Consider the following 141,219-nt stretch of genomic DNA (forward strand, 5'->3'; position numbering starts at 1 on the left):
AAATGATGATTTAGAAGAATTCCGGATGTCAGAATCATTGAGGAAGCAGCCATTCATTTTATGTGTAGGAAATTTGAAGAATCTTGAAATTCAACAATCCTACATCATGGTGGAAAGGCGCCTAATACTAGCAGAATCTCTGGTCAAAGCAGTGGATATGTGTTTCAAGATATTCCACGTCCTGCAGCTACAATTTCCAGACGAGTGTTCTAGTGTTTGGTGCTTCTTCGACCACTCCGTGTTTCGAATCAAGGAAATTAAGTCGCCCTCATCGTCCGTTTTATCTCTAGCATCTCAAATTAATTTGGAAGATGGAGAACAAGACAATTAACTCGTTTAGCCTTAATTTATATAACTCACGTACTTATTTATGTTACAAAGATTAATTTTTCCGCAGTTGTAGAATTCGTGGCAATATTTCATGTCAGTATTAATGAAGCGCTTAAATAATTTATAGTTATTATTAACATAATTAAAAGTATTATTAATTACCTGATTAATGTAAATTGCGATGGGGTAAATATTAGTTAGTAAAAGTACGTTTTAATTATTTAAAAGGCATATTTTAATCAACATTTGGTGTAAACTTTGATCAACAAAGGAATAAATTTAATTAAACCAAAGAGTAAATTCTGGTCGTTCATTTTAACAATTATTAGTTATTTATTGCATGATTTTTAGTTTTTGTTGTGCATTTTTTAGTTTTGAGTTGAGTTAATTTTATGCAACGTATTGGACAAATTTTACTCAATTGTTGTATAAAAGGATTAATCAACAGAGTTTAGTAAAAGTTAACCGATGGTTGTGTCATCCTCCTTTTTCACCAAGGTTGGACAAAATTTTACACAACCTTGGACAAATTTTGTACAATTTTTTCGAGAGTGCATCCCTCCTTCTTAACACACACAAAAATGCTCTCCTGCTCCATCAAAGTCAGTCAGCGAGTCGAATTATGTGTAAAAAAAAGTATTGACCAAAACTAAATAGAATTCTTCTCCTTATTATTATTATGGCTGCCATCCCACATTTCATACACGCATGACGTCGATACGGACCGTCGTCGTCGTCATAGAAGCAGTGACCGCGGAACAGAGGGACAATGTCCTCACGGTTATTCGTTGTCCTCATCATCTGCCCATGTTATACAAACCCATCCCTTCGCTATCCTGCAATGTTAATGTCCCCACTCATAGTTTCCGCGGCCACTGTATTTACATGTTCCATGTACCAAAAAGAACAGTGCCAGCGGAAGGCGTGGGGACAGAGGGACAATGTCCCCACGGGTATTCGGTGTCCCCATCATCTGCCCATGTTATATAAACCCGGCCCTTCCCTTATCCTGCAATGTTAATGTCCCCACTCATCGTTTCCGCGGCCACTGGTCGATCTCCTCGAACTGAAAAGGTTTTCGGGTTTGACTAGTTGTAAAGCTGAACTGAAATCAAAACAGCTCATCCGATCAAGTCAAAGCAAGTGCAGATCGAGCTTGTTTTGTGTGATGTGAATAACTCAAGCCAAACTCATGTCAAATAGTCAACTCGTCAAAATTAGAAAAAAGAGAACGAGTGAGTGAGAGAGCGACGGGTTTGGTTGGATCGTATTGAATGAATTCGGTTGAATATCTAACATGACATGTTTCGCTTAAAAAGACTGGTTTTTAGGCTGGCTGGTGAAGTTGTGAGGGAGAAGGATTTTTAGAAATTTTTGGAGAATTTTGACGATTTTTCGAATCGAAAGCTGTAAAGAAATTTTATTTTAATCTTATTTTCTAGGGGGGTTGAGGCAAGGTGTTAGAATGTGGAGGAAAAAAAGATTCAGCAATTTTGGAAAATTTTATAATTTTGTTCAAAATTGAGAAAATGGAGAAACAAATTTTAGGATTTTAGAACGAATGAAATTGTGTCAAAACTTTGAAATAGATTGTTATCCAGCATTAACTTTTTTTTAGTATCTATTAAAGCTTTGTAACAGTAAATTTGCATAAATTCATACAAAATTGCAAAAAATGTGCACACAATTTAACCCGAAAATTCACCTAATACAAATTTCACATGATTTTTTCTACATTTCTGAATTTTTTAGAACAAGAACGATGGGCGTTGCAGGTTTAAAACAATAATTTTGTTAACTGGACTCATGTATCGATTTCAGTTCCAATTTATCGATACGAAGGGAGATATAAAAGGGCATCAATATTGTGAATGAGCGACGAAAAAGGCGACCTCGGCGTGTACATTAAATTTTTAATGAGCTTACCCCCGTTGAAAACTTCTTGGTTTGTTCCTAGTCTCGTCAACATTTTAGAGAATTTTCAACGATGAGCAGTGGAGTCGAGTCAATCGTCTAGCAGGAGAGAGATCACTCATCCATCCATCCTGGATGGATGGACCAGGGTTATGAAACTGTGAACTTAATGAATTTAGAATTTAATGAATTTCATGAATTTGCAGGATTTACCGAATTTAAAAAATTTAATGAATTTAATGAATTTACAGAGCTTACAAAAATTACCGAGTTTACCGAATTTACAAAAATTACTGAATTTATTTATCCAGCATAAAGAGTTTACTTAATTTACCAAACTTACAAAAATTACCTAGTTTACCGAATTTACCTAGTTTATCCAGTTTATCGAACTTATTTACCCAATTTACAAAATCCTTTGAATTTACCTAGTTTACCAGCTTATCGAGTTTACAGCTTCTTGAAATTACTAAATCATAATATAAGACTCAATAGAGCATTTATCTAAATATTTTGCTATGCATTAACTATTATTAATCATATTTTGTAAATGGTGTGTACATGTAACAAATAAAGATGTGCATTGTAAAAAATTGTCTATATTGCATGACAGACTGAAACGATTTCTTAAATAAGCAGCTCATTCGCTACATATTATGATTCGAAAATTCCTACATTTTCATTTAGCTAATGACGATGCTACTCGTTTATGCAAAATTTTACCAATTAACAAAAAATACGACCCATAGAGTTAATTCACCTAGTCCGTGGGAACTTGTACAATCCGTAAATTCCTTAAACTTACAGACTTTTACAAACTTTTTTTAAATATTCCGAAAGAAAATTAGCCCCCAAATTTTTGTAAACTTACTCTGATCAAGGGCGTCTCCTTATTTTGTAAAACTTTGTAAAATTATGCTACAAAAAGCACGGATTTTACCAAGGACTGCGTTAATTGCCTCATTTTCTAGCTACACAAATCTGTCGAAATTTAACCAGTTCTTATTGACAACTGCGAAAAACTTCACATACACGCGTCCAGAGACTATACACCTGATTTAGCTCTAAAGTTAACCAAAATATGTAAAATATTCACTTACGACGCTTTCCCTTACAAATTTCTGTTAGTTAAAATCTTAACTTATCCCGGGTGAAACCCATTTTACAAATTTACCAATGACCACGTTAATCGCCTCACTGTTAAAATTTTATACTCTCCATTTTCCAAAAAAAAACCTGTGGAACCCTACTCTCTCCGTAGAATTTCATCCCGTAGAAATTGACTTTGGTTTGGTTAATTTCAACTGTCCAATAATAATCAAAGTTTGGGATCTATCGTCGTCCTCCTCGGTGCATGAAAGGCAGGGATTTTCCTCATGTACATATTTTTTCTCTCTCTCTTGTTCAGTATTTGTTGTGTTGTTTGTTGGGCTCCCTCGTCAACTGGCAGCAAGGCAACCCTTCGTTCTCGGGCGCATTATTATGGACGTTGTGTAAGGCGAGCTGTCAGAGCGAGATGTCAATTTCACTGGATCACTCTTGACATCCCGTCAAATAAGCTAAAAAAAGACAGAACGGATTGGTCAAACAGCTTCAGACCACCCTCCTTCACCAAGCACAAGGAGAGGCTGGCTTTAATTTATTTAATAAAAAGTTTCAGGGGAAAAAATCTATGTAAGGATAGTTTAGTTGGTTGGTGTGGTATGGTGTGTTTTAGGGACTCGCTTAAAAATGGGGGTTGGGGTGTGGTGGGTGTGGTAGAATTGGTAAAATTAGTAGGTGGATGTGGTCCATTGGTAACAAAATTTGGTAAAATTGAGCATATTATATGATAAGATTGGCGGAACAATTACTTAGTAACTTGGTAAAAAACTTACTAAATTGGTAACGAAATTACAACATCGGTAGCAAAATTACCAAATTGGTTGAAAATGTAATGATTGATGGCAAACTTGGTAAAAAATAATCAAGGTAGTACATAACACAATGAATAGAAAAACTACTCAATTCATGACAAAACGACTAAGAAAATTTTCTCATTGGTAGCAAAATGACAAGATTGGTAAAACAAATTGCCAAATTGGTAGCAAAACGACAAAATAAGTATAAAAGTTACTTAATTCGTAGAAAAATTATCAAACTAGCAAAAAAAATGCCAAATTGGTATTAGCAAAACGACCAAATCTGGCAACAAAACGTGTCATAACATGTTTACCAAACCTAACTTTACCAAATCTGCTGACCACCCTGATCTCCCCCAAATTTCTAAGTGTGCCTCTGGATGGATGTCCTATTTTATTTTATCAAATCCATGTACGTATGTAGGAGAAGAACGGTTCATGCAATTAAATGAGTGCTTATGGTTGCATGAGATGGTGTGCGTTTTGTGATAATGGAGGGTTACTTCTTGGATGGATGGATCGAAGGGGGTCCCATTTTCAATTTGTATTTTATTAACAAAGTTCCAAATTAATATCCCATTTTGGACATGCTTCCATGTCCTCATTCCAGTCTGGCTCGTATTTATGGTACAGGAAATTTTTGAAAAAATTAGAACCTAATGGTTTTCGGTAGTTCCGTATATCTTTTTATACCAAATTTCTGTAAAAATCGGTCTACTCAACGTATTCTAAAGTTATGTAAATATGCATTTACAAAGAGGTAGAACGATTACATGATCCTACTTCTGTGCAAAAATTAATAATATGTGAATCTTGAAAAATTCTTACAAGTCGACGCCATTCGTAGTTTATTATAATTTAAGATAGAATTATGGCAATTGCAGATTTTGCGTTGCCCTGCACTGCACATTTTTTACCAAATTTGGCAAAAATTGCGATACATTATATGCATGCATTATAAAGTTGTGTAATTATGTAAATACGTACAAAGAGAGAATGATTATACATGTAATCCTGGTTCTGTGTAAAAATAAGCGATATATATGTGAACCTTGCAAAATTTTTGTTACAAGTTGACACCATTTTGTATTTTGTAATAATTTAGGCTATGAGTTTGATAATTACAGATTTTTCGTCATTTGACAGTTTTTTATTTGCACGAATTTCAGGAATTACGGGAATTAATAATTAAAAAGCAGCATAAAAATTTCATTGTGATCTGAAAACCCTAAAAGTTTTAAATGTAATTTGGACCTAAAAAATTTCGTCTCTGAAAATCATGTAAATTTTCATACTCATTTTCACATATGCACATAATCGGCCAAAACGTGTTGTTCATTGTCTTTTCATCTCTCGTCATATGTTATGCTTTCATTATTTTGAAACTAAAAATTTTGTCGTAATCCCCCAAAAAAATTCCACCTAAAAATTTCCATCTCCCGGAAATCATTTAAATTTCACTTACACATTTTTTGCAAAAAAACACAAACAAATGCTGTTCATTACATGGCATCATCATTTCATCTCTCGGCACATGTTGCACGTTCATTATTCTGATATAAAAATCTCTCATGATTCCAAAAACCCAAAAATTTCAAAATTAAAAGAATTTTCGTTCCCCGGAAATCATTTAAATTTCACTTACTCACATTTTCGCATATGTACCCCCAACCAAAAAGTGTTGTTCATTGTCATCATTTCATCTCATCTCGGCGCACATGTTGCATCTCATTGCATCATCGGCGGAGTTGGTTTGGAGTGCAGTTAGAGTTTGTGTATTGGATGCAATTACGGGATGAAAGCATGGCTGGGCTCGCATCTCGGCGAGTTTAGGAGAGGATCTAATGATACACTTGTCTCCTCTCGAAACCATTTTTCATCCTGACATGCTGTCTTCCACTCCACTCACAACTTTTCCTGCGAAAGAACACGCTTAATGAAATCGACCTTGTTCTTCTCAAAATGCGATCCGACGCTCTCCACCAGAGAGAGAGGACATATAGTAATAGTTTTTATGATTAGGAAACCCACCTAAAAGCCGACTAGCCGATGAGGGAGGATTTTTTTTTGAAAACGGAATTTTTAGTTTTGGAAAAAAATGTGGGGTGCAGTAATTACAAGGGTGAAAATTTGAGTAGCAAATTATTGGTAATGATATTTGTTAGCAATTTTTTTAGTCTTGAAAAAGTAGTGGGAACGAGGGTCAAAATTTGGTAGTAAATTATTGATAATGATTTTTTTGACCAATAATTGTCTGCAAAATTCTGACTTGTCACTGGTCGAATGAAGAGGATGGATTTTGAGAGCTTTCATACTGATGGAATTTAATTTAGGGACGGGCAAGGGTAAAAATTTGGGTAGCAAATTATTGGTAACAATTTTTTAACCAATAATAAATAATTGTCTACAAAATACAGACTCGTCACGTGTCGAATGATGAGGTATTATTTTTTCGATTTTTTAAGGACAGAACTTTTACTTTCGAAAAAATGTGGGACGAATAAGGGTGAAAATTTTAGTAGCAAAATGTTGGTAACGATTTTTTAAGATATTTATAACAATATATTGTTATAGCACAGAAAGGAACCTTGAATTAAGGAAATTCAAGGTTCCTTACTGCCCTATCTACCTGAATGCGGTTTTTGAACGTATTTAAAAATATATAAATATAAATTTCGTCGTGAATCTGTAGCATCTGAAAATTTTCAGTTAAAAATATATAAATGAAAATTTTGTTCACGAAAAGCTATTACTTGCAATTTGTTCATGCAAGATAATCAGAAAAAAGACAAGATTTAATGAAATCCGATTTTTTTGTGATAAAAAACACGAGTAAGTAAAAAATTTCGGGGACGAAACTTGCTTAAATTCTGAAGCGAATATCGTAAAATAAAGCACGTGATTGATTTTCAGAGACCCCAAAATAATATGCTCTTTTTGGTATATATAACTTTAGACCGAGTTACTTTAACCCTTAAAAAATTGAGAGGATGTCTTAATCACATGTCGTTCAGTCGGAATCTGGAGATTACTTTGAGACGATACGAGACGATTCTCAATGTCAATTAGACACATTAGTTAGCTGGTCGCTGACATGAGACGGTGTAGCAAAGGTGACTTTTCTTATTAAGCAAGAGCCCAGGCCACACACAGTCGGAGAGAGACACAAAAGTCGAATTTATAAAGTGCAGCGATGACGGCACACCTTAAATTGCAGGTGGAAAGATGGACTCTAATTGTGTAGATACATATGCACGTGTTTACCAATATGTAATGCAAATTAGCCTCTTTAGCAGCGATATGATATTGTTATATATGCAGCCAAAACTTGGCGTATTTATGTAGCCGGTGGGTAATAGAGTTGAATAAATGACAGACATTTATGGCATGCCCGATTTTTTGCCCGGAGTTAAACTTATGTCAACGTACATAAGGCAAATGATGTATAGAGAATTTATACCATGTCCAAAATACCAGGCATTTATTTTCCGGTCAACTGCACGAATTTATGGCGTGATTTATGGCATGTTCGATTTCCCTGGAATTAAATTTATGCATAAAATCAAGATCAATGTTGTAACTAATGTGTAGAGAATTTTCAAAATGTTAGGCATTTATTTTCATGCAAACTGCACGCATTTGTGGCATGCCCAATTTGACCGACATTTTAAAGTCAATCTTATAATTAATGCCATGCCCAAAATACTAAAAACTACTGAATTTTCACACCATTTCTTATATGCATATTTTTTATTATCCATTTCCCATTAAGTTTTTTTACTGTGAACGGACCGACACGACTCTTGAGACATAAGGCCCGGCTCAGGCTTAAGGTGGTGGGTGATACTTGTGCATATCTTGACTTGACCGTATATATGGCCAGTCCGGTCTAATTAGTTGTTCAAACATGGGGCAAATTAGCGTGTTTTTTAGATCGCCTTTTTATTCCACATTCATCCACACCTTATTTCCATCCAAACCAGACGATGTAATCCAATCTTAGAGAAAAGGTGAAGGTGAATATTTTCGTGACTTATTTTTCCAGTGGTTTAAAATTAAGGTGAAATTTCGGATTTATAAGATTTATTGATATTAACAGAGGGTGACGGTCCAGAAATTGTGAGCTTGAATTTTTTTAAAACATTTACATGCAAAAACAGAAACATAATTTACAAAATAACCCTAATTTCGATAATTCCTTAAATGTAAAATTTGACTTAATTTCAAAATGAATTTAAGAATTTAAAAAACTGTATTTCTATTAAATAAAGTTTATCCAGTATTATTAGTCGCAAAAAATTCTGAAAGGTTACCTGGCAGAAATTTGTACACCATCCTATTCTTTTTATTTTGCAACAGGTTTGCTATTGTTGCCAATGACGAAATTATTTAAATACTATTTGCCAAATAACTTCTCAGAACAATTGTCGGACTTTTGCGACTAATAATTATGCACGAACAGTAGCGTAAAAATCTCCACCGTCTCAAACACAATCCAGTAAAGAAATTACCTTTGTAATTTATCTTGGTAAACTCTGTAAAAAAAGTACACAAAATTTTACGAATAAAAACCAAGCTACAAATCCATCCTTAAATTAAATTAAATTCTGTGCGTACAAATTTCGGATAGGATGTATTTACTTAAATTGCAATAAAAAATTGCACTAAGGAAAATTACGGAACAAAAATTACGGAACAAAAATTACGGAACAAAAATTACAGACAATTGAAAGAGTTTAACGCTCAAAAGGCATAATTGTAAATGAAAATACAAGTTAAAATAGTCTTCAGATGAGCATTTCGTGAAAATTATAAGAAAATGTAAAATATCAAAATAAGTATAGTCTTTAGTAATTTGAAAATCTTTTTTTTGCACTTACAATAAATGGAGAAAATTGTTTCACAAACTATTCCGATTTTTCGTAAAGTTTCCGTTTTAAAGCATAATTTGGAAACTTGGAAAGTTTAAATTAAAAATTTAGCTTTAGCTTAATTTCAATATTCCAAGAGTTCGTGGGATCTAAAAATTTTGATTTCTAGTGCAAAATCTCGAAAAATTCTTAACCGTCGCACAAACCATACAGTTAAAAATTTACGTCGATCCTACAATTATCGGTAGTAATCTTGTAAATTCTGTAACAAATTTTCCATAAATTTTTACGAGCGAAAACCAGGCTGAAAATCTATTCTAAAATTATATTAAAATTTTCTACATAATTTCGAAGTAAAGTTATTTAAATTGCAGATAATTGTAAGGGATGAACGTCATAAAAGCATATTTGTAATTGTAGAAGAATCAATTGTTAAAACAATTTTCAGGTAGAGATTGACTGTGAAGCCAATTAAGTGCAATTAAATGCAAATTTGAATGCAGTTTTATTAAATGCAATTTTCCAAAATGGCATGAATTTCATGAGTTTCGAGATAAATGCAACTGTTCATACTTTAAAGGAAATCTAATTTTTTGTACTACAAAACTATCGACTACTAAAACAAATGCTACTTCATTTGACATTTTTTTCACAATAAATTTCCTCAAAAGTGAATTCGGTAATTATTTTTAATCAATAGTTTCGTTTAAAATTAACTTTACATCAAGTATGAAAAGTTGCATTTATCTGAAAACTCAAGAAATTAATGCCAATTTAGAAATTTGCATTCAAAAACACTGAATAGGGGCAGAGTGAGATTAAAAATCTATGTCACACAAATCGTCGTCCTATTATACCTTAAGTTTCTCACCGACACTCACTAACTTTTATACAATTTCCTACTTAACCATATATTTAGTTTCAACCCATTGGAAACATCCTAATACACCGTTGCGTCACCAATACCCATAAATATCTCACATTTCCCAAACAAAAAAACTGCTGGACACTACTGGACCCTCATCATCCCAGAACTTCTTGCGTAATGGAATTCTTCACCCCATGCACCAACCGATAAGAAAACAGGGCAAGAAAAAAACGAATAAAGAAAGACATTCATTGTCCACCCGACCGAGTTAAATCGTCATCCAATACAACCTTAAGTTTTTCACCGACACTCATTTTCATACAATTTCCTACTTAACCAAGCAGTCCTAACCCATTGGAAACATCCGAGTGCGTCACCAATACCCATAAATATCTCACGTTTCCCAAACTGCTGGACACTACTGGACCCTTATCATCACAGAACTTCTTATGTAACGGAATTCTTCACCCCATGCTTGCACCGACCGACCGAGAAGAAAACAGGGCAAGAAAGAAGCGAATAAAGAAAGACATTCATTGTCCACTCGACCGAGTTGCTGGTCGAAAAAAAATAAGAGAGCAATAAAAACCTGAAGGATGAAAACCTTTAATGTCCAAGTCCAACTCTCTCTGACTTTGAATGGGGATGTCATAAAATTGGGAGGATTTGTTGGCCTGGACTCTTGGTTGGATTTTATGCAGGAAATCTACAAATCTTTGTCCAGTCGGGGAAAAGATTACGTCTGGACTGGACTGGACAAGGCGGTGGGGTTCTTATATAAAACGGAGGAGAAGAATTACGTAACGGAATAAATTTCAAAATTGAGAAGGGAGAAGAGAAGGTAATTGTAAAATTTTGATGTTATTTTTTAATTTTTGGCATGTGACCTAGTTCACGGGGAGGTTTGTAAAGTGTGTAATTTTATAAGGTTTTTTATGTGAGGTGAGACATCTGTTTTCGATTGGTGTAAGGCTACAGGAGATTTTACAGTATATTTGTAGCGCAGTAAGCTATGCAAAAGTGTGTATGTAGATTACCAATTTTACCAAATTTACCAAACTTACCAATTTTACCGAATTAGCCAGATTTTTACCGAACTCGCAATTTCGACTGAAGTTATCAATTTTATTGAATTTACCAATTTTATCTAATTTAGTCTTTTCACCAAATTTACTAGTTTTACCTAATTTATCCATTTTACCAAACTTCCCAGTTTTACCGAATACATACTACTATTTTTGGTCGCACACACGTCATTACAACCACCTCGCACCCTTCTAAATATTATTACCAAAAAACTGAGATCACAAGATCACGAAAAGTTATGCAACATGCATGTACACACAGACGTATGTATCTACGTATAAAAAGGGTGACAAGGGTGGCATGGTAGTAGTCGTAGGATGTCAGTCACATCATCCATTATTAATTCCCCCCTCGTCACATCACAACTTGGTCCCAATTATAGTAAAGAAAGCACAAGTGACAAGTTCCAGGACGGAATTCCATTCCCATTGTGTCCCAGCCTCGGCCCAATGAATGAAAATGTTGACAGAAATCCTGAACAGCAGTGGCCGCGGAAGCCGTGGGGACATCGGGGGAGATTAACATTGCAGGATGGAGGAGGAAGGGGTTTATATAACATGGGCAGATTATGGGGACATCGAATAACCGTGGGGAAATTGGCCCTCTGTCCCCACAGCTTCCGCAGCCACTGTATTTGCATAGACTTAATAATGCCAAAAGAACAGTGGCTGCGGAAGCGTGGCGACCGGTTATTCGATGTCCCCATATCCCCCCATGTTATATAAACCCCTCCCTCCCCTATCCTGCAATGTTAATGCCCCACAGCTTCCGCGGCCACTGTATTTCCATAGACATAATAACACCAAAATAACAGTGGCCGCGGAAGCGTTGGGACAGAGGGACAATGTCCCCACGGTAATTCGATGTCCCCATCATCTGCCCATGTTATATAAACCCCTCCCTTCCCTATCCTACAATGTCAATGTCCCCCGATGTTCCCACAACTTCCGCGGCCACTGGTGTCCTGAACAGGAAAAGTTTCTCGATTTCCATCCACGCCACGACTAAAAGAGAGAAACAAGTCAAAGTAAGTACATAAGTAAGTAAAGTAAGTGGTAGTACTTTTTGGAGGAGGAAAAATGTAGACCATTCACGTCAAGGATCAATTCATCATCGTCATTCGTGTGAGACAGCGAGCGTGAGTGGGGCGACATCATTGCTGCGAACATATTTTTCTGATTTCCCGCCGCCTCATGCCAACTTTTTCGAATATGAATGGATTTTAGGGGTTTCGGTATTTCACATAAGGTTGGAAATTTAAAGGGAAATTTGATTTTTTTTTGTAGGCATAGATTTATAAATTTGGGAAGATTACGAAAGAAAATCTGAAACTTAAATAATTGGCACAAATAATGGCGTAATTCACGCAGTCCTGGATTTTACTTAAAGTGAGGTTGGAAATTTAAAGGGAATTTTATAATGTTTTTTATTAGGAAGGCCAGGGATTTGTAATTTTGGGAAGATTACGAGGGAAAATGTGGAAGTTAGTAGGGACAAAATGTGTGGATTTTATTTCGGAAAATTTGTAATGTTTTTTTTGCCGGGATGGATTTGTAATTTTGGGAAAATTACGAAGGAAAAGTTGTAAGTTGCATACTTGGCACAAATTTTGTATGTAATTCAGGCATTGCTTTATTAGCTCTGTTAATTTTTTGTAACTTTACAAACATTGGAATGAATTTTGGCAATATTTGAGAAAGTTGGAAGTCTGTATGAATTTTTAATGATTGTAAAGTTACTACAAGAGTTTTAGAAATTAGATTTGAATGGGGTTTAGGGTATGAATTTTAGACAATTGACATCAGAAGTCACTTCTTCACGCAGGACTTTGTAACATTGCAAAATTCTGAAAACTTCTAAAAATTTTGAAGGAAAATTACTATTTTACAAATTTGTGTAAACTTGGTCCTATCAAGGGCGTCTTTTTTTCATCTTGGAAAAGTTTGTAAAATTATTCTACAAAATTTACCGATTTTACGAAGTTGCGAATACGACATTGTTTAGTGTCAAATGCATACAATTCTTTTTATAAAGTTTACAAACATCGGAATGAATTTTATTTAGTAGCATATGAGAAAATTGAATGGTTGGAAAGTTGTACGTGTTTTTATGGATTGTAAAATTAGTAAAACAGTTATTAGATTTCTGGCGGCTTCACTGTACTTGAAAGTTTAGCACAGTTTAGAAAATGTATTAAGGCGATTGAAGGAAAAAATCTGTTAAGTTTTCAAAATTAAAATTAGGATATCAGCCGTTACAGAATAGTGATCCGAAATTTTTTGAAGTATTTTAAAATTTAAACTTTATAATTTACAGGGTTCAAAATAAAACCACAAATTTGTAACCTTTTAAAATTAAGTTTGGACAATTTTGGATTATAAATGTTTCTTAATGGCGTCGAAAACTCTCAAAAATAAAAAACTCAATTTTATTTAAAACGCGTGACAGCGTTTAAAAGCTTTTCAAATGTTTATAAGCTGATTTTCCACAAGAATTTAGTCTTTATTTTGACCCACACAAATTTTTTTAGAATTATAATTACTAGCTAAGCTAGTAACCCTATCGGGCATATTATAGTCCGCCAATAGAATAATTAACCTGATTTTGAAATTTTGCATAATAAATATTTTCATATCGAAAAAGGGCACGAAAATGTGACAAATTGTAATTATTCACATTTTCATTACACATTTTACCAGCTTTGTAGTGAGATTTGTTCCGCCTTACAACAATTACAAAATAAAACAAGCTTGAATTTCATTCTGATTAAAAATTTCTATCAAATTCAGAGTGAAATTTCAGGCACAATTTTGTATATACAATCGTAATCTTTAAAAAATGCATTATTTTCCTTCCTCGCTAGTAGTTGGAAATCCTTCTTGTCACAAAACTGGCTCCATTACCAGAATTTTTAGCCTACAGCATTGTCGTTGTGTGGCCTTGATTCTAGAAATCCTTAAACATGTCATATTGCTGGAGGCACTTTATTTCGTCCTTCCATCCCAAATTCTCATATCACGACGTTTCCCAAATTGGTTAGACGTGAAAATCCCTTGAAAGTTAAATTTTGTCCCAAAATATGTAAAGACGGACGTTGTCCAACCATTTCATTCCAATTTTTTCCACAATTTTTTTTGCCATTTTACAAAATTTGTTCATAAAAAAATTTCTCCAAATAATTCACGCCGTCTTTGGCAACTTTTTTGCAGAATCCGTAAACTTTTACAAAATGTTAGAAATATTTTGAAGGAAAATTAGTTTACAAATTTTTGTAAACTTGCTCAGATTAAGGGCGTCTTTTTATTTTGTAAATGTTTGTAAACCTATTTCACAAAACTTGCGGATTTACAAGGTTGCCAAGAACTGTACAAATTTTCTATGTATAAAAATTATTCGAAATTTACTAGTTTTTACTGTAGTATTTTAGTGAAATTCCAAAATTTCAATTACACCTTCTCCACCACCACCATCTAATTAATTATATAATGTATCCAAAATATGTAAAATATTCACTTGCGACGCTTTCCCATCACACAATTGTCAATTTCTGTTGGTTAAAACGCGTGGAAATCAATATTTACAAAGTTACCAATAACTGCATGAATTGTCTAATTTTCAATGTACAAAAATATTACGAAATTATTTATTTCTTATGGGAGTTTTTAAAAATTTCATAGGACATATACGACCACGTACCTAATTTAATTCTAAAGCGTACCCAAAATAAGTAAAAGATTCGTTTGCGACGCTTTCCCATCACAGATTTACAATTTTCTGTTAATTAAAATCTTCCCCGGCTGTAAATCAATACTCAATAATTTTACAAAGTTACCAAGCACTGCGTGAATTGCCTTATTTTCTAAGGACAAAAATTTTACAGAATTTACTCTGTTTTTATGAAACATACTCGGCTCAACACCCAACGTACCTACATTTTAAATTTTACCCAAAATATGTAAAATATTCATTTACAACGCTTTTCCATCATACATTTACAAATTGGTTAAAACACTTGGAAATCAATATTCAATAATTTTACAAAGTTACCAAGAACTCCGTTAATTGCTTTACTTTCTATGTACAAATATGTTACGAAATTTACTTATTTAGTTCTTTTGCGAGTTTTTAAAAATTTCAAGTACACATATACGACATATACGATCAGATACCTAATTTAATTCTAAAATGTACCCAAAATAAGTAAAATATTCATTTTCGACGCTTTTCCATCACACATTTACACATTTTTCTGTTAGTTAAAATCTTTCCCGGGTGGGAATCAATAATCAATAATTTTACAAAGTTACCAAGGGCTGCATGAATTGTCCTATTTTCCAAGGACACAAATTTTACTGAATTTACTCAATTTTTACGAAACATATTGAACTTATCTTCGTATGTACCTAAATTTTAAACTTTATCCAAAATAGTAAAATATTCACCTGAGACGCTTTCCCATGGCACATTTACAAATTTCTGTTAGTTAAAATCTTTAACGTGTGGAAATCAATAATCAGTAAATTTACAAAGTTACCAAGGACTGCATGCCTCAAAATATGTCCTCACTCCTTTCATATTTCCATCTCAATTCTCATTTTCCAATTTTTTTAACGACAAAATCTCTCTCCTCCAAAATAAGTGAAACCGCGTGAATTGCCTCTGTATAAAATCCGTCTAAAATTTTGTACGTACTTCATGTTTCATATTTATAACCATCCCAATTCTTCCACCACGAAACGACATTTCCCAATTTTTTAAAAATGAGAAAATCTTTCCACCCAAATAAGTGAAACCTCGTTCCCAAAATATGTACGTACGTAGTCCAAAATCGTGATCTAATTCTCACACTCTGAGAAAAGAACACGTACGTGCCTGGCGATGAATATTCCCACATTTCCTCTCCAAAGGCAAGAAGGCAATAAAAATCCCGTTGTGCAAAGTGGCAATAAAATGTCCCAAGTGGACGTTCAATGCGAACCACGAGGAAAATAGTGACCCTTCTTCCCTATTATATTCTCCTCCACTTTTGGGTCTTCTACTTACTGGTCAGTTTTGTTGGGAAATGTAGAATCTGTCCGAGTAAAATTTTACGCAATCTTGCACGTTTTGTGAACACATTGTGTGTGATTTTAGGAGAGAAATTCCAGCGTGACACACACGCCCACAAAACAATTCCAGTCAAGTCCAGATACGAGATACAGTCAGGAAATGTATGGTAAAGGAAATTTAGGACTTGGATGAGATGAGAGTGCAATTGTTTCCAGGGGAGGATGAAATGAAGAAAAGGTCAATTTTTTTTACAATGGGGCAATTCACGCAGGGGTAAATTTTTAATGCAGTAAAATCTGGAAATTTACAGAGTTTTCGGGGTTATTGTTATTGTAATTTAATTGATTGTGTTGTACACTAAAAAATGGAATTATGAAGAATAATCCGTAACTTGGAAATCTTGCTAATATTTCTGAAATGGAATTTTGAAAGATCTTATCAGATTTAGAAATCATACTTTCACATTTTTTTACTAATCGGCATCAGAATTATGAGAGAGTGCCTCTCATTTATAACACTATAAAATTCGGTGAATTTACACATTTTTCGATGTTATCTTGATAGAAAAATTTGACTGGTCGTGTCCACAAAAAGGTTAGCAATTGAATAATGGACACTTTCTAATTTTTAGAATATTGGTAAAATATCTAAAATGGATATAGTTCGAGAAATCTTAAAAATGACTTAGAAATCATAACTTCCAAATTTTGACTAATCGGCATTCAAGAACGTCATTCAAATATTTATAACTTGGAAAAAATTTATAAATTTTGTGATGCTATTTTGATTCAACAATTTGTTTGGTCGTGTCCAAAACAGTTGAATAGAAGTAGTAGAATCGAAATTTTGAGAAATAAGTTAAAATTCTGAAAATAAATAAATTGATTTCATCAAAAGAACCGTGACCGAGCAACCTTTTCATAAAACTTGGTTTATGAACTGACAAATTTTTTACTGATCGGCTTCAAAATTGTGCATACAAATGCATCTCAAATTCAATGTGTGACCCAGTAAAATCCGCAAAATTCCCGGTTATTCTTGTAGAAAAATTTAATTGATCGTTTCAAAAAAAAGTTGGGAGTACAATAAAATTTGGAGAAATGCCATTTTTAAGATTTGGAAAATGAAATAATTCAATTACCTATAAATAAATTAAACCTGTTAAACCATAAGAACTTTTAAAGTTTTACCTGATCGGGATCCACATTTTGCATGAAAATGTTAATAAACTGTTCTCAATATTAGAAAATCATATCATAAGTGAAGTTCAAAAAATTACGCTAGAATTTGTTCGGTCCGCAAGCATAAAATTTTTTTGCATAAATGATCACAAAAATATTTGAAAAGTCATGAATTTTATACAAAATATTTAATTCACGGAATTATAACCAGTTTGCCATTTAGAGAAACACTGCTACTTAGAGAAACTTGTCAATTTCTTGTTAATTTCCAATTTTTTTTGCTGTTAGGCGTTAATACATATATGTATTTTCAAAAAGAAAATATTCTCTTCATTTTGTGAAACTATTCACGCAGTCATTAGTAACTTTGTAAAGTCCGTGCGCTGTGTAAAATAGTTTATAAACTTTTACAAATAAAGAGACACCCTTGATCTGATTAAGTTTACAAAAAATTTAGAAGCTAAGTAATTTTCTTCAGAAATATTTGTAAGATTTTGTAAAGTTTATAAGGTTTACGGGATTTTACAGTGGAACAGTGCGTGAATTACCTCAATATAACTTATTTTTTGAGAGAAGTGTTTTGAGAGAATTTGAAAAATGCACACTACTTTTTCGTTTAGTTAATGAAATTTGAGTTACGAAAGTGGCAATAATTTTGAAGAATTAGTCATTATGATTATATGCTAATTGCACAATTACGAAATTTGTACTTATGTATTTTGGCTTTGTGTGTATCGGACCTGTCGAAGCTAGTTTCAAACATGCGAAAACTTTGAGTGTCACTACTGGCGTTAATCATTTCCTAATTTTAAAAAATCTGTGTTTACGCAATTTTCTCCAATTTAATTTTCAAAAACATAAACTTTCAAGTTTATGTGTAAATATTATATCCTAAACATAGACATATGCCAGGTACTTTCCCTATCGTAAAACTTTGCCACAAATTTTTGCAGTTTACAAATGTTTGAGAGAATTTAATAAATTCAAAATCTTTCAAATTTTTGCTTTTAAAATATGAGTGATAATAAAAGTATTTCAAACAATTAATCAATGAGTTTAATTTGTACGCAATGGCCTAACCTGACCATAACATGAAACACCTCTTGACGAATTTGATCCCGTAATTGAAAACAAAAACCTGCCCAAAAATAAAACACATCGTTCCCGCACGACCCCAACCTCGTTGATAAAATGAATTTGAAATGAGAATAGATCCAAAATCTGAATTTACATCATGACTCAAATTTGAGCTGTATTTCAAATATATTTGAAATATTTGTATTTTAGAAAATAGTTTGATAATATGACCGTGTAAAAAGGATACTGATTAAATTACGAGACGAATTTGATCCCGTAATTGAAAATAAAAAATAGCTCAAAAATACATCCCATCATTCCCGCACGGCTCCAAACTCGTGGAAGAAATGAAGTTGAAATGAGACGAGATCGGATTACAAATTGGGAGAGAGAGTGAGAGAGAGATGGTTACGTAAACTTACTTTCACGGGTCGGTCGGTCGGTTAGTTTCGTGATCTCGGTTCAATTAATTACTTTCCTTGAGTCGCTTAAGAAGTATAACGGACGGAGCCTGACTTTCTAATTCTCTCACCAAACCAACGACCCACAATTCTCAGCGGGGAAGAGGTCCTTCATTAATCGTGTAGGTAAATTTAAGTTATAACGGGAATATTTGTAACCCAGTAAAATTTATAAACTTTACAAAAATGGTGAAAAATGTGAAACATAGGGAAGTATAAAACTTAGCGTTTCATGAATTTTATTTTATAATGAGCCAAACATCTTTGAACTGCTTAACAAAAACGCAAGTTCCTATTTTTTCTGATCGGCTTTACATATTTACAAAAAATTTGCAATCTCTAAAATTTTGCAAACTTCGCAATCTTTCAAGTCACGTAAAATTATAAATTAGGTTAAAAAACTTATACAGAAATCTTAATTTAAGAGCAGTTTGGTAAATACCATAATTTTGCAGTGTTTACACACTTTGCTGGATTATAAATATAAAATCGCATAAATTTTTATCAGCAATTTATTTATTTGGCAGTTTTTACCTCTCATTAAAATCTGTAAACTTGACAAAAACATTTGGAGAAATTATGAAATACTTACGTAACACCAAATTAAAAATATATCTTAAGTTTCACACACAATCTTGAGCATATTTCAATTTTATGATATAATTTTGCAATTTTTGCACATACATATTTCCAAAAAGCAGATTAATTACAATTTTAATCTACAAGGACTTTACACCTTAATTTTGATTCACCTTACATTTTACATCATCAGAATTATCGAAATTCCTATAAAATTTTAATTAATCTAGTATTTGGAAATTTCGAACTCGCATGGAAAATAAATTCCTGTCGCCACGTAATTTATGGACGACCCCCACCCCCAGGTCCTGTCTATTTCTACCCATCGTTATCAAAACCATGAGTCAAATCGTAATCTCGATTATACGCCACCAAATCACTAACAAGATCTGATTTGTAAGTAAAATTCCTCCAAGTCTCCCAACCGGAAGTGGATTGGGTAACAAGGCGCCATTGTATTATTACTCTCGGGTAGATTGTTAGTCATGAAAATTTGCATAATTCGTAAATTCTATTAAATGAGGGAGTAGTAGGAATGAATTTCGCTCCTTTACGAAAGTGCAAACCCGACGGGTCTGTTTCTTTCTGGGAGAAAATCTCAACTCATCGGGGAACGATTTCATGTATGTTTATATAAAAGCGGAGGAAAGCCACGAGGCAAAAGAGGTGGGCAGGGTGTGTAAAATACAATTCATGCAGGCCTTGGTAAAATGTAAAATTCAGGAAAATTAGCTTATAGATTTTTGTAAACTTGTTCAAATCGCGCGGACGTCTTTTTATTTTGTAAAAGTTTGTAAAATTATTTTACAAAACGTACAGATTTTACAAAGTTACTAAGGACTGCGTGAATTGTCGTGTTGTCTACGTACAAAAAATTTACGAAATGAACTCAATTTTTAATTACTTTGATTTTATAAAATTTCCAACCTGGTCAAATCTAAGGGACTGACCTAAAGTCTGAATTTTATCCAAAATAATTAAAATATTTACTTGCGACGCTTTCTCATCGCACGTTTACAAATTTCTCTGGGTAAAAACGGGTGGAATTCAATCATTAATAATTTTATAAAGTTACGAAGGATTGCGTGAATTTGCCTCATTTATATTTCTGAAAATCGGATTTCATTCCTTAATTTTTTCACATGTTTTTCACATTATGTAATTTGTTATTACTTACAGGTGTTTTTTAATAAATTTCTAACAAATTTTGGTACAGATTCACGCCGAACTTTGTATTTTATAATGTGTAAAAATTTGTAAATATGTAGTCAGATTATGTTCTTGCTAAATTGTAAATGCAATTTATAAAAAGTACTTGAAAAAAAACATTCGAAAAAAATTACACAAAACCCCCGTTATTTTTACCCCCAATAAAACACACATTACCCCCAAAAACACCACATTTTCCGAACTCTACACCCAACAGTTTAATATCCGTCTGAACAAATGTGCTGTGGTAGACGTTTCGTTCCATCCATACATTTCTATCTCATAGAGAACAATGGGATAAACAATGTGGATATGCCAGCAGGGATCATCTCTTTCCTCGCAGCCTTTTAGGTTTAACTCTCCTTGAGAGGACGAAGAACGGGAGCATATTGGGCCATAAAACGAGCCTCGTAAAATAAAATCAGCCTTTTCCACCAGAAACAGAACACTGGCTGCTCGCCTTCTTTCATTTCATTTCATTCTTCTTCACTTCACACTTTCCACTAAAATTTGGTGTTGATAAGTTCCCCGAGTCATCATCACGGTATAACTTTTATCTGCGTAAATATGAAATGCGATGTGGGGGAGGGAGACACGCTTAATGTAATAATTTTGAAAGTGCGGGTTTGAAATTTAAGGGAAATTCATTCTCAGAAACTTTAGGAAATTTTGAAATGAGGTTTCAACAATAAATAGAGGAAATTCATTCAAATTTAACAAATTTTGGGACAGATTTACGCCGGAAATTTTTATTTTATAATTTGTAATTCTTAAAAAAAGTAGTCAGATAGATAGGTCGATGGTTTCTTCTAAATCTAAATTTTTCTGGATTACAAATGTAATTTTTAAAAGGTAAATAATTTACCTTTTAAAAATAATTCGATTTACCGTAAATTGAATTATTGCATAGCTTAGAAATTTGGAGACTTTTACCTGTTTTACGTATATTTAAAAATAAAAATAAAAATGTTGGTACACATTAACGACAAATTTTATATCTACGTAAATTTTAGATTAGTATAAAATAAAATTAGGTCCCAGGTACTCTACTGATCCAGAAACAAAATAATGGTTCAAATTAATAAAGTTACAAATTTTACAGTGTCGCATTCCCGCAGTCTTTGTAAAATCCATAAATCCCATAAACTTTTGCAAAATTTTACAAATATTTCTCAGAAAAATTAGCTTCCAATTTTTTTGTAAACTTGCTCAGATCAAGGGCGTTTCTTTATTTTGTAAAAGTTTCTAAAATTATTTTACAAAACCTACGAATTTTACAAAGTTACCAAGGCCTGCGTGAATTTCCTCAATATTTTAAAAAATAATTTGGTCCCCAATTTCACAAATTTATATCGAAAATTTCCCCACACATTGTTAAGAGTGTATTTACATTTGCATGTATATTTTCTCCACCCACGGGGTCGATAAGCGGGGAGAAAGTCTACACTGCTTATCTTCTCCCGTACTTTCTCTTTCGCTCCCCTCTGAAAACGGAAGCTGGTGCAATTTGTATAGAAATAAATGAAAAAAAACTTTTTGAATTAGGAGCAGCATTCCTCTCGCTCGTCGGTCGGAGTAGTTGTTGCTCTCTGAAAGTGAAGTAAAGTTGGACTTATTCCAGCCGAGGAGAAACTTTGTTGGGAGATCACAATATTATTTTCTTCCCTGGCACAAAACCAGAGACCGGGTGCGGGTGGTGGTGGGGACGGTGCAGGAAGGATGGGGTGGGATTGAGGAGTCTTATTCTTCAAGTGGGTATTAGGGTTGTACGAGGTTTTTGTGAAAAAGGAGGCATTTATGGCAGGTGCCAGATTTGGCATATTTTTAGGGTTTTTTTATGGTGGACAAAATACACTTGCAAGAAATGTGGAAAAATTGCAAGAAATCAAACACAAATTGACCAGAGATCTTATTCTTCACGTTTTATGGAGGCATTTATGGCATTACGCCCGGCTTGCCATATTTCCAATCTTTTTTGCGTAAAAAATACGCTGGAAATCAAACATTGGCTACTTTTCCCTTAAAAATCGATTTGAGGTCAAGCGAGTGGAGTTGTAAATGATTATGGTCAGGGAGGCATTTACGACATGCCTAATTTGCCCCTTTTTCAGAATTTTTGTAAAATTTATGTCCCATAAGCAAATTTTGTAAGTAACGTTCATGTCAAAATGATATATATTTAAATATATTCATTCACAGAATTTGTACTGTAATAGTAAAAACAGTTAGTAAGCTTATCACCTGATTTTATGCTTGTACAAATTTAAACTTAAATAAATACAAGTTTCGTCGTTAAAATATACCGAAATTTTTAAAAATTGATAGAATAGGAAGTTAAAACTCTTATAAAACATATATTTAGTTGATTAAAATAAAATTTCAACGTTTGCAACCTCAGAAATGCTTCTAACTCTATAAATTCTAGTTTCACTACATTTCAAAAATTTCTTTCAATTAAATATTTTCATCCCCACGACATTTTTTAGTACAAAAAATTGCAATTTTAATTCATGATATCAACGCTGAACAAAGCAGATCTGGTTTTACTTTTTTATGAAATTGAACTTACATAAATACAAATTTCGTCGTTAAAGTGTACTAAAATTGTAAAAAATAAATGACAAATAGTTAAAACTATTTTTAGCCGTTGTGGTACAAATAAAATTCCAATTTTTAATTCCAATTCCAAATTTGAAACTTGAGAATTTTTCAAAAATTTTCTACACTTTATGGATAAATTTCATTCTCTTTTTAATTTTAATTTTCTGTTAATTATTTTCATGCATAAAATATCAGGCACATATTGGTATATATTTGTGTGCTTTAAATTCACAAAATAACCACGCCCTGCACCAACTTTCTTGTCAAACTTCCTCAAATGTCTGGCAATAATTTTCACCCCCAGATTTAACTTTTATGAAAAATTGTGCAAAATTCAAATCCGTAAGTACCATGCCAAAAATTCATTGTCTTGTCAAAATTGTCCAAAATTCCTGTCAATAATTTCCATATACTGTCCAACTAGCTCTCACCCTACTCCAAATTTCTGCCAAATCGGGCCACATCCTTTACACCCACCCTGCCTCGTCCTTTTTAGGGTGGATACGATATGGGTGCGAGCACTTTAGGAGAGAAAGAGGGCCGGATTGTGTAAGTCGTTGTCTGCAAGATGGGACAAGAATGGATCCATGGACGAGAGACGACGAGGCATGAAATGCACGTCTTTTCTTCCTCCCGATTTTTTTACGACGACGACGAGACGAAAAAGAAACTTAGTTTTTCCATGAGGAAAAAAAGAAACCGATTTTTTCCTAGAAAGCTTAAAGGCTTGTCGTTAAATTTAGGAATTTTCTTTTTCGGGGGAGAAAGCAAGTTGACAAAATTAAATGTGATGAGGAGCGAATTTGGAAAATAATTTGGATTTTTTTTCGTTTTCAATAAGAGGAAAAGTATTGGGGGGATTCACGTCAATTTTGTGTACATATTTTGTACACTTTTTTTATTAGCTGTGTACTGTAAATACGAAATAAGGCCACGTCGTGATCTAGGTTTGTTTATGATAGATTTTGTAAACTGAGATTGCTTCGTAATTTTTGTAAACGAGTATCTCTATTTCCTAAGCTTTTTTACACGAATTGAGGGAATTTTTACGCCATTTGTTAACTATTGGAGTACAAATTTTCACAAAATTTTGAAAAACGGGCATCATCTTTTTGCCAATTTTGCAAGTTTTTTTCCACGAATTAAGGGAATTTAAAAATTTATGTACAAGTATTTTTCACGCGGATTAAAATTTCTAGTTAAATAAAATTCCATCCAATTTTTAACCTCCCATTGGAAAGTTTCCAATCCCCTTAAAACCTTTTCCCTTTTCCCTTTTTTATTAACTCTTACCAACCTCCCTCCCTCCCTTCTCCTTCCGCCAAGGTCACCCAAAGGTCACACCCAGGTCATCTCCCTGTCTACCTCGTCTCTCTCTCTCTCTCTTTTCCCATATCAATAAGTAGGTCACCCTCCGACACGATCTCTCCTCTAAACTATGATGTCAGTCTCTCTCTCTCTCTCTCCTTTATTTTCCATACATCCATCCATCGCTCCCACCATACCACCACCGACCAAGCTATGTTCTCAGGACCCAGTTGACTTTTAGCTGCTGGCTGGAGGGTTATTTATGGGCCGAGAGGGTAATAAAATTTATTGCCAGGATTTATTATCCTTGGCCATTTGGTCGGTCTTCCTGCTCTGCGCTTAATGTGTAGTGTACAAGTAAAATACATGGGCTGCCTCCTTTCTCCATCCGCATCCTCGCATCCTCAGTCCACACTCAGTGTCTGCACAGATCACACACGAAAAGGACGAGCCCTTCTTCTTCTTCTTCGCCTCACAATTTTGTGCAAGAATTCAAAAACGCTTCCAAAGCGCAACGTAACGACTTTCAGTCCAGGCTTGACGATGGCGACGATCAAACTGTCTCCGTCCCAGGGAACGGAGCAGTTTTAGTTGCGAAGTGGTGTGGTGGGTGAAAGTAGCAAGTTTCTGTGTGTTCGGGTGAGAATTTTGTGTGTGTGTGTGTATCTAAATTGTTACGTATGTACGGACGGATGGACGACGAGGTACCCTTTTTCTCGAGTGATTGACAGGGGCCCAGCCCCACAAAGAGAGAGAGAGAGAGATGTGAATACGCAACGGCGGAATAATGGAGTCCAGGAGAGAGAGGAGAGGAAGAAGATGGTGATGGCTGCTGGATTGGATTTTGGAAGTGGAACTGGAAAACTGCATCTGCATCTGGTCGTGGTGGTGATGATGGTGATGGCGGAGGAGGAGGGGGGAAAATTGGGGGAATTTTCGGCCGGAAATTTTGGGACTAAGGGGATCGTTGATGGAAACTGCATCTGAATCTGTGGCGATGATGATGGCGGCGGAGGAGGAGGGGGGAAATTATGGGGTGGAAATTTTCTTCGGGAATTTTCTTGGGGAATTTGGGGGAATTTCTGGGAATTTTTGGGATTTTTTTTTTCGGGAATTTTGGACCAAGGTGAACAGAATCTACGTAAGTAAAGTTGTGATGATTAATTTTCTGCATCGTAGACATGACCCGCATTAAAGCGGATGCTGTGAAACTGCATCTGCATCTATGAACATGATAATGATGATGGCTGACTGAGGTGGATTAGGAAAATTCTGGGGTGGAAATATGTATATTTCCTGGAATTTTTGAGACCAAGGTGAACGTAGCTCGCGTAATAACGGAATGGAATGTAAGTAAGTAAAGTAGTCATGATTAATTTTCTGGATGGTAGACATGACCCATTAAAGAGGAGGAAGGAAGGAACTAGTGGCCTATTTTGTGTCGTGGCGGTGGTGGTGGCCGTGATGCTGAAATAAAGACGGTCGGTGAGTGAGATGGATGCGTATCATCCATCAATCTTAAGGAGAAGTGAAGGCGTCGCAGTGTAGTCTTTTGTACCAGTTGGACTTGAATGCAATTCTTGTAAGTAAATGCGATCCGATGCAACTGTCACAATAGTGCAGGAGGAGATGATCGTTATAAATGAGTGAGTGAGTGGGTAAGGTGATGATCTTGGGATAAGGTGCAGATTTGTGGGGGATTTTTTTTAGAGACAGGAAAATATGCATGGATGCTTTGAGGTGAAAAAATATGGAGATTTTTGGGGTTAATTTGACAGGAATTTCGAAATTTTGGTGGGGTTTTTTAGGCGAATTTTTGGCAAATTTTGGTTGTTTAATTGACAGATTTTGTTAAATTTGGTAAATAAATATTGGTAGTTTTCTAGCTAAATTTTTGGAAATTTGGACAAATATTGTTAGTCCCATGTCTCATGTCAAAATTTTTTGAAAATTTCTCGTAAACATTAACAGCTTTCCCCTCAAATTATCAAATCCTACTCAAATTTACCCTTGTTACTCCCAAATTTTATACCCAACTTCCACCTACTTCCGGTCCGGTCTCACCCGCGGGTAGGAAGGAAGTAGCAAAAATACCGAATATTTCTCTACTACATTTCATTTCATATCGAGAAAGAAAAACAGTACGCTTTGGCCAATCTGGTTTTTGTTCCGTGTTACATAAAATGAAAAGACGACTGAAAATAAATATGAACAAAAACAAGGTCTCTCTCTATACATACATACAATCTACACGATGATCGAGCCACACATAACATCTGCCACCATAAATACGTACGTATGACTACCAGGCATTACAAAATGTATGTACGAATACAGCTAATCCAACCACCAAACCAAACCGAATGAACAAAACCTTGGTTGGTCGTCCCCTACCGAAATGAAAACCACTTTTGTTCTTTTTTTTCATATTGACAAAATTTTGTATCAACCATATGCGATCTGACTGATCAGATCAGGGATCACTTTTCGAATAAAAATGGTGCATTTTCTCAATTTTTTTTGACAATTTTTAATATGAAAGTTATGCGTCAAATTGGAGCATGCGTAAATTTTTAGATTTTAAGTTAATGTAGTTAATTTTATCCCTACAAATTTCCACAAAGATTACGAAAGAAACCCATGCTAAAAATAAGTTTTTATAAACAAATTTACTCAAAAAAACGATTAGAAATCCAGCTACAATTACAAATCTGTCAAAAATTTTAGCAGATTTCGACCCTCCAGTTTGTCATTTTGCACCATTTTTAAACTTTGTAATTCCACAAAGTTTAATTCAATCACAAAGTTTATTAGTCGAATATTTGTGGACTGGACATGCAACAAACAACTTGATTGAAACAAATCTTCTGTGTCTTCAAATATTATATTTCTATCAAAATATATTAATATGGCATCCAAGTTTAACATTTTATTTAGTTATTCAAGCTGCCAGGTCACGAAATAATTCACGAAATAAAAAATTATAAGAGATTATTTATAAAATTGTACCTATCAACTTTATAATTTCATTGTCAAAATGATCCTGAAATATTATAAAACGGGTGTTTTTGTAAAGCAGTAAAATCCAAAAAATTTAAACATCACAATTTCCCAAATCCCCCAAAAAACTGTCTTTTAACAGGTTGTCCAAGTAAATAAACAAATAAGTAACTAAATAAACAGCATCTTTATTATTTTGCCCCTTCTTTTATCCATTCCCGTCATTCCTAAATAAACGGCTACCTGTTAGCACCACCACCTTTCTTTCTTTCCCTTTATCCGTATATATATGAAAATGAGTCGGGGAAAGTGGTAGGTAAAGTAGGACCGATTTATTTTCCTTCGGAATAGTGCCATACTTTTGCAAAGTTTGAGGTCTCGTAGGTAGTCTCATAGTCGATGGATGGATGGATAATAAGTTGGGAGGGGATTTTCCGTGTAGAGTGAGCTGTCTGATCGTCTCGTAGTGTTGGCAGTTTTCGGTGGTCGTTGTTGGTTGGGGAGGGAGTTGCCCGGACCGGGTGTTGCTGAGAAAATATCGATCCGAAAACTTTCATCGGGTGCCGAGGGCTCTCTCTCACACCACTTTCTCTTCTCTCTTCTCTTTCGCTTGCTCCCCTCCTCGCAGAATAAATAAATAATCGAGTCCTGTTTGCTCCTGCTGAGCTGGAGAAACAGCAGCTAAGCTACGGATGGACGGAGGGTATAGTTTTAGGAGGAGGAGGAAGAGAGCGAATATTATTGAGTGTGAAGGGGGACGTGCAGAATGGGTGGGGGTCAGTCAAGAGTCACTTGGAGGGAAGGTGCGATGGGGGTGAGGGAAAATAGGGGTGAGATGACATTTTGTTTAGGGGGGTCTGATTTGCTGCTGCTGCTAGTTTTAGGAGGAGGGTGGACTTCGTGTTAAGGGGGATGTGCAGATAAGGTGGGGGTCAAAGGTCATTTGTTGGGGCCAGTTGAAGGATTTTGCGATGGATTGAGGGAAAATAGGGATAAGATGACATTTCGCTTAAACGAGTCCTGTTTGTTGCTGCTGCTGTTGCGAGGGGCATTGTTTTAGGAGGAGGAGAAGGACTTCGTGTTATGTGAGACGTACAGAAAGGGTGCGGGGTCAAGGGTCACTTGCAGGGTAATTAGCGATGGGTTGGACAAAGAGGAAAAAACAGAGATGAGATGACATTTCCATTAAACAAGTCCTATTTTAATATATTGTGCTGCTACTTCTAGTTTTAGGAGGAGACCGTACTCCGTTTTGTTGTTAAGTAGGGGGACCTGCAGAAAGGATGAGTTTTTGATGAAGGAACTTGAGGGGTTACTTTGTCCGGGCCGGAAAAAGAGATGCGATAACATTTGGTCATTGAAGGGATTAACGTTAATTAAATCTTGATTATTTTCATGGTCTATTTCTTGTATGGGAAATGAGCTCTAGTTCCTTCTTTAAGCTGGAATTTTAAGATGAGATGAAAATTAGGTTTGATAAGCTAAGTCTAACTGCTGTTTTGCATACAAAATTAATTCATGGGAGGATTAGATAAATTAAGCCAAAGTAAAATTGGGATATCTTTCAGTTAGAAGAAATTTTAGGGGATGCAAATTATAGATCGACCAAGAAGATTTCTACTTTTTTTGGAATATAAGGTAATTTTTGTGTATGGAATGAATTATATTATGTATAACGAGTAATATAAGTAAGCAAAAATAAAATTGGGAGTTTTTCCAGTGGAGAAATATTTTTGAAAAAAAATCAAAATTATACCCAAATGCAACAACACCTATTTTTCATATATTCAAAATTTAAACTATGAAAAAAATTCTTAACTGTAAAACTGTGAGACTATAAAAGGACAAAAAAATATATAATTTTAGAAATCAAAATCAAAATTGAACCAAAAAATGCAACAATACCTATTTTTCATAAATTCATATTTTACACTAAGAAAAAAATCATACGGCGGTGAAATCATACACAAAAAATATATACATTCAGACATATTTCTTGAAATATTTCTTAAAAAATAAAATTCTTGATACAAAGCGAAATATGAATGACATCATTTTGCTGAGTCTGCAATTTTTTTTGTCCAGTAAAGAAAAATATGATTGCTTCTCTGGTTTCGTCAAGATTTAAGATTAATTCTCCAGTTAAATAAGATGTGAAACGATCCAAGGTCTCAACGCGTTCTCGGATCCCGTAGTGAATTTCGTTTCGTGAGTATTAATTATACAAGAGAAGATTAAACGAATGGGTACCTGACCGAAGAGATGTGGCCAATTTTGAGAGAATTTTTACCATAAATTCCTTGGGGGATGAGTCTTATATAAAGTTGTTAAGTCGACATGGCATGCAAATTTTTGTAAACCTGCTCTGATCAAGGGCGTCTCTTTATTTTGTAAAAGTTTGTAAAATTATTTTACAAACTTATCGATTTTACAAAGTTACCAAGGACTGCGTGAATTGCTTCGTTATCAAAAATCAGCACAATTTTGAAAGTTTGTTAAAAATTGAAAGGAAATCTGACTGAAATGAAAGTCAAAAATTGATTTTTAAGAAAATGCAGTATAATTTTAATCACGTAGGTATGTAAAAGTCACTATTTTTTTAATCAACAGACTATAGCCAAATTCCTTTACAGACATTTTGAACGCGAAAATGAATACCAGGAATTTTTGTGCATACCAAAAGTTTTCTGACTACTTGCTCGGACAGTATTTAAATTCGGGGCAAATATGGCATGCCATAAATTCTGTATTGCAACGAAACCTTCACCCTTTGACACTAAAATCGGTCACATCCTTAATGTCCACTCCCCCCCCCCCCCATCGCTAATATAATACCTAATACTTCCTCTAATTCTTCAAAATTTAACACGCTGGATGCAAAATCACATTACACAAATTCATTTTTTTCCTCCTTGTTAACCTTAAATGAAATGAAATAAAATCGTGTCTTTAACACGTCGTCGAAATAAATGTCTAACGTAACAAGACATTAAAATTTAACTGCTTAACTGAAACCCTAAACCCAACTAACTAACTGACCCAGGAGTTAAGGAGCCCATTAAATAATTAACACATACATACATAAAATCGTGTAACATGCCATTTAGTAAAACAAATACATATCTAATCCCGTCTCATATTTCTGCCTATTTTGGACTTAAATTCTACCAACGTTTTAATTATTTTTGCAGGCAGACTGGAAAATTACTTGGCTCATCCTCAGTCCAGGCTGGAAATTGGGAGGACGTAGTGAAGTTCCGTCGTCCGAAAATCGGGAAATTATGTCCTACATCTACCCTGTAGATCCGAATTTGTCTGAAATCTCAGACTCCCTAACAAATTCGGTTCTAGAGAGGTTTGTGTGGGCAATACTTGGCAACGAGACAACCAACCATTTTGTGACCCTTTGGATCTGTGTGATTCGGCCGCATCCCAAATAACGACCCAACCCTCACGAGAGAACAAAACAAGAGAGTAGGTACCCTTGGCGAGCTGTAAGAAAAGTGCACCTTTTTTCTTCTCCCTTTAGAAATTGAAACTATTTCGTATTTATTTCTTGTACTCGTTAAAATGAGAAATGGTTAGTTTTTTTTCTTCATTTTTCTTTTACTTGATGGACAGGAGGAGAATCTCGGGTTTACAAAGTTACAAATCCATAGGCAGGCAGGCAGGGTTCCCTTTTTGTTCGGTTATGCAATCCTTACTGGGTTTGGGAAGGTTATTGTGCAGCGTCATTTTTAGGGTGGGATGTTATTTTACGGTATGTACTGTACTGCCCGGGGCAAGGATGAAGTCGGGGTCGTGATGGAGAATTGAATGACGAGGAGATATATTTGATTTGATTTGTTGAAGAGAAATGGTTGCATTTTTGTGCAAAATTATTATCGGGATGGGTCGGAAATTTTGGAGGCTTGAATTTTGTGGGAGAATAATTTAGAATTGTTTTTTGTACAGGTTTGATATCAATTTTAGCCAAATTTTGAAAATTTAGTTGAATTGCTTCCAGAGTTTTTGTACGATTATTTCAGTTTTGAGAAAATTTAACGACGATTGAGTGTAATTTTGATGGACATTAATCTATTTATTAAATCTAGGTCAGGAGCAGTTGATAATTTAATGGGTACTTATTCAGGCCTTGTTTTTATGGGGGGGGAGATAATTTAGAATTGTTTTTTTATAGAAATTTAATATAAATTAAAGGAAACTTTTGAAAATTTAGTAAGATTTTTGTTTTGCCCAATGTGTTTTTGTATTCATGAATTTTAGAAAAAATGTGTAAAGTTGGAACGCCGATTGAGTGCAATTTTGATTTTCAAATAGATTTGTTAAACCCAGATCGCAGACACATGTATGAAAAATATCTTGGTGACAATTAAGCATCCAAATTTTTGGGGTTAAGTCAATTTTTGCACAAATTGAAAATTTCTTAATGGTATTTTGACACGTTCAAAATGAATTGTTAAAACTAGATTCGTGTCATTGGCATAGCAGGGAAAAATGTGTTTATTTGCAAGAAATTATTACATTTTTATGCAAAATTATTATGGGGATAATAATTTCGCAATTTGGTGGTTTTATTTATTCGGGCCTTATTTTTTCATGGGGGGAATAATTTATACCCATTTTGTAGAAATTAGATGTAGATTTTTGACGGAAAATTTGGTGACAATGTTTTTCAGGCTATTTTTTATAGGTATGCTATATTAATGAATATTTCAATTTTATGAAAAATTGTAAAATTAAAACATCGATTGAGTGTAATTTTAAAATATTAAAATTGAACACGTATAAAATCTAGGTTTTCGGATTATACTGTGAATCTTGGTGAAAAAGAGGCATCAGAATTTTTGTGGGATGTGAAATGCTTAATCAAATTTTTGCATAAACAGTAAAATTTTATGGGTATTTTAAAATGAATTATTAAAACTAGATGAGCACATCTCATTGAGATTAAAGCTTGATTTCCAGTGATTTGAAAATCAGTGAAAACCAAATTTTTGTAAAACTTGGTTACACAAAGATGTATGATCGAATTGTCTTATTTTTTGTAAATATTATTTTTAAATGAATTATTGTAAATCTGTTGTAAATCGCATTTAGTTTGTTGTATTAGAAAATGCGTACGAATTATGCTTGTTTTTTTTTGGGTAGGAAATAATTTAGGTTTTTTTTGCAGAGACTTGGAAACTCAAATCGAAATTTAAATTTGAAATTTGAACCAGAAATTTGAAGTCGGTTGAGTTTATTTATTTTGGAATATTTACATGTAACAATGCAATTAGATTTTTTACATTGAATGTAATAAATAGATTTTTTGAAATGTTTCAGTTTTCCATCCAAGGCCGCTCAGGAAATATTCGAAAATATTTAAAGTTCCGGAAAAGTTGATTTTGAATATGAACATGATAAAGGAACAATCTGAGATCAAGAAAAATTGGAGTTTTAGTGATGGTTTTGAAATACTTCCATTTATAACCTGATCGTAAAATACTCTGGTAATATTTGTAAAAGTTGCAAATATTTGTAACTGTACGGATTTTACAGGGTTACAACTATTGTCTCCAACTCATTTTAAATGGATTATGGTACAATAATTGTTGTAAACTTTAGCCGTATTTTGTATGTGCTAAACTATTGAAAACTGCTTTGTAACAATTTGCTATCAATTGCTTGCAAGTTTTGTACCTAACCTAGTGAAAATTCAGTACCAATTTTTTGTAGAATGTCATTTTTCCAAGGAATATTTAAATTATTGCCAAAATTTTCAGCTAAATGTAAAATGGGAACGCCGTGAGAGTTTAATAAGATATAATTGGTAATTTTCTTCTAATTAGATCTGGCGTCTATATAAGGCTTTATAAAACTTACAAAATTTACAAAATTAGCTAAGAAATTTTTGCAAACTTGCTCAGATCAAGGTAGAGGTGAGCGCGGGTCCAAATTTTAAAAACCCGACCCGAACCGAACCCGAAAATTTCCAAAGCAAAAACCCGAACCAACCCGAACCCGCGGGTAACAAAACCCGAACCGAACCGAACCCGAAAATCATGAAAATGTAAAACCCGACCCGAACCCGAACCGACCCGAACCCGAAACCGAAATTTTGTAATGACCGTGTAAATTTTATAAAATGTCAAAATATTAATATTAAATCTTAATGTCACATTTGTGATAAAAGTCAACGATGAATTTCCTAATAATAAATCTTATTGGAGTTTTACTGCTAAACTCCGTTTCAAGTTACTTGAGTTCCCCGCCTTGAGGAGATTACATTACATTAGCCGAATGAGCCGAATGAGCCGAATTATTTTATTATTTGACACCACTTATTTTTATTTTGGCGTTAAAATCATACGAAATTGACTAATGTAAATGCCAAAATAAGAATAAGTGGTAACAAATAATAAAATAATTCGGCTCATTCGGGTAATGTACTCCATGTAACGTGAAACGGAGTTTATGTTACTTTCCACACCATGATTTCAAAATTGTTTTCTAGAGGAATGGAATGGAAAATAGAAAATCTATCTGATCCAGTTGTAGTCAGTAAACTGATTAATAATTTAAACGCCAAAATAAAAATAACAGGTCTCAATTAATAAAATAATTCGGATCGTTCGGGTAATGTACTCCATGTGACCAAATCAAGTAACGTGAAACGGAGTTTAAATTTAAAACCGTGTAATAATTAGTAAAGACTCAAACCTTTTGTCAAATAAGAAAAGTTAATAATCTCCAACAAAAAACTGTTAAAAAGTTAATAAGCTTACAATAAAGTAACTTTTAAACAAATAAATTAAATAATCAAATGCAGTTAAATAATGTGCAAATATATTTATGTACATAGGGTATTTGCAATATAAGTACACAACATAAGGACCTAAGTAGATGCAAACATAAGTATATGCCGCCAAGTTAAACAAATTTAGGGTTTTCGGGTTTTTAGGGCCCGAACCCGAAAACTCTTTTTAAAACCCGAACCGACCCGAAACCGTTTGTTAGGGTTTGTCAAAACCCGCCCGACCCGAACCCGTTCGGGTTCGGGTTCGGGTCGGGTTTACAGGGTTGGACCCGAACCCGCGCTCACCTCTAGATCAAGGGCTTCTCTTAATTTATTAGCAGTTTGTAAAATTATTTTACAAAATTTACGGATTTTGCAATGATTGGGTTAATATTTTTACTTGTCCCTGAAATGAATGCATAAAATATTTCTTAAATTTCTCAATTTAAAAAAATGAATTTATTTATTCCAAAAATTTGCAACTCTCTCTTTATTTTTTAGCAGTTTGTAAAATTATTTTACAAAACTTACTCATTTTACAAGGTTACAAATGCCTGCGTGAATTGCTTCACTATTTACTTTTGACTGAAATGAATACAGATACAAATCTTTCCAAGATTTCTCAATTTTTCAAAAATGAATTTATTTCTTCCAAAAATTTGCAACATCACGCCCCCAAATTTCTGAGAGAATTATGTAGTGATGGATATGTTAAATGAAGCGTTTCCACCATGACGTCGCCCTCTTTTTTTCCGTCAACTCATCGGCACGTCATCTCCGAGTGGTGAGATTTCCCTGGAGGCGACTTGACGTCGGTGACGTCCCCCTTCTCCCCGCTGCCGGGATTTCCTCTTCTCGTTCTTCCGGGAGAAATCTTTCCGCAAGTCGCGAAGGTAGCTCGTGTCACTTGCGACGGGTGGCAAGTCTGCCAAGCTGGGCTCGAAATGGACCTGGAGAGGGGAGGAAAATTGTAAATCAGAAATTTTCAAAATTTTGATGAAAAATCAGAATTAAAAAAAAAATTTGGATTCCATATTTTGGAATAATTTTGAATAATTTGGTATTCTTTTTTTGCAGGCGTATTTACATACCTCATTTTTGTCATGCTTGGAGGAAAGGATCAAGGCTGGATGGGAAGATTTCACTTTTTGGGAAGAAATTTTCTGGAAATTCTGGAAATATTTAGTGAATATTTGTAAAATTAAGTTAGTTTAAATTTTCTTGAAATTATAAAAATATTTTGTGATCATGTGGAGAGAAATTTCGAAAGAAAGTGACAACAAAATTGAAATTTGTAACTATTCTATGGAATGTTTAGAAATGTAACGTTTCATAATTTTTTACATGTTGCTGATTTTTGGTCTTCTTATTTTTTGGAGTATTTTTCGACTTCGAGACAGATTTTGGAACATTGTCTTTCGTATTGTGAAATGGAATTTCAATTTTTGTATCCGATTCATCCCCAATCGCGTGCCATTCTTGACCATCCCATTTTATTTTCTTCCACTCGATCGCATTCTAAAATTTAGAGAGAAAAATAGTAATGTCAATTATGTAAATGTGTAATGATGTTTAATGGAATAATTAATTATATACGTACAGAATTTGGTGCTTTACGAGCATTAGTTATACTTAATATAATTACGAAAATTGGAAAACATGACAAAATTAGGCGTATTTTCTGCATTATAATTGCTAAAATTTAACAAAATATGACAGAGTTTGACGACAAAATTGTTAAAATACGAAAAACTGAGAAACTAGAGTTAAATACAGGTAAATCGGTCTGAATTTGAAATGAATGATGTGTTAAATTTCAATTCTGTATTTATTGAACGTATTGTTTTGAAACCTTGAAACTTTTAAAAGAAAATTACGAAATAGATTATGTGTTTACCGGTAACTTTCTCATTACATGATACAATTTGAAGAATAATGAAACAATGGATATGTCAAAATTCTTTGATCGACTTTAAATACGAATGTGTAGAGGTATGTATAGTGAATATTAATTAGAAATCATGCGATGTGATAGATTTTCGGGAAATTTTGGGAAATAATAATGTAAGAAAAATAGAATACAAAATCTGCCCAATTTTTAAAGTTTATTAAAAACTGAGAGCAAATTTGGTTGAATTAAACGAAAAATCGATTTTGAAGAAATTAAACTAAAATTATTTTAAAGCAGGTTTGAGGATTCCTCCATCATGGAAGTTTAAATTTGTCCAATTAAAAATGTAAAAAAAATGTGGACCGTATTCGTAAAATGACGGAATCAAAAGTAATAAAATAACTCAGATAACATAATAACAAATCAGATTAACCAAAGTAAATTGAAAATTTAGACGGAGTATTAATTTGTACAATTATTTAAATTGAGTTTTAATAATATTACCGTTCCATAGTTAAAGATGATTTGTGCACACAGATTACGGGTTTCGCTTAATTTGGAAATTTTAAAACTTGTAATAATTTGTAGGTTTACAAAGGTTTGCATAGATCAAAAGCGTCTTAAATCCATTTCAATAACCTAGTACGATAAATCACGTAGCAAAATCTTTATAAAAATTATTACCGATATACGACTTCAATATTCTTAATAAAATAAAATTAAGTGTAGATTTACATTTAAAATTGATCACAAAAAAATTATTTATTAGCGGATCATGATAGATGAGCATTTTTATTCGTGTAAAATATTTATAGCAAATTTGCAAGTCGACAAAGGGCTTAATGACTCGTTAAAAAATCGCAAAAATCAACACATGTGTAATAATTTCTCAGATCAGGGAATTTTTAAATTTTTGGATGACGAATTTGTAAATTTGTAATCGTAAGTTGATATTTCTGAAGGCTTTTTAAACTTTAAATCTCCTCGTTCAAAAACTGTCAAAATCCGGAGTGTATGCTTTTTATTGACAATAACCTACTCTAAAAAGTTTTGTGGATCAGAATTTTAAAATAAATTTCCAGAGCAGAGAAATTATTTTAAATGTTTTGATTTTTACGATTTTTGAATGAGTCATTAAGCCCTACATACATGTATGTCAATTTGCAAATTTAGTGTAAGTATTTTAGACAATTAAATATGCTCATCTATCATTTTCGACTTTTAAGTAATTTTTTTGTGAAGTTCAAAATCCGTAATAATTTTTACAAAGATTTGCCTACGTGCTTTATCGTACTAGGTTATGTGAACGGAGTTAAGAGTATTTTTTATTAGTTTTGAAACTGCTTAAGGGGATGTGGGAGGAAAGGGGGATTGGAGAGCATGTCATCGAGTGGCCGATGGATTGACTACAGTGCAGTGGTCAACTGGTCGCTCACTCGAATTTGCCTCACAAGCTCCATCTGCAGCGAGTGATGCAAAATTTAACCGCAATTACATTAGCCGTATGACCGAATTATTTTATTATTTAACACCAGTTGTTTTTATTTTGGCGTAAAAATCTTACGAAATTGTATAATTTGAACGCCAAAATGAAAATAACAGGTGTTCAATAATAAAGTAATTCGGATCATTCGGGTAATGTAACGCAGATCCAGTGGAACTATTACAAGAATTTGAAAAAACGCATTTTTTTAATTTTCAAACTCTAATTTCTTGGCGAATAAACCTTCCACCTCGAGTGTTTTGACAGTTTTGGAATCATGAATTGTTGTGCCACGATAGTACGACATGTTGCTCATGCCAAATTATAAGGTGGCCCTCCTACGTGACAAATTCCGCAAAAATTACAAAGAGCCAGTTCTACATGGATTGAAATCTATATTCTCGTAACCATGGTCGTACTATTGTTGTGCATAAATTTCTGAAGAGAATGACACCAAGTTATCCAAATTTGATAGTCTGTAACCCATAAATTTACAACGTTTGTCAAAAAAAGAATTACACGAAGGCTTATGCAATGTGAGGGTGGACGTAGTTCAAACATAGCGGATAAAGATCGGTGAGGCTGTGTCAGATTCCCCCTTAAAACTTAAAACTTACAATATAACCCATCATCACTATAGATTCCTAATTTCATGTAAAATGTTTTACTCACGACGTCATTTTATTTTGTAACATTTGCAGATCGATACTAATTTTTGGGAAGATTTTACTACGTTTAGTTAACCTAGGTAGCCGGCTCGTGATTTGTAGAGTATTAGTTTAATTTAAAAAAATCAAAAATCAAAAAATGTAATAAATAATGTCAAAGTTGAAAATTTGCATAGCATTTTTGCATATTATTTGTTCAGAAATATGCACCGATTCTTTTGTTATATTTTGACTATAGGCGATCAAATCCGATTTTTATAACCTGACTCACTCAGTTTAAACTTAAAGTTGAGCTAAATTTATCCTTAGGATTTTTTCTTTGATTAAATGAACATTGAAAATCGTGCAAGAATTTGAGAAAAACTTAAGATTTCTGAAACTTTAAGTACATAGATAAATATTGTGGTAATTCACGCAGTCCTTGATAACTTTGCAAAATCCATAAATTCTGCAAACGTACAAACTTTTCAAACATTTCTGAGGAAAATTAGCTCCCAAATTTTTGTACGTTTACTCAGATCAAGGGCGTCTCTTTATTTTGTAAGAGTTTGTAAAGTTATTTTACAAAATTTACAGATTTTACAAAGTTGCCAATGACTGCGTGACTTGCCTCAAAGGTTCGCAACTGGAATGACTCCCGTTATCTGTACAAAGCTACATTTGTAAATGTATTCCCTCTCCTAATTTCTGTGTGTATAATGTAAACATGTTTGTAAAATTTATGGGGTTACAACACCAACTTTTGAACATGCATTTGTCCAAGAATGATTCAAATTCCATAAATGTCTAAAGATTCTGTACCTTCGGGTCTTCGGGTAAAATGTGCATCCCGATTAGTTAAAAGTTTAAAAGTTCTTATTATACAATAGTGCACAGATTGGAATGAAACACATCCTGGGTTTTTTGGAAATTAAATTATTCCAATTCAAAATTCCAAAACATGATTTTTCTGTGAATTTGATTTCACTCTCAACTCTTTTTAAAACTATAATTCAGTTTGTGTGCAAAATTTGCAAGTTCATGAACCGTGTATCATTATGAGATGATTATTGGATTAAGAATTTTTAGCTCAGAATTACGAATTCATTTAAGCTATTTTTTGGACAAGATTAGTGAAAATTTTGTTAAAAGAAACATTGACAAATATTTAAATTAACATAATTTTACTGCTTTATAAATATTTGAGTGGCATTCTTCTTATGCGAAATGTTGATACCGAGCGATTAGTCAAAAATTTGGTAGTTATGATTTGGAAGTCAGGCTTAAGATTTCTAAATTTTACCAAAATTTCTCCAAATTATGGATTGTTCGTCATTCCGCTTCTAACTTTTTTATGGGCCCAACAAATTCAATTTTACTTATCAAAATAACATATTGTAAATTTCTCGAATTTCGAATTTTACGGCATTACTAAAATTTACGTGACTTGGCTTTCTAATTCACAATATGTACGCCGATTAGTTAAGAATCTGCAAGTTCATTCAGTAAATTAGCTCTAATATTAAGATCTCTTACATTGTCTTGAAGTATTCTTCATATGAAATAAAATTATATAATTTCAGAAATTTTAACAATCTTTCTCCAATTACGGATTAGCATTCCCCTTTTATGAGCACAGCGCAAATAAATTTCTTTCATAATAATATCAAAAAATTTGCAAATTTAGCGAATTTTATGGCCTGTAAATATTTGATTGAATAGCAATTTGGACGCCAACTAGTCCAAAATTTGATAGTTATGATTTCTAAATAAGTTCTAAGATTTTTCGAACGATAGAAATCCCATTTCAGAAATTTTACCAACATTTCTCCAGATTAGATTTCTTAATCACTCCATTTTTTGGTGCATAATCGATTAAATTTTTCTGTACACAAGATTAACATCGAAAAATTTGTAAATTTACCGAATTCTAATAAGTCATAAATATTTGAGTGATATTTTTCTTATGCATAATTTGGATGCCGATTGGTCAAAAAATATCTAGTGTGATTTCTAATTCGGTTTTAAGATTTTTCGTTAAAGTTATCTAGGACTGCCGAACTATCAGAAATCAGCACAATTTTGAAAGTTTTGAAGGAAATTTGACTGAGTTGAGAGTCAAAAATTGATTTTTTAAAGAAATAAGTAATATTATAATTACGTAGGTCGCGAGTGAATAGATCATAATGTAATTTTTTTAATTAAAAAAAAATTCTTCTTGAATTTTATTGCCTGACTCAATATTGTGTCATGATAGCTGATTATTTAATTGTAATTTTTTTACAATTACTTAAGAGGCAGTTAATCGTAAAAGTTTGTAAACCGTTTAAATTGGGATGGTGTGCAATTATCGGTCATGCTTTTTTACCTATACCTGTTTTTCCTTATATTTTTATGAACATTTAATTACGTATATGTGTACAACTGTTCATATAATTTAGATTTAGAAATTTAAAACTTGGAAATTAGAGGAAAAAAAGTAAGTGTGTCTGAAATGTTTCAAACTCCAGTTTTTGCAAAAATTCGAAAAATATAGGTACACTAATTTTGCATATGTAGAACTTGAACTCTAAGTTGAAATTTTTCTTCTTGAAAGCTTGATTTTCCAAACAAATACAAAAATCATATCAACTTCAGAGTGGTTGATTTCATGCGGGTAGCCAAACATTTTTATTGTAGTATGTTATGCAATAATATGCCCTAAAATTTGGATTTTGAAAAATGCTAAGCATGTTTCATACTCTTCAAAATTTACAGTTTGGAAGACTTAAAAAACACTTGGTTTTCATCTTATTTGCAAGTTTCACATTTCTAAATGTAAATTACGTAAGTAAAGTCAAATTCTCAAAAAATAGAATAAAATTAGCCATAGGATGAAAAGGGTAGTGCAAATAATTGCATCCCATCTCAATTTAAATCATCCTGTTTTTAACAAGGACGAATTCTATTTTATTCCAATTGGAATATTTCACATCAAAATTATGAAACATAATTATTAATTGATATATTAAATGATCCACACATTTTTATCATTAATTGGGTTTTACATAATTAAAAAAATCCAATTTACTAATCAACTATCGCAACAAAATATTCAGCAGTCATAAAAGTTAAAGAAAATATTTACGAAAATTGAAAATAAAATTATCGAAATCTACGCAACTACAATTTCTTAAGAGTCAATCTTTGACTATCAAATCAGTCAGATTTCCTCCCAGTTTTTAAATAACTTTCAAAATTGGGCTGATTTTGATTTTACATGCTGTCAAATGTTCATAAAAATTAGTCATAGGATAAAAAGGGTAGCAATTAATTGCATCTCATCTCAATTTACATAAATGATTTACAAATTTTTACGATTAACTGGCTCTTACATAATTAATAATAAAAAACAGTTAAATAATTAACTATCGGGGCACAATATTCGGTGTCAACAGAATGAGCTTATCATTTACAATTCTCTCTAGGTTCGCAAGCTTGTTGATCTGAGATCCTTCATTCGTAGAATTCAAAATGTTTCCAAAATTTCCAACTAGCAGTTCTTTTAATACCTGCAACCCTTTTGAAGATTATATTTTTTTTCAAAATTCTCAACTGGCGTTAAAATTCATAACATGATTTTTTCGTGTCGCTAAAATTAGTATTGGTCAGAAAGGAAAAATATGTCGATTCAAAATAAAATTCATAAATATTTTATACGTTTTTAAATGAGCTCTAATTTCTAAAATTTGCTAACATTACAAGTTGCAATACAGAAGGAGTTTTACATTTCAATTAAAACGTAATGAATATACAAATTCCTAATGAAATGGGAGGAAACCTTAAATACACCGTTAGGCTCTGAATTTTTCCAAAATTCTCCACTGGATTCAAATTATAGCATTGTGCATGGTTTTTCTCGAAATGCAAAATTTGTTGTTGGACTAAAAAGTTAGAATTGAACTCGACAAGACGAAAAAGTTTATCCTTGATTAAATGAACCCTGAAAATCATGCGAGAATTGAAGAAAAACTTGAGATTTCTGAAATTTTGTATTGAGAAGTAAATATTGAGGCAATTTAAGCAGTCCTTTGTAACTTTGTGAAATCCATAAATTCTGAAAACTTACAAATTTTTACAATTATTTCTGAGGAAGCTTAGCTCACCAATTTTTGTAAATTTACTCAGACCAAGGGCGTCTTTTGATTTTGTAAAAGCTTGTAAAGTTTATTTTAGAAAATTTACAGATTTTACAAAGTTATCAATGATTGCGCCAATTGCCTTAAATATTCACAAAATGGTAAGACTCCCGTGATCTGTGCATGGTTACAGTTGTAAATTTATTCCTTTTCGTAATTTTTCTATGTAAACACGTTTGTAAATTCTACGGGTTGCCTGGATTGAGATATTTACCTTGGGAAACGAATTTGTTCAATATTAACACCAAACAGACAAGAATTTGGAAATGGAGTTAAGTTCTTCAAGATTCTGTGGGTTTCCAATTCAATTGTATAAGTGTTTCTGTATATTAGAAGGATGTTAGAATTCCATGAATTAAATTACTGTATAAAATTCATAAGTTTTGTAAAAAAAATCTTCATATGATCATTTTTGCAAAAATTTTGATACATTTTTTTAATTCCAGCGTAATTTTTAATTTATAACGTAGTTTACGACATGAGTTTACAATATTGGAAGAATTTCATTAACATTTGCATGCAACATGTAGACGCGGATTAGTTAAGTTTAAATGTTCTCATGGTTTAATAGTGCAAGAATTAATAATTTTTTGAGGCTTTTTAAGAATCGAATTATTCCATATCAGAATTCTTATATAACATTTCTCCAAATTTGATTCCACTCCCAATTTTTCTTTTTGAACGGGCAATTAAATTTTTCTACAAGAATAACCCAGAATTTATGGATTTTACTGGGTTACACTAAAATATTTGAGACGCATTTGTCTACAAAATCTTGATACCGATCAACTAAAAATTTGGATGTTCATTAACCGTGTATCATTAAAAGATTGTTCGGTCACAGCCTTTGATGAAATCAAATGATTAATTTTCAGAATTTTCACTGTATCTCTCAACATTGCGATTACACTACTTCTATTTAACCTTTTTTGGACACGATAAATGAAATTTTTCCATAAAAAATAATATCGAAAATTTGTAAATTCAACGAATTTTACTGCGTTATAAATATTTGAGTAGCATTCTGCATAAGTTGGATGCCAATTAGTCAAAATGTCAGAAATATGATTTCTAAATCCGTTTTAAGATTCTTTGAAAGAATGTTTTTCCTAGCTTAAATATCCCTTTTCAGAAATTTTAACAATGTTTCTACAAATTACGAATTCTTCACCATTCCTCTTCTAATTATTGATTTTTTAATTTTTAAATTTATTCCCTTTCGTAATTTCTGTATGTAAAACATGTTTGTAAAATTTATAGGATTGCCTACATTAAGAATATTTCTTTTGAAAATGCATGTCCAATATTAATGCCAATTATTAACTAAAATTTTAGAAATTGATTCAAGTTAAATGTTTAAAGATGATTCACTCACGAGATCATTAGCAGGTTGATAAAATGCAACCAGGTTAAAATTCCGTGAATTAACAATAATGCACACTTTTATTAACGTTTTCATGTAAAATGATTTTCAATGATGTTAATTTCCAAAGATTTGAAGCACATCATACATTTTTAGGAAATCGAATTATTCATTTAAAAAAATGTTATGATATTTCTCCAAATTTGAGTCCACGCCCAATGTTTTTTGAAACTAACAATTAAATTTTTGTGCAAAAATAACCGGAAAATATTGAGGTAAATTTGTATGACTAATTTTGATGCCGATCAATTAAAAATTTGAAGTTCATGAACCCTGTATCATTAAAAGATTCTTTGATCAATACAACGTTTTTGATGAAATCAAATGATTCATTTTCAGAATTTTTACTATATTTCTCCTAATTATGATTCCACTTCTATTCCACTTTTTTTTAACTTTTTTAATCAAATTTTTCTGTCAAATTAACATTGTAAATTTATCGAATTTTACGACGTTGCAAATATTTGAGATGTCTGGATGCCGATTAATTAAAAATCTGCAAGTTCAATTCGTAATTCAGTTTTAAGATTACGTTTTGTCTTGCCCAGGCTTGAAGTCTTCTTCGTATGAAATAAAATTATAAAATTTCAGAAATTTTAACATTTCTCCAAATTACGGATTGTTCGTCATTCCACTTCTAACCTTTTTTTGGATACGACCTATCAAATTTTTTTTCTCTGAATAATATCTAAAAATTTACAAAGTCATCGAATTTGATGGCTTTATAAATATTTGAGTGGCATTGCATAATTTTGATGCCGATTAGTCAAAAATTTGCAAGTCGTGATTTCTAAATCGGTTTTAAGATTTCTCTATGGAGATGTATGTAGCCCATTTCAAAAATTTTAACAAGATTTCTACAATCTACGGATTATCATCCATTATTCATCATTCCTTTTTTTGTGCACAGCGCAATTAAATTTTTCTATGCATAATAATAACATCGAAAAATTTACAAATCCATCGAATTTTATGCAGTTATAAATATTCAAGTGGCATTCTCTCATGCGTAATTTGGATGCCGCTTTTAACAAAAATTGCTATTTGTGATTTGCACATCAATTTTAAGATTTCTCGAGGTTCAGTAATAGACGATTTCAGAAATTTTAACAACACTATTTCAAATTTGGTGCACAATCAATTAAATTTTTACATAGATAATAACCACATCTGAAACTCTGTAAATTTCAGATTACAATATTACATTATCTCCCCCGTGAATTGCCCCATTGTAAAAATAACTTTTTTTTCATTTCATCCTCTGCGCCGTGTTATTATTTTGTAAAAGTTCGTAAAATTATGTTACAAAACTTATGCATTTTACAAAGTTACCAATGACTGCGTGAATTGCCTTATTAAAAAAAATTATAGATGGTTATGAAATACGAGTGATCTTTTCTCATTGAGATTTTCGAGGGGGTTGAACATCCGTCACTTTTTTGACAGACGTGAAGGCGATTCCATATTTGGAGGGAGGGGCAGTTTTGACATATTCACCATTTCGTACGAGCTGACTTTGACGGTCGTGTTGCTGTCCACGGTTAAAAATGTGGTAAAGTCAGACACACATTCGGTGATGGTATAGATTTGGTAATAACTTCTATACCGGATTGGTAATAGTTTGATTCTGAGTGGTAAGTTTTGTAATTCCCGTTATTACCGTGGCAGTGAAGTCATATATGCACTCTCGGGCTGGTGATGACTCAATACCGTTTTGCTAAGAGGGTTGTATTAGTTTGCTAAAATTTACTAAAATACAAAGAAAATTGTAAGAAAATGATGCAAAATTGATGAAAAGATTGAGAAAATTTGTGTGATTTCTGAGCCAATAAGAATTTTTAAATGGTATTAAAATTACTAATTAAAATATAGATAACACTCCTCGGTTGATTGTGTATTATGTGCTACATAACTGGTTTTTCAAAGCCGTATTTTCTCTCCCCGAAGCACCATTTGATTAATGAAACGGTCAAAAAAGAGATATGTGCATATGTGAAACAAATGGATAAGACAACTTCAACCACGATTTGTGAATCATGATCATTTGCTTAAAATAATTAATCGTCATTTACGTAGTGCTAGGTAATTTTGTAAAACCCGTAAATTTGTAAAATAATATTTGTAAAAGCTGTAAGTAAAAGTTTGAAAGTTGACGGAATCTACTGAACTGACAAAGTTACCAAAAACTGTGCATGTGCACAAAACTGTGCTATCATTAGTTCATTTCCAAATTTAGATTGAAAAACATTTCGCAAATTTCTGGGAAATTGTGAAATAGAAAAAAATGCAATTATTTACTTCTCTCGAATTATTATGCATTACGCATCGTTGAATTACAATGGGTAAGTATTTACCTATCGACTAATTGTTTACGCCTCATTTTCACCTGACCATATTGTCCCTTTGTTTTACAAATATTGTGACTCACAATTTGTGAGCATGAGGAGTGAAATCGGTAGAAATACGATATCTTGTCTGGAATGGAATGAAATGAATGCTTATAACAAATTAATACTTAAAAAGCGCACCTTTGATGTTGAGGCAGGCGAGTGAAACCAAGCGGTGACGAATCGTCGCTTACGAATTATTATCCCGGAAGAGGTAAAAATTGGAACAAAAACAAATTGGCCATTTAATAAATAACCAGTTTCGCCTGGTCACCAAGTGTTCAGTTGATTATTAAGGTGGAAAGTTTGTAGTGCGAAATTATTAAGTAATTTATAACTTTAGTCATGAAAATTAGTGGAATCTTGCTCGTTCTCGGTTTAATTGCAGGTTGGATAACTATCTATATTTATAGCAAGAGTTTTGCATACTTTTTAAAAGCTTCTGCCCATTTTTGAATACTTTTGGAAGATTTCTCCATTTTTTTGCGCACTTTTTGAAGGCTTGTTCCTACTTCTTTGCACACTTCTTAAATACTTACTTTTTGCACATCTCGTAACGCATAAAATAATGTATAAAATAACTTTCGAAGTTTTATACAGTTTAAAAATTATGATTAATCCGTTAGGAATTTTTAAAAAAAATTTTTAAGAAATCTTCATTTCCTGTTCAACGCATTTCTTAAAATAAATATTTCTCCATTTTTCAGCCTTTATTTTTTTTAAATTAATTTTTCATACTTTTTATAGAATAATTTTGCATGCTTTCTTTAACAAAATATTTAAAACTTCCCCAATTTAGTCACCATCATTTCCGTCAGTGGGGAAGACGCTAAACTCAAACCTGCCGAAGACAGGAAACTTGAAAAAAGATCGCCCGATTCAGTGACCACGGGAGCAGATACATCTGCAAAGAAGGAAGAATCGAAACGTGACATTCCCGACACTCCTGCAGCCTCCACAGATCCCGCTCCCGAGAAAAAGAAGAAACGCAAGAAGAGAAAGTTTTTAGCGTCTTCTCCAGATGGCACGGAGGAAAAGAGATCTGTCGTTGCCGTGGCCCCAGCGGAGGCCAGTTCTGCCATACCCGCAGCGGTCGAAGGGCAAGATGCCAAAAATGTGAAACGAGGTAACACAGAAGATTTTAAATTCTATAAATTTTAATGCAATTATCAGTTCAATTTTTTCTGTGCAGAGGATGCCGCCCAAGCGGTCGAAACGCAAGCGTCGTCGCCAGATGTCAAAAGTGTGCCAGACGTAAAACGAGGTTTAACACAATAACACACATTTTTAACTGTATAAATTTTGGCATACTTATTTATGCCAATTTTTTTGCGCAGAAGACGCCGTTCAAGCGGTCGAATCCCCGCAAGCGTCCCCGGATGTCAAAAGCGTGCCGGAGGTGAAGCGAGGTAAAGCAAAATTACGACTATTTTTTTTTTGACGGTGTGCCGGATCGGATGTTAGGCGAGGTTTCCATAAGATAGATTTTTAACCGTACAAATTTTGGAATAATTATTTATGCCAATTTTTGCGCAGAGGATGCCGTTCAAGCGGTTGAAGCCCCACAATCGTCCCCAGATGTTAAAAGTGTGGCGGAGGTGAAACGAGGTAAGGCAAAATTACGATTATCTTTTTTATTTTTTTGTGACGGTGTGTGACGCTCACTTTGCAATTTTTACAGAGGACGCCGCCCCTGCGATTCAAGCTGTTGAAGTACAACCATCTCCAGAAGAAGATAAAACTGGGGCCGATGTTAAGCGAGGTAAATAACTAACCACCCAGATTTTGGGATAGTTTTCAGTCCATATTTTATATACAGAGGACGCCGTACTTCTTCCAGCAGTCGAAGTGCAACCGGTATCTCAAGCAATTGAAGATGTTAAAAGCGGGGCGGAAGTGAAACGAGGTACGCAAAAAATATGGACCAATTTGACCTGTGCAATTTTTTTAAATTGTCAAAAATTTAATATCAATTGTCAATTTTCAATTATTTTTCAAATTTCAATCAAATTTCAATTTTCAATCAAATTTCAATTTTTTATCAATCATTTTCAATTTTTTTAGAGGACATCGCCGTTCCCGTTACGCAAGCAGAACCCTCTCCAACCGCAAACGTAGGGGAGGAGGGCAAGGATGTGAAGCGAGGTGGGTATTTGCATACAAAATATTGGCAAATATTTGCGAATAATGATTTTTTTGCAAAATTTTCCCACTCTTTATAGAGGATACCTCCGCCCCAGTCGCAGTGCAAGAAGAAGAATACGACGATGACGCCCAAGCCCCTGTCGAAGTAGAGAAACGATGTCAGTTAAAAAAGACTTCTGTACAAAAATGATTTCAAATTTTGAAAAAACAAATATTTTTTTCAAACTAGCCGAAGATGAAGATGGTTTAGCTTCATCGAGAACGGGTGAATTAATTGAACGGATTTACGAAGAGGAGCAAGACATGAAACAATTGATGAAAACGATTGTCCGAGAGGAAAAACAGATGGAGAAAATGCTACACAAATTGGAACAATGTGGGTGTAATTTTTTTACAGGACTCAATGATTCATCGCCAAAATCATAAAAATCAGGACATTTTTCCTCATTCCTTTGTTCTGGGAATTTATTTTAAAATTCTGAACCACAAATTTGTAAAGGAGGTCGTTGCCAATTTTTTGGGAACATACACTCCAGATTTTGACAGTTTATTAATCAACTTACTGACTACAAATTTGTAGTCCAGAATTTTAAAATAAATTCCCAGAGCCGCGGTATGCTTAAAAAAGTGCTGATTTTTACGATTTTGGTTAACAGTCCTATGTTAAAAAGAGAGGAAAATTTTGATTTATTTTATATTTTTTAGTGGAGGAACGCGTCGAGGCGAAAGATACGACACGTCACAGTAACAGACGCCACTCACGGTTTCGTCATAATTAAAATGAATTTTTGACCTTATTTACGAATGTATTTATTTATGAGTGCGACTTATTCTTTTTGGGTGTGGTGATGCTTTAATCTTAATTTGTTCTACCTGAATTTCTGGATATTTTAATAAAATTAATAAATTTTACGTTTTTAACTCTAAACATATATCGGATTTTGTATTTGTTTTTATTTGTATTTAATTGTATTTTGTACTTATTTTCAAGTTTTTCATTTCATGAAGACGAACGATAAAACTTTGTAGATGTGTTTCCTGACTCGCTTATATCAGAAAAATTGCAAACTATTTTTCGTAATTGTACTGTCTCATTTGCCGGGACTCTGAAATCGAGGATAGAGTTTTACAAGGGAACTGGCCAAGGTGTACAGCTGCTCCTCCCATAATGGATGGATCCGCGATTACATTAGCCGAACAGCCGAATTATTTTATTATTTCACATCCTTCATTTTTATTTTGGCGTTCAAATTATTCAATTTCGTATGATTTCTTCTTCTATTATTTTTATTTTGGCGTACAAGTCTTACGAAATTGAATAATTTGAACGCCAAAATAAAAATGAAGGATGTGAAATAATAAAATAATTCGGCTGTTCGGCTAATGTAATCGCGGATCCATCCATTATGGGAGGAGCAGCTGTACACCTTGGCCAGTTCCCTTGTAAAACTCTATCCTCGATTTCAGAGTCCCGGCAAATGAGACAGTATGGTTACACATTTCTAGGCTTTCAGACATAAATATTTCCGTCATTTCTAATTTCTAGGCATAATTTCCATGAAATAAATTCCCTAAAAATTGTATACATTTTTCCCATTGATTCTAATATGATGGATGAAGCTGGATGGCGATCTGACAAATCTACGCAATTTTACTATTCGTTATCATGCAATATTTTTTGCGGCGCCGCATCCACACAAATTATTTTTTTTACGGAAATAATGCGTAAAAAATTCACGGATACGACAATTATTATTCATATTATTTCCGTATCATTACCAGAGCGCGGTTATGTATTTATTTATTTTCAACTTTTGTATTTGATAACCGATAGTTAAACTTTGTGCGTGTGAGTGCTGCCTAACTTGTATAAATCACAAAAATTTCAAAATATTATTTTTTTTCCATATTCTTACACATCCCTAGGTTTTCAGACAAACAGATAAATATTTTACTGGGATTTGAAAAACACGTAAACCTTTTAGTCTTTTTAATTGATACATTTCGTAAATTTTCAACGATTCGGGACGAAATTATTTTCTCAAATACACAAAATATCTAGAACTCTATATAAGTTAAAAAATACAAATTTTGCAAAAATCTGTTTTTTTCTGCATATTTCGTACATAAATATGTTGACATTTTTCCGCAAATTCTCTCAGTGATCTCGGTATCATATTTTATTAATTAATGAGTCAACAGTTGAAGTGGTTCCCGAGACAGGGAGACGAGAGATTTGTCATCGTTTCGCAAAAGAGACATTGGTATTTAGCAATCGACGTTATCATCGCTACTGGATTTGTGTCCAACATATCCTTGAACTTAAAAATGGTGTAGTGATAATGTCGGACGCATGCATGCAAAATATATCGGAGGTGACATTTACTTGGACATGGATAAGTACACATTTACTACCAATAAAAACATGTGCAGCTTCAGTGACTCACATTGAAGGTCTACCAACGTGAGTATGCTCACAGATTTTGACCAAGTAGTGTCAATTGAGCACAAGTTAAATTAATATAAAATTCGCAAATGACACGATCTTCGGATGGTCAGGTTTGGCCGAGATATTTGCATCCGAAGAGGAGAAAACGTGCAATAAATTTGGAAAGTGCAAACTTTTAGACTTTAAGGCTCGTTTTCTCCTCTTGGGATGCAAATATCTCTGCCAAACGTGCCCACTGGGAAATGGAGTCATTTGCAAATTTCATGCTAATTAAATTTGTGATCAATTCAAAAAATTTTGGTCGAAATCTGTGAGCATACATTGGGATTCCTCCATAACAGTGTTTCTGCGTAGAAATTAAAGATCTACATGAATAGGCGTACACATACTTGAAATTGAAGTTTTGTATGTGACATAAATATGATTGATTGATTGATGTTCTACATAATTCGATTTGAGTGACGAACGGAAATTAGTTTCAATTCGGAGAATCAATCAATTATCGATTTGGAATTTTTGGTTTGCTTACGTAAGAGAAATATATATTGATTATGAATGATTAAATGGACAAGCATTTATGTGAATAATTAGCGTAATGCAAAATTGAGATGATAATTTAAATGTGGATGATTTCTAGGACACGACTTAGTTGTTTTTATCTCTTTTCGCAGAAAAATATGAGTGTATGTACATACCTCTGATTAAAGCTACATCCATATTAATAATTGCAAATACGTATGAATATGCTGAAAATATGGCTTAATTTTTAAAAAATCCACCTTGTTTTATTTTTCACAGACAAAATATAAATTATAAGCAACTATATTTAATTATGTATTTAATTAACAGAATTTAGTAAGTAAATTGACGGTTAGCACGATGAATGCATTTGACACAATTGAAAGTCCCGAAGAAGTCGTTGTGGATGGTTCTGTGGTAGTTTGCACAGTAGGGGTTGTAGTTGGCACAGTGGGGGTTGTAGTTGGGACAGTGGGAAGCGTAGTTGGTTCAGTACTGGGAAGGGTAGTTGGCTCAGTAGTTGGTTCCGTAGTGGGACGAGTAGTTGGCTCAGTAGTGGGAAGGGTAGTTGGTTCACTAGTTGGCTCAGTAGTTGGTTCACTAGTTGGCTCAGTAGTTGGTTCACAAGTTGGCTGAGTAGTTGGTTCACTAGTTGGCTCAGTAGTTGGTTCACTAGTTGGCTCAGTAGTTGGTTCACTAGTTGGCTCAGTAGTTGGTTCACTAGTTGGCTCAGTAGTTGGTTCAGTAGTTGGTTCACTAGTTGGCTCAGTAGTTGGTTCACTAGTTGGCTCAGTAGTTGGCTCACTAGTTGGTTCACTAGTTGGCTCAGTAGTTGGCTCAGTAGTTGGTTCACTAGTTGGCTCAGTAGTTGGTTCACTAGTTGGCTCAGTAGTTGGCTCAGTAGTTGGCTCAGTAGTTGGTTCAGTAGTTGGCTCACTAGTTGGTTCACTAGTTGGCTCAGTAGTTGGTTCACTAGTTGGCTGAGTAGTTGGTTCACTAGTTGGCTCAGTAGTTGGTTCAGTAGTTGGTTCACTAGTTGGTTCACTAGTTGGCTCAGTAGTTGGTTCACTAGTTGGCTCAGTAGTTGGCTCACTAGTTGGTTCACTAGTTGGCTCAGTAGTTGGCTCAGTAGTTGGTTCACTAGTTGGCTCAGTAGTTGGTTCACCAGTGGGAAGCGTAGTTGGAACAGTTGGTTCAGTGGGAATCAAAGGTTCCAAACATGCCGGATTCAGGTCGATTTTCAAGCAACTTGGATCATTGATTATCCCGACCAGTGTACAATCCTTCAAATTTAAATCTCATCGTTAAAAGTAATCAATTTATTTAAAAAGATGCAAATTAGATGGCCCGGCATTTTATCCAGACTTACATTAATCACATGGTCCACAGAACATCTCACAGCTTCGGTAAGAATGGTTTTAAACAGGTCATTATCCGTCCACGCGGCGTCAAAGAATTCTTGAATGTCCGTGCTCAATTCGACCCAATTAATTGGTTCACCGTCAATCGTAGCCTCTCCGCCGTCCAGACTTAAATCTTTAAACCCAACGTCCAACTCCATACTACGCACCCCTAGATTTCCAGTAGTTTTCAGAAAAGCGAGAATCTGCAGGAAAACATCGGCCACCGAGGCAGAAATGTCTCCCGACCCGTCAATAACGTCCGTCACTTCTTCCCCCGTTTTGACCTCGATGTGCATGTTGTAGGCAGACGTGGACAAGGCCGCAAAAGGCAGCGACAAGTCCCACGATATTCGGCCTGTGAGAATGATAAACTGAAAATTGTCGACGAGACCACTCAATCCAGCAATTTCCAAATCGTTGCTAAAAATTAAAATTTGCAAAAATTATCAAACATGTAACACCTGCAGTTTCATTTGGTCGCTAATATTTGTGCAAAATTTCTCAGTAAGCTGACATCTACATAATTTGCGCAATTCGATACTTATATAAAACGTGTCGAAAATGTAAAAAAAATATGTACACAGATTAATTCAGTTTCATCTCGAGTTCAATATTACTTAAATACGTAATATTGGGATATTCGCGATTTGTGCAAAATTTAATTTATCTGAGAGTTACGTGTTTTTATGCCATTTTAAATGCAAATACTATCGATATCCTAAAAGATAGACAGGCATAGATTAAAAATAAATAAATATTTTCATCACCCAGCTCATACATAAATCAAGCAGAACTTTCAAGTTTCCAAAATTTACGAGTTTAAAAACTTTTAACCGGCCAAGCAAGCATGTTAAAAAATTTACGCAGCAAATTATCGGCATGTCAATATTTTTCAATCTGTTTACGAAATAGGAGGCGATCAGAAATATTAATAGACTCACGTGGTCTGTAGATTTCCCGTAATTGTGACTGGCGGGTCCAAAAAATCTAACGGGATATCAATCACTACTTCGCCCGGTTCTACCAACACGGGATCAGGAAATGGGGGCAGAAGCGTGGCTTTTCCTTCGATCGGACGACGACCGGTTCGAAATATCTCCTTATCCGCAGCCCTTAATTCCTTCACGAAACGGTCCACGTAGCTGAACGTGATCGTCTTGACGAGCCATACTTTCGCAGCTGAAAATATTTATAGTTATATTTCCGGTTTAATCAGTTTTCAGAATTATTATTTTGAAAATTTACAGTTTTATGTACGAGTTTACATTTCACGTAGAATACTAACTTGCGCCATAGTTAAAACCATTGCGCCATTTTAGTGCAAGTTCGTTACGAGTTAGTTGAAATTTATACATGAACACGTTAAAATATCGATTAATCTTCAAACTTAACAAATTTTCAAATTTTCTCGACATGACATTTAGAAACTATTTAAAAATTGTGTTACGCAAAAATTTCTTAGGTGGAAACTTTAAGATTTGAGTTAAATTTTAAGATTGTTTGAAATTAGTATTCTAACTCGTTTTATTTTATGTTTGGCTTATGCAATTTTTTACAATTACTATATTTTTAAAGATTTCTTAAAATGTGTAAAAATTAGAAATTTTTTGCAATTGTCAAATCAAACATTTTGAAAATAAAGGATAGAAATTTTTTAAACCATGCAGTAATTTAGAGAAACTAATTTTCTTGCAATGGCTAAATATTTTTAAAATAAAGTGTCCAGATTCTTTAAAATATTTTTTTAAGGCTTACAATGCGTTGTCACATTCCGCGGAAGAGAGATCTTGGCAGTGACCAGGGTCAACACCACGGCTATCGTGATTACTTGGAGAATGGATTTCATCCTGTTTTTTTTTAAATTACTGAGATCTGGTTACAATTAAATTAAGTATGACCACCAACCAAGCTTTTGGACAACCGAGTGAGAGAAAGATGACCAATTACTGCCAAATTATGGACTTATATTGTTCATGAACAGGACAATTGTGTGACAATTTTTTGATAACGAAGTTGAGTCGTATCATGCTTGCAAAACATCAGACATTCTGATGATGCCGAGACAATTGAATTTTTCTGACAGCATTTCACCATATCTCGATGACACGAGTACTTCAAGTGATTTTGAAGTATTGATTGAATTCATATGTTTAAATGCGTAGACTTCCGGTGGGGTGCATGGTCAAGTTAATTTTTACATGGAAAAAACATGTTCATGATTTTGTTTGGGGGACAGGTGAGGTTGCTGTTGAAAGTTTCCACTTGAAAGGATGATTCCGCAGAGTTAAGTATATAATGGTGTTTATTCGGTTATCTTTGTACATATCCGTGGAAAAATACGTCAATGCTAAATTAATTGTGTGATTCTTGAAAACGTCGGAAAACACATTATTGAAATAACTCTAGAAGTTGTTTGATGACTCAGAGCTGGCACCCAATTTATTAAGGTTGTATAGGATGAAGATTTGATATGGTATAGATTTTTTATCTCACTCTACCCCTATTCAATCTCTTTAAATGGAAGTTTCTAAAATGACGCCAATTTCACAAGTATTGAGATAAACGCAACTTTTCATACTTACTTTAATGTAAAGGTAATTTCTGGTATTACAAAACTATCGATTAAAAAATTACTAATTCATTTGCCACTTGTTCATAATAAATTTCCTTAAAAATTAATTCGCTATTTTTTCATGTCGATAATTCCGTACTACCAAAAATTAGTCTTACATTAAAGTATGAAAAGTTCCATTTATCTGAAAAATCTTGAGATTGATGCCATTTTAGCAATTTGCATTTAAAGACATGAACATGGGTAGATTGAGATTTGAAATCTATATTCATATTTATAATCTATATTTAAAATCTATGAGTTATTCCACCTTAACAATCCTAACAAAATAATCTTTAATTGTCATATTTTCGTGCGATACAAAGATCACTTTCTCTCTCTTCACACTTGTATACGTGGTGAGATGGAGAACGTATAACTTTTGTTTCAATATTTTACTCGTTGGCATTATTTCGCCAATTTTGCGTTTAATATTTATGAAACTTTTACGCAATGTGTATAATTTTAGATTTATCCAAGTTTTCTCCTCATTCATATTATTATTTAGAAAAGAAATATCAAAGCAAAGCAATGCGGTGTTGCCTTCATAAATTTAGCAGTGTTCTTTTGTATCGAATTTTATGATGAGACTATTGATTAATTATCCAATATTCAGATGAGGTGAAGATCTGGACATTGTGTAACCGGTGTAAAAGTTTGTACAAATTTGATAAACGCTCTTGAAGCGTTTCGATTCGTAAAATGATCAAAGATTTTAATGAGTTCTTTGCAAACTCGTCATCGTCCATTGGATAAGGTTGGTTGACACTAAATATATGCCACCTCATTTCTTAATGGTATTGTTGTCAATGTTATTGTGTGAAATATCGAGCAAAATATGTACAACCTAATTTTTCCGACACGAGTTTATTATCATCTAAAGTTTGTATTGAATTTATAAAGTTATTTTAAAAATTAGTCTTTTTGGTGTTTAAATTGGACGAAATTTTTGAGGGACAGTTGCTGGAAACTAATTTTGTATCAAAGTTGTATTTCTTTTTAAAAAATGCAAAGTTTCCACTTTCTGTCTGAACTTTTACATATAAATTTAGATTTTATAGAATATAGGAGAAGATAAAGTTTTGTAAATGTACAATAAAATTTCAGGGAGAAGTATGATTTCCAGAAATGTTGAAGAAAAATGTTGATTCAAAATTATATAATGTAAATATGAACCTGTTGTAAAATTTTGAAAATTTTTAATTCATAAATTGTACTTCAACTTCACTAAATTCGGAGGAATCTCTTGCCATCTTTAACAAATTTTAGTGTATACAATTTTTAGAAATTGGGATTTCTGAATTTTAGTGAGAGTGGCGACGTGAAAAACTTCCCCCACCCGCAAAACCGCAGTCAGTCAACTTTTAGGAAATACATAACTTTTCATATTTCTTACTTTTTTCCCTCTACTTAAGAATTGGAACTAATTGTTACTGGAATTAAGAAGTTTTCTAAACCATGCAGTGCAAAATGCTCAGATTACGTGAACGGATTATCGAAAAATTCAAGAATGAAGAACTTTTTCTATTTTCTATTTTGGACAATTTTGAACTTTTTGAACGTCCAAAATTTGATGTTCAAAACTAGTTGAAACCGGTTTTGGACAGCCGTTTCGGACAGTGGTTAAAACCACAGAGAAGCCAAGAGTAAAAAAAAAAATAGAAAATCGATACCCCCGATCCCAAGATTCCTAGACTTTTTAGTTTGTTTCCGTGGAGTGAATGTATTAGGATTGTGATGTATTTTACCACGGATGAAACTATGACACTTCTCGTGAGCCGTTAAGGTCGGGATGGGGGTGGTTGATGATTTTGCAACATTCATAAAATAACAATATTGTTCACCGCCGTGGTGCTTATTACACTGTCTTTATTTTTAATAGAAAACCAATTAGTCCAATCACATTTATAAAACTTAGTCGAATTTAAAGACAGGGAAGTTCCAATACAAAAACATTGAGACACAGACTTTTAAGTGGACAATGCTTCTTCCACCGAGTCTAAACTGGAACTTAACAAATTACAACTTTTCACAAACTTAAAAGTACTCACTTCCCACAAAGTCCACCCAGATTTACAATTCACCAATGAATGAGTAGTCTACCGACGCTAGGGTGATACCGTCACAAAATAAAGAACCAATGAGACAAAAGGTGAAAAAGGTTCAACAAGTTCAAGGGAGTACATTTTTACAGATAAAATACGAACAAAATTCTACTTAAACTCCGTCAAGCTGGCACCATTCAAATTACTTTTCGTCCTCTTGCCAGTCTCAACATGCCTCTTCAATACCAAAGTCATACAATTATGGGTCAAAATCATGCAAACCATTTTATCATCATATCGCATTAAAATCATGTATATTTTAAAAATCAAATTATGTAAAACGACGACAAGGATTATGTAATGATTATTCTCACCATTACATAATCCTAATACATTCACTCCACGGAAACAAACTAAAAAGTCTAGGAATCTTGCCCCGATCCAGATGCAAATTATGTAAATTTTCGGTTTCAGTTACACGCTTGATTATCTGTACATAAAACTGGTTATCAGCATTTTACACAAGTATCTCAATAAGTCAGTCATCAACGGATTCCATCACACGAACGAACCATTTTGGATGAAAACAAAACATCCCTCTATCAAGAATTTATAGCTTAAGAAAATCTGTTGATTTCTTTTGAAACGGCGTCAAACTTCATACAATGAGAAGATTAATACTAATTTGGTTTTCTGCCTACATAATTTTTTTGTATTTCTAAATTATAAATTATTGTGAAACATTTTACTAATATTGTTACATTAGAAATTCATGATACATAACGGTATCTAAAAATCAGTGGGAAAAAAATCAAAATTTTAAACCCCTAACTTTGCAAATTTAAAAATTATTGATTTTTTGACGCAAGAAAAATCTAAAAAACATCTTCATTTTTTAGAAAACGTACGGAGATCCCAAAGAAGAAGTGTCACCCAAGCCGTGTGGGTGTGACATCAAATGAAGAAAGACAAGATGTGAAAATGCAGTTGCAAAAGTTCATAAGAAATCATAGGCATAACTTTAAAGAAAACTTTTGAAAAAAATGCATCAGGCAAATTTTACACTCTTAGCAAAATTTAAACCAAATCAACACAATCCGGAATGCATATATGACTTAACCGGATTTGGAATTGATTTAACACGATATTGTGTAAAAATCAAGAGGCTCCCCAGACAGTGTTGATTTGTCACAATGCAGTGTAATACGTATACCGGCAAGGATATAAGTATTTAACTCTGCACAGTGATGAAATAATTCTATTTGGAGTAAAGCTACTGTTATTTTGGAAAAATATGAACACCAAGTTGTGTAGATTTTATTCCGGCCCGGAATAAACATGCTACCAAATTGTGCTGAATTAACACTTCAATTTAATGAATTTAACTCTGAATTCAATTGATTTCTACACAAGGTTATGTTAACAAAGATTACCATTTTTATTGAATTTTACAGTTTTACGTTAAATATACAATAAAATATAAAACAAACCAACAATATATATGTAATAATTACAAATGATGTCTTAGCACTAAATATAAAGAATCCGATTTACAATTTCTTTGTATTTCAAAACAATCGTGTATAACCAAATCGTTAACGTTAACTAAAATATATACATCAATTTTAGGTTCTAATTTATATGCAAAGTAATGTCTCTCAAAATATTTTACATCATATATTTTAAGGAGCAGAAGACAAGTATTTTCATTGGATATGATAAATTCTGAAATCATTCCAAACTTTGGGAAGACATTTCCTATTTCATAACAAACAAAATATCCCTGTTTATAATTGTACTCGCGGAACCAAATCTGATTTGTAGTAAATAAAATTGTATTAGCATCACAATTTTTATAAGCCTCGTAAAGTCTTAAATTCTCAATTAAGTCAAATGAATCGTGAAATTGCGAAAGTTTAGCAGAAATAATATTATCTGTTTTTAAATCGGGACTTTTATCACGGGAATGTAAACAATGTGACATGAATTGTTGATGCCGCATAGCTAGAGAAAGACAGATGTTTTTAAAATTTTTAATTTGCGAAGCTAGTTGAGTAAAATAATAATGTTTTGCTTCATATCTCATTGTCCACTGTGACAATAAAGGACCCGTTTGTTTTATAACATAAGAATAATGAGTCATAAAATGATGCTTCGGAATAAGCCTTTCATTTTGAAATATTTCACGAAATAGTTTATGATGCGCTATAACTCTGTCATTCAGAAGCTGCAAACTCGCCTGAGAGAATTTCCTACAAAATGCAAGACTCAAAATCTCCAAAAGTTGAAGTAAAAGTTCCCAATATTTTTTATGCTCCTCATCTAAAATTAAATCTCCAAGAATTACAGGCAAATGCCTGATTAAGCACCAAGCTTGTGCAGCTTTTTGCCCAATTCTATTACCTGTATCTAAACGAATTGGACTTGGACGGTTTTTACTTTCCAAATTACCGAAATTATGAGTAATTATCCTTTGGTTGACTATTTCCAAAGTACAACATCGTAATGAGATGAGCTTTTGCAAAACTAACTTAATTTCATAGGGCACGACCCCCTCTAATAAATCGTGCATAATATCTACACTGGGGGACTTGAGAAAATTGAAATATTTCAACTCATCAAGTGCACATGGACACCAAAAGTCTTGTCATGTAAATGTTTCGCGTAATTATTTCTATCCCTAAGAATCATTAAATTGTGATCAAACAAACTCTGGGTTTCTAATTTTGTGGTACAACAAATTCTACAAAAATTATGAGAATTGAAAGATTCTGTCATGCCTAACAAAGAGTTAACACCTAAATTGTCGCAAAATAAGCTGCATATTGTTCCATACATTGTCTCAGTTTCATTTGTTTGAATTCCATCGATTTCCAATATTTTAACGTCTCGAATAACTAGTTTTAAGATTTCGCCAATTCCATACTTTTTAGCATCTTCTGTATAAAATAAAGCAAGTAAGTAAATTTGACATAATTTTGAATTTAAGTAATCTGGCAAATTTTTTAAAGTAAAATATAACGCCCCTATTTTATGGATACCACGTTTTGAACCCAAAGGGTTAACAGTTTCAAAATCGTCATAAAACAGTTGAATTTGAAGGGAATCTGGAAATTTTGAGAACAATAAATTTCTTTTATAAGAGTTCGTGTCACTAAATGTTTCAATAGCGCTGGAATTAATTTTGTTGCTGTTTGCAAAATAATTGGAGACCACTTCAGAAGCAACAATTTGTTTTAAAGTTCTAAGTAGTGGAATACACATGAATGTATCTGAAACAATTACTTGTTGCCGCTTATTTTCCTTTACTCTTAATTCAGTTCTGCTACCTAAGGATATTTCTTTCGGCAAAATTATTTGGGAGTTTTTCTCAAATAATTTTTGTCTTTGATAAGATGATTTTATTGATGAAAATGCTTCCATTAAACCTTGTGTTAAGCAACTGAATTCCTCAAAACCAGCCTCACAAAATTTTCTTCCTAAATTTAAAACCAAACTAATTACTTGAGCGAAACTAAATTTTAATTCTTGAACAACAAAATCTACTGTGGAGTTCGTTACCCCCTTAGCTAGGAGAGATGAACAAAAACTACTTAAAATATCTGTCATTATCTTTATGCCAGCATCAACAGAAACATCTTCATTTAAATTTTCTACTTCAGTCCCCTCATCAATCTCATCGGTGGTCCCTATCTCTGCATTATTATATATTTCATCTACTCCTTATTCAATACAATCGTCGCTAATTTCAACTGTCTCATTATTATCAATATTTAAATTGTGGGACATTAAATGCCTTAAATATCCACTCCATGTATTCTGCTCACTTAAACAATTTTGATATGGACATACAGCCCCTTTAAAATTTCCACTACCTATATTATGAATATATTTAATGTGGACTTGAAATTCCTCAAGCCGACTAAACAACTTATTGCATATTTGACAAACAATCATTTTTAACCTTCCACTATGTAACTAAATGTAATCTTAAATTTGTTGGTCTCCGTTTGTGCTGTCCGCTGAAATACTGAAGAGTTGTTGATAAACTTGTTTAGCTTTTGCTGGTATTTTCGTGTTGTTAATCTCCAAATCTAGGACATGAACTTGTATGAACTTCCATAATCCGTCAAGATTCTTGTCATATTTAGTTCCGATTACGTAGTGAGCCTTGAAAAGGGAGTCGATCGCTTGAGTGGAACTCTTTGCACTAAGTGGGATGGCAAGTCGGTCGCAAATTAAAAAGTAATTTGACGGAGAAGCTTTGTTGTCCCCAAAGTAAATTAATGCAGGCTGAGTAACATCCGGATCCCAGTTGTCCAACACTGTTTGAAGCGGTGTCCCACTCTAAAAAATAGAGATGTTGTTTTTTACCCTCGAATAACATAATTTGTACACAACTTTAAATTACATAGTAAAATGTGACCAGCCGTGATTTCGCTTTTTCTATTGAACAGCGTCCTCCTTGTCCTTGACCCCTGGCTGTGGGAGGGATAAGATAAGAGCAGTACAAAAAGAGCCAATGTCGACTGGTCCCATTTATCTGATTAAATAATAAAACAAAATTTAAAGAGTGACTAACAATAATTATGTACATACAAATTAAATAAATATTTAAATAGTTCATAATAATTTTTGTTAGATTTTACCGGACTCTTCAGTTATAAACTTTTTAAGTGCCTGGGATTTGTTATTAATTCGCTGGCAATTTTCCAAAAGCTTTTTCGCCAGATCTGGCCATTGTTTTAGAAAATTGTCCTCAATTCCCGGGTGCATGAGGGAGAACTCAAGATTTATCTAAATGCATACAACATAAAATATGGTCAAAATGTTTCACAAAATGATTAAATAAAATCTAAAAACACACCAAAAAATCGCATTCAGTGAACTTTCGATAAACTTTTAGGATAGAATTTTCATTTGTTTTTCTTAAGTAGGCCCGATGTTGAAAAGTGGCTTTAATTAGGCGAACAATATCGGCTTCAATTGTCGTCGAATTCAATTCGTCAATAATATTTTGATTAAGCTGAGGAGGTTCTTCCGCCTCTGATGTACCCTCGTTTGCATGTTGCCCTGTATTTCCTGCGTTGGCCTTTCTTTTTAATAATTTGTTGTCATCGATGGCAATCACATTTCGATGGATCCACCGTAGACGATTTTGTATTAAACCTGAGCGACTTTGGTCGTCATATAGAATATCCTATAAGAGGAAATAAATAATGAGTACACAAAATATACATAAGTGCTACTAACAAGGGACACTCACGACCTGTCGTCTGAGTCCAGGGTACCCACTATGTTTTTTAGAATCTACTAGGACCCCAGATGAAGGGTTCATTCATATTTCCGTGTAAAACTCATATTTGGCGCCGTGCCGTGGCGCCAAATTCGCCAAATTTGATGGTTTTACATTTTAAAACCGCCATAACTTTTGAAATCCTGGACGGATTTTCAAAATTTTTGGCAAAAATCATGACAAGGAGTACAACTTTCGTATTCTATGAAATTTTTTCCAAAATTATCGCTTTTAACTTTTCGCAAAATTTCGAAATTTTGGGTTCGTCGAAGAAATGCTAAAAATATCTCAAAAATTAAAATTTTTTTATTTTTATTTTTTTCTCTAAAATTTCGACTTTTGTGATCATTTTAAGCATAAAATTTTAAAAATCCGACATAAACTGCAAAAGTTATGAGGGTTTGAAATTGGTCGAAAATGCAAATTTTTAAGTTTGGCGCCACGCCATGGCGCCAAATATGAGTTTTACACGGAAATATGAAGGAATCCTTCATCAGGGGTCCTAGTAGATTCTAAAAAACATAGTGGGTACCCTGGACTCAAACGACAGGTCGTGAGTGTCCCTTGTAAGATGGATAAACATTTATTAATAGGTAGGTAGGTATTTATTTCAAGATTGATATGGCGTCAGCCTTTACAAACATCTCATTCATTTCATACAAATTACATTCAATATACATACATGATTTCATCTTATGATATACAAATCAGTTAATCTGGTAAACTATGTATTTAGTTGTGGGCATTATCCACAAGTAGCACCCGGCATCCCAATACAGGCTAAATACATACTATGACAAATATTTGACAAGCTCATAGTCTAATGATAAAATGTATGTGGCAGTAAGGGTGTAGAGGGAAAACCGGAGATGGTCTCGGAAAACCTCTACATGTATTGGGAAGGTGACCCAATACACCATTCGGCCCATTACTGCCGTACACCAGGTAGGAAAATGCATGGCAGTGATGCATAGGCGGATTCCATGGGGTGGTGGTGATATCCAAATGAGGGTGGCGTCTGCATGCGGAAGCAGACAGGTGAAGGTTGTTGGGCGGGGGCTGTCCACGGACCGCGGGATCTTTGCCCACGTCCCCCATGGAAGCCGTAGCCGGGGCCGACGACACCCCCACTTGCCCCTTCCCCCATCACAACATAACCAGGTCATGGGACCCCCGTAGACCCGACCATGCTGCCCTCCGTCATGCACGACCCCCCTCCCCCACTCTTCAAACAAACCACACCCCACGGTCACCACCCCGATATACCAAACAAAAACTAACCTGGGGAGTCCCTCCAAGGCGTAGATCCTCCTGTGCACTGGGTCCGGCGAATCCATCTTCGCCTGATGGCTCAGCTTGTCGTTGCTGGGACGGGTGTGGCAGGGGGTGTCACCTGGCACGCAGGTTGGGGGGAGTGAGTGGACGAGGCTCACATGGCGATAAGGCCTTGGGACACACTTAACTTGCCCTTGCACACCCGCGACCCAGATGGAAGAGGATCCAGTTGCAGGAGCGAGAGAGAGATACGTGTGCACCGGAGGAATGCCAAAGTGAGACTTTTTTAAACATTTATTAATAACAACAACTAATAATAATAGAACCATGATTTATGTATACTTACAATTCCTTCTGGTGATCCTGGATATTTCCAGCAAGGAAGCAAACTAATTATCGCTTTCGCAAATAATTTCTGATCATTAGTACATGGTGAATTTCTGAAAAACAAAAACAAAATTATTTTATAATTATTAAAGGTATATGCAAATTATTTTTTTTATAATTACCCCCTTAATGAAACAAGGACAGAAACAGATTCATTGACAAATTTTGTTGCCGCCACTGAATCGACAAGCTTCGCCGAATTACAGGTGTCAATCAGCTCTTTAAATTCAGGGTTTCTTTCGACATGAGCATCCAGCGCCTAAAAATATTAATTATGAGTATTTTATTTATTTTAATTGTAACTTACACATTTATTACTTAGTCAAATACTTTTAATCTTAACTATTTTAACTATCTTAACCTGTTTGAAAGAATCCACATCTGGGTTAAAACTTGAAGAAGACGAAGCTGGCGATGACGGGGACGCCAAGGGACTATTTACTATCAATATAAGAATAATCATTAATTAGGAAATCATAATTAAAATATAATTTTGCATAACCAACTGTAATATATTTGAGAACATGATGGGGAATTTTGAGGGAAATTTGTTTCTACATGATGCTCTTCTTGAAGCCGAAAAATTATGGTGGGAGTTGTTCCTTGATCAACTAAAATTGGGAAGACTTCTTCATCAATCTCGGCTCCTTGTTCGTCTTCAAAGATAAGGTCTGTCTCATCCTCTAGACCAAATTTACTCTTAACTATAAGAAGGCAAATATAAAAGTTAAGATGATTTATGATAAAAAATAGACCTTACAACTAGGATTTTCTTACCGTTTAAAAGAAATTCCTCAAAATTTCCAGAGGAAATTATTAATTTTTTCCCTCTCGCCAAATTTGTCACTCTAACTAACTTGTTCATGTTGAACTTTGCAAATCCTGACTATCGTAGAATCTGCTGCGTCATTCTTATCGTAACTCTGAGGAAGAGATAATAATTTGGAATTGGAATAACACTAAATGAAAACTAAATCTAACACTTTGCCAGCATAATTTTAACACAATCTGATGAAGCCTTTGGGTTAATATTTTGATTCCAAATTGTGCTGAATAAATTCCTGGCGGTGTACATTTATTACAATATTGGGTTAATTTGAGATTACCGTTATGTTTTATATAAAGCATAACTACATGGAGTTAAAATGGTGCAAAATTTTATCACAATTGCTGAATTCATGACTCAAGTCCTGCTCATTGTGTTGATTTTTTTACTGAATCAACACCACTTTGCTAAGAGTGTAGTAGTAAAGAGAATAGATGAATTATGCAAATGAGAATTTGGTTTCACTCGGTTGTTCGTAAAGTAGTAAAATTTCTGTGGATTTTTTTTTACATAATGTTGCAGAAATTACGAAGTAATAATTAAGTCTGTAAGTTTAAAGTTACGAAGGTTGATCAAAGACAATTTTTGTGTATTTATGTAGAACGTAATTTACAGAGCTTGCACAATATCGGCGTGATATTTGTAAGAATAGAATGATATATCTATCGAAAGTGTTTGCCGAGTATTTGTAAATCAAGTTTATTTCAATGATTGCAATTATTTCTTGGTTGGTGTCATACTTAGACGTTTACATTTAACAAATGTTAATTGCTTTCAATGATTGCAATTATTTCTTGGTTGGTGTCATACTTAGACGTTTACATTTAACAAATGTTAATTGCTTTCAATGATTGCAATTATTTCTTGGTTGGTGTCATACTTAGACGTTTACATTTAACAAATGTTAATTGCTTAATTCTTCTGGTGAAAAGCTAGTTTCAGCAAGTATCATCAAGCTCTTGATAAAAAACTAGTTTTTTTCAAAAATATCTTTAAATTTTGCACGGATTTATTCTCACGAAGGTTAGAAAACCATAAAACGAAAATTTAGAATTTACGAATTTCCATAATGATTACACGTTTAAAACGTTTTTCTTACAACTTCGGAGTCAAATGTGAAGTTTGTAAAACTTTAAATACCAAAAAATTTGATTAGGTTTTACATGGAAGCAACTGAGGGCGTAATCAGACGATCTTCTTATTTCGCAAATTTAGCTATATTTTCAAGACAATTCACGCAGTCCTTCGTAACTTGTAAAATCCGTAAACTTTTACAAATATTTATAAGCGAAATTAGCTTACAATTTTGTGTAAATATCATTGCAATGGTGACGTCGAGGGTTTTATAGCCAAAAAATAGGAGTACATGAATACACCAAATCCACACTTTTGCAAGTTTACAGTTCTACATTGTGAAAGTTCCGTTCAGTAAATTTATACGTTTCAGTTTCCTGAAAACCTTGAAATGTGAAATCAAAAGCGAAAACAATCATAACGAAAGAAAAAAAGAGAAGTTCAAGGTTGATGAAAATTGAAATTTTGTCCAATTTGATGAATGATTTCTAAAACATTTTATTTAAACTAACTATTTTCAAACTATTTTATTTCGTGAGGTACTAAAAAATAGTAAAAAATCGGAAAACCGAGTTTAAACCGGTAAGCTTAAAAAAACTTTTTTTGCGAAGACCATACTCAAAACGCGGTTTTCGGTTCTTAATTTCGGAGCTAAGATTGAGCATTTTGACATGTCGAGATAAGAATTAATTGTTGTGAAATACATACATTATTCCCAAGTTTATATTTAATTTTAATATGTATTGTTTGAAATTTTAGCTAACTTTTTTAACGTTTGACCAATTTGACGCCAAAATTTAATTTGATATTTTATTAGTGATTTTAAATTTCGTTACAGATCCTTCTCAGGGAATGCAATTGGTTACTCGTCTCTTGGTTTCATATTAAGCCTGCGTGATATTTTATCTCCTCGCTCTATTGAGCGAGAAAAGCTCTCGCTCTGCATTTCCTCTCTATACTACGCATGAGTCCAGAACTCTGACCGTATTTTTCACTTTGAGAGTTTCAAAGTGCACGCAAAAATTTGAAATTTTCACAATATAATTATTAATAGTTTTGCAACAAATTACCATTCATCGATAAGCAATTGTGATTGTAGATTTATTTATATTAATCAATAATCTCAATATTACCGAAATTTGCACAAATATTGATTAATATAAATAAAACTACAATCACAATTGCTTATCGATGAATGGTAATTTGTTGCAAAACTATTGACAGCTATATTCTGAAAATTTCAAACTTATGCGTGTACATTGAAACCCGCAAAGTGAAAAATGATGTAAAAATTGTACTACTTTTTGAGATTAGTCTCAACTCGTCATAGAGTATGTGTGGCGGGAAGCCACCACCACACACTCTTCCCACTGGAAACCACTAAAAATGTAAACAACTCAAGCTGAGTTTTGCAGTTTTTTGCAAATAATTCAAAATTCCCACCGAAACTCGTGAACTTTTTACCCCACCGAGTTCATCAGTTTCGCCACTATGTGATGGATAAGGATTTGTTTAACATGAAATATAGCCAATTCTTAACGTTCAAGTTAGATTTACTATATTTACAAGTTTTTGTAATTATCTCCTTAATTTGAACCAATTTTTGGAGTATTTTAAGAAATTCACATCATATGTCCGAAAATTAAGTCTCACATATTATTTACCAATTGATAAACTCCGGTCAAAAAGGTGGTAATTTCTCGTTAAATTTGTATCACGAGCCCACCAAACGTGTGCGCAGCATGTGATCTAAAAGAAATTAGCACTATATGTAATTCTGTAAAATAAAAATTGTGGGGATAAACCCTACCAAAAAATATGCCATTTCTGAAAAATAAAAAAGTTCATTAGGGACGCAAAATTTCTTAAAATTATAAACGCATTACTATTACTGATCCTGTTAAAATTATTGATATTCTTGTATTTTCTACTTATCTGGGTAAGAACATATTCATGCAATTTTACTCTGTACTACAGAGCGTGAATCAAGATACAAAACTCACTTTTATTTTTGAGATAACAAGTGTTAGAGACACTTGGGATTATTGAAATTTACACGTGTCGTACCCAGATAGTCAAGGAACAGTTTGCAAAATCACTCTTAGTTCTGTGCAGCAACATGCCCCCACTCCCCCCACGGAGTGCGAGGTAGCCGTAAAAGAGTTTTCCAAAGATGAATTGTACCATAAATTTTTTTTAAGAAACTGGCGACAACTGAATTCAAGTACCAGTCAAAGCCATGTTTCCATTGTATTAAATGGCACTATCATAAAGAGGCAGAAATCATTGGCTGGAGTTCCACCTCCACCAAAGTGGCGTTCAAGATCAGTCAGGATCGAGCATGAGTTATACTAGATTGCAAATTTCATCAATAAGGAACATCCGTCACCACAGAAAAGTATGCAAAATGTTGGGGGTGAGTCAGGCAATAGTTTTTAGGATCAGTCACTTTGACCTAAATATATTAACGCGGAGGAGGACCCGCTGTACGCCCCCACGCCGTCTTACATCGCGTTTTTCGAAGCAAATTCGCGATAACTGCATGAAAACTTATTTTCCAGAAATAAATTTTTAACTGCAATTACTCTTGGCGAGTCGCATGACATTATTCGGATGGATTATTTTAGATTTGAGTACTTGAAGCAGAGATTTTCAAGCTGACGGCTCGGGCGCTAAGTGGGTTTTGGAAAACTTTTCAAAACGGGTAGAACAAAATCACTCCAAAAAAGTGTCAAAGGTGATAATGGCGTAGAAAAAGCGATTGCACCTCGTTAGACAAACTAATGGGCTACCCATTGAAGCAATTTATAAAATTCACAAACGAAAAATAAAGCTGTAGAAAAATAAACAAAAGTGAGTTTTGTATCTTGATTCACTCTCTGTAATTATGGAAATAAAGTCTACCAAAAAATTACCATTAAAAAATAAATAGAAAATAAAGAAACTACCAATTTCCTAAAAAATATATACAAATCTCATCAATGCCACAAAAATAGCATCTTTTTTTGCCTAAGTTACTAGCAACTAGTACACCTCCTTATTCGACTTCGCATCGGTCATCTGTCAATTAAATTTATTTACTTCATCTCAACTATTTCCTTGTTGGCGTAAAACTTACAATGCAAGTCTTTTACGTGTACAACTCAGATTGGGTTGGGACCAATTTTATTTTGTTCACCACAAAAAATAAGCATACCCGTATTTTTTCATTTTTCATAATGCGCTAATTTGAGCGCAGGGCGCGAATTTTAAAACATTTTTCAGCCAAAACCTCGGTTTTTAAAAATTCTGTAAATTTTCGAATTTTAGCGCGAATCCAGAAATTCGAAAACATGTCTCTTCAGAATGACTTACCTGACTTATGAAAAATCCAATTGTCTCGAAATTTGAATTTCAAAATTTTTTGCCAGTTTTTGAAATTCATTAAAATTATAAACTCTTTCAAATTTTAATTTTTCAAAAAATAATGCATTTGGATTTTTTAAAAGTCAGATAAGTCATTCTGAAGAGACATGTTTCGAATTTTTGGATTCGCGCTAAAATTCGAAAATTTGCAGAATTTTTAAAAACCGAGGTTTTGGCTGAAAAATGTTTTAAAATTCGCGCCTCGCGCTCAAATTAGCGCATTATGAAAAATGAAAAAATACGGGTATGCTTATTTTTTGTGGTGAACAAAATAAAATTGGTCCCAGCCCGATCTGAGTTGTACACGTAAAAGACTTGCATTGTTAGTCGATTACATTTGAAAAATGCAAAATACTTTCGCTCTTCTGGTGAGAGCAGATTTTTAGTTTTAGCAAGGGCAATTTTTTCAAGTATCATTTTTTAAGAACTGTTTTTTAAACACATTTTGCACGGATCTATTGTCATGAAGGTCAGAAAGCCACAAAGCGGAACTGAAGAATTCAGGAATTTCGGTGACCAAAATATTGACATATTTTAAATTATATTTTAAGTTATATTAAAATGCGTTATTACACAATGGCAGGGCCCTTTATTACAGAAAACTGTCGTGAATCCACAGATTTTTTCATACTCCTTGTCGTGACTGTTTAAAATTGTTGTCAATAACAGCACACCATAAAAAAATAAGCAATTGCATCAACTTGCCCCCAGATTAAAATTGCTTGCACTTTTTCGTCCTCAAACAAACTCGAAATTCGATTGCATATTGCGGCATTTTACGTTAAAAAAACTATACCACACGGTCAGAATGGATAATGAAATCGAGATGGATGACGGAATTAATGACATTGCTGACATCCCAGTCTCGCCAGCGTTGACAGATCCCGTTGTACTTAAGAGACAATAATTAAGAATTCTTTATAACCACTCAATACTCGATATGAATATTTCTAGATCCTTGTCAACCTCCTCACCCACGTGGCCGCCAAAACGGCCCGCCGCGTCTGCAAAGTATGGAATCAAACCGTTCTTTCCCTCCCAGAAGCGACGATCCACCTGAAACTACGAAAAGAAGGTGACACGACACCATTGCCCCGAATTTTGACGTCCTCCTCGCCAAATCCATCAAATCCTCCGCAAAAGACCCGAATTTGACTCCACTTTCCTCCTTCTCGTCACACATTTCCCGTCTCAATCTCCACCTGGACACGAGTCTCCTGCCTACTTTGTCCAAGATCTTGCAAAATGACTGCCCCAACTTGACCCGATTTCACCTCCATGTTTATGACCGCACTGGAAACGCCCCCGACGCAGACACAATTTTTCTCCCCGCCATTACTCGAAATCGTCTCACTTCCATCTTCATCAAAGCGACCCCCACGTCCACGATTACGCACGCGCTGCACATCGTGACCCAAAATCTCGTCCAATCCTCGCCCAACTTGACCCACCTGGAATTATCGTACGGCTTGTTTCCGTTCCTCGGTTCGTGCCAAAAATTGACCTCACTCGTCATCTGGATTACTGGATATTTACCGTGTGAAAACTACCAGCCGATAATTTCGTGTAGCCATCTTTCCGAGATGCTTGTCCAGGTCGCGGAGGGTTTGGAATCACTGCATTTTCGAGGATCATGCCGGAATAGCCGAAACCATCGCGCAATTCGGCGTCGAAACGTGGATCTGCCCCCAATGCCGAGATTGAAACACTTTGTGAACGAGTTGGTCGATCTTTTCGGGTGTGGATCGGATTTGGAGGACATTTCTTCCTTGAGGATGCCACTCTTGGAGAGATTGGCGTTGAAAAAGGGGTGGAATTATGTGCCCCATTTGGACGACGTATTGACTAATGTGTCCACCCGGGTGCATTTGTTCGCTGGGGTGACGTCCCTGAAATTGGGGGAGGTTTATGACCACGAATGTCTGTCCGAGTTGAAGTTGCCGTTTCCGAGGTTGGACAGGTTGGAAATTGAGGCGAGGACATTGACCAGGATTAACGGGGTGGTATCGCATCTCGAGGTGGGGGAGGTGTTGAAGGCGTGTGAATTTTTGGGGTTGTCACATCTTGGGTTGAGACTGCTTAAAAGTGGGGATTCCTTGGGCAACTTGGTGGCTGGGATGGAGCTGTTTAAAAGTAAGTGAGGTGACCGATATTTTGGGCTGTTTTTGGGGTGCAAGTAACCAAAATAATGGCAAGAAAGTGGGGTTTTGCAGCTATTTTGACCCTCAAGAAATGCATAGTGCAAAAAATTACTTTCCGCCGCTTAAGTTCATACGGCGCGTGGCTAGATAGCGCATATTTCTTGCACTTGCACTTTCTTGCTTTGCAGTGCAAGAAATCTTGCAATTCTGCACGAAATGAAACACTGATTTTTTTAAATTGTGAAAATTTGTGAGTTGAAATGTTTTACTTTTTAGCTTTGAAGTCGTTCCACGTGGAGATGAAGGCGTCCCCGATTTGTCGGGTGGATGACGACACAGATGATTTTGCTGGGAAGTATGGGATTGAGACGGTAGAACAGTTCTTACTCAAGGATTTAGGAGGATTAGAGAGTGTGCGGATTGGAGGGATTCATGTAAGTTTTAGTACTTTTTTTTAGGAAATTTTGAAGAATTATTAGTCAATAATTTTAAAATTGTAAATATGTAGATGAAACCCGCTACGAGGGAAAGGCTGACAAGATTCATTGCAGAGAATAAGCTACCAATCAAATTTTATTAAATTTTGATGGATTTAGTGATATTTTGAAAAAAGTCTGAGAGGATTATTCAATAAAAAGTTTGTAAAATGGACCACTGGCATGTAAAATGATTTATTTGTGGAAGAGATTTTAATGATTTTTTTGTGAATTTACTAACTTTCGTAACGGTAAAAAACTTTGACGTGAAATTCTTTACTATATTTCTGGCAAGTGTTTTAAAGAAATAGATAAGTACTTACATAGTTTAATTTTACTCTAAAGTTTTTAAAATTCCGTGAATGAAAGGCACCGTACGCCAACTTTCGTAATTTGACCTTTTCTACATACACATGTATACTACTTATAAATAGAGTAAAAATAATATAATCTACACTTTTTAATTTTTTGAAAATTCGAATATTTCATGAAGCGTAAAACAATCTCCGTCTCCATTCTTATTCCTTAAAATCATATATATGCTCCCAGTTGTGTACAAAAGCGATAATATGCAGATCACTACGAACGCTCCCAATCGAATTTTGCTTCCCTGCAATATCAGTCAATTTTGCATTAGAACATTAAGACCAGAAAACTTATATTTATATCACTCACCGGCGCTTCGACCGGATCTTGACCCTTTTCAGGCTCCAGATTTGGCTTGAAACCCTTATCGTCTTTGTTACCTAGACGTGTTTGTGACCCAGAATCATCGGACGCGTATATGGCTGGAATCGGGAAGAACCACCTGCCTCGTTTTTTCTTTAGATCTAATATATAGTCGATCCACCAGTACTGATACTAAAAAAGAACCCATCAAATTACAAAACTGAATTTAAATCGAACATTACTCCGAAAAACCGATAGTATTTACCGTGAAGAAGCATTGGAATACGCAGTAAATGAAACCCCATGCTCCCACGATCCACTTGATGTGACATGCTAATCCGGAAAAGGAAACTCGATCCGCCAAAATTATGAGGATGAAGCACAAGAAATAAACCAGGTTTCCACCCACAACGTGAACCGCCGCAGGTATGTTGGAGCTTCCGTATTGCGACGGTTTGATAAAGAAACCCATCCCGTACACGACAAAGGATAAGCCATACGCCATACATCCCACGTACGAGTGAAAGTTCGGTGGCGACACAGCTGTCCAACCCTGATGGGCCATAATTTCTGCGACGAGGGCAAATACGAATAGCGCCATCATAGCGGTCATGGATATGGCATGGACCTGAAATTAGTAGTTAACTTGTTATGCCTGATACAACTATAAATTTATAAGTGACTCACAACTAGCCAGAGCGGAAAGATGCAAATTTTTACACTGACGCATGTCTCCTTGTAATATCGGCCAGAAAACATGCCAAGGGATAGAAAAAATAGGACGGCTGCTATCAGGATCGTCGAATGCAAACGAAGAAGAGCCTTTTGTTCGGGGAGAGGCTGAAGGAATAATTAAAAAATATATTTAGGGTGAAAGCTCCTAAGAAACTGAATGCATTATTACCGAGAGTCGTGTTCCAATTGCAATTTTCTTGGACGAGGCGCGGAAATCCGTGTGTTTCAGCAGATTCCCTAACAAAATAAAACGTTCTCTTGCGTAAAACCTGGGTATTTTTTAAATCTAGGAATAACTAGTTCAACATATAAACCTGTAATGCCATCCTCTGTCACAGCGTTGCCCCACGCATACAGCAGAAAATACGGTACTCTGACCAAATCGTAACTGTGCACAATCTTCGTGACGTTCGGGTCTCTAACAAAAATGTGTCTCTTGATAGAAAATCTGCAGTAAAGACCTGTATTCCTTCGCTGGTAACGCAACAATTTAACCACACCGACGTGAGAATAATTTCCTCGCTGCAAGATACACAAATTATAGATTAATACTCAAAGTAGGACCGGGCCGATAAGCTTTGTCGATGTCCGTGCCAACAAAGCTTATCCGTCAGTCCGGCCCAATTTTGCGAACACTAATTGTAAGTACAAGAAACAAATTATGCTTGAAGAAAAAGCTACCATTCTTCCATTTCTGCGTTGTTTCTCAACATTAAAAGAGTGATAAAGGTTAACTCGATCCTTCTCAATTACGCATTCGACAACATAGGCTGGCCCCTAATGAGAATTAATTAGTGCAATTCCAATAATACTCTAAAAATCCATTATTCTTTAAAATGGTACCATGTTATCTGAATCTGACAGTGCAATTGCCAACCACTTATCCACGGAAGGTTTGAACATTTCCAAGATAAGCTCCTTCTCCAAAACTAAATTTTCACCTTCAACCGGAGCGTCTCCAAACGTCACCAACATCTCGCAATTACGATTTTCAGGAAGGAAGCACTGATTCGCATCCGGCTCTGGTTCGTCTTCATTTTTTGGGGGAGCGATGCAAGCCTTGGATATCGCACACCCTTCATACGCATCGATGTCAGGTTGCGGCGTCTAAAATTAGAATATATGTAATTTGGAGCAATCTTAATTCGCCACTTTTTATGCAAATTTTTGCACATACAGTGTTCGGAGTTGTTGATTTGCGTCTGAACTGGGTGCCAGTAACAAGAACAACGGGTGGAAGAGTTTTTCGATCTCCATCCTTGAAGAAAACGGGACATTCTTTAGACTCTGCACAATCTGTGACGAACTCCGCCACTTCGATACTCGGATCGTCTATGTTCAAATTAAACCACGAATTTGGATTCGGGTCATGACAGTTGCGCTTCGGAGGATTCTCGGTATTGTCGGGAGGGTCCAAATAATTGTACACTTGTGACCCCAGAACGGAAACTACTTTATGCTGCGCGATGAAGACTTCGGCACTAACCGGAATTAATACAAGAAATTACTTAACTGCATCTTAATAAATTGCATAAAGTCACAAATTCCTCACTATATTTGCACCGTTTTCGGTGGTGGAACTGGAGAGTTTGGGCGAGCAGGGAGATATTTCCAAATGAGACAAATGTCACCATCAACTTTCGACCGTACTTTGAATCCGAACATCTGCGGGACTTCCGATGGGGACGTTACCTAAAATATTAGCTTATGTATTTAGCAATCAATATTAATTCCAACATTTATTTAATAAAAATTTTACATGTTGCGTATATTTGAAACTTTGTCCATGAATGTAATGGCATGGATAATTTTTTGATGCTTGCACATCAAGATCGGGGGGTTGAAGTAGGTCATCATTCTCGCAATACTCCTGGACAATCTTTTTGTCCGCATCAAACACGTGGAACGACTTTTCTATAGAACCGATCGGATATCCTTGCTCATTGACGGCTTGGAAGGTAACTTCCGAGGCAGAAAGGTCAGCGCAGGCCGGATTTGTATTCGCATGTTGACGAAATTGGACATGCAGCGCGTACGGAAGGGATGTCGGAAAGGCCTCCAATGTGAAGCAATCTTTGAACTTTTGATCAGCGGGTAGAAGCGTGATGTCCTTGCCAAATGTTAACTTCCTATTTTCAATTGGAACATCGGGCCGAAAATGGCGACATAGAATGAAGTCTAACAGGGTTGGTGGTTTTGGTGTAGTTGTATGATGAGTTGTACTCAGTGTAGTTGTTGTAGTTGTAGTTGTACGAGTAGTTGTAGATGTTGGCGAAGTTGTAGTAGTTGTAGTCGTTGTAGTTGTTGGAGTAGTTGTCGTTGTTGGCGTAGTTGTAGTTATTGGAGTAGTTGTCGTTGTTGGCGTAGTTGTAGTTGTTGGAGTAGTTGTAGTCGTTGGCGTAGCTGTAGTTGTTAGAGTAGTTGTAGTCGTTGGCGTAGTTGTAGTTGTTAGAGTAGTTGTTGGAGTAGTTGTAGTTGTTGGCGTAGTTGTAGTTGTTGGAGTAGATGTCGTTGTTGGCGTAGTTGTAGTTGTTGGAGTAGTTGTAGTCGTTGGCGTAGTTGTAGTTGTTGGAGTAGATGTCGTTGTTGGCGTAGTTGTAGTTGTTGGAGTAGTTGTAGTCGTTGGCGTAGTTGTAGTTGTTGGAGTAGTTGTAGTCGTTGGCGTAGTTGTAGTTGTTAGAGTAGTTGTTGGAGTAGTTGTAGTTGTTGGCGTAGTTGTAGTTGTTGGAGTAGTTGTAGTAGTTGAAGTTGTTGGAGTAGTTGTAGTTGTTGGCGTAGTTGTAGTTGTTGGAGTAGTTGTAGTTGTTGGAGTAGTTGTAGTTGTTGGCGTAGTTGTCGTTGTTGGCGTAGTTGTAGTAGTTGGCGTAGTTGTGGTTGTTGGAGTAGTTGTCGTAGTTGGTTGAGGTTTAAAAAGGCCTCTGCAATTGTCCGTATTTTGCCAAGTTTTGTACATTTGGTGAATATGCAAATCTGGCCTTTGTATCTCCTTTGGTGTCTCCACAATTGTAAATTTCCTGTCAATCTTAACTTCATAGACGGGTGATCGTATAACAACAACTTCCGGATAAAACCAGGCAAGTGGATCAGCATGAAACAAAGGAACCTTGATATCCTTTCCTGTGTGTCTGATAATCTGAACCTCGGCACTGAAAAATTACGAGAAATTTAAAACAACTCACAAATGCAATGTTTTAAAGGAATTTACTGAAATTGAAAGTTTTTGATAAATAAAGATTTCAAGTAGTTTGCTTGAAACTTCAAGATCCACGATATTCCGTCGCATGGCGTAGTTTGGGCTGAGTCAGTGAAGCACTCCTTCTTCGGGTCGGTAAACCCTAGCTTCCAAAAGTCATGCGGATCGGACCGTATGAACATTTTCTAATTTGCAAGAACAAAATTCTCAAATATACAAAACATGAAAAAATATGCGTTAAACTTATACCGGATCTTGATTATTGTATTGTGGTGGTCTTCCACATGTCTCCTTTCCATACCTCGTGTCGTGTATAACTCTGGCTTTATTATTATCAATACATGCATTCGGATCAGGACAATCTTTTGGTCCATTTTTATGCCACCTTCCGAAAGGAAGACCGATTGAGTCCAATGCCGTAATGGCCCCACAATTTCCAAACACCGGTTTCTGCCTATATTTGACATTGCCCACTTGTTTGGTGTACCGACAATTTTTTTCTTTCAGCCACAACCGCACCCATATTATGTCGGGACGTTCGAAAGAATAGAGTTTCAACTCATAACAGTCATCCATAGGGTCCGATGGATAATAGGAATTGCGCAAATCGCGAATTGGCAGCAGAGGTTTATCTAATTGTAAGCTGGGTTCATAGCCGGTTGAAGGTGCATATTTCTTCTTCGTACAACGGCACATATCCGTAAAATAAGTGGGTCGATCTTGGAGTTCGTATTCGTCATTGGCATTTTCGTTCACTTTTTTTACTCGTTTGCAATTGTCCCGTTCCGCATAGGACCATTCCATCCAATTCCGTTTTGTCAAACTTGTCCATCTCGCAGCCACGCCGTCAACTCTAGTTTTAATTTCCGCCCTAGAAAAAATATGAATTGAATTGAAATCCTGATGTAAATTAAGCAAAAGCAACCCATCATGATTTTATATTAGGTATTATTTTTTTATACACAAAATCCAATTTTAGTGTGTCGCCTCCATCCGGGAGCAATTGAGTGAGCAAATCATCGTTCGGTTGATATTCCAAGTAGAAACAGATTACAGCTTGCTGGGTATACTTATCTGGCTCTCGGTCTTTAAGGTCCGTTTCTCCAAGTGAAAGATGTGTGTCGAAGACGACAATGCTTTCAGTCTTCCTCTCCGCGGCGGACTCGGTTGATCCGACCTGTGCAGCAGAGTTGATTTCAGTAAAATGCAGAAAAATGACAAGCATTATGAGTGAGATTACCCAATGGTAGACGCTTCCCGTAATGGCGGCATAAAAAGCGGAAATTTGAGGAATAGTGTGAGGAACCGTGTGGTACTTTATTTTTGGGGACAGCGTCGTCCCAGAGCAAGCCTTTCGCTGTAAAACCGTGTCATCAAGATTTTCCACGTGGCGACTAGGTTTTTTTGCGTCGTCGTAATCATAGCTGCCGATGGGGAAGCGATCCTCCGCCAGTGTCATCTTCCCTGCTAAAACTGCAAATTGAAGTCTGTCCAGGTATATTTTGGTGCATTCTTCCGTCGTACTCTTGAGCAAGGAGATGTGAAACACGTTCGGCTGTCTGTCAACGAGAGGGGGTTTGTCATTCATGGGGATGTAGGATAACTCATAACATCTTGATGCTAGAGCATCGAGGTCAGGGTTTGGAGGCTGATTTGGTGTGAATGGGTGGACAGTTGTTCCGCCGTTCAATTCTAGGTCTTTCAGGTTGTAGCCGTATTTAGTTCCGGGGACAAGCTTGAAAATCAGCGATGTAAGAATGATACGCAAGCTGGTGGTGGTCATTTTGATGACTCGAAGAGAGTTTCGGAACCTCAATCTATAAAAACTAATAGAAATTTTGCTATTATGTTTTCCAGACGGTATGTTTTTTTGCGCAATTATTTGACAATTTGCCACTCATATACATATATTTGTCCCCAGATATATGCATATGTTGCTATGAAAAACTATTTGAAATAAACCGTTAAACGCATGTAACGAAAGGGTGAAACCGAGAGAACTTTATAACATTTGTGAGGTGACATATGTATCAAATTTAACATTTTGTATCAGTTAACAGTTAACAAACAGTTATTTAACTGTTATTTGAGGTCAAAATGAATGTCACCATTGAATTCGGGGTTAAATTTAAGTTCAAATTGACATATATATCAGATATAAAACGTTTAGTGACCTTTCAGTGACCTCTAGGTGACCTCCAAGTGACCTTTCGTGACCTATGAGATCAAAACAGAGGTCACCATTGAATTCGGGGTTAAATTTCATGTCAAATTGACATATATATGCAATTTGAACCTTACGTGACCTTTTGGTTACCTTTTGACCTTAAAGGGTGTGATCTACAGTGCCCATCTTCGAACTTGACCTTTGTTTTTATATTAAGTATTTATGTTCAAAATTTCAAGTCCATATGTTAAACCGTTCTTGAGTTATCGCGCGGAAAGACAGACAGACAGACGGACGGGCATATCAATCTTATAAAGGGGTTTCACCCCTTAATAAACTCATGCAAAAAAATTTGAAATGAACAGGAATACGGCTTCAAGCCAAGATTATTTGGCACTGAAAACCAATTGCATTATTTTAGGAAAATTTTGTATTTTGGCTTACAAATAAATCCTTGAAATACTCAATGAAAGGGTAAATTACTGGGCGTGCTCACGTCAATGTCGTATTTCACTTTGCAAGTTGCAATTTTCAACTTACAAATATAACTTACAAAGTTTTGGGAATAATCTTGCAAAATAAAAACACGTCGAATTGACGGGTAAATTCGCGAAAAAAATTTAAGTATCTAAATTTCCAGGAATATTTACAGAATCTGTAGCACGTTATTTTGATCTGCTTAATTTTCAAAATATTCCAAGATTGTCGCTTGCAGACTCAAGTATTTACATACATACAAATTAAGAAGCAATTAAATTTTTATTTCATGTGTAAAACCATTATCATTATCGACACTACAATAATTATGAGCGATGTAAGCTTTGGTCTAAAAGTGGGATCCGCTCCACTCACGAAACATTTCGGGGCGTCTGTGATATTAGTTTTGGCGACGGGTCCTCTGCCCCCGGCGCAGACGCCCATGTCAAGCTGGTCACAAAGCAGGGGTAATTTTTCCTCGGGAGGGTTGCACCTTCCGCGACCCGCGCATTTGGAGAGGACCTTCGTAGCATCATTTCCCCAGTGGATGCACCTGCAAAAAGTAGCCACATAATTTATGGCTGACAGTGGAACCTTTTTCAAGCTACACAGGGATTGCCTAACGAGTTATATTAAAAAATAATGCCAAAAATTAGGAATGACATGGCGCTTATCATTCCGTTGAATAACCCCCTTGAAGAAATATGGGGGGCAAAGTACCCACGAGCGCATTGGTTTACACCTTAAAATTTATTAAACAATTGAACTTTGCCGTCAATATTAAAGGTGCCATTCAACGGAATGATAAGCGCCATGTGATTGCTAATTTTTATTATTATTTAACTCATTAGACAATCCCGGTGTAGCTTGAAAAAATGTTCCACTGTGAGATCGATAAGAGGTTATCTTAAGTCCTCACCAGGCCCCATTTGGGCTGACACAGTCTCCATTTTCTTCCACGAGATTCATCGGCGCCCAAATTCCGGTCTTGTAGCAGACGCAGACTTTGTCAATGCACTCGAGCAGTTCGGGAATTTGACCTTTCGTGACGCACGTTTGATTGATCGTGGCCTCGGGGGTGGATTGAATCAGTTTCCGGATCTGGAAAAAAAGACAGGAAAAAGTCAAGGGTGGAATTTGTGACGAAATTATGACGGGATTCACGCTAATTTTGTAAACTCTGTTAAATTATTTGTAGAAGTGATCTAATTACTGGGTACCATTTTTGTGAAGTCAATTTACGTTTGTAAAAAAATTCATATCGTTTTAATAATTACGCAAATGACATGAAATATTCGCCCAAATTTAACCTCAAAACTTTGCTATAAAATGCTAAAGGAAATTCAGTTACGAAGTTGTCGTAAAGCTGCACAGATCAAGGCATCTTATTTTTTGCGAAAGATTTTAAAATTGATTTGGCAATTTTAACTTTTAAAGACTCACAAGAAAGTCATCTTTTCATAAAAATAATTAATCCAGATTTACAAAATACACTCAATCCACGTTATCACTTATCAAATTGCGACTAAAATCTCATTATTTCCTACCCATGCAGGTAAAAACTTGATCTATTTAAAAAATTTGCAAGACTTTCCTTTCCAAAGTCTAATATTAAATTACAAACATTCTCAGTGAATTTTCCCACAGTTTACAAAGCTTCTAAGCGTGTTGCGTGTCCATGTTAATTATTACGGTCACCTCTTTAAAAACTCTGTCGATCCCGGCTTTGCTGTTCAATTTGCCATCGGTCGCAGCAATGTTGAGCAATTCGAAGAACGAGAACTGCTTGAAGGCCGTGGTGTCACATTCTTGGCCAAGTTTTGAGTCTGGAGGGCCCTGAATTTCGATCCATTTTTCGAACGAGGATGAGTCCGCACTGACGCCAATGTCCTCCATCCATTCTTCCAAAGTGGGCCGCTCGACGGAGAAGGACGATCTTTCATCAGACACGGAGGAAGGAGAAACTAAAGATAAGAAGGCAAAGATAAGAAATAATTTGACCGGAGGCAGTCCCATTTTTGAAAATTGGTAACTTCGGGTCTTGGGAAATGAGTAAATTTTAATAAAAATAAAAATTTTGGAAAGTGTAAACAAAAAGTTTCCGTGACTTCTATTTTTCTTTCCCGAGGATTTTGTAACATTTGCATTTGCGAAGTTTGCAAAAAAAGCCGGAATGCATAAATTGTAGCAGGGGTGACGCTCATCATGCAAAAATTCTTATTCTGCAAAATCACAAATCATTCAACTCCCCAACTTATAAAAATCAAATTCAAAAATTCAACTAAAAAATTTGCACACCGTTTTTAAAAATTGATAATGTTGTAAATTTTAAATAAAGATAAAAAATTTGGAATTTTGGAAACTGCAGACAAAAAGGTTCCGTGACTTCTACTATTTTATTCCAAATATTGTGTAACATTTACGTTTGCGAAGTTTACAAAAAAGTTGGGATGCATGAATTGTGGCAAATTACATGGGGTGACGCTCATCATGCCAAAATTCTCATCTGCAAATCTCCTTCCCAAACTTGTAAATATTACAGACAGAATCTCAAAAAATTATGCAATCTCAAAAATTTCCATTAAATAAAACATTCCTTTCTGAACTATCCACCTGCATTTTTTCTCAGAATATCAACAATTAACTAACTGTTATGCAAACAACAATTACTTAAACCCTGTCGACTCTTCACTTCTCAGAAGTACATAAACTTCCGCACACGCGATGAATTTCTCCAATTGTGCATCATTCCGCTCATTATATAATAAAGGTACGCGTCACCTGGACCCGATTCGAAATCTGCTAGTCACTCGTGGACGTGGACGTGGACGTGGAGGTGAAATTCGTCAGTTTTTAAAGCGATAATTGCTTACACATAAAATTGAAAGTTTATTATTTATAAATTTGTTATTTGTGTGCGAATCGAATGTGAAAGTAAAATATTTCCGAATTAGAAACCGAATTTTCTCACCTGCAACAAGGAAGCTTGGCGAAATTTATTAATTAATTTACGCTTCAAACAATATACCGTGCAAATTAAATTCGAAACCTAGATTCACCTCCCCTCGTCCTCTCCTCGTTAGCTCTCCTTCTTGTGGGCATTATTGTTATGAAAGTAAAACACGGAAGTGTAACCGGTATTGAGGTCGATATAAAAAGCAAATCAACCGAACCCTCCCCTCATTCTTAGTTCGTTCCACATTTACACCAACCGCACAGTTGAGCAGCTGTGTGTTATCGTAATGAAGAAGTTTCTCGTCCTTATCAGCCTGGCAGGTAAGGTAAACACAAGATAACGTGCCCTTATCTACATAAGTGCGTGACCTACTTGTTTATTTTGCACAGTCGCCGTGGTAGGGCTGCCCAACAAACCGGCCGCCTCCAAGGCCCACCACCACCAGGAAGTCGCGTTCAATGATGATGACCTAGTTCAAGGTGAGGTTACCAACCACCACCACCATATGTTAATCACTACTCATTTACATATTGACCCCTGACCTTTCCAGCCTTCGTCACCAAACGTGGCGGCGATGACCTCATGTCCTCCCTGTCTGGCTCGGTGGTGAAACAGATGCTCAAAAAAGTCTTGGAGTCTCCCATGTTGAAAAAACTCGCGACCCCCGACGTTCTCAAGACTTTCTTAAACTCCGAAAATACCGGATCGGGTATCTTCTCCCAAGAAAATTTGGACCTTATCATCAACTCTGACGTGTTCAAGAATCTCGCCACCCCAGCCATGGCAAATATCGTGTTGGAATCTAAGGCCGCGAAGAATTTGGTCAATAAAGACATCATGAAGTTGATCAGTCATCCCACAATTGTCAACTTTTTCACGGCCGACCTCGTCACCAAAGTTTTGAATGCGGACGTCGTCGTCAATATTATTGACCCGGAACTCTTCAAGTGGGTGCTGGACCAGTCGTTGACCAAGAATTTGTTCACAGGAGTGAATTTGAACGGGTTCATGACCACGAGGGCGTTCAAGGCCTTGGTCAATTATCAATTCTTCCATCATTTGTTCTACTCGGATGTGGGGAAGGCCATGTTTACGCCCGGGTTGGCCAACGGGTTTTTGAATAATGACCAAATTGCGGGACTTTTTTCGCCGGCGAATATGGGGGATTTCTTGAAGTCGCCGGTCGCACTGCAGCTCGCGAATCCGGACGTTATCTTGTCCGCGTTTGATACGAAGGTGGCCAAGGCCGCGTTGTTGCCGGCTTTCTTGCACGAGGTCTTTTATGCGGAACCGTTTACGAAGCTTTTCAGTCCGGACTTGATTGAAAAGGTGTTGAAGACGGATGCGGTTAAGGTATTAAAGGAAAAAAAAATTGGGAAAAATTGAAATAAATTTTGAAAATTTGAAAATTTATTTTCACTTCAAGGCCGCTACCACCTCGGACGCGTATGCTGATTATATCGGAGCACCAGCCTGGAAGGCATGCGCGAATGAGGGCGTTTTCGCCAAATGGGCGGCGACTGACCCGGTCAAGAATGCCGTTAAGAATCCTGCCATCAAGACCGCGATCGACCAACTTTACAAGGCTGTCCCGGGATAAGAAGGAGTAGAAGAGCAAGTGAAAATGAAAATAACTCTGGTTCAAAATTTTGCTAATTTCTTAAAAAAAATGTTTTTCCGTTCTTGATTTTATTTAATATTTCGAACCTATTTATCCCTCTTTCTCGGTCTGACATTTATTTTGTATTTATTTTTTTTTGCGAAACTAAAACAGAATTAAAAAATATGTGGTGGTGTGATTTGTGGGATGTTTTTTTTGTAGAAAGGAATTATTTTTGTCTAAATTCGCAAGAATTTTGAAACAAATTGGAAAATACGATACTAATTTTATTTTTATGACATCATAAAATTGCACAAATGTCCTTGTCCTTGCGTCATGAACGAGTGACGAGGACAAGACATTGTACCGAACGATGAACTACACATTTTACTACGAAAAACACTACGTAAAAAAAGTTGTTGGAAACCGGCCACAAAACCACAAGAATTAAGGAAAATTTGACTTTGCATAAAATTTGCACACTACAAAATTAGCACTCTTCTAAAATTCGCACTCCACTAAAATTCCTGTCCAGCTGACAAACACGAATTGTTCATATTTTCATTAAAACTTTATTTCAAAATGCGAACAAAAACTCGCCTCAAAATTATCTCTTCACAAAAATGAACAATTCTTCCTCCTCCTCCTCCTCCTCCTGGATTTACCAAACCGACCAAATCTGTCCCTCTTGTTCCATAATCTTGGGCCATGACACCCCCACATTTTTCGCCATCCACTCCGTCGCCATCGTTCTCCTCACGGTGTCAATATTATCCTGTTTTTCCGTCCTGATCAGTATTTGGCTTGACTGTCGAGCCAGTTTGACCTCGTTGTGCGACCAATCGTCACGATTTCCCTTCTTCATCGCCACGACAGACGCGATTTGGTGCATTTCCAATTTGTGCGACCATATTTACCTCGTCACCAACAAGACTTGTCCATCCGAGGGGGTTATCAATGTTATGGGTGCAGTGATGACGTTTGGGTTAGGGTAAGAAGCTTTTATTCAGATAAGCTCTTATCATCTCATAATTATCTATGAACTAGGTATCAACAACTCATGCACGCCGGTCTTGCTGTCGACATGTATTTCAAAATTTGCAAAAATTACGCCATCCGGGCCGGACTGGGTGAATGGAAACTCCACGCTTTCACGTGGGCGATGATCACTGCGATGGTCACCGTCTCAATTTACACGGGGGCATTTGGCTGCTCTGGATTTTGGTGAGGATTTCCATGCAAAATTTATTCTAAGTTTTTTTTGCACTTAAAAAAAATTTTAATTGCATATATTTTTGAATTAATTTAGATTTTTTTAAATATAATTTTGGATAAAATAATGATTTTAAATGACATAAGCCACGCCACAGCATGCGACGCAGTTCTTTTACTTATATTTGTTAAGCCATTTAAAAAAATTTTGAACTTTTGAAATTTTTCTGGCAGGATTTACAACAACGTTCAAACCCAAAGTGGTCACATGCTCGCCGCCTTTAGCGCCCTGCTCGGGGCGACGCTCTGTTTCGCCACGTCCGCGAGCTACATCTCCATCAAGAGGATGGTCGATCGCCACGAGCTTGAAAATGAGGGCGCCGTGATTCACAACGATTTCCACGCAACCGCGACCCACTGTTTGACCACGTATATCGCCATGTGCTTCCTCGTCTACTGCCCCTTGTCGATCGCGTACTTGGCGTTTCTCCTGGAAACGGCGTACTTCAAGGTTATCGAAACCACGACGGCTTTGGTGGTCGTCGTGTCAGCCAACTCTCTCGGATGGGCGAACGCCTTCGTCTACTTTTACAACAAGAAGGTCAAGTTAAGGAGAAATGGTGATAATAATAATGTACTGGAAGATGGTGATGTTAGTCGAAAACGAGGAGTGACAACGTCTCCGTGTCGTTTGAAGAGATGTATGTTTAGCCGAGGTAATGTTGGTGGGGGGACGAGGGGAAGGTTATCCGTGGCCACGATAAATAGCACGATTGGAGAGGATAATGATGATGACCATGGCAGGACGACGTGGTATGAGACGACTGCATTTTAAATTAGGTAATGTCGCTAGTGTATAAAAATAAGACTGATCATGTCGCATAATAATTTTAAATAAAATTCTACAATTTTCTGAAAAAGCATATGTAGCTGTCTTTTGGCGTATGACATACGTACATATTATTATATATTTACACGCACGCATGACGTTATTTTCACTTAATACCGACAACCGATATATGTAACGTGCATAAGCCAATAAAAATGAGTTTGAACTTCACCATTAAAAAAATTGGCAATCGAATTTCATAAAAACGGTTAAGTATGTATTATATAATTCGATATAATTAATTACAAATCACAATTTTCCATTCATTTTACAGTAAATCAGTATTTTCTCTTAAAAAATTGTCAATTCGATTTCACAATTTTTTTTAGCATCGTGTTATCAAATAAACCGTTAAAACCCATGTAACCAAGGGGCGAAAGGAGTATGTCATACGTCAAAGTGAATATCAAATTATTCGAAAATTTGTTAAGATTGACACTTCTGACGTGTTTTCGACGTGTGTGTCTTATTTGTGTCAAATTTAACAGTTGATAACCCTTATGTGACCTTTATATGACCTCTGAGGTCAAAATGGAGGTCACCATTGAATTCTGGGTTAAATTTCAGTTCAAATTGACATAGATATGTCCTATGACCTTTACATGACCTCTGAGGTCAAAATGGAGGTCACCATTGAATTCGACGTTGAAAAATAGTTAAAAATGTCGTGTCACATGCCAAAACTGACATGTGACACTTTTTCGTCACTTTTCGTCACTGTGACGACGTCATCGTCCCAGGTGACGATGTGACAGTGTCCATCTTCGAACTCGTCCTGTCCATTGACGTTAGGAGTTTATGTTCAAAATTTCAAGTGTCTATGTCTCATAAAAATGAGAGTGAATCCGATTTGCATGTGATTCCGTTCGTATATTTTTATTTTATTTTCGCAGTCAATTCGTAGTATCTTTAGAATATGCTTACATATTAATTAGCATCGCATAAGCGGCAAGTAAATTACGTATAAATTACATAAATGCGTGGATTTATACCGAGTTAAAATTAGTTTGAATTGTAGCTCCATTAATTAAACCATATTTAATAATATTACTTGTAGATATATTTTCTACCACAATTGCGGAACAACTTTCCCATTAAAAATATATTCCACTATCATCCTGTTGATCATCAAGTCTTGTATGATTGGATTAGTCTCAGTCGCTTCAACCTCCCTTCCGACCCAAGTCCCGTTAACCTTCTCCAAAATAAAACATAGTTCCGAACCTTTCAATCCAAATCCTTTGACGAAATTTTTCCACGCATCCGAATCCCTCTGTTTCACAATTACATTAACGAAGCCTACTAAAATCCACTCTGCCTTTGTCATGTTGGTAGCACTTGCAAGTAATTCAGTGAGATTATTTGTGGACACCAGAGTTATGTTTTTCGCATTAAAAATCCCATCGATTCGTGCATCACCCGAATACTGCTCGACTAAATTTAACTCAAGCAGCTCGACCGGTTTGTTCGTAGGATTTGTCGGTATTTCAAATTGAGCGTGTTGTAGAGTCAGTTTCTCCAAGGTGTGAGGAAGCCAGGTGAAATTTTGGAAAGCATTTTGATAGCGCATGGATTGTTTGAATATTAGGTTTTTAAGTCCGGTGAATTTCTTGATGAACTCGGTAAAATTGGAAAAATTGACCTCATCTAGGATTAATTTTGTTACATTTGTTGGGCTAAAGGTTTCGGGTGGTGGGTGAGATATTTCTCCATTGCTTAGAGCCACGCTTCGTAACCAGGTGGAATTATCACGGGTTGCAGCGTACAGAACTTTTTCATTAATTTTGGTGGAACCGTAATCCCAGAAAATTCGAGACTTTAGGATGCCGTTTGTATGATTTATATGGAAAAGCTGAATGTCATTCTCAACAAAGGAAACGTCCACATCTTCTGCAGCAATAGACTCAAATGAAGTATTTTTTGGGGACGAGGTATTTTTTGTCGTGATAAAAGCGATTATTGAGCTTAGAATGTTATCTTCTCTTCTCCAGCGTTGGTAATCCGCATCCCGCACGAGTACCTCGCCGTGAACTATTAATTGTTTCAGTTTAGGGAGAGAAATTGTCTGGTTGAACTTCCCAGATCGGGTTACGTTAATCAACTGAATAGATTCTAGCGTCTGCTGGTTAGATTCTAGAAAATGGAGGAATTTGTCACTTTCAAGTGACACGTAGGGAAGAAAAACAATGTTTTTGAGACCAACCAGGGAATAATCTGGTTTTACATATTTTATCGGGCACCCCCCTATAAGCAACGATTTTCCAGAAATATCAATGCTACAGCTGCAATTTGACACCAATTGGTTCGTGTCCTTACGCAATTTTGTAATTACAGCGTCAGAGTGGGGTTTAATGTTAAACATGTTGTTGTTTATTCGTAATTTTTCTGCTGCATCGTCAATATATCTTCCCGTCCAGATTTTAGAGTTGGCATCCTTCTCGAGGATAAAACTGGTAAAATTTTTCCTCAAAATTCCTAGTTCCTCTAAAAATTCTTTAATATCTTCAGAAACTTCTTGGTGCCAGTTATCCGTTTTATACTCGTAGTAAATCCATTGCACGTCTGCCATCCTCATTATGCTCTTTAGGAGAGGAATCGACGGAAAGTATGACTTTATGGAAACTCTTTTCGCATTATATAACCGGTCCAACTCATTAATTCTCAAGTCACAGTCCAAATTTAGATGGTCCAATGCAACCGGGTTAGATGGAAATGGGCCCGTTAGAATTAACCTGGTGAACTGCAATGTAAGATTTTTAAGGGACACGGGCAACAAGGTGGGATCCGTCGGTTCAAACGACGAAGGACTGTACGCCAAGGATTTTAAATTTGTGAATTGCTTAATCCAAATGTCAACTTTTGTTGCAGACCCAATTAACGGATTGAGCACAAGGTTCTGAACGTGCTCCGGATATTTTACTGGGCCAAGTTTGTCCCTTGAAATGGATATCAATGCAATCGTTGTGAGAGGCGTATTCACACTTTGCAAGATTCTGCTTTCACCTGTTTTCAGAATTCCGGCATCATGGTCAATTTCAAAATAAGTTTGGCCTTCAACTATGACGACCAGGTTGACCCGTTGTAACCAAACGTCTTCCCTTTTCCACGACGTGGTCGCATTGTTCGTGGTAAAAAATATGATGGCGAAGGCATCTAGGTAATCTTCTTCTCGTTTGCGATCTATGTTAACGTAGAATGACTTCAATTTTGGTAAATACACTTTTTTCTGGTCTCGAAAGGTCCCTTGAATCGTAACTTTGTTTAAGGTGATGGACTCGAGAGTTTCAGAATGGAGTTGAACAAAGGCGAGAAAATCGTCGACTTCGATGGTGACGTATTCAAGGAGGATGAGGTCCTTGAGTCCGGTGAGATTGGCGTATTTGCTGGAGTGGAATACTTCATATTTTAGAGCGACTCCTTCCAAGATGTAAGTGGTGCTGGTGTCATTTTCGGTAACATTATTGGTAAAAGTGGTGCTATTTTCGGTAACATTGTTGGCAGAAGTAACATTTTCACTTGCCAGTTGTAACAATATAGTTGAGTTAAGGAATGTAAGTTGCCTAATTTCTGCTTGGATTTGCTGACTTGCAGTGATGAGAAGGGGCAGAAGCACAATTAATAAATTTATTGTGCCCATTTTGAGCAACTAACAAATAATTTATTTCACCTTTATTTAAATAAAATCACTTTTGCTTTACATATAACACAAGATATCAAGAAAATTCACGCAGTCATTCGTAACTTTATAAAACTCGTGAAATTACAAATATTTTTTAGGTAAGGTAACTTACAATTTTTTGCAAACTTGCTCGGATCAAGGGTGTCTTTTTATTTTAAGCAAGTTTGTAAAATTAAGGATGTTACAAAAAGCAAGGATTTTGCAAAATTATCAAGGTCTGTGTGAATTGCGTGATTTTCAACAAACTTGTTTAAGATATGAACGAAGATTGCATTTTATTCCGCTGTATGTAACTCACAGTTTAATCGATAATGAATGAATTCTCGCATATAGCAATTTATTTCTTGGAATTGTCGGTATCAATGATGATACCGTATCATGTTTATAAATACTTAAGTTATAAAGCATCTCCGTACATGTATCTATATCTTCTCAGTATAAGCCCGAGGAAGGGCTTACGTAATTATCAGAGTGTCCGTCTGTCTCTGCGTCTGTCTTGCGTATCATGTCGACTTTGGTTTCAGAAATTTTCAAGAAAGCTGAAATTTGCCATAAAGGAGGACGCTAATGCCTTCTTTTCGATATTAATTCATGACCTAATTTAAGAATTGACAAGCGAGTTTGCTACATGTTCAAGTTGTGATCTTACCATTCCACAAATTTACATAATGTTAAATTGCAGGTCGAAATAGCAGTAAGTAATCACTTTATTACGTTTACGTGTGTTTCTTGCAAGTGGTTGCTTACATTATTTGCACCCGAAAAATGCTACCTTGCGACAACAATTTCTCGGGCTAAGCAGCACCCAGTTTTAGTCTACTTATTTGCATCTTGACTGGACTCGATTATTCAATAAATATGATTAAACTATAGTCAATCTGTCAACGTTTCGTCGCAATCAATACAAAAAATTAAGTTCGCTTTGTAAATATGTACATGGGTTGATTTAGCAATTTCAGTATTATGACAGCAAAAAGAGCATGAACGGGCACTTCAAGTTCAAGTTCGACATTTGTTACGAGGTTTCTTACGAATTTTCATATACCTAATTAAGAATTTGAATTCCACTCTAAATACTTAAAAATAAGTAAAATTGACTTAACATAGAGTAAAATAGAGGATGACATAGGAGTTGGATAAATTTTATCCGATTGTTTTGGTTCATCAGTAAATGTTGCATAACCAGAGAGAACTTAAATTTTTGGACCAACAATGTATGAAATATCTGTGCAAAGCATACAAATTTGGGTTCACGTATCAAATTTTCATAGCAGTTGAATTTTTCAAAATACGAAATATGTACATATATATTCCAGACTATTTTATCAAGACAATTCACTCATTGTTTGTAACCTGTGCAAGTTTTTGAAAAATACTTTGATGAATTTGTAAAATTATCATTACTAAATAGATAACTTGGATTGAGTTTTAATTTTTCATACAATTTTTATCTGGCGTTAAAATTGCCCAATTTAATTTTTGTAATATGCAAATCTTTTAAAACAATTTTAAAATCTTTCGTAAAAAATTAGTATGAATATTTCATGTCCTTTACGTCCTTTCCAGATTTTTTCCGAGGTGATTTTCTCGGGTTACGCCTTTGCGTATATATCAAAATGATATGAATTTTTGTACAAACGTTGGTATATAACTTGACCCATCAAAAACAATACCCAGTAATTGGATAACTTCCTTAAATAATTTAACAGAGTTTACAAAATTAGCGTGAATTACGTTATAATTTCTTCACAATTTTCATTTTTGACTTGTTCTTGTCTTTTTTTCCAGATACGGAAACTTATCCAAGACACCCCTGAGGCCACGATTAATCAAACGTGCGTTACGAAAGGTCAAATTCCCGAACTACTCGAGTGCATTGACGAAATCTGCGTCTGCTACAAGACTGGAATTTGGGCGGTGATAAATCTCGAGGAGGAAAATGGAGCCTGTGTCAGCCCAAATGGGGCCTGGTGAGTAAGATAACCTCTTATCGATCTCAGCTAAAAATTGTGTGCCCAGTTTTTGCAGGTGCATCCACTGGGAAATGATGCTACGAAGGTCCTCTCCAAATGCGCGGGTCGCGGAAGGTCCAACCCTCCCGAGGAAAAATTACCCCTGCTTTGTGATCATGGGCGTCTGCGTCGGGGGCAGAGGACCTGTCGCCAAATCCAATTTGACACATGCCTCGAAATGCTTCGTTAGTGGGGTGAATCCCACTTTTAGACCAAGTTAGACATCAGTCGTAATTAGTCGATGATGACAATATCTAGTTTTACACATCAAATAAAAAATTAATTGATTATCATTTTGAATGTAAATACTTGGGTCTGTAAACGACATATCTCAGACATAAATTAAATTAAGCAGATCAAAATAACGTGCTGCAAACTCTGTAATGTAAATATTCCTGGAAATTTATTTGAAGTTGTTTCGCAAATTTACTCTACAACTGGACATGCTCCAAGATTATTTTGTAAACTACAGATATTTGCAAGTTGTAATGTGAAATACGACCTTGCCGTGAGCACGCCTAGTAATTTGCAGTTACTAATTTACACTTTCATTGAGTATTTCAAGGATTTGTCTGTAAGGCAAAATACGAATTTTCCTAGAATTTTGGAATGCATTGATTTTCATAACGCACACTTAATAATTAAACGATTACAAAATATCGTTTGTTGTCATACTTTTCGTCATTTCTCCAAACTTGTGGATGTTTATGGAACTAGAAAATTCGGTATGAATTACCTCATTACATGTACAATTGACAATGCTTCAGATGTGGTTGGGATGAAAGCTTTGGTAAAATAGTTTAGAAATATTGAAATATTTGAATGATTGCGACGTTCTTAATAAACTTTGAAGATGGAACCACGAATAACTTAAAATTTTAGGTTTGGTTCATCTACTTCTAATTCCAAAGTATTTTGTACCGGGACCACTTCACCTATAAAATTTGTACATTTAGAAGTATAATTTTGTCAAAATTATACTTCTAAATGTACAATTTTTTGTGTATTTCTCCTCATTCAGCGAAATATTATGTACACGTTATTATCCATCTCTATCTCCACAAAAATCGAATCACAAACTGAATTTCAAATGACATTAAGACTACATACTCAAGATGACACAACCACAATTAAATCTTTATTTAACAAAACAAACCATATATTAATAATAGAAACATGTAAGTCAATTCATTTAAATTTTAAGGATTAATGTACCCGTGCAGTGTGACAACTTATACCACCAATTTTTGTTTTACCGAACTTTGAACTTTCTCCTTCCACGAGAATTATAAGAATTCTGTTTTGTCCAAGCATGAGTACAATTCATTTATGAATTAATCATAAACCTCATCAAGAATACCATAAGTTTTCAAAAACAACTGGTTTCAAATATTTCTATGACCGTGTTGTCTACGTATGTAGATGCAATGCACACATATTTACATATGTACATGGATGATTTCTCTTATAAAAATGACAATAAATTAAATTTGCGTAACTCTTATAGTATATTTTTTATTTATATCGAATATTCTTATTACTTTGTATCCTATACATAAATTACGTATTGATAAGGAATTGTAACTTCTTTCATTTATCAATCACTTCGTTAAATAAACCGTATTAAATATTACTCGTATATTTAATACCAAAATTCAGAAACAACTTTCCCATTAAAAATATAATCCACTCTTAGCCTTTTGAGCATCAAGTCTTGTATGATTGGATTATTAATACTCTCCTCAACCTTCCTTCCGACCCAAGTCCCGTTTACTTTCTCCAGAATAAAACACAATTCCGAACCCATCAATCCAAATTTTTCAATGAGATTTTTCCACGCATCCAAATATATCACATTTGCATTCGAGAACAATACAAAAATCCACTCTGCTTTTGTCATGCTGGTAGAGCTTTCAAGTAATTCGGTGGGTGGGTAGCGAGACACAAGAGTGATGTTTTTCGCATTATAGATCCCATCAATTTTTGCATCAGTAGAATACGGGTATCGACACTCGACTAAATTTAACTCGAGCAGCTCGACCGGATTGTTCGTAGGATTTGTCGGTATTTCAATTTGAGCATCTTGCAGCGTCAGTTTCTCCAAGCTGTTGGGAAGCAAGGTGAAATTGTGGAAAGCTCGATAACCCCTTGATTGTTGGAGTATTAAAGTTTGAAGGGCGCTGAATTTCTGGATGAACGTGGTAAAATTGGAAAAATCTACCCAATGTAGGATTAATCTTGTTACATTTGCCGGATTAAAGGTTTCGGGTGGTGGGTCAGATATTTCTCCATTGCTTAAAGCCACGCTTCGTAACCACGTGGAATTCTGACGGGTTGCAGCGTACAGAACTTTTTCATTAATTTTGGTGGAACCGTAATCCCAGAAAATTCGAGACTTTAGGATGCCGTTTGTATGATTTATATGGAAAAGCTGAATGTCATTCTCAACAAAGGAAACGTCCACATCTTCTGCAGCAATAGACTCAAATGAAGTATTTTTTGGGGACGAGGTATTTTTTGTCGTGATAAAAGCGATTATTGAGCTTAGAATGTTATCTTCTCTTCTCCAGCGTTGGTAATCCGCATCCCGCACGAGTACCTCGCCGTGAACTATTAATTGTTTCAGTTTAGGGAGAGAAATTGTCTGGTTGAACTTCCCAGATCGGGTTACGTTAATCAACTGAATAGATTCTAGCGTCTGCTGGTTAGATTCTAGAAAATGGAGGAATTTGTCACTTTCAAGTGACACGTAGGGAAGAAAAAAAATGCTTTTGAGACCAACAAGGGAATAATTTGGTTTTGCATATTTTGCCAGGCGTCCTCCCAAAAGTAGCGATTTCCCGGAAGTATCAATAGTACAATTTGAAATAAGTTGGTCCGTGTCTCTACTTAATTTCGTACCTATAGCGTCAAAGTGGGGTTCAATATTAAACAAGTTTTTCTTGATTTGTAATTTTTCTGCTGCACTGTCAACATATCTTCCCGTCCAGATTTTAGAGTTGGAATCCTTGTCGAGAATAAAACTGGTAAAATTTTTCCTCTTAATTCCAAGGTCCTCTAAAAATCCTTGGACATCTTCAGAAACTCCGTCTTGGAGCCAATCCACCTTTGTATACTCGTAATAAATCCATTGCACGTCTCCCATCCTCATTATGCTCTTTAGCAGAGGAACCGATGCGAAATATGACTTGATGGAAACCCTTTTCGCGTTATATAACCGATCCAATCCTACTTTAATTCTGTCCACCTCGCAGTCCAAATTTAGATGGTCCAGCGCAACCGGAACCGATGAGATTGGACCCCTTGGAATTAAGCTGGTGAACTGTAACGTAAGATTTTTTAGAGACACGGGAAACAAGGTGGGATCCGTCGGCCCAAAAGGTGAAGGACTGTAGGCCAAGGATTTTAAATTTGTGAATTGCTTAATCCAATCATCAATGTTTCTTGCAGCGTCAATTAACGAATTGAGCACCAAGTTCTGAACTTGCTCTTGATATTTTACTGGACCCAGTTTATCACCTGAAGTGGATGTCAATGCGATCGTTGTGAGAGGCGTATCCACACTTTGTAAGATTTTGCTCTCACGTGATTTCAGAATTCCGGCATCATGGTCAATTTCAAAGTAAATTTCGTCATCAACTATGACGACAAGGTTGACCCGTTGTAACCAAACGTCTTCCCTTTCCCAAGACGTGGTCGCATTGTTCGTGGTAAAAAACATGATGGAGAAGAGGTCTTGATACGTCTGACCTTGTTTGTGATCTATGTTAGCGTAGAATGATTTCAATTTTGGTAAATACACTTTTGTCTTGTTTAGAAAGGTCCCTTCCACAGTGACTTTTTGTAAAGTGATCGACTCGAGAGTTGCGAAATGGAGTTGAAGGAAGGCGAGAAAATCGTCGGCTTCGATGGTGACGTATTCGAGGAGGATGAGGTCCTTGAGTCCGGTGAGATTTGCGTATTTGGTGGAGTGGAAGACTTCGTATTGTGGAGCGATTCCTTGCAAGATGTAAGTCGTGGTGGTATCATTATTGGTAACATGGTTGGCAGAATTCGTGCTATTTTCGGTCAAATTGTTGGAAGAAGTAACGTTTTCATTTATCGGTTGTAACAGTGAGTCTTGGTCAAATTCTGCTTGGTTGTTTTGTTGACTCAAAGTGATGAGAAGGGACAGAAGCACAATCAGTAAATTTATTGTGCCCATTTTTACCAGCTGAATTTATTACAACTTTGTTTTAAGAAAACCACTTTTCATGTATAAAAGTTATTGAGGCAATTCACACAAGTTTTTCGTAACTTTGTAAACTTGCAAAATTTTACAAAATTTTACGAATATTTTGATAGAAAATTAGCCTACAAATTTTTGCAAACTTACTCAGATCAAGTCATCTCTTAATTTTGTAAAAGTTTGTTAAATTATTTTACAAACCACACGGATTTTACAAAGTTATCAAGGACTGAGTGAATTGCCTTTAGTACATATTTTCCACACAAATCTTGTTAGAATGACATACGAATATGAAGCTTGCATCGTATTCCGCTGTAACTCACAGCTTCATCGATAATGAATTCTAACTCGTAAAAATATTAAGTAAAGATAGCAAGCCTTTCTTGGAACTTTGTGAAGTCATTCCATTTCCATACGTAAGACATAAGGCATCTGCATACTACGCATATCCATCCCTCGTCAGGAAGGGCTGATGTAATTGTCAAATTGTCCGTCTCCCTGTCGATTTAGCGATGCATTTGTAGCTCTCGTAAAGCGTATCATGTCGACTTTGGTTTCAGAAATTTGGAAGAAACCTGAAGTTTTGTATAGAGGGGGTCGCTATATAATGCCTTCTTTTTGATATTGATTCATGAGTTCATTTAAGAATTGATAATACAGCGTGCATTGTTTCCTTTCTTGCGGGCGTGCTACATGTCTTGAAGAAGTGCGAGGTGCAAGAAAGTGCGAGAAAAATGCGTCATCTAGCCTCGCGCTGTATGAACATAGCGGCGGGAAATCGTTTCTTGCGGCTTGCATTTCTTACAGGTCAAGATACCACGTTCTTGCCGTTATTTCTTGCAAGTAGTTACTTGCACCCAAAACCATGCGACAAAACCACATCTCGGGCTAAACGAAGCGGCACTTGAAGTTTTCCTACTGCATGTATTATGTACTCCCACACCCTGTTTTATTCTATTAGCGTCTTGACTGGACTCGACAATTCAATGAATATTGAATCTGTCAACATTACCCCGTAACCATTACAAAAAATAAATTACACTCGAAACTTGACGACTTCGCAATTTCATGATGACAGCAAAAAAAATCAACGGGCATTTCAAGTTCAATTACGATTCCTTTTCTTACTTTTTATTACACTCTGAATACAAATGAGTGAAATTTTCCGAGTAAAAAAGTGGATAACAGTTTGGGCAAATTTATCCACACTCTTAAAAAACTGGTATTAAATTATTACTAGCTGGAGTACATATATGACTCTACCGGCACGGTAATAAATAACGAGCAATATGGTTCGGTAATGAAGAATTTACGGCAAACTACTACCAATCTAGTAGGAAATTATTACCAAATCAATTCCAGAACGCTACTCTATTTAACTCAAAGTTTGGGAAAAATGTACGTATCTATTTTAATTTAGAGTGTGTTTTCATAAAATTCATTAACATGCATACAAATAAATAAATACAAATGACACTTTTATCTCATCCCGTGTCTCACCACAATCGATTTCATCTTCCTCAACCTGTTGAACCATGTTGAATTCGTTGCTATTTATCATGTTGATCTATGTATAACGATGCAGATTTACACATTTCAACAAGTTAAAACATCCAGATCTGCAAATTATTTACCACTTTTTGTAAAGCTAAACAATAACCAATTCATGTTTATTTAAGGTGTAAATATTACCATTACTTTTCCAGGATTATCAGTACGATTTTCTAATCTTATCTTGTTGACTGCAATCTGCTCGCTTCAGGTTTCAGTTCAATGCGGTTTGCAATTGTTAAAAATCTGTACGTATTTTATAGATAGTTCTGGCATGTCATTAAACATTAATTATTAATTAGCATATCTTTGCCGTCATCCACGTCGACAAGTAACAAGCTACATACTTCGACCTGCTTCCAATCAAATTCTTACTTGAATAGGGTAAGTTATATACAAAATATTGTCTAAGAATCGCTACACTGTTAGAAATCTGGTATGGTCACGCTGCATGACTCACACAACCAAATACTGATTTATCGGTACTACCGCTTGGCATTAAAATTATGCCGGTCGGTAAAAATTTGCTAATTCGGTTTTATAAATATGGTAAAACCGAATTATTACTGCACTGTAATTTACGTACTTTGACAGAGCCATTATTTACAAACCGCTTCAAGTATTATTTTAATAGGTACTGGATTTGTATAAGAGTGCCAACTCAAATTTACTATAAGTTTAATATAATGTACGTAAATCACTACGAACGAAATGGCTTTATTACCCCATCAAGCTCAATTGTTTAGAAAGAATCTCTTCAAAACGTAGATACTTTCTTTCCTGATTTCTTAATCAAATTGTATCTCTAAGTTTTATTCGGCATATTTTAAATCATGGCCTAATTATAGCAGCATTTATATGATGATTATTCCGTTTTTTTAGACTAGTTGTGTTTGGAATTCTCATTGTATGAATTAATTTTAAATATACGCAATAAAGGGTTGAAATTCCCTAAATTTATTTGAATTGAAAAAAAATTCTTAATCAAATAATTCACAACCTGTCTATGTATTGTTAAATATATATTAGATAGATGTATACAAGTAACATAGATAAGTGCATATGTATGTAATACATATGTAGCTTCGTTGTATGATACAACTTAAATACGTAGGGTTTTCATGCATAAGCTAAATTTCGGTTTGAGTGAAGGTAAGTACCCGGAGCGATAATATGAATGTATGCAGAATTGCATAGATAACGTAATTCTGAGGTTAAATTTGTACTAATGCTTGACTGAGGATGAGATTCATGTTTCTCTTACACTGTTAAGTATTATTGAATAATTATAAGTTGACCTCATAAATAAATCCGATTTATGTAGCAGCTTATCCTTAGTGTCAGATTCAGAGCAGCCGACCATCGTAATTATACCATTTTTAATACGTGCTTTATCATTTCATGAATGAAATCCGTATATTATTATGATCCGCATCTTATCATTTCTTTTCATGAAAATCATATCAAATTCTAATAATTTCTAATAATTTACACAGCCCAGAAGACTTAAAAAAAATCCCCAAAATGGCCACTCCTCCAATCATCGTCTACTCCAACCCCGACGATTCCTCCGACCCTTTACCCCCCTCCACCCGAGAAATCACCATCCTCCTCCTGGGCGAAACCGGTGTCGGAAAATCCACCTGGATCAACGGCTTCGCCAATTTTCTCCAATTCTCCGACCTCTCCTCCGCCGAAGAAAATCCCACCCTTTGCATCGTCCCCACCTCCTTCACCGTTACGGACGAAAACTATGAAGAAAAACTCATCACCGTCGGTCAGGACAACAACGAAGTCATGGACACGGGACAATCCGCGACGCAACACCCGCAATCCTACCTCTTCCCGAAAGATGGCGCCATGGTGCGGCTAATCGACACGCCCGGAATCGGCGACGTCCGGGGGGTCGAACAAGACAAGAAAAACTTCGAACTTATCCTCGACCATATTTCGCACCTCGACTCCCTCCACGCCATCTGCATCCTGCTCAAACCAAACAACGCCCGACTCAATATTATGTTCCAGTTCTGCATTAAAGAGCTGCTAACTCACCTCCATAAAGACGCCTGTACCAACATCGTCTTCTGCTTTACCAACTCCCGCTCAACTTTTTACCGCCCGGGTGACACGTTGCCCGCTTTGAGAAAACTGATCGAAGAAAATCAGCACGTCACGATCCCCTTAAACTTGTCGACAATTTACTGCATGGATAACGAAGCGATCCGATTTCTTTACGCGACGAAAAACGGGATCAAATTCACCCCTGACGAACGTAGGAATTATGTCGCATCTTGGGAGAAATCTGTCGAAGAAATTGCCCGCCTTCTCGACCGAGCGGGATCCTTAGCCCCGCACGCGGTCCAGTCGACCCTGTCCCTGAACACGGCGCGGCAAACGATCCTCGCTCTCGGCAGTCCGATGGCCGAAGTAACGCGGAATATCCAACTTAACATCGCCATGCAGCAAGATCTTATTGAACAGGTGGAAAATTCGCAACAATCGAAGGAAGAACTCAGCCGAAATTTGGTCCTCAAAGAGTACGAGATACGCATGCGCCAACTCGCAGAACCCAGAACGGTTTGCACCGCGGTGAAATGCGTTGATTTTGTTGAAATTGGGGGGATGAAGGAAACTAATTATAGATCGCATTGCCACGAAAGTTGCGGAACGGGGAAGGAGAAACACTTCAAAATTGTGAATATCGTCGGACATAAGAAATTAAAGAACTGTTCTGCCTTCAATTCGAATGGGAGTTGTAAATCGTGTGGCTGCAGTTGGAAAGATCACATGAAGATAACGTATGAGACGGAACTTATCGAGAAAGATATTCCAGATGTGGCCAAACAGATAGAATTAATAAGCAAGGAGAATTCTATTAGGAAGATTGAGAAATTTATTGAAAATATTGGCACCTGTATTGAAGAGTTGAGCCAAGAGCAGGAAGAGATTACTAAAGCGAGTGTAGAATTCGCAAAATTTTTGCGACTTAACGCAATCACGCCGTACAATAATGCGATGGCGGGGTACATTGCGCATTTTATTCATGTTGAGAAGAACAAGTTGGCTACGGCGGGGGGAGGAAATCCTAAAGTCTTGGAAGGTTTGCTCAAAATAATTTTTTTTAGATTTTTGAATGAACGAATATTTATTCATTTCGTATTCATGAAGAATGAATGAATAATTTTATTCATTTCGTATTCATGAAGAATGAATGAACAATTTTATGCGTTTCATATTCATGAAGAATGAATGAATAATTTTATTCATTTCGTATTCATGAAGAATGAATGAACAATTTTATGCGTTTCATATTCATGAAGAATGAATGAATAATTTTATTCATTTCGTATTCATGAAGAATGAATCAATAATTGTATTCATTATTTTTTCACTTTATGCTCAATTCATGGGGCATATTGAGAAATATGCCTAATAAGGCGAGTTTGAGAGAAAATGAATAAATATTTATTTTCAATTTTTGAATAAATGAATAATGAGTGAATTTTTTCTCAAGGCATTTTGAATTGAACGAATTTTGAATGATGACCTATTTTTGAACAGGTTTGCTCGAAATGCAGGCAAATTATGAGAAACAGATGGAAGTCTTAGAAGAAGCCATGCAACAGCCAGATTGCGGCCCACCGTTAACTCCGGAAGAATTGGACCAACTTGTACAACGCTTGTATACCATGAAGCACAACGGGAAACTACTCATGGAGATGATGGAAACGTCACAATCTGCGGCAGAATCTTGCTTCACGGAAAAACTCGTACAGAGAAATTCAAGCTTTACCACGGTTAAAAGACAGCCGAAAAAGAAGAAAAAATTGATAAACGATATCAAACAAATGTTTAAACAAAAATCCGTCAAATCGGATGGGAGGAAGCGGGTGGAAAATAATAATAATGGCATCTCGTCCAAACAGGTCCCCCAAATAAACCGTTACCATCGCCCCCAGTACCTCGAAGACCGGATCCAAGTGTCCTCCAATCAGCAAAATTGGTGTCAGGCAGCAAATTTCTTCAACCAAGTAATAAAGCTTCAGATTCTCTAAAACAAAAGCCTGCCGGGGATTTTAACAAAAATTCTGTCCGGAAACCGGAAAAGGTAACTCGGGTGAAGGAACCTGCCCCACAACCGCCGCAAAAAAAGACGCCAGCACCTTCACCACCTGGTCCGCCACCAAAAGCGTCACCAGCGCAAGCACCGGCTCCCCCACCCCCACCGCCGCCACCCCCACAATTGGAAACTAATAATAACGACGTTGCTGGTGACCATGCACTTAAACCATCGCTGCCGGAGATGACGCAAGGAAGAGCGTCGTTATTGGAGGATATTCGTAAACGTCCGAAATTGAAGGTTTGCAAAAAAAAGTACCAATTGCAAAGCTTACGATTGAAAATATTTCTCATTTTTTTTCTTTAGAAAACGCCTGCTGTCACTGAAGACAATAATAAAACGGTAACTTTGGCATGCTTACATATTCGTTTGTTGAACTTGGCGTTTAAACCAAATTATTCGGTCAAATCGTATTTTTACAGGCAAAATCCCCCACGGGAGAAGGAGATTTGGTGGATGCATTAAAACGTGCTATGCATGAAAGAGCAGCCAAAGTTCAGGATTCAGTTGACGATGATGATTGGGATTAGCTTTATTTTAAGTATTCGTAAAATAAATTAAAATTAAAATCAAAGATTTACACTAACTACATGCGGATTGTATTAATGTATTGGTTACATTTGCATAGGAAACTGATTTAAATTCATAGATTCTAAATCAAATAGATCATTGCACTAAATGGGTAGAAAGTAACTTCCTAAAAACTTGTCAAAAAATTCAAAAGTTGTAATATTTATTATTAATTAATAATTTTTGTTTGCACTTGTATATTAATAAACAAATGCGTACATTAAAGTCAAATAAATCAATATAGAAATGCTATTTTGTTGACTTACACAGTTTACAAATAGTGGGGTGAAACGCCTCAATAACTCGTCTAATTTCTTATCAATTGAATAAAATACATAACTTCATAATTACTCCGAAATTAGTTTCACCTCATTCTCAAAAAACAAATTATTACAAAAATGAAATTTGGAAAATTTTAACGCCAGACAAAAATAGTATGAAACATGAAAATCCTAAAACTATTGATAAGATTTTGACCTAAGTCATCCAATAATAATTTTTAATGATTTCAGAAAAATTATCAAATCATTTTCCAAAAACTTACACAGTTTATAAAAACATGAGTGAATCGTCTTGATAAGTAATGTGATAATTAAGAAGTAAGAAAAAGAAACGTCACACTTGACCTTGAAATGTCCGTCGATTTGCATGATTTGATTTGAACGAAATTGCTAAATCAGCCAATGTATAAAGTGAACTGTATTTTTTGTATCGGTTACGACGAAATGTTGACAAATTCACTATTATTCATTGAATTATCGAGTCCAGTCAAGATGCTAACCAGGGTGTGGGAGTACATAATACATGAAGTAGCAAAACCCCAAGTGCAGCTTCGTTTAGCCCGAGACATGGTTATGTCACATGGTTTCGGGCGCATGCAAGTAACTACTTGCTAGAAATAACGGGAAGAAAGTGGTTTCTTGCAGGTATTTCGACCTGCAAGAAATGCAAGGTGCAAGAAACTCTGTCCCGCCGCTATAGTTCATTTCTCCCAGTTCCTCCCAGTTTCTTGCATTTCTTGCTTTGCAGTGCAAGGAATGAAACACTGCATCTTGCCCTGTCAATTCTTAAGTGAACTCATCAATTAATATCGAAAAGAAGGTATCTCATCTATGGGAAACTTAACCTTTCTTTAAAATTTCTGAAGCCAAAGTGGACATGATACGCTTTACTTACGTACGAGAACTATCACTAGACCGACAGGCAGACGGACAATTTGACAATTACATCAGCCCTCCCTGACGAGGGATCGATATGCGTAGTATGGAGATGCTTTATGTCTTACGCGTGGAAATGGAGTGACATTACACAGTTCCAAGAAAGGCTTTATCTTCACTTATTTTTGCGAGTTAGAATTTATTATCGATTAATCCTAAGCCGTGAGTTAAGTACAGCCCAACAAAATGCAAACTTCAATCGTACGCCGTTCTTTTAACAAGATTGTCGTGGAAAATAAATTCGCTCAGTCCTGGGTAAAATCCTTGCGTTTTATAAAATAATTTAACAAACTTTTACAAAATAAAGAGACGTCCTTGATCTGAGCAAGCTTACAAAAATTTGTGAGCTAATTTTCTTTCAAAATATTTGCGAACTTTTGTAAAATTTTGCAAGTTTACAAAGTTATGAAGAACTGTGTGAATTGCCTTAATATCTTGCATACAGGAAAAGTGCTTTTCTTAAAATAAAGGTAAAATAAATCCAGCCGGTAAAAATGGGCACACTAAATTTATTAATTGTGCTTCTGTCCCTTCTCATCACTTCAAGTCAACAAAACAACCAAGCAGAGTTTGGAGCAGTCTCCTCCCTTAATCAAACTATAGACTCATTGTTACAACCGGTTAATGAAAACGTTACCTCTACCCACAATTTTAATAAAAATAGCACCACTTCTGCCAACAATGTTACCGTAAATGATACCAGCGCCACATATATATTGGAAGGCGTCACTCCACAATACGAAGTCTTCCACTCCAGCAAATACGAAAATCTCCCCCGACTCAAGAAACTCATCCTCCTCGAATACGTCGCCATCGAAGCCGACGATTTTCTCGCCTTCCTTCAACTCCATTCCGCAACTCTCGAGTCGATCACTTTACACAAGGTTACGATTCAAGGGACCTTTCGAGACACGAAAAACGTGTATTTACCAAAATTAAAATCATTCTACGCTAACATAGACAACAGACGAGGTCAGACGTATCAAGATCCTTTATCCATCATGATGTTTACCACGAACAATGCAACCTCGTCGTGGAAATGGGAAGACGTTTGGTTACAACGGGTCAACCTGGTCATCATATTTGACGGCAGAACTTATCTTGAAATTGACCATGACGCCGGCGCAAATTTCTGGCAGTTTCTTGCACCTCGCATTTCATGCATTTCTTGTTTCGCAGTGCAAGAAATGAAACACTGCAAGCGAGCTGTACTGTCAATTCTTAAATGAAGTCATGCACTAATAAAAATTGCAGATAACGTCCATGTCCATTGCCGTGTATGCGCCATCCTTAGCGATTGAACTGGGTGGGTGTTAAATTGAGCATTAAATACATAAATAAATGTTTTTTATGTTTTTCAAAATTTATTTATTTTTGATGACCAGTGACCGGCGTGAGTACTAGGATTTCGACGGCCGTGATCTCTTTTGTCTGCATATTCTACTCAACTTTGGTAATTCCAGTTTTGTGAACAACTTTTGCTTTAAGTGTGTTGCTTTTATAAAACTTTTTGTATTGAAAGAACAAGTTCAATGCCAAATAAGAAATTTAGCAAAATAGTTTATCGCAATTAAGGTTTCAGGTTCTGAATCTCTGTCAAGAAGAAGAAACTGAAATTTGATAAGTTTATGAAGCTGGATTTTTTTTGTAAATTTATGAAATTGAAATTTGACAAACTTATGAAACTGTGTACCGTTGTGTTTTATCAAAGAGTTGCAAATTAGCAAGATCAACGCGAAATAAGAAATTTAGCAAAATAATTTATCGGAATTAAGGTTCCAGGTTTTTTATTACTGACAAAAAGAGGAATCTGAAGTTTGCTAAGTTTATGAAACTGGATTTTTTGTAAATTTATGAAATTGTAACGTTGGGTTTTAACAAAGTTGCAAATTAGCAAGTTCAACGCCAAATAAGAAATGCAAGCATAAATAGGTAAAATTACAAAAAAAAGTTTTGTAACGGCGTAATCCATAGTCGAAACTTATAATTTTTGCAAAAAAACATGCCATCCATGCTTCAAATTATCTGTATACATTAAATCACCCATTGAACTACACATTTCATGATTTCCATAAAAAATTTTTATTAAAAATTGAACCTCAAAAAATATTTAAAGGTTTGAAAATAATTTTATAATTTTTTCAGGGCGGTCTAAAAGTGGGTAGAAAAAATTAAATCAAGTGAAAAAAAATCGGGACACATTTTCACGATCTCTGGTTTCATAGGCCGTCTTGTGGGCCGACGTACTCCAAGCGTTCATCATGCTCCTTTCACTCGCAGTGATTGCGGGCAAAGGGGTCGCCGATGTGGGCGGGATGACCGTCATGTGGGACCGGGTCCAGAAATCAGGCAGGGTCCATTTTTTCAAGTATATTTGCACAAAATTTTACAAATTTGCAAAAAAAACAAAATTTGCAATTTGTAAAAAAAACAAAATTTGCAATTTGCAAAAAAAATGAATAGCTTTGATCCTGACCCGAGAACGAGACACACCGTGTGGACGTGTCTCATCGCAGGGTATTTCTTCTGGCTGCCGACCTATGCCGCCACGCAGGTCCAGATCCAACGCTTTCTCTCCCTCCCGACGATATCGAGGGCGAGAAGGTATGTACACAGATAAGTATGGCTTATCTTCAAGATTATCACAAATTTACGGCGTAAATTACGTAATTACAGAACAATTGTTATCAACTTTGTCGGGCTTTTCGTAATCGTGGGGCTCTGCTTCTTCACGGGGTGTGTTATCCTTGCCAAATATTATGACTGCGACCCTTTAACCACAAAGGTCAGCTAAGATCAAAAAAACTATTTTTTTACACAAATTATGTTTATTAAAACCTACGTTCTTAAAATTTCCGTAACTTTCCCAATCCCTTGAGTTGGGTAAAAATTTCTGGAGACCACATGAAAAATGTTCAGAGTAATTTCAACACTGTTTCCGGAAATTTTGACCAAAGAGATAGGGAAAGTTACGAAAATTTTTAAAAGTTAGTTTCGCTAATTGCCTAATTGCCTATTTATTATGCATAAATATGTATACAGGAAGTCGAAAAATCGGATCAACTCGTCCCCCACTTTGTGAAAAGTACGGTTGAAGGTGTCCCAGGATTGTTGGGATTGTTCGTGTCTGGTCTGACATGTGCGAGTATGAGGTGAATTTTACCCATTTTATGACCTCGTTTAATAAACAGAGGGTGGATATGTATTCATTTTCGACTCTTTGATTTGATCCCGACGGGAAGTCAAACTTTGTGCGAGTGTTGCCTAACTTTTATGGCTCACAAAAATTCCCAAATATTTTCATATTTTGTTTTCATATATTTCTAGGTTTTCAGACAAATATTTAAAAATATTTCAGCTATTATTCGAAAAATGCGTAAACTTTTTAAATATATTTTAACAAAATATATATTTCAAGCGAAGGGATACAAAATGTTTTCGCTCGAAGAAATTGGATGAGAAAAAATTCGGAGCGTTATATTCAAAAATTGAAATTTTGTGCAAGTCTTCTCCATTTTTTGTAAATATTTTGATAATTTTTCGTAAATATATATCCGCCCTCTGCTAATAAAATGCGAATTTTTTTTCTTCCAGTTCCTTATCCAGTGGACTTTCCGCGCTCTCCTCAATCACAACGTACGACTACGTTTCCAAATGGTTTCCACATTTTGGGGATGCAAAACTCTCCCAGATTTCAAAACTTAGCTGTTTCGTGTTGGGCGTGGTCACATATCTTTTCATTTTTGTGGTTGAAATTATGGGAAATATTTTGCCGGTGAGACATAAATCTCTCATTTTACATATGTCGCATTTTATGAAAATTTTCTATTTTTCAGGCAACCACAGCTCTTTCAGGTCTCTTAATCGGACCAACGCTAGGACTCTTCACGCTAGGAATGTTCTTCCCACCGACGACTACAAAGGTACATAAGTGAAAATTTTTTACACTCGTTTAAACCCTCACCAAAATTCAATTTTATTCTGTGTTTGAAAATTCTTGCTCCATTATATATACTCCCAGAAAGATGCTTTTTCATGTCCAAGATCAAACTCGATTTTTTTTATCGAAGACTATCAGGAAATTTTAAAAATAGCTTAAAAAATTTGAACAAAAATCATTTTGTTATTGGACATAATAAAACAACTATGTTACAATGCTGCCAGATCAATGCAATTAATAATCCAATTTCCAATACATAATCCGAATAAAATTGAATTTTTAGCGAGGGCTTGAAGGCGTTTTTGTAGCATTTGTCCATTATGGGTATGGTGGGCGCAAATGAGTCGAACCCATACCTGTTCACTTTCATTCATGTGACTAATTATGATATAGAATGATTGTGAAAGAAAATGAATTTCCTGTGATTTGAATGAAAATGAGTGAAAGATTTAGTCATTTCAGATGAATGACTGTGAATGAATGGATTTTTCATACTCATTTCATTATTCAGCCTATGCTTAATACATGGGGTAAAGAAGAAATGAAGTGAAAGAAAATGACTGAATGTGAATGAAAATCTACTGTCAGAAATAGTAATGAGTGACTGACGTTTGAATGAAAACTAAATTTTTGAACAGAAAGTTAACCCAAAATGTATCTCGCCTCCCTTGCTGATTTTGTGGAGGAGGATGTGGCCCGAATTTATGGGTAGGGTTTTAGACGATACTGAATTTAAAAAATCGTTATCGAAATAAATGCAGTTTTTGCACAAGTTTCTGAAATTTACAACTCGTTCAGTTAATAAGAATTTGTTTTTGCATCATGTTTCCGAATAAATTTTCTTTCTCTCCCTATACAATGTTTTTATAAAATGGCATCAATTTGTCAATTTGGCATCAAGTTTTCAGATAAATGAAACTTGTGATAACCTTAAACTTGAAAAACAGTGTAAATTAATTGTTAAAAGATTATAAATGCGGTTTTAACTTTTTTGTTTGAATAAAATTTTAAAAAGCGTTACTTAAGTATTTACAATGATTTAACGCCAGTTTGATAATTTTGGACAAATTCGAAATTTTGTAATCATTTGAAGATACAGAATCCTGGCAGTTTTTGACAGATGATTTGTATTCATGAAACTTAATTTATGCAAAATTTTCGATTTTGGAAAATACACTACAGTACACCGAATAATCGTGCTAATTAATTTTCGCATTATGCTCCGAAATAAATTCTGAAATACTTGAAATTCTTGATCTTTTACTACATCTCGTACGTGAAATGACTCTAGAAACATGCAAAGCAATCGGAGATCTTAGGAGGAGAACACATCAAACTGAAAATGCTAGATTTTGATGCTCTTTGACGTATTCTATGAGATAAAAAGTGCAATTTCTATCAATAAGATGTATTTTTTTAAAACTTTGTTACTTTTAGTATTAGTATTGATTGTCAATACTTTTAGTATTGATTGTCAATACTTTTAGTATTGATTGTCAATACTTTTAGTATTGATTGACGCCAATAAGAAAAAAATTACGACATGTGCATATTTATATATTGTAATAGATGTTGCAGATACACATGATAAAATAATAAGTGTTAAGTATGCATATCTTTGTTATGTACTTATAAAATTGCTACAAAATTGAATTGTACCATTTTTGAAATTTCACTTATAATTTACCCATTACGTACCTACATAATTTGTAGAAAGCGATGCATCTATCTGAAAAAAGATACAAGGCACGTTTTAATTTATAAATGAAAGTCTTCTTGCAGCAGATGTAGAAAAAACAATTGAAAGAATAATTGTTGTAAATTTTAAAAATATCTAATTTCGTCAATAATTTCTGTAAATAGAAGTCTTTTCAAGGCAATTCATAATATTGGGCATGGTCAGCTTCGGACGGAGGGCAGGTAGTCAAAATACGTAATATGTATGTACCTACTCCACTTTTTTTAACTTTTGATGGTTTAAGAATCACTACGCAGGTAGGTACCTACCTATGTATATTGGTCACCCGAAGGGACTGAAGTCGGTCATTCGTACCAAGGTTACCAATACAGCACAAAGGAAATGATGCATACTATTGCATACATACATACATTTTAGTTCATATTCTTTTAAAGTTAGCCTTTTATGTATAGGATGAAGGAAGCCGGCACAAGTAGGATTTAGTTTTTATTTAAATGAAAAGAATTTAAATACTGATAATAAAATGTGTTCATCATCATCCTCATTTCCTTCAGTATTATTTCTTATCGTGTCCCTCACCTTTGCTGGACTGACATTCTCATGCAGTACACGTAAGTATTTCACACAAGTCATTCTTCCCAGCATTGTTCCACATCACTTTTCAAACACTGGTATTACTTAAATCATTACTGTCGAGTATAACTCTTCCGGATCGGAAATAACGGAAATTATTTCTAATAAAAAATTTACCACTCACAAACAAAGTACCTACAAATCCTATAGGAAATTTGCGTCTGAAGTGTATTTATCTATATCTGATTCGCCCACATTTTGAATAGCACAAAGTTATAATCTTTAAAATATTAAAATTCTGTTGAAATTGTTTAAATTTAAGTATGAGTCACTTCTCCTCGTTAGTTATCCTGTTGTTGAGCGTAATAGTTATTGCAGTTGGGGTAATGCTAAATTTAAAGGGTGCTCAAGAAGATAAAGGAAGGACCCTTGGTGAAGGGGGGTGGAAATTTATTGGGGAATCTTTAGCTAGCGTGATAGTTTATCTGTTTGGTGAGAAGATCAAGCCTGTCTTTATCATTGACAAATTCTGCAGCGTGGAGAGAAATTCGTCTACAGGCTGGTGTAAGACAAAATTGATTCTTGCATTTTATGCACGATGATTCTTTATTCTATTTTATTTATCATGCAACATTTTATATCATTTCACTTGATAAGATTCCTAGTCCAACTTTTAACTTTCCTTCATAGTAAATTCTTATTTCGATCTTTATCAAGGGTTGCTGGCTGATATGCAATAAGTTATGATATCTTTATTTTAGTCCAATTATTTACATACATACGTACGACTTTTTTTAGCATTGTTTCACGATTGTCTTTTATGGATAAATAGCTTTTATAAATACATTGTTTAATTAACAATAGGTCGCCTCAAGTCTGGATTAGATGACGAAGGTAATGGGAAGCATGTTCCGGTTTGTAGACAACATCCAACTGATATTCAAGAATATATCGCTTTGACCAAGAAATTAGCAATCCTTGCATCTAACCTTGATCCCATCAATTCAATTGATATTACGGTTATTAGTAAGTGCCATATTTTTATTGTTAATGAAATTATTTACATTTTAAGTGATTAAATTTTTTTTATCTATATTCAGACTCAAACAGGTCCAAAGAGCATTTACAATATGTAGAGTTTGCAGCCTTCGAAGGGCATAAGTCTACCCAAAGAAAAATCAGGTCTTCTATCTTCCAAGAATTATTTGCAACTGCAAATATCAACATTACCAGCAAATTGGACACTAACAACCTAGAAGTTGAAGCGGTAAGATTGACCAGTGCTTCAAAGTTTGGATTGTCAAAAACAATGCTAGGAACCATTGTACCAGGACGTAAGTATTTAACTGCAAATTATACAACTAATAATACCAAGCAATAAATAATTATATCGATTAATCTGCATTCTTGATTTATGTTGGATAATAGGGCCGGGCGAATTACGACAACCATCAATCTTATCGGTAGATAATTACTACTTTCCTGGTGGAATTGAGTTAAATAATCAGTTCTACGTTTTTGTCTCAACGACTGCATCGTCCGTAAATGACCTACTTCGTAAGTAGTAATTTATAAATGTTTAATTAATTATTACTAACGATGAAAATTTTTGCTTTTGTTCAGAAGTTTTGGCAACAAAAATGTATGACATCCTGGAGCTCAGGACTTCTGTTTCTTATCCAAATAATGCCACTCTGGGTAGCAAGTTGATTATTGTGAGGGGTCCAGACAGAGGAATGGGTCTAAAATACGACCATTTCTCATACTTAAATGGAACATACATGTTAACATCTATTAACTTTACACAATTAATGATTCTATAGATATGTGTTTCAAAGAATCATTTCATTTTAACGGGCACAATGCAATGTGCCCGTTAAAAAATTATTCAATTATTTGCTGTTAACATTTCATTTAAATAATTAATATTTCATTTTGTGTTAAAATTCCGATTACGCAGAAACATGATAGAAGGACTTTTGTATAATAATATATCAACAAATATTTAAAAAGTTAGAATTTACTTACCCACACACTTTAAAATTTGTGTAATCAAATCTATATCATTGTCTGCATTTATTCTGTTAATTCGTTGGTATTATTACTGTACTTTACCTAATTTATTATTGCATTCATCTTCTTCCATTTTGTTAACCTTCAATATTTTCTATTTCGCTGTCATACATCTATCAAATAGCTTAAATTTATACGTTTATACGCTTATCTCCTCCTTCAATTGTAACAGCGAGGTCATGAAAATTGTCCAATTTATCAAAAATCCAAATTAAATACAAATAAGTAACTCTAATTTACAAATGATTGTTCGCACTGAAAATCAATGCTCATATTTCTACCATTTTTCAAGTACCTATGTAAATAATTGGCAATATTTAAAGTTTATCAAAAGTTTAGGGAAAGCAAAATCTCGACAACTTTTTGGAGAGAAGGTTGGTGAGACTTGTTTTTTGTGGGGGACGTTTTTTTTATCTACGTATGTATTTAAAATATTTGGAAATAATTTCGAAATATTTAGAAATAATTTGGAAATATTAGGAAATAATTAGGAAATATTTGGAAATAATTTGGAAATAATTTGGAAATAATTGGAAATAATTTGGAAATATTTGGAAATAATTTGCATTGTATGTACAAATTTTGCAGGATTTGATTAAGTTTTCCGATTTTGGGTGTTAGATTATTAGATTGTGTGATGGATGTGGCATCGTAAACCCCTATGCAGGAGGAACCTATATCGGAAAAGAATTTTACCTGAGCACAATCAATTTTTTCAGAGGCAAATTAAATTAGGGTATATGCACTGTTAAAAAATGAGAAATGTTTGACATTTATTTGACGTCATCATTAATATGTGCGAATAATGCAAGGAACACAATTTGCAAAATGTCTTGCAATTTCACAATTGTTGTAAAGTAATATCAATGTTGGAATATTTGTAGCTCATAAAAAAATAAATTAAGTGTTATTTCGTTTCGTTATTCGTCAATATTGGCATTGGCAATTCGGCATAAAGTTTTGCATCGCTGAGTCCTCTTGGACGCTCTGTGGCGCAATGACACCGTTCCTCACGTCGATGAAGGCATAGTTGAGATGGGTGCAGAGATCGGGGTCAATATTATCAACGGTGTACTGGTTGCACTTCCGGGTGGCAGCCCAGGATGCTTAGTAGCCGATGTTGACCTGGGAGGAGGAGGAACCTCGTGACTGTGTGACCAAGAAAGACCCCTAGAGTCATTAGGAAAATTTTGATCCAACAAATGATGAGCCGTTTCAGCCAAGGACTCGGTATAGACCCCAGAGCCCTTGTCCATACAACCCAGTCTAATGATGGAATCACTACGCAGAACTTTAACCAATCTGGAGACCGGGTGACAGCCCTCGACAGTTTCAGTATACTTACGCCAGGACTTACGTTTGGCAGATTGCAGGGCCGCTTGATATTGAGCCCTAGCTTGCCTGTACGTTTCCCAGCTATCGTCATCCCTTTTGGCAAACCTTCGGAGCTTTCGAGCCATCTTTCGGAGACCCGTAAGCTCTTTGGTCCACCACGGAACAGCCTTACGGTGAGTCTTAACCAGCCGTAATGGACACGCTATTTCATGCGCGCCCAAAATGGCATCAGTCAATGAGTTCACCGACTTGTCCAACGCATCCACAGTTTGATTACAAATCGAAACCCCCTGCAAGTTCTTGCTGAGAGCCTCTTCAAATATAGTTACGTTAGTAGCTCTGCGGTTCCTAAGAAACACAGGATGAGGAGGACCCACATTAAAGCGAGCCCTAATATAACGATGATCCGAAGAGGACTCCTCCCGGTCGACCCACCAGTCCACACAAGTATGGACTAATTGGGCCGAGATAAGAGTTATATCCAAAACCTCTGACCTGGTCTTTGTGATAAAAGTAGGCTGATTCCCCTTGTTAAGGACCTGCAAATTAGTGCAGCCCAAATAGTCAAGGAGCTCCAAGCCTCTTTCATTACAGTCGGTACTTCCCCATAAGGTATGATGTGCATTGGCATCACACCCTATAAGAATTGGTAACCCATTGCTTTCGCAATGAGCCACCAGTTGCTTCATTTTCACTGGTGGACAGTGAATAGTTCCATCCATGTACACGGACGCGACCACTAAAGAGCCAACACCTTCCCAATGTGTAACCCCAGCAGCCACACCTCTGTCACAGAATTCCACTAACGGTGTAAATTTAACCCCAGGACTTGAAATAATACAAGCCCTCGGAGCCAGCCCACCCGTAGAGTAGTAAAATAAGTTACCCGAGCCATCTAGACCACAAATTTTGGAGCCACGGACCCAGGGTTCTTGAATTAGGCAGAGGCAAGGTTTTGTCTGCAGCTTACTCAGGAGGCTATGCATTAATGACATAGACCCAGCTTTAGAGTGCTGCAAATTAATTTGTGCATAGTTGAATCCCAGGTTCCGCTTATCGCCAGTCGTGAAGGAAGCACGACTGTATGACGGTGTAAGCTTTTCATCAACTATGCAGCCACGCAACGACTTACGTGGCATCAACGTTGTGGGAAGAAGAAGAAGAAGATTTTACCTCTGCCGTGATGGGTCTCACAAAGCGAAAGTCCAGTCGCTCCGTGTAGTAGTAAATTTTGTTCGATGAGCAAAATCTAGCACTGGTTTCGTCCATCCTCAAGACCAGCAGGTGACCCCTACCAGCCCTTATCGGCTTAGTGACGGTGAACCAGGTAGCAGTATCCAGTCCATTATTGTGGAGGGATATTTTCTGGAAGATATCCTTAGAGTCAGGGAGATCCTGTCCAGGAATCCAAACTGACCCCTTAACCCAGGTTGGAGCCCACCCCGAAACAGAGTAGACCCCCCCACCAAGTTTTGGAATTTTATCTTCCAGCCATATCTTGGTAAACGCGTCTTGACACTGTACGACTACTGTGCCCCCGCGATTCCTCACCCCACCCATCTTCAGAGCACTCGGACCTCCAATTTCATCAATGAGTGCCCAGAGACCCTGCTGGAGTGAGACCATACCATTTGCTCCGAGTTCCCCTCGACCATCCGAGAATCGGACAGCCAAGAGCGAACACGAGTCCTCATCTTCATATTCCCGCCTGGTTGGTCTTTTTGGCGGTGCACGACTCGCCTCGTCCAGAGGGGAATCCTTGGCTCTCTTCCTGGACCCTTCAGAAGAAGAGCCGCTGGGTTGAGAGACTTTCTCCCTCCTAAACGAGTTTTCAAAATCTGAGAATTTTTTATGCTCCCTTTTGGGAGTTTGTGTAGTTGGAGAGGGAAATTTTACTGACCTTTTAGAGACATCAGTAGGGACCTGTGGCCTTTGACAAGGCCCACGAGCCTCACTAACCAGAGCGTTCCTAGTTGTGGAGCCATCACGACCTCGCCCGGATGTAGAGCCACCGTGACCCTGCTCGGATGTAGAGCCACGACGACCCCGACCGGATGTAACGAATTTGTGATATCGACTTATAAATGCAGAATACAATACTGCCTTTTGTGAATTAAAGTGTACGTACAGTGTATGCAGGTACAAATGTACCTAGCGTTTAGATGTTGTAATTTTCACACATCGCCCATTTGAAATAGCATTCAGACAGATGTTAGAAGGGCTTATCAATAGTTGGTATATAAATAAATACATAAATCCTAATTGTTCCGAATAATGAGAAAAATGTGTCACAGAAGTGCTACAATTATTCAGTCATAGGTGCAGATGCATGTGGACAATGACAGATTATTTGCCAAAAATTGTCATTTTGTACATATGATTAAACATTATGAGTGAGAGAGAGCGGATATGAGCAAATTGGTTGACCGTGCATATTTGTATACAGTCATATGTAAATATGCATATAGTTTGGACGATATGATGCTGTGTGTTTCATACATAGTATTAAATAAAACAAAACATGATACATTTGTCCATAATTTATGTACGTTGTGTGGGAAGATTTATTTTTACATATTGTCTTAATTACTAATTGACATTAAGAGTGCATACCATTAAATCATAAGTAATGGAAATGTGACAAGATTTTTGATCAAAATTGTGTCATTTGGAACAAGAAAGTATACATAGTGTCACATTTGTACAATTCCTGCGTGCATGGCAATCAATCATGGGTGAATATGAAATTCAAAATTTCAGCGTTAGAATGGATTAAAAATATTACGTATGTACATACACCGTTCCTAAATCTATGCACGTCATACGTACTTATATGTGTCGCACGTATACATATGTACATATGCACATAAATATTTGCATATTTACATGCAATCCTTCTATGTATGTATATATGTTTACTAACTGTTATCGAAATCATGCAACATTACCAATAATTGTTATGTGTATTTTTACATCGTGTCAATTCAAACTTCAGATTCGTTGTCCTCCTTTCCTTCCCGAACTGACCAGCAACAAATTCGCGGTTTGATTCAGGCAGAAATTCTGAATCACTAGTGGGGTTCCATTATCGATGAAATTCGAGCCGAATTTGATCTTAAGCACGCCACACGCCCTGACTTCTCTGGAAAGTACTGATTTTTTCCCGCCAAACTGAACCGTACGTCTGACATGCATTTGCAGCACCTTAGTCGACGTGCTGTTCACCCAAGAGGCCAGCGTGTAAGCGAATACGTTCGTAATCAAAGCGTCCACCATGATGAGGGGGAAAATGAGAAAGCCTGGCATCGGTATCTCGTCATGGAATTGGATGCACACGTACTGGCAGACTATTTGAAGTAATGGAATCATAAGGACCAGCGTAGGGACGACTCGCACCATGAGAAATCCATTCATGTATTTTTCTACAATTTGAATCTTCCTGTAGAACTGGAGACAGGCGTGATGGTCCGAAACTGATTCGGAGTTTGCAATCCGGCTAAAAATATTTACGAATTTTTAAGCAAGCCTGATTTGCATTTTGGTCAACGACCCCATAATAATATTGCAACCTTTTCAAAAGTTGAAAGTACTCCAGAAGCGTGACAATTCCGATGAACAGGATATAAAATGTCCACGTCATACCAGAGCTGAACAGTTGCAGGCCTATCCATGCTTCGAATAAGACCACAAATATTTCCAATCTTGGGGGCATCCATGAAATACCAGTGCAATGATTAGACATGGAGAGAAGGAAAGGAGGTGTGCAGGGGTCCACGGTCAAAAGGAGTATAACCGGGCACGCATACTACAGTTAGCTCCGCCAGCCAGGAAAAAAGGTACATCGCCCTAGCTTCGAGTGAAGCCTTTGAACTTTCGCCATCTAAATTAGCATAATTGATAGGAATGAATTATCAACAAGTACATAAGTTTCAACCTAATATACAATTTCCGTATAATTTTTTATATAAAATAATCAATTAAGAAATAAATTGAAAATCTAGAAAGTTAGAATTTATACTACGAGATTTCAGTGCTTGGAGTCTCATCTCACATTCCCCCAATTAAGACCACGATGAGAAGGAAAAGTGCCAAGTAAGGAAAAGTAGTCTCATTTCCTGTCCGTGCAAAATCTTCGATTAGCGGACAATATGTCCGTGCTCTTCGGTCTTTTGTAACCGCAGTCATCAAGTTATTAAAAAAGTAGAGGAATTCTGCTAGATATTATTTTAGATTATGAGTGGGAGGGGGGTGCCCTATCATAAACGTACCCTGGAGAACATCCTTCTCAAACATTAGGATTGAATTGATGATTTGTATTGGAGCAATATCTGGTCCCACATTCCATCCGATGAAGGCAAGTATCCCGTAAGCCATCACGAACGGGATTCCTTGCAATCGTTTCACCATTGACAAGTGCCCCAAGAGGAAATTATACAGCAGAACGAGAAAGTACATCAATGTGAGGATGGATTGAAATTGGCTGACTCGTCTTCGCTGACGAGACTTCGTCAAGATAAGTTTCTCAGATTTGGAATCAAACTCGAGCGGGACACTTCGTATGAGACGAGATAATTTGAAGTGGTGAATCACCAGGGGAAGAAACTGGGTGGTGTACATGGCGATGGGGGATATATATTCAGAACCTTATACCGCAAACGATTCGTCTGTACGAGTGAAACTGATACTGCGGAATGGTTAAAGTTTGTGACCAGCTTTTATAGATCGAAATCCGTAGATATTGAAAGCTTCTAATCAATAACAGGGTTTCACAAGCATAGCTTACCTAGTCCTTTAGTCATGCTAATTATCACGGCGGGCGAGATGTTAAAAAAATTGAACCTTCGGGTTGATATGTGTGTAAATTTGTTATGACAAATGGGAAAATTTTATGTAAAATAAACATCGTAATATATGTATGTATGTACTTTAGTTAGTAGTCCATTGCTAACACCCCCTATGTCCCCTATGTCCGCAAGATTCTACCCAGTTTAGTCACGTCAAAATAACAATTTACTCATTCTGATAAGCAGTCGCTGTTTTGATCGTCCACGCGCTAGTAATTATTTTATACATGAATCAGGAAAGTCACGTACACAAGTTCATAATATGCACGTCGCCTTTGTCCCTAATCCCAGTCTACCATTAAACGTTCCTAGTACGTCCTATTTCTAGAACTGTAGGTCCGAAAGACGTTTCATTATACGTTCCAGGTACCTTCTAGGTACGTTCTAGTATAATGGTTTTGTCGCCCGATATTACGTACCTGGAACGTTCTCTACAAGTCTTACAAACCGTAAATAGACGTACTGCGTACGTATAATGACCGTTAAAATTATGAATGGTGGTGGCGCTCTTCCCAACAAATACTACAGTTTTCAACTCAAAACTAATTTTCAAATTTTATTTATATCCAAAAAAAGTCAACAAAATTAGTAGTATTATAAAAGTGGATTTAACTGTCCGTCGGACTTGAGTTCCTCACGGCGTGATTTGATCATCATTTTCATCTAACAAAAATTAGAATTATTGTAATTAAACCGAAACCATAAAATACTAAATTAAAGAAGCATTTTAATTACTTTCTTTTTTTCAAGGCGGGAAGGAGCTTTCTTCAACCAGTATTTGATGGCATCTTCTATATCCTTTCCTTTTGCTTCCGAAATAATTGATCGTACAGCACCTAAAATATATATAACATGAGTTACAGCAGTGCATTAATTTAGATTTAAGATTTTATTAAAAGAGGGAACCTACGAATAACACTTGAAAGCAAAAACGGAAGATCACAAAATGCCCTCTTTCCTTTCTTGCCAACAAAGCTGTACTTCGCCATTAGCTCGTCGGTCATTAGGCAAGTTAACACCCGGTGCGTAGCCTCAGTAAGCCTTTCACCACCAACACTAGCAAGTTCAAAAACCTACACAAAATTTGATTTATTTTGTAGGAGTTGTTTAATACTTTCTATATATGGTTTAATTTATTTTCTTACCAATCCTGTCATCTTATCATTCACCGTAACAGCTCGGGAACCATCGGACGGCTTGGACTTTTTCTCTCCCAATTTCAGCTCACTTTCCAAACCGACGAGCTCATCCCCATCAGAAATAGGCAGGTCAAATAGCGCACTTTCAATAACGGCTCTATGATTTTGATTGGCCTGTCGATTCATCAAAATTTGCATCGAATCTTGTAGATTAGCGACAGCCGCAACGAGCAGGTCCAGTTTATTGATGACTGAGTTTTCAAACGCTGAAAAATATAAATTATTCTATACATAATGCATACTTCTAAATGAATAATTATAATAATTATCTATTATAAAGTGTACGTCAGATTTCTTGCACTTACCTGATTCTCTAAAATTGCGTGTTTGAATTTTCTCGGGTCTGCTAGCTGGTGTCCTTGAAGGTTGAATAGAAGGAGGCGTCGTCGGGATATTCACAATCTTTTCCCCTGTGAGTGTCGCAACGGCTGAAGAAGTGCCCGCCCCACCTAATCATACACATATTAGTTAGGTTAAAAATTTTAACACTCAAGTGGTAATATATTTTGTACCCATCGATTGGCTATTGAAATTATTTTATCCGAACGCTGACTCCAATGTGACCTTCATATACAATTGGCCCTCAATTAAAAATAGACTATGTACACTCGGTGGAACTGCTGATCATCCTCACCTAGTGCGCTCGGTTCCAATGGTCACCGAAAGGGGGACGGCCGACCAATACCAATCAAAATGGCATGAAATGTGCAGAAATATGTTATCAATCAGTCTATTCATCAAAAACTTGTAGAAAGTTATCTAGATGCATTTTATACGACATTAACATGGAGAAATTCATAAACGGGCTCGCAACTACTGCTCATCCGCTTAAAGCAAATTCCATTTATTTTTAGATTTACCAACTTAATTTTACAATTAGTAGTTTGTGTGACCACCCTTGGCCATCAGGACTGCATTGACTCGATTTGGCATCGATTCCACTAATTTCGCTGTTGTTTCCTTCTGGATGTTGTTCCATTCTTCGTCCACAATTGAAATTAAATTTGTTCTGGAAGTCGGGTTCCTTTCAGCAACTTTTTTCTTCAAAATTGACCATAAATGTTCAATTGGATTTAAATCCGGGCTCTGTGGCGGCCATTTCATTACGTTTACCCGTTTTGTTTGCAGCCAATTCGTGACCAATTTGGACGTATGTTTGGGGTCCCCGTCTTGTTGGAAGACAAAATTCTTCCCTAGTCGCAGGCTGTTCCGAGATTTCATCAAATTTCGGTCCAAAATCCCTTGGTACACTTCTTTCGTCATAATTCCTTCAATTACTTCCATGGTTCCCACGCCTTTCCACGACATTGCACCCCAAACCATAATGGACCCCCCACCATGCTTCACGGTCTTCTTGGTACAGTTACTCTTGACTCGTTCTCCTGGTTTTCTCCAGACAAAAACTTTGCCATCTGATCCAAATATGTTTATTTTGGTTTCGTCACTCCAAATAACTTTTTTCCAATCGGATACGGACCACGTGGAGTGACTCTTCGCCCAATCCAAACGCTTCTTAATTTGGGGCTTTGTCAGCAGTGGCTTTTTGGTTGCGACTCGGCCTTTAAACCCCATATTTCGGATCCGATTTCGAATAGTGGAATCAGAAATCTTCGTACCAAACTGCTGAGCCAATTTCACATTGATTTTTCGGGCAGATAAGAAGCGATTGGAATTTGCTTTCTTCTGGATAAGTCGGTCGACTCGAGGAGTGGTAACACGACGGCGGCTATTTCCCTTCAAATCAGTAATTGTATGGTATTTCTTCCATTTCGACAGCATGGATTTGATGGTGGGAATCTTCACTTTCGTCTTGTTGCTGATTGCTGTAGGTTTCAATCCTCTCTCGTGGTAACTTATCACCAATTTCCTAATGTCGTGCGACAAGTGTTTTCCAGGCATTTTCAGCTCTGAAAAACCAAAATGACAATGAATAAAATGGTCTTCATTACTTGAATTAATAGTAATCAAGATGCACTTACCCGCATAAAAAAATGATAAATCAAGAAAATTGTTTCCACTCGAAAATTGTGTTTTTGTTGTGGCGGATGAAGACTAGTTGCGAGCCCGCTTGTGTCTTACTCTATGCTCATTCCGTGTAAAATGAGTGCAGTTAACTTTTTGGAAGTTTTTGCTTAATTGACTGATTTAGTACATATTTCTGCACGTCTGATGCTTTTTTGACATATATTGGTCGGCTATGCCCCTTTCGGTGACCATTGGAACCGAGCGCACTAGGTGAGGATGATCAGCAGTTCCACTCAGTGTATATAGCAAAATAATAAAGTACCAATCCTAATTTCGGGTAATCCAAGATCCACATCCCTAATTTTTGCACCTCCACTTGCTGAATTACTCTCCGATATTCGGGCGAACCGCTCGCCTACCTCGTGGGGGCGCCTCGTCCTCGGTGGTCGTGACCTTCCCTCTCTCCAACCGATTCAATTTCTTTTGGGCCTCGTCATAAGTATCTGAAAAATTAATTGAATTAGTCAAGTCTGATCTCCTCTGATCACATTCTGTAGAATTTTACGTCATACTACGGACGAAAACTATACTTACCATAACTCTTCTCAATTTTAATGGCATACAACGACCACGTGGTGGGATTAGGATTTTCACCGTGGATTATTGATTTCTTCAATTTTTGTGAATTTTTCCAATAGGAAGGCCAATAGGTGTAAAGCGTATTTTCAATATTTTTTATCCAAGACTTTCTCACAGTTCCAACAGTCTTGTCGTGTTCAAATTCCACAACGACAAAACTCGACGAATTTGATTCCTCAGAGGATGACATTTTGTTGTCAAATTAATTAATGAAGGAGAGGAAAGAGAACAAAATTTCCAGTATATGGGAGTAGAACACACTTGCGAAGAATTGAGTGTGTAGGAAAGTCCCTCGTTGCCGATGAAAGAGTAACAGTCCGCGTTCCCACTATGTTTGAATCTTCCGGGGTATTGTAAAAAGGTTCTGTTCCTCGTAACACTTTACCCTTGCAATACACCTCACCGTTATTGTTTAGAGAAAATGATAGGATTTGTATGATTTCTCACGATTTTAACTCACATACATTATTCCCTATTGTCAGTTTTAATGTAAACTTGTCACTGTAAAGTTCTGTTTTAGAATTATTTAAAATTTCTCGATGATTAAATGAAACTGCGGGACGTATAATATTATTTCTCTCCGTTATTCTGTTGTAGGCTTGTTCAAGTGCTCTATTTTTTCCTTTCAGTAGAGATGTTACGTAACCCAAATGGTCTTCAAATTTAAAAGCACTAAATTTATCAAGTGGTCCTAGCCGGAGGGAATCTTCAGCCAGGTGAACGAGTCCGTGAACGTTGTAGGATAAATTTTCTTCGCCGTACAATTTACCAAAATTGCTCACAAATGCTACAAGTAATGAAGATGCGTACGAGTTTAAATTTTTGTAATTAATTTTGCAACATAAAATTCTAATTGCGAGGTGGAGACATATAAAATGATCATAGTATTTTTGTGGCAGAACGAGCTTTAATGCGATGGGGCCTGAATATAGTAGAAATTGCCTCAATTCGGTTGCTTTCCACCTTCTAATTTCTTCAATGGGACGAGGTTTTCTGGCGAATTCACATGGAATAAAGGGCTTCAAAATAATTAAATTTCTAGTAATTTGTAGTTTTTCACGGCATGAAAGGCGGAACTTGTTTATATTCCCACTCATCCACAATAAAATCAACTTTTTCACTACACCAATGCAAACCAGATGCATATATTCGAAGGGCGTTTGTTTGACAAGGTCGAAATTAAGCTTTTCAAGTTCACTTGGGGCATGGTGGTGATCTTCATCTAGTTTATCTCGGAAACTTTGATCCGTCCTAAGGGAACAATTAACTTGTGGAAATGTAACTCTGTTTTTTATGTATTCACCTTCTTGAGTACATTTACCACAGCCAAAATATGCTGAATGTCCTTTGATGTTTAGGATAAATGCACGAGCCGGTGCATCACAGATGAAGGAATCGATATTAATTTTAAACTTTTTATTATTAATATTTACTCCATTGTCACATAATGTTTTAAGTTCTGTGACAAATCTTTGAAGAAAATCCGAAGATAATTTTGGTTTTTCATTCCCCTCATAAATGCCAATCTCAATAATTTTATCAAATTCTAAAATATAGCACAAAATTGGCCAGAACTGTTTCCCTGAACTTTTGGATATAGGAACTCCGTCAATGCTGAATTGAAGATTTAATTCATCTACATCTACATTTAATGGCAAAACGTTTTTAATTTGATTTAAGAGTCCAAAATGACAATACCGTCCTGGTGTAACTTCATATAAGGGTATTATCCGAGGAGTTTTTACAAGTGATCGAGCGTCTAATGGTAAGGTGGAGAAACAATCGTGTTTTTTAAGGATTGTAAGAAGTTTTGAGACAGAGGAGTGGGGAATTTTATCGTCAACACACCACTTTTTTAAATCACTAACGATTGAAGGAATATCTTGATTTATTTGCACATTAATGGATGTTGTTGGTTCTTTTTTTGCACTGTAATTAAAATAATACTTTGTTAGGCTGGAGTTTGGAAAGTTGTAAATACTTGAGTATTCGCCACCATAACCAGTTTCTTTCACATTGGCAATTCTTGGACTATGTGATAAAGTATTATTCAATAGACTAAACGTGTTAACTAGTCGAGCCTGTGTTGCTCTTTGAATTTTTCTTTTTAAAGATTTTCTTTTAATCATTTTCGCTATAAAAATTCACAAACTGATATTAAAGCTGGCTCCCAAACGAGCGCACGATTTAACGCTCGTCTGATGAGCACCTTTCAGGTACGTTCCGGTAAGGTCTTATTTCCTTGTTATTTTTTTGGTTCTTGTAAGCGTATCCAGAACGTACCCGTTTGGTACTTTTGGTCTAGGACCAATTTGGGACTTTTGACCCCCAAACCGGAATAACCGGAATAACCCCAAACCTAAATGTACCCAGTACATTTAGGTTTCGTGGGATCAAGTTCGACAATAACAAGTTATTCACCGCTTTGAAGGGGAATGATTAGATAACAACAAGTGTATCGTTTGGGCAGAAGGGGTCAAACATATGCATTTACAGGATCGTGGTCCAAAAAAATTCTGACATATCATCATGACACGGTTGAATTTTATTTAACACTACAATGCAACATTTAAGGGTGGTGTTTCGTTTGTTAAAACTTGTTCATTTTTATGAATCCCAGCCTTAGTAATTATGAAGGTTTGGCAGGCAATGATTAATTAATATATTATCAAGTATCATCTCTAGTTAATTAAGTAAGACCTTTACCGTCAAGGGTATGGCGAAGCACCACTGGTAAATAACTATAAATTACTGTGACAATGGAAATTTTGCTTGGTTCAGATATTTCATCTGTATTATACAGTTTTAATCAATAGTTTCGTATTTTTTTTAATTATTGTATTTTTTTGTTAAAAAAATGACGCTTTATCAAAACCACAACTTTAAATCAGAAAAACGGATACTGATGCTGACACAATATGTATGTACTATAAATGCGACAGTAAAAATAAATTGTTGGACAGGATCATGTGTAAATAAATAATTGGATCAATTATGTAATTGCAGATACATTTTTATTTTTCGGAAATCCAATCAAACGAGGGTGGTTACTACATACTAAATTAATCACGTTCAATTAGCCCATTAGCCACAAATTACACAAGCAATTACCTAAAACCCTTGCGGACGTCCGATTCTATACTCCCCATTTGCCAACATCCCCTCGTACAAAATACTGTCTCCTACTACTTGAAACATCTTCCACTTGGTCTCTAAATCTCCATCGAGTTCTTCGAAATACGTGTTAATCAGACTCTGAAACTTGGCCAGACTCTTACTTCCTGCAGGATTGTTGAACTGGACAAAGTCCATGTATGGATGATTGGTCACGTTTCGGGCCAACTTGTTCACCTCAGTACCAATCCTATTCCACAGAAAATAAGACGGATACACGGCAGCAAGTCCTTCTGCGATTGAGGCGTGGTGAGACTTGGAAATTATGTGGTCCAAATAGGCTGCAGTAATTCAAAAATCATAAAAAAATAATAATAAAGCTTGCAAGTTTTGACAATATTGGGATTTTTTAATTTTTCAAAATTTTTTCGTAAAGACCATTTTTTGAAAATTATGTGGATAATTTAGAAATTGCACTTTTTCCACAAAAATATTTACCTTTCGTATATTCTTCGGCAAAATAGGGCCTCGGGATGTCATATTTTTCATACACTCGGTCAAAATATGAATCTACGTAGCCCGAGTCCTTATGAAGTCGCTGTTTCAGCTCCTTGTCCGTCTCCTTCCTCTCCATGTAAGCCATCGCGCCGTAAAATCCTTTCATCCAATTATCACCTTGCTGTACCATAACGGCAAACCGATCCAGAGGCAATGTCCCACCTACAATTTCTCGAAATAAGGCATGATTTACAACACCCGCCTGCGCGTCGGGGGTAACATGAAGGTCCACCAGATCTGTAAATGTTGGAACGGGATCAAACGCTGGTTCCAGCGCTAAAACGGTTTCAGCAAACTTAAACTGATAATAAACGCTTCTCGTGTACGCATGTAACATCGCTCGTTTCGTTTTAGTATCATTTCCCAATCGGTCGTAGTATCCATTCTAAATCCATTTGGTAAATTCTTCGGTGGATGCGTTGAAGGTGGAAATTCGAGAGATAAATTCGAAATAGGGATGATCCAGATGGTGTGGTAAATCTGCAATAGTAGCGACACGTACTCCCATACGGGTCCAGATATCGTAGGCGGGATACATCGTGGCAAGAGCGACACCTATATCCGCATGTGTTGCAGCGGTCAGTTCAAAAACAGCGTACTCTGAAGTAAGAATTAATTAATTGCATTACGCCATAATAATTATTACCCAAAATTTCTATAAAAAATTTTGTTTGTTACCCAAAATTGTGGGGACCATATGGACCCCTTTGGAGAAGTTGAACTTGACGTAAAATTTGTCAAAAAATTGTTGCATATTTCCATCCGCTACGCTCTGAATATATTTCTTCCTCTCAAGATCTATTTCCCGCTTGGCTAAAATTCCAAACTCGTGGAAAAAGTTGTCAACGTACAGGTTGTCTTGTTGGATGAGGGCCTTGAAGGTTTTTAGGGGTAGGGTCCCTTCAGCCATAGCGGTGTAAAGGGGATGGTTGATGGTCGCATTTTTGAAATATTCTGCAATTTGAATTCTCTCCACCATTCGGTTGAATGGAAGGGAATCAGAGATTTTGTAGGTGAGAGTGGAATATGTGAGTGCAAAGAGTACGAGAAGTATGGAAAGACGCGATGGCGTCATGTCGAATATTTCTAAGGAAACGTGAGATTTCTGAGATACTTGTTGTCTTCCCGTGCTATGCTACTCAAGTGGACGAAGTCTTGGTTTATATTCACAATTTCAACCTGATAACGATAAAATTTTATGAACTCCCGTCGAGCCTATCGTATCGTATTTCTGAGTATGATTTTCAATTGTATGTACATACGTAGCTTTACATGTACCAAAAATAATTATGTACGACACTCTTGCTAACACTTGGTAATTTCTGGGAAATTCAGACAAGTTCTTACTAAGTCAGTAAATATATAATGATTACGACGAGAAAAGCAATGAAATGTACCCAAAAATTTTTAATTCGCAATTGGAGATAAATTAGTTTCGATGAAATTTAATTTGAAGAACCATTTCACTTTGTCAATTCAAAGTAATCAGAGTTGAGCCAAGAGATAACCCAGCTATGGTTTGGTAGACTTGCTTTAATTGAAGGAGTAAATATAATTTGCCAATAAATTCAACCAAGTAAACAGCATGATTTAACTGATCAAAATTTGCACATCATTCCAGCTAACTACGTATATATATGCACTAACCGTTGACCTTCATAAATAGTAGTTGCTTCAATGAAAGTATGTAAAAATTTGACATGAGCTTGTCTTGTAATGATCACGATATTGGCTAGATTTTACTTTATTAGAAGAACGGGTCCAAGTATTTCCTGCTTATGTGGGGTGTTCAGAATGTACAAGGATAAAGTTTAGGTTTATGCTTAATTTCTTCTCGTTTTGTGTATTTATGCTAAGTTTGTTATTTTACATAATTGACCATCATTTATTTGTCTTATTTTATCTTATGGACCATTTAATGCTAATCTAATCTTAAGTTGCTGAGCAGAGTGAACCTTTTCTATGTATTCTAATTAAGCCTTTTCCAAGAATTCCACTACAAGTTCATGTACCTTTTCATTTAGCGTCAGTGCTCGCCTATAAAACGGGTCTCTTTTCTACACTCGCTGTCATTCTTTTTCCAATTTTTGCCTTTTGCAATCAAGTCATGGTCACTCTAAATTTCAAGTCTTAAATTCCCCATTTTACATTGACTTATTAAAAATATTACTTCGACCTAAACAATTTTGCTTTGTCTCGACCTGCCTCATTTCTCATCATCCAACACAAGCACTACGATAAGATCACTCACATACCCATCCTTCTGGGACACATCTTCCCCAGAACATGGGGTTTGGCCATTTCATTTTTTTGTATATTGTGACTTGATATTGCGTGCGAATTAATAAATAATACTTAATAATAATAATGATAATTATTGATATTTTCGACATACATGCGTATTGTATTGTACTCAAAATTAGTTTTGCGATTTTATTGTTTCACACTTCCCCAGTAAATCTCTTTCTTATGAGCACACGCCTCTTGAACAGAGACTGTTGCTCGGATTAAATATATAATTTGCCGGACATGTGTACAAATAGGAATACATTTTCCCAAAAATCGTGATACACCTGATATATTGTGAACAATTTAGTGGATAATGAAATATCCCGTCAGCTTCGCAAACAAATCCAGGAATTGGAGTGGTCGTGCTCCTTAACGTGGTCGAGGTGAGGGGTGCCAACGTAGTCGTGGTAGTTGGTAGGTCAGCCAAGGTCACACATTTCCCCAGGAAGCATATCTATCAATTTACAATTTTTTTACAACGGTGTCTCATTTACCGTTCAATTAACTTTATAAACTCACCGTCCCCGCGTCAGCTTCACCGCAAGATGCGCCATCTGGCGCGGGTTGAAAGTTAGTACCGCTCCAAGTACACGTGTACGCTTCATCAGGCTCTGGACAAGGTCCGGGCCATCGGCATTGCATACTGGCACACATATCATTCGCAACTTTGACCGTAGCATCGGGTCCGTACGTAAGAACGCAGTACATTTCTATGCTAAAAATGTCTCCCGGGTTTTTGTCCGGAACGGGAAGAGGATCCCCGACAGCGTTATTTACAAATAGGCACGATCCTTCCTCCGAATCGATATAACTTCGCATGGCATCCTTACTACACTCGCTAAATTTGAAGCGATTCTCGTCCATTCCGCCGGAAGTGTGCATGATATAACCGTCCGATAGAGGGCAAGCGGCCGAGGTGCTGTCACCATCATGGGGCGAACCGAGGCTGATTAAGAATACGACAAATTTGCCATTTAAACCGACTAATTCATTAAATAGCCTAAGATCTAAGGTAACACGTGATTTTATGTAGATTTTAGGTCTTAATCCCCATAGCACTACTTACTTGTGTCCCATTTCATGCGCCAAAATCCTGACCCCGTCGAAAGTCCTTCTCCTGTCTCGGTTTATTGTTGCCTTCCAACCGTCGCTGCATGTCCCACCGAGCCACGCAACTCCACCGATGGATCCAAAATTCTCTGTACTCATTAATGCTGCAGAATCATAGGCGACATAATTGGCAGCATTTGTGGTCATATAAGTACCTGATATTGTAAATTATGTAAGTAAGTTTAGATGATGAATTAATTTTTATCTCAAAATCATTTACTATAAAATTCACGAGAAAAATTCTTAAACCTTATGGTTAAAATTGCACTATGATTTTTACAATTTCAAAATTAATTTGCTTACTAAATTCTCTCAAAATCCCATGAATGTCGAAACTTCCATCAAAGTTGTTATAGTTTTCCACGAAAGGTTGGACATCTCGAGACTAAAATATATACATATCGTGGTACTAATTCAGAAAAAAAATAAATGCCGTCCATGCTTAATTCAGAAAAGAGCTAAGTGCGGTCGATGCTTTATCCAGAAAAGAGTTATGCTATTCTTATACCTTTAGCTCTTTTCTGAATTAAGCATTTTTCTGGATCAGTATGACAATATGTATCTTTGATAAATCAAATTTCCCCGGATTCTCAATACCAAAAATCTCACCTCCAACACATAAATCCCCACCAATTGAAAAGTAATATTTGGATCCACATTTGTCGCAAACAGATTGTTCACGCCCTTAACGAAAACCGCATAATATTCCGTAATCGTGCCAATCTCGCCGTTAAAAAGGGTGAAAATTGAAAAATCTATGACCAAAACGAGCTCAACGACAGCCACGGTTTGGATCCCGATTGTCCTTGTGTTCAAATTCGATTGGTTCAACCAATTTTGTGCATCTCCGGGAATATTTACTAAAAAAAATGCATATAATTTTTCATTTCGGGATAATTTATTTATTATATACAATTAAGTAATAAAAATTGCTACCATAATCGGCATTTGTATCCACAAAGGCAGAAATTTCTCCAATTTCATGCACACCGTCGTTATCATGGCTTATCGTCCTTCCATTCACCATACCGCGCTGGATGAGATGGTAATAAAAAATGGTAATAAACATATGGTATTAAATTACATATGATTAAATTTGTGCTGGTCGTAGGAATAAATAACTCATTGCAATGAGATATGCTTCCAAATTATGCAGGAATGTTAAAATTATTGCACACAATTTTAAAAATATGCAATAATTTGAATCGTGTGCATTTTGGAATTTTGTCAAAATTTATAAAATTTTACTATTTTTGAAAACATATTTTAAAACGCTTAAAATTCTTTTAAAAAATTTTAAAAGAATTGCGTAGAAAATAGTGTACCAAAGAATTCCCATCCGGATTAATTTTAACGACCGTATTCTGTTTGGCATCTTGAAGAATCGAGTTCTCCAATTCATCTAAAGCATCTTTACGGGGTGTAACATCCTCGTAAATGTCACCCCCTGCATCGTCACGTCCTCGGATTGAGACAATTTTAAAGTTTTCATGAAAAACTGGCACAGCTTTTAAAATTAAGAAAAAACAATGATTACGCAAAAAGTTAAAGAAAACCTCAATGAGTGGAAACTTGAGTATTTTACCAGATTTTTGTAAATTGATATGAATCGCACTTTCTCCTTGGGGATGAATCCTAACAAAGAAGTCGTCTCAATTCCTCACCTTCAAAATATCCAGTTTTGCCTTACTTGAGTGCGTTGTGGAAATTATGGTAGAAAATATGGCCACCAGAAACAAATTCATTTTCTGAAAATTGCGAATTTAAAAACTGGTCTATATGCAGTTAAGGTTGTAATTGGAAATGTGTCCACAAAGTGATATGTATGTATGGACAGGTTTTTAATAAATGTTGGCTAGTCTATGTAGTCCGTGACGCAAGTTGGAGTTTACACGAGTTTAATTTGCTGGCAATAAAATTTGATAAATTAATTTATTAAAGATACCGCATGCAAAAATTTTAATTGTGCTTTAAAGCAGTCGACATTTTTTTTAGATTAAATATTAATTTAGTTGCTACTACTGACTACAAGAATTCGTTGATGCGCTATATTGCTTACCATAAAAAATGACATATCTCTTTGCTTTGCGAAACTATTTTTATTTTTGTCTGTCGATTGTGATATATTTATCAGCCGAAAAATGTTTCATGAAGAAAAGCATGGTGTTGAATTTTACGATGTCTTTTAATACGCCAAGGTGACCAGATAGTCAGGAATTAGAGCAATATTTAATCCTTAATCTTGCATGCAAGTAATTATTATTGCAAGGTTACCCTGCTCTGGACAAAACGTATATATGTACATATATAAGTAGACAATCAAGTAATGTACTTTAATTTAATAAACGTACTTGTGTTATAATTTATTTACACGTGCACCCTGAGGATACATGCACAACATGAACCTAACCTACATACATGTATAATTTTGTAGAATAGCGTCTTATCAACACAGGGAATAATCTAGACTTTATTATTTACCAACTAAAAGACAAGAAGGTTGATTAATGACCAGGCATGCTAAGCACATTTGGGTCAATAAGGTGATAAATAATCGTAAAGCTTGGATGACATTATGTACATACATATGCTGAATCTTTATTCGAATTTTCTTCACAATAATTTTGTTCCTTGATTAAATTGATTTAAAACTATTTTGACTACGCATTTCCATCATTGTCTTGCTTGAATCCCCTCAATTTCCAATCATAACTTCAAAACAACGACTAATATGATATCTTCCGGTGGCATCTTGCAGAATTACACGCATGTCTCCAGCCATCTATAAAAAAACAAATAATTAATTAATATCTTAATCTCTATAAATAAAATTTCCTAGCAATTTACCCCTCTCAACGCGGCAGGAATCGTGTCTTGTCTACCCACTTTGTACTGACTCCCTGCAAGGAATGCGTCCGTAAGGGGAACGGTTACAAAGGAGTATGAAATTACCCCAGGGGACGAAAAGCTGAGGTAATAATTCATCGTGTTTGTTGTGTAATCTGGATAAAAAATGAGGATACCAGAAAATATTACTTGTTTATCATTGATGAGAATTTTGAAAATAATTAAATTTAATTATTTTTTTCCAAGTACCTTAGTAAGTTGTGTGACCACCCGCATTAGCCATCATTTGGTCCACCCTCGTCTTGAAACTTTGGGCGAGGTTTTGTAAAAGCGAAACCGGAAGTGAATTTCAAGTTTCCTCGAATCGACCCTGTAATTCCTGTCTTGTTTTAGGATGAGCCTCGTCATATGCAGCCTCCTTTAGTATACCCATTTAGGTTCTCAAGCGGGTTGAGGTTGGGGAGTTTGCTGGCCACACCCCCATTCTGCAGACGGTTGAAAATGCCTCCTCCAGTATCTTCATACTTGACTTTGCAGTGTGTGGTGGGGCATCATCTTAACGAAAAACAATATTTTTTCTGCTGCTGAAGATTCCACTATCCATAGGCTCCACGTAAACGGGAACAATATTGTTCTGATAGTAGGCAGCATTAACTAATTGATCCTGGTGTATGAATGCAGCTTTGAGACACCACATGTGCAGAACCCACGCGTTACCATGATTTTGAGGTCGTGTTTTGGCTTCATGATGAGAGCTACATCCTTCTTTTCTTCGGCCCTGTAACTCCTATTCTGAGAGTGACCTTGACCGTGTAGTTCGATCCAGCTTTAGTCTGTGAAGCGGATGTTCGCCCCCAGTTTTTCCCTGGTGTTAAAAATGCACTTTTCGCGACAATTTCTTCGAATTTGACTCGATCCTCGATATTTTTTTTGCACAAAATTGTTTTCCTGGGACTCCTGAAGACCTTCCCACCCCATGATGTCGTTTTTAGGTAACGGTCAACGGTGCTTCTTGAAATTTGCTGGCCTTTCTTGATTTACCGTGGAGTGAAGTTTAGTATGCGTGCAGTTTTCCTAACAGAACTTCCAAATTTCGATGCATTTTTGACTTTATCTGTCATTTTGCTGTTGGGAGGAGCACGTTTGACCTTCTAGATTTTGGTTTGTCAGTAAAAAAATTTTTGTTCTTCCATAATCTAACCGTATTTGGAGACAGTTTTAATTTTTCACAAATTTGTTTTACAGGATATCCACCTTTTGATAATGTGTGTATCCTCAGCCGTGTGTGCTGACGAGATTGCTTGACGTTTGGGGTCATTGTGTAAACAAAAAATTTACGAAAAAAAAATTAACACAAAAGATATAAACGAAAAACCACGCGCGCGAGTGATAGGGAGATACATTTGGGACACGCTCTACTTACTGGCCGATGGATATTTGTAACACGCACAAGATGGATCCTTTCCGTGTTAAAAATATCCACCGGCCAGTAAGTAGTTAGGTTATTACTTAATTAACTATCGACTGCATTTAGGTCTTTTCTTAATTAACTATCGACTGTACTTAGGTCTTTTATGAATTAGTACGACGATATGTCGTATATTAGTCTTCCAAAATGCATGGTTCGGAAAACGTCGGGTTTTTCCGCGGTTTTTAGGGTTTTGGGTTTTTGTGGGTTTTTCTAAGATTTTGGGATTGGTTTAAACGGACTTCCTCAAATTACGAATTAGATCAAAACCAGTCCCAAATTTTGATTCAGCATGAAATTCTGTGCATTTTCATATGTGACTTGGACTTTTAAGTCAAACCTTGAGGCTTAACATGGTTTACATAAATATACAAACCATGTGAAATTTTAAACCATGTGTTTCAATGAAAAATCCAATTTGCACTATGAATTTTAAAAAAGGCTCAAATTTAACCCACCACTAATTTGGCTGAAAGTTACCACTTAATTTATTGGGACCTTCCACTGGCTGAACTTTCCACTATCTATGATTTTTCAGCCACCTCTTTAAAAAAGTAAATTCTATATGCAAATTAAGAAGGGCGAGAATTGATAAAAATTTCCCTAATCCAAATCTGGTTGGAAAATATGTTATCAACAAATGTGATCATATTGTGGAAACTTGTCCTGCCCTTTGTAAAAATCCAGTCAACAGTTGGGCGTTTGTGTGTACCTCATGACTTATGTATGCTGAAAATGATGAAAAATCATTGTCAGCATGCTTTTGTGGCTAATGTGCGAATGATGCCTCTTTTAACAGCCATTATTGCTGCACTGTACATATGTCATACATACATAGCTTGTAAATGTCTGTATATAATTACAATAAATGCTAATGGGTGGAAATTGTCAGAAGAACTGGATCACACAAACAACTTGGATTATGTATGTATGCAGATACTTTCAATTCTGGACCTGAGTACTCATTAATTTTGTTAAATGATGTATTATGCAAATGTTGAATGAATTTGTGCCACTTTTGTTTAGATTTGGTAGCATATAAATATTTAAAAAATTCCCTATGTTTCATTATGTTACTTATGTTGTGTTATGTACATAACAAGACAATTATTGTGAGAGTAATTACTGAGATTGGGCTGTCTGTCCAACTGCGTCATTACTTGGTTAGGGTATTACTTTTATCTGTACGTATAAGGATCTGCTTTTGAGTATAAATATGCAAATTATTAGCAATTATAAAATACTTATGCATGCCTTTCTCCAACCCCTAAATCATGGGAAATCTCACTGCGCCAGCTCATGCCTGTACTTACATATGTAGCTAATACCCAAATGTGTGCACCTATCTACATAATATGTCGATTAACAAATATTTCTCAGGTATTGAATAAATCTTGTTTGTATATACATAGTCATACAATATGTTCTGTCCAACGATAAAAGTTGAGCGATCACTGAAAAACTGCTTATATCACAAGAAAGCCAATTAAATTCTGTGCAAAATATGCCTATCAACTTTTCCTTTGAGGTTGCGTAGTCTCTACACCAGCCTTCGATTTAGGTATGCATTTCATGCTTGTGGTACGCGTGAAATTTAGAGAATACGCATCCAATTTCTTCGTAAGGGAATTTTTTTTAGATAACCAAAACTTTTATACATACCACAAGCATGAAATGCATACCTAAATCGAAGGCTGGTGTAGAGACTACGCAACCTCAAAGGAAAAGTTGATAGGCATATTTTGCACAGAATTTAATTGGCTTTCTTGTGATATAAGCAGTTTTTCAGTACTCGCTCAACTTTGTCTGCTATTGCCGTTTGATCGTTGGACAGAACATATTGTAAGACTATGTAGTAAATAAAAATGCGAAACAGCAAAATCTTGACCTGCGCAGTTTCAATAAAAACTTGCATGACAACTAGTTTGCCATTCAAGTCTACAAGTGTGCAATGCAATGCAATGGCAGATGCACATTCGCTTTTGTAAAATTTTAAACCTATGTGCATTTGCCATACTTAAGATTAATCGTGATCACCTTGCACGTACAGAAATATCCACAGCATTTCTACTAAATTACACTAAATTCGGATATTTCTCCAAATTCACTACTTTTTTCCAAATTTTAATCTTCACCATGTCAATCACGGATATCCTCTACATTGCAATATTTCTCATCCTCTTCTCTACCTCATATTTTGTCTACTTTACAATTAAAGAATTGCTATTTTTCCGATCCAAAAAAGTCTTCTATTTAGGCAACGCTTTCGCCAAGGCCGTGTACTATTTAACCCTTAAGAAAATCGGGATGTATCATCTTTTCCAGGTAAATTACGACAAAATGAAACATGCTGGAGTCCACGTGGCCGGAAATATAGATTTTGGCACGGTACATTACACCGTCACAGATTTGGAACTTTTAAAACACATCATGGTTAAAGATTTCGACCACTTTGTTAACCGCCGACCTCTTCAAGTGCTAAATAATGACGTCGTGTTTAAGAAGATGATCGCATTTCGACAGAGCGAACAGTGGCGGGCACTCCGCTCAAAATTGAGCCCGACCTTTTCTTCGGGAAAAATTAAGAAGGTTATTCCCATTTTTAAAGAAAGTTGGAAAAAGTTAGTGAAATATATCGACCAATGGTCGTCTCCCGATGGAGAAATCGACCTGGTCGAATGCTTCTCAAAATTTACTTTGGATACGATCACTTCCGCCATTTGTGGCATGAATTCACACGCATTGGCTCAAAGGGAACTCTCAAGTTTTGAGCTGATTGGGAAAAAATTCTCAATTACGTTTGGTACTAAGGTTATGATAAAGTTTGCAATAGTTTATTATTTTCCCAAGTTTGCGGGGTGGATGGGGTTCTCGGTGTCGGAATCGGCTGAATTTCACAAATTTTGCAGTGATGGGATAAAAACCGAGATTAAAAGTCGGGAGAAAACGGGGAGAAAAAGGGATGACTTTATTGAGTGGATGTTGGAGGCGAGGAAGAGTTGGGATGATGGCAAAGGTGTAGCGGCGACGGATACTAGCGATCTTTTAGACGATGATGGGATAGTGTCGAATTGCGAAATTTTTATTCTCGGTGGATCCGAAACTACGCAAACTTTGCTGATCTTTTGTGCGTATGCTATTGCAATTCATCCCGAGGTGCAAGGCAGGCTGAGAAAAGAGGTGGACGGGGCGTGGGAGGAAAATGGAGGTGATTTTACGTATGATTCTATCCAAAGGATGAAGTACTTGGACATGGTGATTAATGGTAAATAGAGTTAGCATTACATATTGATTTGTTTTGTTTTTAATGTTGAATTTAATAATGAATTAAACAGATGGAAGACATTTTTTAGCTTTTGTTTTGTCCCATTGTTTACACATAATTAACAAAAACGTAACGATTTAGCGACAAAACAAAAATTAACAAAAATTTATTTAGCGACAAAACAAAAATTAACAAAAATTTATAAAATAAATTGACACTAAACATTGTTTAATTGTTTATATATTTTGTTTTCGAAAAAATGTTCTACTTTAGCAATGTAATGTGTATACTTTTCTATCAGAAACATTGCGGTTGTACCCACCATTTGCGAGCACGGATCGTGAATGCGTTTCAGACTACGTGCTGCCTGGGACGAATGTCCTGGTAAGGAAAGGTGACAGCGTGATTGTACCCATCAGTGGAATTCATCACGATGAATGATACTATCCCAACCCTGAAGAATTTGATCCTGAGAGATTCTCGGCGGAAAATTCGGGGGAAAATTCATCCATTTGCCTTCATCCCGTTCGGACAAGGGCCGAGAATTTGTATCGGTATGCTATTTTAGTTATGACATAATTGCCGTGCATACATACAACCACTTGTTAAATATTTTACTAACATGAAGTAATTTATGAATTCAGAATTCGCAAAATATGATTGCACAAATTTCATGTTCCAAATGTTTCGGGATATTTCAAAGCAGTCTTAGCAACTTAATTTGCACACATTGATTATGTGTAATTTTTAATACAGCTTCAATTTGGGAGGATTGTGCTTATTGGCGAAATATTATAAATAAAAACATTTTTAAACATGGAACTTGGTTTTGCTTAAAAAAATTATGAAATTTTGTTAATTTAGTAAAACTTCTGAGGCTATGTTATACTAAATTTGCCACAAATGCAACGGGTGTCACTAGTACTCCCAATTTATAGTGTGCATAATTATTCGTAAATTTACCTAAATAGGTGAATATATTTATCTAACTTATGTATGTATGCATTATTTGCAGGAGTTAGATTTGCATTAACAGAAGTCAAGCTGGTAATTGCTCAACTGGTTCACAATTTTGATATCGAACCCACAAAAAGGACCCTGATTCCGATGCAGTATGAAAATTCGGGATTTCTTAGACCCAAGGATGATATGTGGTTGGCTCTGAAACGAAGGTCGGGTGAACTTTGAGATTATTTTTGTTAAAATATTTACTGTGACAATGTAACTTTCCACTCTGTATCTACATATGTACGTACATGCATATGAAGAATACTACATACATAAGAAATACTGTTACTGAAGTTGTGTATCGATGCAATAAATAATTGAATTTCATCTACTTAATGTGTTTTTTTATTGTGTGTTTGATCACTTCGTCTTGCATTAATTTTTCATACATTGCATGTATATGTAAGTAATTTGTGCTTATGTTTGCATTTGTGTAATATAAAAATATTTATTCTGCTTATGGCTCCATATTTGCATTACTTATTAATTGTCCCTTGTACATGAGCATATATAGGTGAATGTTACGTATCACTATACATTCATAACTCCTTAGAATGAATAAACTGGTTTCTTAAGGGTAAAGTTGAAGTAAATTAAATAGACCCACAATCATACATGTTCACAATTACCACCCGCTTGCACTTGCCTCCAAAGTACAGAAGGACAAGTGAAAAAAATACTGCATCATACATATGTGCATATTTACATGTCTATGTATGTACGCTATATAGATATTGTATTGCACATGTGTACTGTATTTTACAGTAGGCGTCATAAGTCTACATACACATAAAAATTTGTCATATCTTCCAAATTGGTAGACATAGACATTTGAAATTTTGCAGGTTTGTTATTCAGAAAGTTTGAGGAGGAATGCCGGTCCCATTTTCGAAATACCAGAAAAAGGTTAAAGGTCACAATTTTTTCAAAAAAAAGCTCACTTTTCAGCTACCACAAACACTTTTTTCCTTGGTGGTTTTATTTTTATATCAAAAGTAGACGTAATTCTGAAAAGTTTGACATGTCATACACCTCCGTGCGATTTTTTTAACGCCCACAGTGATTTTCTGAAAAGTGCAGTTTTGAAAAGTTATAACATTGCGCTTATGGGACAAAATCTCAAAACTGCACTTTTTACAATATCACTGTGGGCGTCCAAAAAATCGCACAGAGTTCAGCATGTTAAACTGTTCGGAATTACGTCTTCTTTCGATATAAAAATAAAACCACCAACGAAAAAAATTCTTTGTGGTAGCTGAAAAGTGAGCTTTTTTTGAAAAAATTATGACCTTTGACCTTTTTCTGGTATTTCGAACATGGGACCCGCATTCCTCCTCAAACTTTCTAAATAACAAACCTGCAAAATTTCAAATGTCTATATCTACCAATTTGGAAGATATGACAAATTTGTGTGTGTATGTAGACTTATGACGCCTACTGTATGTACCACATCTAAATAACTTGCATACAAGTTGCACTTGTCTCAGTTCGTGCTAACGTTTGAACGTTAAAGCCGTTTCCCACAAAAACATTATTCCAACATATCAACCCAATATTGGGTTGATAATAAATATATATTTATTATCGATTCATCAGTGTAATTACAACAATTAAAAATAATTTAAATCTAACCCAAAGAAAAACATTTATATGAAATATTTGCCAAAATGAGCTTGGGAATATTAATGTCAACTATGGTGATTCTCATTATAATTCTCCCATTCTGTTCTCCGGTAATAATTTTTTTCCTACTTTTAAGAAAATGTGTAGCATTTGCAGCAAAAATATTTAAACGGGGCACGCTCGTCAAAATTGTACCAGGAGGTAGCACTTTATTTGGTAATTTTGTAACTAACTTGTTTTTGAACGTATGTAAATCCTTATTTTCTAATAAATCCACACATTTCAAAGACGGGAACCTCACCTATTCCCGGAAAGCTCTGACAATTATTTCTATCGCGGAAATTGACAGAAATAAAATTGGCATGACAAAACTCAAAAGTGATTTTGAAGAGAAGTTGCTACATAAAAAAATCGGGTCTCACCTTCTCTATGTTGAACTAAGGTGTAAACTCGTGGCCTGGTGGGGGTACTACTTTTGGGAGAAATGTGACAATTTCGATGTGAATGATCACCTCAAATTCTTGCCAGGTTTGTTGTAATAAAATTTAATTCAAAATAAATTTAAATTTGTATTGACAAATTTCAGAATCGGATTTTTCTCTACACGACGTACGAAATCCGGAAGATTGGAACAAATTAATAAACCACGTCACCCATGAACGAATCTGGGCCAAGGACAAACCCCTCTGGGAAATCCTCCTTATGGAAAATGTAACCACGCAGAGGGCGAGTGAACAAACTCTACTAATTTTCCGGTGTAGTCACGTCCTTTGTGATGGGCAGTCGATATTAAATATGACTGGGAATTTATTTCAACCGGAAAAAGTTCATATGGGACAAAATTTTCAGCACAACGTTCTGAACCTTTACTCTCAAACATTGTGGGTTTATTAAAATTTCCATATCAATTGGTCTCCCATGTAAAAAATGTATCTAGTGATGTGACCCAAATCCCGCCACCACGTACGTACGCTACAACACAATCCAAAATTAATAAAAAAGTGGCAAATTTAAATTTTGAGTTTTTTTTAATAGATCAACGGTTGCACGAATTTCCGGAAATTTTCACTAAAACGATGGAATCAATGCCAATGCATGTATTTAAAAAAGTTAAAGATGTCTATCAAGTGGATCACTTATCCCTTCTTCTCGCCGGTGTGGCATTCGCCATAAGACAGACATATCTGTGCCAAGGGCTTAAAGTGGATAAGCAAATCAAGGTCTTGTTCACTCTGCCATTGCCGAATCATTCCACAAAATTATGCAATGATTTGTAAGTCTTGTTACATTTTCTTGTCAGAAACCGAAAATTATGGGTATAACCAAGACAACGCTTTATTTGTATTTGCGACTCGCAAATACTTATATTCATTGTGTGCTAAATAATTTTGCCAAGTGAAAACATTAGTTCTTGCCGAATTTTCAAATTCTGGGAAGAAAAATGCCATTAATATTTCGCACCAACCAAAATTCAAACAAATGCCTATAATTTCGCGAAAGTTTGTGAAATGTTTGTTGTTCGAAGTAACATGCACCACGTTAAAACTTGTTGATCTTAATTTTGCAGCACGTTCGGATCCATCCTACTCCCAATTGGTGAACCTGATTCCGTCCAAAGATTGAAATTGATATCGGACCGAATTCGGGCATATCGTTCAACACATGTCCCCATTTTTGGTGCATATCTTTACAAAATGATACACGCTTTACCACTCCCCATACTTAACAAACTTTGGAAAAACCCCAGCCTACAAGCATCCGTAATGATGAATAATATTTATATTCCACATAAAAAGTATTATCTGCACGGGGACGAGGTTTTTATGTCATTTTTTATGGTAAATATGGCTTGGCAAAATCAAGGTATGAATACAGATATTGCTCGATAAATGAATGGAACGAAATTGTTAATCCGTTACTAAATTTGTTTAAGGATATGCGTACATGGTTTGACTCTCTGCTGGTGAAAGTTACGAGGGGAAGGATCTGATCTCCACTTTTGTTTCTTTATAATTTACTCTTTATAAAATCTGTCTGATCCACTCGTTTCCACATTTACGATGGAATCGGTTTTCTGGGAGTTAGCGGATTCGAGGAATTTTTCACCAACACGGATGA

At 35.6% G+C, this 141,219-nt stretch overlaps 14 protein-coding genes and 3 long non-coding RNA genes across 29 annotated transcripts in view; 10 read left to right on the forward strand and 7 right to left on the reverse strand.

Moving 5' to 3' along the window:
* Nucleotides 1–25,477: 25,477 nt before the first annotated feature.
* On the forward strand, nucleotides 25,478–31,388 carry LOC118435181. Its single transcript, XR_004834560.1, has 2 exons — nucleotides 25,478–25,576; nucleotides 30,627–31,388. It is a non-coding gene; the product is annotated as an uncharacterized LOC118435181 (long non-coding RNA).
* A 3,682-nt stretch (nucleotides 31,389–35,070) lies between these two features.
* On the forward strand, nucleotides 35,071–38,635 carry LOC118435307. The gene is made up of 3 exons (XR_004834674.1): nucleotides 35,071–35,186; nucleotides 35,294–38,166; nucleotides 38,292–38,635. It is a non-coding gene; the product is annotated as an uncharacterized LOC118435307 (long non-coding RNA).
* A 5,979-nt stretch (nucleotides 38,636–44,614) lies between these two features.
* LOC118435306 (RNA polymerase II degradation factor 1-like) lies at nucleotides 44,615–49,248 on the forward strand. Of its 2 annotated transcripts, none has more exons than XM_035851161.1 (11): nucleotides 44,615–46,613; nucleotides 47,025–47,351; nucleotides 47,418–47,489; nucleotides 47,563–47,634; nucleotides 47,762–47,833; nucleotides 47,907–47,987; nucleotides 48,045–48,131; nucleotides 48,290–48,370; nucleotides 48,448–48,528; nucleotides 48,600–48,746; nucleotides 49,076–49,248. In XM_035851161.1, exons 1-11 carry the CDS (start codon nucleotides 46,571–46,573, stop codon nucleotides 49,147–49,149), a joined length of 1,137 nt encoding a protein of 378 aa, XP_035707054.1. In that variant the 5' UTR covers nucleotides 44,615–46,570; the 3' UTR covers nucleotides 49,150–49,248. The 2 variants fall into 2 exon arrangements, with proteins under 2 accessions (XP_035707054.1, XP_035707055.1); XM_035851162.1 differs by having other exon boundaries at nucleotides 47,566–47,634.
* Nucleotides 49,249–51,572: 2,324 nt separating this feature from the next.
* On the reverse strand, nucleotides 51,573–57,593 carry LOC110848415 (mucin-5B). 2 transcript variants are annotated; one of them, XM_022095624.2, is made up of 4 exons: nucleotides 57,026–57,593; nucleotides 53,683–53,920; nucleotides 52,708–53,161; nucleotides 51,573–52,621 (listed from the first exon to the last, which is right to left on the reverse strand). In XM_022095624.2, exons 1-4 carry the CDS (start codon nucleotides 57,174–57,176, stop codon nucleotides 51,662–51,664), a joined length of 1,803 nt encoding a protein of 600 aa, XP_021951316.1. In that variant the 5' UTR covers nucleotides 57,177–57,593; the 3' UTR covers nucleotides 51,573–51,661. The 2 variants fall into 2 exon arrangements, with proteins under 2 accessions (XP_021951316.1, XP_021951317.1); XM_022095625.2 differs by lacking the exon at nucleotides 57,026–57,593 and adding an exon at nucleotides 54,497–55,784.
* A 13,043-nt stretch (nucleotides 57,594–70,636) lies between these two features.
* On the forward strand, nucleotides 70,637–72,452 carry LOC118435435. Its single transcript, XM_035851484.1, has 3 exons — nucleotides 70,637–71,793; nucleotides 72,078–72,235; nucleotides 72,310–72,452. The coding sequence occupies exons 1-3, from the start codon at nucleotides 71,244–71,246 to the stop codon at nucleotides 72,379–72,381; spliced, it is 780 nt and encodes a 259-aa protein (XP_035707377.1). The 5' UTR covers nucleotides 70,637–71,243; the 3' UTR covers nucleotides 72,382–72,452.
* Nucleotides 72,453–79,781: 7,329 nt separating this feature from the next.
* Nucleotides 79,782–81,778, reverse strand: LOC118435162. The gene is made up of 3 exons (XM_035850634.1): nucleotides 81,217–81,778; nucleotides 80,438–80,619; nucleotides 79,782–80,071 (listed from the first exon to the last, which is right to left on the reverse strand). The coding sequence occupies exons 1-3, from the start codon at nucleotides 81,532–81,534 to the stop codon at nucleotides 79,801–79,803; spliced, it is 771 nt and encodes a 256-aa protein (XP_035706527.1). The 5' UTR covers nucleotides 81,535–81,778; the 3' UTR covers nucleotides 79,782–79,800.
* Nucleotides 81,779–82,194: 416 nt separating this feature from the next.
* On the forward strand, nucleotides 82,195–84,267 carry LOC110849262. Its single transcript, XM_022096664.2, has 4 exons — nucleotides 82,195–82,794; nucleotides 82,864–82,953; nucleotides 83,025–83,827; nucleotides 83,901–84,267. The coding sequence occupies exons 1-4, from the start codon at nucleotides 82,761–82,763 to the stop codon at nucleotides 84,072–84,074; spliced, it is 1,101 nt and encodes a 366-aa protein (XP_021952356.1). The 5' UTR covers nucleotides 82,195–82,760; the 3' UTR covers nucleotides 84,075–84,267.
* A 303-nt stretch (nucleotides 84,268–84,570) lies between these two features.
* Nucleotides 84,571–92,376, forward strand: LOC110849360. 4 transcript variants are annotated; one of them, XR_004834667.1, is made up of 5 exons: nucleotides 84,571–85,065; nucleotides 85,122–85,298; nucleotides 85,521–86,126; nucleotides 91,643–91,824; nucleotides 91,874–92,375. XR_004834667.1 is itself a non-coding variant. In XM_035851124.1 (4 exons), exons 1-3 carry the CDS (start codon nucleotides 84,698–84,700, stop codon nucleotides 86,119–86,121), a joined length of 1,146 nt encoding a protein of 381 aa, XP_035707017.1. In that variant the 5' UTR covers nucleotides 84,571–84,697; the 3' UTR covers nucleotides 86,122–86,126; nucleotides 91,643–92,376. The 4 variants fall into 4 exon arrangements, 3 of the variants coding, with proteins under 3 accessions (XP_035707017.1, XP_035707016.1, XP_021952458.2); XM_035851124.1 differs by having other exon boundaries at nucleotides 91,643–92,376; XM_035851123.1 differs by lacking the exons at nucleotides 91,643–91,824; nucleotides 91,874–92,375 and having other exon boundaries at nucleotides 85,521–86,209.
* A 606-nt stretch (nucleotides 92,377–92,982) lies between these two features.
* Nucleotides 92,983–96,370, reverse strand: LOC118435299. Its single transcript, XM_035851122.1, has 2 exons — nucleotides 96,346–96,370; nucleotides 92,983–96,113 (listed from the first exon to the last, which is right to left on the reverse strand). Exon 2 carries the CDS (start codon nucleotides 96,068–96,070, stop codon nucleotides 93,509–93,511), a length of 2,562 nt encoding a protein of 853 aa, XP_035707015.1. The 5' UTR covers nucleotides 96,071–96,113; nucleotides 96,346–96,370; the 3' UTR covers nucleotides 92,983–93,508.
* A 1,484-nt stretch (nucleotides 96,371–97,854) lies between these two features.
* On the forward strand, nucleotides 97,855–102,587 carry LOC110848817. Its single transcript, XM_022096140.2, has 5 exons — nucleotides 97,855–98,029; nucleotides 99,142–100,745; nucleotides 101,207–102,005; nucleotides 102,072–102,107; nucleotides 102,188–102,587. The coding sequence occupies exons 2-3, from the start codon at nucleotides 99,170–99,172 to the stop codon at nucleotides 101,698–101,700; spliced, it is 2,070 nt and encodes a 689-aa protein (XP_021951832.2). The 5' UTR covers nucleotides 97,855–98,029; nucleotides 99,142–99,169; the 3' UTR covers nucleotides 101,701–102,005; nucleotides 102,072–102,107; nucleotides 102,188–102,587.
* A 1,131-nt stretch (nucleotides 102,588–103,718) lies between these two features.
* On the forward strand, nucleotides 103,719–112,737 carry LOC110848984 (sodium-coupled monocarboxylate transporter 2). Of its 4 annotated transcripts, none has more exons than XM_035851215.1 (13): nucleotides 103,724–104,858; nucleotides 104,938–105,005; nucleotides 105,698–105,709; nucleotides 105,778–105,920; nucleotides 106,016–106,156; nucleotides 106,229–106,337; nucleotides 106,595–106,704; nucleotides 107,147–107,327; nucleotides 107,389–107,475; nucleotides 110,629–110,790; nucleotides 110,865–111,098; nucleotides 111,193–111,321; nucleotides 111,388–112,737. In XM_035851215.1, exons 1-10 carry the CDS (start codon nucleotides 104,816–104,818, stop codon nucleotides 110,647–110,649), a joined length of 915 nt encoding a protein of 304 aa, XP_035707108.1. In that variant the 5' UTR covers nucleotides 103,724–104,815; the 3' UTR covers nucleotides 110,650–110,790; nucleotides 110,865–111,098; nucleotides 111,193–111,321; nucleotides 111,388–112,737. The 4 variants fall into 4 exon arrangements, with proteins under 4 accessions (XP_035707107.1, XP_035707106.1, XP_035707108.1 ...); XM_035851216.1 differs by having other exon boundaries at nucleotides 111,391–112,737; XM_035851214.1 differs by lacking the exons at nucleotides 110,629–110,790; nucleotides 110,865–111,098; nucleotides 111,193–111,321; nucleotides 111,388–112,737 and adding an exon at nucleotides 108,131–108,520 and having other exon boundaries at nucleotides 103,719–104,022; nucleotides 104,100–104,858.
* Nucleotides 112,738–115,735: 2,998 nt separating this feature from the next.
* Nucleotides 115,736–121,915, reverse strand: LOC118435449. The gene is made up of 9 exons (XM_035851515.1): nucleotides 121,775–121,915; nucleotides 121,503–121,683; nucleotides 119,728–119,779; nucleotides 119,521–119,664; nucleotides 119,162–119,421; nucleotides 118,927–119,089; nucleotides 118,752–118,852; nucleotides 116,742–118,679; nucleotides 115,736–116,668 (listed from the first exon to the last, which is right to left on the reverse strand). Exons 3-8 carry the CDS (start codon nucleotides 119,729–119,731, stop codon nucleotides 118,611–118,613), a joined length of 741 nt encoding a protein of 246 aa, XP_035707408.1. The 5' UTR covers nucleotides 119,732–119,779; nucleotides 121,503–121,683; nucleotides 121,775–121,915; the 3' UTR covers nucleotides 115,736–116,668; nucleotides 116,742–118,610.
* Nucleotides 121,916–124,802: 2,887 nt separating this feature from the next.
* Nucleotides 124,803–127,204, reverse strand: LOC110849377 (thiamine biosynthesis multifunctional protein ThiED). The gene is made up of 3 exons (XM_022096783.2): nucleotides 126,170–127,204; nucleotides 125,432–126,091; nucleotides 124,803–125,274 (listed from the first exon to the last, which is right to left on the reverse strand). The coding sequence occupies exons 2-3, from the start codon at nucleotides 125,826–125,828 to the stop codon at nucleotides 124,931–124,933; spliced, it is 741 nt and encodes a 246-aa protein (XP_021952475.1). The 5' UTR covers nucleotides 125,829–126,091; nucleotides 126,170–127,204; the 3' UTR covers nucleotides 124,803–124,930.
* A 689-nt stretch (nucleotides 127,205–127,893) lies between these two features.
* LOC118435500 (venom metalloproteinase antarease-like TtrivMP_A) lies at nucleotides 127,894–130,955 on the reverse strand. Its single transcript, XM_035851662.1, has 8 exons — nucleotides 130,476–130,955; nucleotides 130,216–130,397; nucleotides 129,827–129,923; nucleotides 129,500–129,750; nucleotides 129,194–129,275; nucleotides 128,847–129,045; nucleotides 128,300–128,726; nucleotides 127,894–128,234 (listed from the first exon to the last, which is right to left on the reverse strand). The coding sequence occupies exons 3-8, from the start codon at nucleotides 129,915–129,917 to the stop codon at nucleotides 127,959–127,961; spliced, it is 1,326 nt and encodes a 441-aa protein (XP_035707555.1). The 5' UTR covers nucleotides 129,918–129,923; nucleotides 130,216–130,397; nucleotides 130,476–130,955; the 3' UTR covers nucleotides 127,894–127,958.
* Nucleotides 130,956–131,453: 498 nt separating this feature from the next.
* On the reverse strand, nucleotides 131,454–133,982 carry LOC110849267. The gene is made up of 3 exons (XR_002547788.2): nucleotides 131,987–133,982; nucleotides 131,738–131,892; nucleotides 131,454–131,672 (listed from the first exon to the last, which is right to left on the reverse strand). It is a non-coding gene; the product is annotated as an uncharacterized LOC110849267 (long non-coding RNA).
* Nucleotides 133,983–135,133: 1,151 nt separating this feature from the next.
* LOC110848135 (cytochrome P450 9e2-like) lies at nucleotides 135,134–137,557 on the forward strand. The gene is made up of 3 exons (XM_035851275.1): nucleotides 135,134–136,470; nucleotides 136,772–137,024; nucleotides 137,486–137,557. The coding sequence occupies exons 1-2, from the start codon at nucleotides 135,162–135,164 to the stop codon at nucleotides 136,909–136,911; spliced, it is 1,449 nt and encodes a 482-aa protein (XP_035707168.1). The 5' UTR covers nucleotides 135,134–135,161; the 3' UTR covers nucleotides 136,912–137,024; nucleotides 137,486–137,557.
* A 1,388-nt stretch (nucleotides 137,558–138,945) lies between these two features.
* The window catches only part of LOC110848985 (UDP-glucuronosyltransferase 2B7-like), a 6,756-nt gene continuing 4,482 nt past the window's right edge, over nucleotides 138,946–141,219 (forward strand). Inside the window, exons 1-6 of one of the 5 annotated variants that reach the window (XM_035851082.1) lie at nucleotides 138,946–139,317; nucleotides 139,390–139,629; nucleotides 139,688–140,064; nucleotides 140,137–140,374; nucleotides 140,669–140,964; nucleotides 141,035–141,219. The exon at nucleotides 141,035–141,219 is cut by the window's right edge and continues 1,236 nt beyond it. The gene's annotated coding sequence lies outside the window, so the exon portion shown is untranslated. Of the gene's footprint in view, nucleotides 139,318–139,389; nucleotides 139,630–139,687; nucleotides 140,065–140,136; nucleotides 140,375–140,668 lie in introns of all 5 variants that reach the window. The other 4 variants (XM_035851080.1, XM_035851083.1, XM_035851079.1 and 1 more) reach the window with 4 other exon arrangements.

The sequence above is a fragment of the Folsomia candida genome, unplaced genomic scaffold (genome assembly GCF_002217175.1).
Source record: "Folsomia candida strain VU population unplaced genomic scaffold, ASM221717v1 Fcan01_Sc004, whole genome shotgun sequence".
NCBI lineage: Eukaryota > Metazoa > Arthropoda > Collembola > Entomobryomorpha > Isotomidae > Folsomia > Folsomia candida.

Excerpts from the sequence above, each read along its gene's own strand:
- LOC118435306 (XM_035851161.1), top strand. The coding sequence starts at position 46,571 with ATGAAAATTAGTGGAATCTTGCTCGTTCTCGGTTTAATTGCAG. Across the intron at positions 46,614-47,024 it reads CGTTCTCGGTTTAATTGCAG|TCACCATCATTTCCGTCAGT; the intron begins GTTGGATAACTA and ends TCCCCAATTTAG. Across the intron at positions 48,132-48,289 it reads CGGGGCGGAAGTGAAACGAG|AGGACATCGCCGTTCCCGTT; the intron begins GTACGCAAAAAA and ends CAATTTTTTTAG.
- LOC110848415 (XM_022095624.2), bottom strand. The coding sequence starts at position 57,176 with ATGAATGTTGCAAAATCATCAACCACCCCCATCCCGACCTTAACGGCT. Across the intron at positions 53,921-57,025 it reads TAGGAATCTTGGGATCGGGG|CTGCGAAAGTATGGCTCGTC; the intron begins GTATCGATTTTC and ends AAATATTTTCAG. Across the intron at positions 52,622-52,707 it reads CTGTGGACCATGTGATTAAT|GATTGTACACTGGTCGGGAT; the intron begins GTAAGTCTGGAT and ends TTAAATTTGAAG.
- LOC118435435 (XM_035851484.1), top strand. The coding sequence starts at position 71,244 with ATGCTTGTCCAGGTCGCGGAGGGTTTGGAATCACTGCATTTTCGAGGA. Across the intron at positions 71,794-72,077 it reads TGGGATGGAGCTGTTTAAAA|CTTTGAAGTCGTTCCACGTG; the intron begins GTAAGTGAGGTG and ends TTTACTTTTTAG. Across the intron at positions 72,236-72,309 it reads TGCGGATTGGAGGGATTCAT|ATGAAACCCGCTACGAGGGA; the intron begins GTAAGTTTTAGT and ends GTAAATATGTAG.
- LOC118435162 (XM_035850634.1), bottom strand. The coding sequence starts at position 81,534 with ATGGGACTGCCTCCGGTCAAATTATTTCTTATCTTTGCCTTCTTATCT. Across the intron at positions 80,620-81,216 it reads TCGACAGAGTTTTTAAAGAG|ATCCGGAAACTGATTCAATC; the intron begins GTGACCGTAATA and ends CTTTTTTTCCAG. Across the intron at positions 80,072-80,437 it reads GTCAGCCCAAATGGGGCCTG|GTGCATCCACTGGGGAAATG; the intron begins GTGAGGACTTAA and ends TACTTTTTGCAG.
- LOC110849262 (XM_022096664.2), top strand. The coding sequence starts at position 82,761 with ATGAAGAAGTTTCTCGTCCTTATCAGCCTGGCAG. Across the intron at positions 82,795-82,863 it reads CGTCCTTATCAGCCTGGCAG|TCGCCGTGGTAGGGCTGCCC; the intron begins GTAAGGTAAACA and ends TATTTTGCACAG. Across the intron at positions 83,828-83,900 it reads TGAAGACGGATGCGGTTAAG|GCCGCTACCACCTCGGACGC; the intron begins GTATTAAAGGAA and ends TTTCACTTCAAG.
- LOC110849360 (XM_035851124.1), top strand. The coding sequence starts at position 84,698 with ATGAACAATTCTTCCTCCTCCTCCTCCTCCTCCTGGATTTACCAAACC. Across the intron at positions 85,066-85,121 it reads GTGATGACGTTTGGGTTAGG|GTATCAACAACTCATGCACG; the intron begins GTAAGAAGCTTT and ends TCTATGAACTAG. Across the intron at positions 85,299-85,520 it reads TTTGGCTGCTCTGGATTTTG|GATTTACAACAACGTTCAAA; the intron begins GTGAGGATTTCC and ends TTTTTCTGGCAG.
- LOC118435299 (XM_035851122.1), bottom strand. The coding sequence starts at position 96,070 with ATGGGCACAATAAATTTACTGATTGTGCTTCTGTCCCTTCTCATCACT.
- LOC110848817 (XM_022096140.2), top strand. The coding sequence starts at position 99,170 with ATGGCCACTCCTCCAATCATCGTCTACTCCAACCCCGACGATTCCTCC. Across the intron at positions 100,746-101,206 it reads AAATCCTAAAGTCTTGGAAG|GTTTGCTCGAAATGCAGGCA; the intron begins GTTTGCTCAAAA and ends ATTTTTGAACAG.
- LOC110848984 (XM_035851213.1), top strand. The coding sequence starts at position 104,816 with ATGTCCATTGCCGTGTATGCGCCATCCTTAGCGATTGAACTGG. Across the intron at positions 104,859-104,937 it reads ATCCTTAGCGATTGAACTGG|TGACCGGCGTGAGTACTAGG; the intron begins GTGGGTGTTAAA and ends TTTGATGACCAG. Across the intron at positions 105,921-106,015 it reads GGCAGGGTCCATTTTTTCAA|CTTTGATCCTGACCCGAGAA; the intron begins GTATATTTGCAC and ends AAAAATGAATAG.
- LOC118435449 (XM_035851515.1), bottom strand. Across the intron at positions 119,090-119,161 it reads ATGATAAGATGACAGGATTG|GTTTTTGAACTTGCTAGTGT; the intron begins GTAAGAAAATAA and ends AATTTTGTGTAG. Across the intron at positions 118,853-118,926 it reads TTTGCTTTCAAGTGTTATTC|GTGCTGTACGATCAATTATT; the intron begins GTAGGTTCCCTC and ends TATATATTTTAG.
- LOC110849377 (XM_022096783.2), bottom strand. The coding sequence starts at position 125,828 with ATGTTACATGCGTACACGAGAAGCGTTTATTATCAGTTTAAGTTTGCT. Across the intron at positions 125,275-125,431 it reads TGCCGAAGAATATACGAAAG|CCTATTTGGACCACATAATT; the intron begins GTAAATATTTTT and ends GAATTACTGCAG.
- LOC118435500 (XM_035851662.1), bottom strand. The coding sequence starts at position 129,917 with ATGGTGAATGGAAGGACGATAAGCCATGATAACGACGGTGTGCATGAA. Across the intron at positions 129,751-129,826 it reads GGATACAAATGCCGATTATG|TAAATATTCCCGGAGATGCA; the intron begins GTAGCAATTTTT and ends CATTTTTTTTAG. Across the intron at positions 129,046-129,193 it reads TGGGATTTTGAGAGAATTTA|GTACTTATATGACCACAAAT; the intron begins GTAAGCAAATTA and ends TTACAATATCAG.
- LOC110848135 (XM_035851275.1), top strand. The coding sequence starts at position 135,162 with ATGCAATGGCAGATGCACATTCGCTTTTGTAAAATTTTAAACCTATGT. Across the intron at positions 136,471-136,771 it reads CTTGGACATGGTGATTAATG|AAACATTGCGGTTGTACCCA; the intron begins GTAAATAGAGTT and ends CTTTTCTATCAG.